Source organism: Ranitomeya variabilis, chromosome 8 (genome assembly GCF_051348905.1).
Source record: "Ranitomeya variabilis isolate aRanVar5 chromosome 8, aRanVar5.hap1, whole genome shotgun sequence".
In the NCBI taxonomy this organism is placed as follows: Eukaryota; Metazoa; Chordata; class Amphibia; order Anura; family Dendrobatidae; genus Ranitomeya; species Ranitomeya variabilis.
In genome coordinates, this window is record NC_135239.1 from 213,675,301 (window position 1) to 213,819,479 (window position 144,179).

At 46.2% G+C, this 144,179-nt stretch overlaps 1 long non-coding RNA gene across 2 annotated transcripts in view; it reads left to right on the forward strand.

Annotated features, from left to right (window-relative positions):
- Window positions 1-2,683, forward strand: part of LOC143787809 (uncharacterized) — a 43,785-nt gene extending 41,102 nt beyond the window's left edge. For both annotated transcript variants that reach the window (XR_013218475.1, XR_013218476.1), the window contains exon 4: window positions 2,097-2,683. This is a non-coding gene — a long non-coding RNA (uncharacterized LOC143787809). The remainder of the gene's footprint in view (window positions 1-2,096) is intronic.
- Window positions 2,684-144,179: the final 141,496 nt, after the last annotated feature.

Genomic DNA, 144,179 nt, shown 5'->3' on the forward strand with positions numbered 1-144,179 from the left:
TTGATTGCTGCTATTATCACCAGGGCATTGATAAGGGGTTTGTTATTGGAGTCCGGATTCCCTGCCTGTAATTGGCTGATTAGCTGACGGGATCAATAATGAAATCTGTGAGCGGATTAACCAGTCAGCAGTTTAGGAGTCGCCGTCAGGAGATCGGTAATTATTGGTCATTGGCTGAATCGTGATTGAAAATTGATTTATTGAATTCTAAGAAAAGCTTCATTGTATCAATGTGTACGAGGCCCAAAGATTCCTACAGAAATTACAATCACAGGAGAAGCTATGACGGAATTATCCTCCAAGCTGCGGCCTCTCCAGAGCGGAGAACTTGTATGTGATTTATGTGGGGCCCATTATTATTATTATTATTATTTATATAGCACCATTGATTCCATGGTCTGTACATACAAATTACAGATATCACAGTAAAAAAACTAACAATGACAGACTGACACAGAGGGGTAAGGACCCTGCCCTCGGGGGCTGACATTCTACAGGAATTCTACATCCTTTATGCAGTAAAGGAGCAGGTTCCGCGCAGCACAGAGTGTTTCAGGAGAGTCTGACAGGGGACAATCCGCATGATGATGCCCCGTCCCCCCCGCCAGGTGATTTTCCGCAGTCCGTGTGATGTCGGTTTCTGACCATTTATCCTTCCGCCCTTTGGATCGAGCTCTTACACCCGTTGAATAATTCATGAGGACAGATAATAGCAGGTTGTTCCGCTGTGTGCAGCCCTCTCTTTATTGTCCATTTTCTTGGCTTCCTTATTCCTGTCCTCGGAGCGGTCCAGGGAATTCCATCCTAATAGTTGCGCGGATAATGCGGTTTCCATAGTAACACGGCGGGTCCGGCACAAACTCAGCGGCTCATTTTCTACTCAGGGGATTTTCTGCAGAAATTTCTGAAGTCTGACATCCCTGAAGTCCTATAGAGTCCAGCCCCGGCCTGTCTGACTCACGGATCCCCAGCAATAATGAGGCCCAAGACATAAGCAGCGCTATTGACACACAACGTCCTGCAGCGCAACATGTAACCCGCTCCCCTGTGCCTGGTCCTGGGGGGGAGCGATCAGTCACCGGCTCCTCTGCCCCCAAAATAATGGAGACGAAGATGCGAACTGCGCAGATCTCATCAGAAACATTCCAACATCATTATTTACTAATAACAGATACATTCATGTTACAAAAAGAATCAAAATGTAAATAACAGGAACACATGGAAAAAACATCTGTCTTTTATCGGAAAATCGTAGATAGAACTTGAAATATTAATAATAGTCAATGTAATTATTATTTTCATTCTTTAAATTAGCTATCTTGCATTTTGATTCACGTATTCATTTTTGTAATAATTAAGGAAATTAATAACAAAATTGTTTTAATACAATAATCTTTCTGGAATGATTGTGATTGAACTGATAAATAAACTGAATCTAAAATCTGAAAATTCTCCGTCATAATTAGCAGCCAGTTTCTATTTGTACAATCTGTAATAAAATGTTACATTAACTTCTGCTTTACTAATAACTCATGGTCATTACTGGGAGCAAACGACAGATGGAAGGTCACTGTGCCCTGAATTTAATGGATGATTGCATAAGTTGTATTTTTTTACAGTTTTATTAAAACAGTGATTTATGATACAATAATCTTCATCACACAGGATAATATATGTGCACGGAGTAAACTGTATCTTTGCAGTAGGATGTATTTATTTCCAATTTCCCCAAAAGTGATGCTCATTATTAAAAAGTATCAAAATGGCACAAGCAATTTGACAAATTCGGCCCAATTTCCTGCACCCTTTATTCTTCCTCATGGCTAATATTAGACTAGTGCTTTTGCACCCAATCACTAAATTTATCATTTCAGTGCATTTTACGTCTCCTCTTATCCATTTTCTTTCAGACCTTTAATAGGAGATATATCTACAGTGAAGGCTACGTTTGGGGCATACGGTGCAATCTACTTTTGGTGCAATTTCTGACTCATTTTGCTTAATATAATTTTTAGGTTCTGGCATTTATTTTCAGGGGAGAGGGAAGGGGATTCCATAAAACAATTTTTGAAAATGTATTCATCTTTTTCCATTAGTACAGTGTCCAACCATGACTGTACATCGCTTTGGGACAGGAGTGTCCAGCTGAAGTAGTTGCACACGGAGGTCCGCAGGAAACCCCTACTAAATAATTTTAGCACTAAGGCGACGTTACAGATTTTTGCATTGATGCCCTGGGACGATGTTCCATCACTGAGCTCACATCAATAAACTTCTCCCACATCCGCCATTTTCCGACTCTGAACTGATATGTAATATGAATGATCTCTGCCCTTCCTGAGACAATGGCCTGTCAGGGGCAAGTAAATGTAATCGGTACCGTCCTCCGTGTGACAATAAAGCAGCTGTCACCTGTATAAGAGCAGAACGCACTATTTCTCTCTGACAATGACCTGTCAGCTATAGGTGATGGCAGCCATAATGGTCCTGCTGGAATGACCTGTCATATTTTATTAATGACCCGCTGCATCCCGAGGATGATAATGTATCTTCTGTATCTGATAATGATCTCCTGTCTCCTGCTCACTCGCTGCTCTGTGCGTCACATCATTTATTTGTAGATTTCCTAAAAAATTTTTTGTGCAGTAAAAAGGGAAATCCATACAGAGACCTAAGTCCACCAGAAAAAATGTATCACAATCAGAAACTACAAATCATCAAATATGTGATGTTTCTATATAAAAATATTTGTAAAATGTACTGCTCATTTATCCATCAATGAGGAGAGGTCATTGCCAAGTATTAAAGTAATACTGCCCCTATGTACAAGAATATATCTACTATAATACTGCCCCTATGTACAAGAATATAACTACTATAATACTGCTCCTATGTACAATATAACTACTATAATACTGCCCCCTATGTACAAGAATATATCTACTATAATACTGCACCTATGTACAAGAATATAACTACTATAATACTGCCCCTATGTACAAGAATATATCTACTATAATACTGCACCTATGTACAAGAATATAACTACTATAATGCTGCCTCTATGTACAAGAATATATCTACTATAATACTGCCCCTATGTACAAGAATATAACTACTATAATACTGCTCCTATGTACAAGAATATAACTACTATAATACTGCCCCTATGTACAAGAATATATCTACTATAATACTGCCCCTATGTACAAGAATATAACTACTATAATACTGCTCCTATGTACAATATAACTACTATAATGCTGCCTCTATGTACAAGAATATATCTACTATAATACTGCTCCTATGTACAATATAACTACTATAATACTGCTCCTATGTACAAGAATATAACTACTATAATACTGCCCCTATGTACAAGAATATATCTACTATAATACTGCCCCTATGTACAAGAATATAACTACTATAATACTGCTCCTATGTACAATATAACTACTATAATACTGCCCCCTATGTACAAGAATATATCTACTATAATACTGCACCTATGTACAAGAATATAACTACTATAATACTGCCCCTATGTACAAGAATATATCTACTATAATACTGCACCTATGTACAAGAATATAACTACTATAATGCTGCCTCTATGTACAAGAATATATCTACTATAATACTGCCCCTATGTACAAGAATATATCTACTATAATACTGCCCCTATGTACAAGAATATAACTACTATAATACTGCTCCTATGTACAAGAATATAACTACTATAATACTGCCCCTATGTACAAGAATATATCTACTATAATACTGCCCCTATGTACAAGAATATAACTACTATAATACTGCTCCTATGTACAATATAACTACTATAATACTGCCCCCTATGTACAAGAATATATCTACTATAATACTGCACCTATGTACAAGAATTATAACTACTATAATACTGCCCCTATGTACAAGAATATATCTACTATAATACTGCACCTATGTACAAGAATATAACTACTATAATGCTGCCTCCTATGTACAAGAATATAACTACTATAATACTGCCCCTATGTACAAGAATATAACTACTATAATACTGCTCCTATGTACAATATAACTACTATAATACTGCTCCTATGTACAAGAATATAACTACTATAATACTGCCCCCTATGTACAAGAATATAACTACTATAATACTGCCCCTATGTACAAGAATATAAGTACTATAATACTGCTCCTATGTACAAGAATATAACTACTATAATACTGCCCCTATGTACAAGAATATAACTACTATAATACTGCCCCTATGTACAAAAATATAACTACTATAATACTGCCCCTATGTACAAGAATATAACTACTATAATACTGCCCCCTATGTACAAGAATATAACTACTATAATACTGCTCCTATGTACAATATAACTACTATAATGCTGCCTCTATGTACAAGAATATATCTACTATAATACTGCTCCTATGTACAATATAACTACTATAATACTGCTCCTATGTACAAGAATATAACTACTATAATACTGCCCCTATGTACAAGAATATATCTACTATAATACTGCCCCTATGTACAAGAATATAACTACTATAATACTGCTCCTATGTACAATATAACTACTATAATACTGCCCCCTATGTACAAGAATATATCTACTATAATACTGCACCTATGTACAAGAATTATAACTACTATAATACTGCCCCTATGTACAAGAATATATCTACTATAATACTGCACCTATGTACAAGAATATAACTACTATAATGCTGCCTCCTATGTACAAGAATATAACTACTATAATACTGCCCCTATGTACAAGAATATAACTACTATAATACTGCTCCTATGTACAATATAACTACTATAATACTGCTCCTATGTACAAGAATATAACTACTATAATACTGCCCCCTATGTACAAGAATATAACTACTATAATACTGCCCCTATGTACAAGAATATAAGTACTATAATACTGCTCCTATGTACAAGAATATAACTACTATAATACTGCCCCTATGTACAAGAATATAACTACTATAATACTGCCCCCTATGTACAAAAATATAACTACTATAATACTGCCCCTATGTACAAGAATATAACTACTATAATACTGCCCCCTATGTACAAGAATATAACTACTATAATACTGCCCCTATGTACAAGAATATAACTACTATAATACTGTTCCTATGTACAAGAATATAACTACTATAATACTGCTCCTATGTACAAGAATATAACTACTATAATACTGCTCCTATGTACAAGAATATAACTACTACAATACTGCCCCTATGTACAAGAATATAACTACTATAATACTGCTCCTATGTACAAGAATATAACTACTATAATACTGCCCCTATGTACAAGAATATAACTACTATAATACTGTCCCCTATGTACAAGAATATAACGACTATAATACTGTCCCCTATGTACAAGAATATAACTACTATAATACTGTCCCCTATGTACAAGAATATAACTACTATAATACTGCCCCTATGTACAAGAATATAACTACTATAATACTGTCCCCTATGTACAAGAATATAACTACTATAATACTGTCCCCTATGTACAAGAATATAACTACTATAATACTGCTCCTATGTACAAGAATATAACTACTATAATACTGCCCCTATGTACAAGAATATAACTACTATAATACTGCCCCTATGTACAAGAATATAACTACTATAATACTGCCCCTATGTACAAGAATATAACTACTATAATACTGCTCCTATGTACAAGAATATAACTACTACAATACTGCCCCTATGTACAAGAATAAAACTACTACAATACTGCCCCTATGTACAAGAATAAAACTACTACAATACTGCCCCTATGTACAAGCATATAACTACTACAATACTGTCCCCTATGTACAAGAATATAACTACTATAATACTGCCCCTATGTACAAGAATATAGCTACTATAATTCTGTCCCCTATGTACAAGAATATAACTACTATAATACTGTCCCCTATGTACAAGAATATAACTACTATAATACTGCCCCTATGTACAAGAATATAACTACTATAATACTGTCCCCTATGTACAAGAATATAACTACTATAATACTGTCCCCTATGTACAAGAATATAACTACTATAATACTGCTCCTATGTACAAGAATATAACTACTATAATACTGCTCCTATGTACAAGAATATAACTACTATAATACTGCTCCTATGTACAAGAATATAACTACTATAATACTGCCCCTATGTACAAGAATATAACTACTATAATACTGCCCCTATGTACAAGAATATAACTACTATAATACTGCCCCTATGTACAAGAATATAACTACTACAATACTGCCCCTATGTACAAGAATATAACTACTATAATACTGCCCCCTATGTACAAGAATATAACTACTATAATACTGCCCACTATGTACAAGAATATAACTACTATAATACTGCTCCTATGTACAAGAATATAACTACTATAATACTGCCCCTATGTACAAGAATATAACTACTATAATACTGCCCCTATGTACACGAATATAACTACTATAATACTGCCCCTATGTACAGGAATATAACTACTATAATACTGTCCCTATATACAAGAATATAACTACTATAGTACCGCCCCTATGTACAAGAATATAACTACTATAATACTGCTCCTATGTACAGGAATATAACTACTATAATACTCTCCCTATGTACAGGAATATAACTACTATAATACTGCCCCCTATGTACAAGAATATAACTACTATAATACTGCCCCCTATGTACAAGAATATAACTACTATAATACTGCCCCTATGTACAAGAATATAACTACTATAATACTGCCCCTATATACAAGAATATAACTACTATAATACTGTCCCCTATGTACAAGAATATAACTACTATAATACTGCCCCTATGTACAAGAATATAACTACTATAATACTGCCCCTATATACAAGAATATAACTACTATAATACTGTCCCCTATGTACAAGAATATAACTACTATAATACTGCTCCTATGTACAGGAATATAACTACTATAATACTGTCCCTATGTACAGGAATATAACTACTATAATACTGCTCCTATGTACAAGAATATAACTACTATAATACTGCCCCCTATGTACAAGAATATAACTACTATAATACTGCTCCTATGTACAAGAATATAACTACTATAATACTGCCCTTATGTACAAGAATATAACTACTATAATACTGCCCTTATGTACAAGAATATAACTCCTATAATACTGCCCCTATGTACAAGAATATAACTACTATAATACTGCCCCTTTGTACATGAATATCGTATAATATGGTCATATATAGGATACTGTATTCCCGATGTTATAACTTGCTCTTGGTGGAAGGTGACGCTTTGTTAGTGGATATTTTATAGTTCCTTCATCTTTGGATAATTTCTCACTTATAAATGGAATCATCAATTCTGTTTTCTGTTTTCCTGTTTACAGAAGACGTCGCCATAAACATGTTACTGTGATGAAGATGTGCGGTCAGTGGCGCTCGCTGCCCTCTGCTCCTCCATGCCGGTGACTTTGAGAAGATGTATAGATATCACCAGCACCAACCAGATATCAAATGTAGATAACTTCTATTGCTAACATGGCATTTCTGTTTTTTTTTTTATATGTATTTAGAGTAGATTTTTAATTTTCAGGAGGGGTGACCGAGGTTTTACATACACCCTCTAATTCCCATATATGTTGCCTCCTAATAAGTGTCGGCAGTGGCCCCTGACATCTGACTGACTCTGAATCTAGTGACATTTACATACAGTGACCCCATCATGATTATTTAATAGTCTCCAATGTGTGGCCCCCAGCAGCCGGGAAATACAACTCCCATCAGTTTTGACTAAAGCAAATTCGGTCTATATTCCCTATTGGTTCATATTTATGTTCTAACAAGAGAGAGGGTCCTCTGCTCCTGATCTAAAAGGAATATTCTTTACTGTATGTAAATTAGGGCAAGATCTCACTCTCTGATACAGAACTTCATATCTGCTGCATGGACATAGATTTAAAATACATTATTCTGCATGAAACCAGAAAGCTCCCCCTAGTGGTGACTGCAGACAGGATCTTATCATGTATCTCTGTATACAGGGAGCTCCCCCTAGTGGTGGCTGCAGACAGGATCTTATCATGTATCTCTGTATACAGGGAGCTCCCCCTAGTGGTGACTGCAGACAGGATCTTATCGTGTATCTCTGTATACAGGGAGCTCCCCCTAGTGGTGACTGCAGACAGGATCTTATCATGTATCTCTGTATACAGGGAGCTCCCCCTAGTGGTGACTGCAGACAGGATCTTATCATGTATCTCTGTATACAGGGAGCTCCCCCTAGTGGTGACTGCAGACAGGATCTTATCCTGTATCTCTGTATACAGGGAGCTCCCCCTAGTGGTGACTGCAGACAGGATGTTATCATGTATCTCTGTATACAGGGAGCTCCCCCTAGTGGTGACTGCAGACAGGATGTTATCATGTATCTCTGTATACAGGGAGCTCCCCCTAGTGGTGACTGCAGACAGGATCTTATCATGTATCTCTGTATACAGGGAGCTCCCCCTAGTGGTGACTGCAGATAGGATCTTATCATGTATCTCTGTATACGGGGAGCTCCCCCTAGTGGTGGCTGCAGACAGGATCTTATCATGTATCTCTGTATACAGGGAGCTCCCCCTAGTGGTGGCTGCAGACAGGATCTTATCATGTATCTCTGTATACAGGGAGCTCCCCCTAGTGGTGGCTGCAGACAGGATCTTATCATGTATCTCTGTATACAGGGAGCTCCCCCTAGTGGTGGCTGCAGACAGAATCTTATCATGTATCTCAGTATACAGGGAGCTCCCCCTAGTGGTGACTGCAGACAGTATCTTATCATATATCTGTATACAGGGAGCTCCCCCTAGTGGTGACTGCAGACAGGATCTTATCATGTATCTCTGTATACAGGGAGCTCCCCCTAGTGGTGGCTGCAGACAGGATCTTATCATGTATCTCTGTATACAGAGAGCTCCCCCTAGTGGTGGCTGCAGACAGAATCTTATCATGTATCTCAGTATACAGGGAGCTCCCCCTAGTGGTGACTGCAGACAGTATCTTATCATATATCTGTATACAGGGAGTTCCCCCTAGTGGTGACTGCAGACAGGATCTTATCATGTATCTCTGTATACAGGGAGCTCCCCCTAGTGGTGACTGCAGATAGGATCTTATCATGTGTATCTGTATACGGGGAGCTCCCCCTAGTGGTGGCTGCAGACAGGATCTTATCATGTATCTCTGTATACAGGGAGCTCCCCCTAGTGGTGGCTGCAGACAGGATCTTATCATGTATCTCTGTATACAGGGAGCTCCCCCTAGTGGTGGCTGCAGACAGGATCTTATCATGTATCTCTGTATACAGGGAGCTCCCCCTAGTGGTGGCTGCAGACAGAATCGTATCATGTATCTCTGTATACAGGGAGCTCCCCCTAGTGGTGGCTGCAGACAGAATCGTATCATGTATCTCTGTATACAGGGAGCTCCCCCTAGTGGTGGCTGCAGACAGAATCGTATCATGTATCTCTGTATACAGGGAGCTCCCCCTAGTGGTGACTGCAGATAGGATCTTATCATGTATCTCTGTATACAGGGAGCTCCCCTAGTGGTGACAGCAGACAGAATCTTATCATGTATCTCTGTATACAGGGAGCTCCCCCTAGTGGTGACTGCAGATAGGATCTTATCATGTATCTCTGTATTCAGGGAGCTCCCCCTAGTGGTGGCTGCAGACAGGATATTATCATCTATCTCTGTATACAGGGAGCTCCCCCTAGTGGTGGCTGCAGACAGAATCTTATCATGTATCTCTGTATACAGGGAGCTCCCCCTAGTGGTGACTGCAGACAGGATCTTATCATGTATCTCTGTATACAGGGAGCTCCCCCTAGTGGTGGGTGCAGACAGAATCTTATCATGTATCTCTGTATACAGGGAGCTCCCCCTAGTGGTGACTGCAGACAGAATCTTATCATGTATCTCTGTATACAGGGAGCTCCCCCTAGTGGTGGCTGCAGACAGGATCTTATCATGTATCTCTGTATACAGGGAGCTCCCCCTAGTGGTGACTGCAGATAGGATCTTATCATGTATCTCTGTATACAGGGAGCTCCCCTAGTGGTGACAGCAGACAGAATCTTATCATGTATCTCTGTATACAGGGAGCTCCCCCTAGTGGTGACTGCAGATAGGATCTTATCATGTATCTCTGTATTCAGGGAGCTCCCCCTAGTGGTGGCTGCAGACAGGATATTATCATCTATCTCTGTATACAGGGAGCTCCCCCTAGTGGTGGCTGCAGACAGAATCTTATCATGTATCTCTGTATACAGGGAGCTCCCCCTAGTGGTGGGTGCAGACAGAATCTTATCATGTATCTCTGTATACAGGGAGCTCCCCCCTAGTGGTGACTGCAGACAGGATCTTATCATGTATCTCTGTATACAGGGAGCTCAGCCTAGTGGTGACTGCAGACAGGATCTTATCATGTATCTCTGTATACAGGGAGCTCCCCCTAGTGGTGGCTGCAGACAGGATCGTATCATGTATCTCTGTATACAGGGAGCTCCCCCTAGTGGTGGCTGCAGACAGGATCTTATCATGTATCTCTGTATACAGGGAGCTCCCCCTAGTGGTGGCTGCAGGCAGGATCTTATGTATCTCTGTATACAGGGAGCTCCCCCTAGTGGTGACTGCAGACAGGATCTTATGTTTCTCTGTATACAGGGAGCTCCCCCTAGTGGTGACTGCAGACAGGATCTTATCATGTATCTCTGTATACAGGGAGCTCCCCCTAGTGGTGGCTGCAGACAGGATCTTATCATGTATCTCTGTATACAGGGAGCTCCCCCTAGTGGTGGCTGCAGGCAGGATCTTATGTATCTCTGTATACAGGGAGCTCCCCCTAGTGGTGACTGCAGACAGGATCTTATCATGTTTCTCTGTATACAGGGAGCTCCCCCTAGTGGTGGCTGCAGACAGGATCTTATCATGTATCTCTGTATACAGGGAGCTCCCCCTAGTGGTGACTGCAGACAGGATCTTATCATGTATCTCTGTATACAGGGAGCTCCCCCTAGTGGTGACTGCAGACAGGATCTTATCATGTATCTCTGTATACAGGGAGCTCCCCCTAGTGGTGGCTGCAGACAGGATCTTATCATGTATCTCTGTATACAGGGAGCTCCCCCTAGTGGTGGCTGCAGGCAGGATCTTATGTATCTCTGTATACAGGGAGCTCCCCCTAGTGGTGGCTGCAGACAGGATCTTATCATGTATCTCTGTATACAGGGAGCTCCCCCTAGTGGTGACTGCAGACAGGATCTTATCATGTTTCTCTGTATACAGGGAGCTCCCCCTAGTGGTGGCTGCAGACAGGATCTTATCATGTATCTCTGTATACAGGGAGCTCCCCCTAGTGGTGGCTGCAGACAGGATCTTATCATGTGTCTCTGTATATAGGAAGGTGCTCCAAGTAGCCAAAACATTATCATTATTGTATGTGTAAGCATGGAATTTGTAGCTTTGTGTCAGTAGAAGGCACTAGGACCTTTTCGCCAATTTTTAGCTAGATGAACCTATAGATTTATACAGTTCATTCCATTCTATGAAAGTGAATACAAGGCTATAGATGGAGGTGCACGGAGGGTGATGGATAGTGATGATGATGGGAATGCAGGTGATGGACATTACAAGAGGCCATTCGGGCAGTGCAGATGATGGGTGACATGCTCCGGTTAGTATCAGCGATCCTCTGGTCACATATCTGATTACTGATACGATCATATTTTGTAACACTGCATTTGATTAATAAATTTGCCTCCTTTTCCTCCAGTTATTACATTAGCAGCGTTGTACCGGTGGGTGGATGATTTCCCATCTGCATTCTTACATGAGAAACCTCTTACTATATTATAGGTACCAGTTAATAAATTGCAGGCCCCGATCCTATATTACCGTCATTAAAGGCGGCGGCGCAGGCTAATAACACCGTCATTCCAATACACTGATTGCAAACAATCGCCCAGGAGCGCAGCTCCGATCATATTATGTAGGTTAATAGTGCAGCAGCCACACACTGACAATTCTATACATCCACCCCAGGAACAATTTCATTAACCCAATCATATCTGTTCCCAGCTCCGGGGGCGCGGAGATACATTGTATCATCCCGGCAGGAGACTCCACATTCCGCAGCTTCGGCCTCAGTCTCAGAGGAAATCTCTGATGTATTAGGTTTTTATCTGATGATTACATTGTATCTGGTACATGTGTTATGGGGGGAGGGGGCTGCTCGTGTGACCCCCCGTCCTCCAGGGGGATGATAGGGAACACAACAGCGTCTTGCTCTCCAGAAATGGCCGGTTGGGATGTCAGCGTGTGTTAATCTCTCCATGGGCTGGTTTTGTCCTTCGCCTGCGGCCGGATATTAGAGACAAGATGGGGCGCAGGGATTATCCTGGTGTTTAAGGCTCAGCAAATATAAGTCCTTGAGTCAACTTCAAAATTTCTATTAAACTTTTCATTTTTTTTTTGGAAGTCTCGGTTTAAGAGGGATATTTAGTATCAAAAACAGCAACTGGAGCAATAAAGTGATATAACAAGATAATAGCAGTCTTCTATCTATTGTGTAACTACAACCCCCATCATATACATACAGACAAAATGTGATGTCATGGTTCCTATGGGGGTGTAGAGGCTGCTGTAACACCCCGACCAGATGATGAAGGGGCCTCTGCCACCTAAGGGGACAATACAAGTGGATGAACATGGTTGGAGGGGCAGATTCTGCACTGGGGTCTTCCGGGGGATTCAGGCTGCGCACCTCCATATCTGCACTATGACTACATGAATTGGACCCCAGGTCTTTATCCATGAGATCTGCAGAGCTTCATTCTCAGTAGCACTGGGGGTCCGACCTCTAAAGCCCCCACTAATCATAAAGCTTTGGCCAATCCAAGTAATATGGCATCACACAGTATGATGCAGGGAAACCTTTAATCTACCCCCTCCTGAGACCCCCATGCTGCCGTTTGTAACATGAATTTGGGTAGACAGTCCAATTGCAGCAGAACATGAAGGGGGTAAATAAATGTGACAGCAGCTCTTGTGGGGTCCGGAACAATTGTCACCTCCCTCCCCCCACGGAGAGGTAATAGGGTCCATACTGGCAGGATAATGAGGAGCTCTGTCCACCGGGGATGTGGATTCTGGGGGTGGGGGCGGGGGTGTATGAAGGTTTTCCTTTGGTCCCTGTTCATTTGTTACATCAGGAATCTAAATTATTAGAAAAATGCAAATCCTATCTGCAAAGTCAAACCCATCCCGATAGAGGAGGCAGCAAGCGTCTCTGCACCCGGCGCCTTCATATAAGCCGTCCCTGGAAGATTTGGCGTCTCCTTTGTATATTGTAACCAGGTAACTATAATTTTGTGCTTTTTCTACATGAAAGCTCCGGAACGCCTTCTGTACAGGGTCTAAAAAAATCTGGAAGGAAATGCTGTGCCAGCTCTTCCTATACTGGGTGCAAGAATTCACAAGATGAGCGGAGCGGCCGCCATGGTGCTGACCCCTGCAGATCACAGGGGCCCAGAGGCTGGGGGCCACCTCCAGGGTGGGGGGCAGTCAGGGACCATAGAGGGAGCAGAACTGGAGCTGGCCATGGTGCTGACCCCTGCAGATCACAGGGGCCCAGAGGCTGGGGGCCACCTCCAGGGTGGGGGGCAGTAAGGGACCATAGAGGGAGCAGAACTGGAGCTGGCTATGGTGCTGACCCCTGCAGATCACAGGGGCCCAGAGGCTGGGGGCCACCTCCAGGGTGGGGGGCAGTAAGGGACCATAGAGGGAGCAGAACTGGAGCTGGCCATGGTGCTGACACCTGCAGATCACAGGGGCCCAGCAGCTGGGGGCCACCTCCAGGGTGGGGGGCAGTAAGGGACCATAGAGGGAGCAGAACTGGAGCTGGCCATGGTGCTGACCCCTGCAGATCACAGGGGCCCAGAGGCTGGGGGCCACCTCCAGGGTGGGGGGCAGTCAGGGACCATAGAGGGAGCAGAACTGGAGCTGGCCATGGTGCTGACCCCTGCAGATCACAGGGGCCCAGAGGCTGGGGGCCACCTCCAGGGTGGGGGGCAGTCAGGGACCATAGAGGGAGCAGAACTGGAGCTGGCTATGGTGCTGACCCCTGCAGATCACAGGGGCCCAGAGGCTGGGGGCCACCTCCAGGGTGGGGGGCAGTAAGGGACCATAGAGGGAGCAGAACTGGAGCTGGCCATGGTGCTGACACCTGCAGATCACAGGGGCCCAGCAGCTGGGGGCCACCTCCAGGGTGGGGGGCAGTAAGGGACCATAGAGGGAGCAGAACTGGAGCTGGCCATGGTGCTGACCCCTGCAGATCACAGGGGCCCAGAGGCTGGGGGCCACCTCCAGGGTGGGGGGCAGTCAGGGACCATAGAGGGAGCAGAACTGGAGCTGGCCATGGTGCTGACCCCTGCAGATCACAGGGGCCCAGAGGCTGGGGGCCACCTCCAGGGTGGGGGGCAGTCAGGGACCATAGAGGGAGCAGAACTGGAGCTGGCCATGGTGCTGACCCCTGCAGATCACAGGGGCCCAGAGGGTGGGGGGCAGTAAGGGACCATAGAGGGAGCAGAACTGGAGCTGGCCATGGTGCTGACCCCTGCAGATCACAGGGGCCCAGAGGCTGGGGGCCACCTCCAGGGTGGGGGGCAGTCAGGGACCATAGAGGGAGCAGAACTGGAGCTGCCATGGTGCTGACACCTGCACTAGTGACCTGCAGATCACAGGGGCCCAGAGGCTGGGGGCCACCTCCAGGGTGGGGGGCAGTAAGGGACCATAGAGGGAGCAGAACTGGAGCTGGCCATGGTGCTGACCCCTGCAGATCACAGGGGCCCAGAGGCTGGGGGCCACCTCCAGGGTGGGGGGCAGTAAGGGACCATAGAGGGAGCAGAACTGGAGCTGGCCATGGTGCTGACCCCTGCAGATCACAGGGGCCCAGAGGCTGGGGGCTACCTCCATTGTGGGGGGCAGTCAGGGACCATAGAGGGAGCAGAACTGGAGCTGGCCATGGTGCTTACACCTGCACTAGTGACCTGCAGATCACAGGGGCCCAGAGGCTGGGGGCCACCTCCAGGGTGGGGGGCAGTAAGGGACCATAGAGGGAGCAGAACTGGAGCTGGCCATGGTGCTGACACCTGCAGATCACAGGGGCCCAGAGGTTGGGGGCCATCTCCACGGTGGGGGGCAGTCAGGGACCATAGAGGGAGCAGAACTGGAGCTGCCATGGTGCTGACACCTGCACTAGTGACCTGCAGATCACAGGAGCCCAGAGGTTGGGGGCCACCTCCAGGGTGGGGGGCAGTCAGGGACCATAGAGGGAGCAGACCTGGAGCTGGCCATGGTGCTGACACCTGCACTAGTGACCTGCAGATCACAGGGGCCCAGAGGCTGGGGGCCACCTCCAGGGTGGGGGGCAGTAAGGGACCATAGAGGGAGCAGTACTGGAGCTGGACATGGTGCTGACACCTGCACTAGTGACCTGCAGATCACAGGAGCCCAGCAGCTGGGGGCCACCTCCAGGGTGGGGGGCAGTGAGGGACCATGCAGGGAGCAGAACTGGAGCTGCCATGGTGCTGACACCTGCACTAGAGACCTGCAGATCACAGGGGCCCAGAGGGTGGGGGCCACCTCCAGGGTGGGGGGCAGTAAGGGACCATGCAGGGAGCAGACCTGGAGCTGCCATGGCGCTGACACCTGCACTAGTGACCTGCAGATCACAGGGGCCCAGAGGGTGGGGGCCTGTTATGACCTGGTTGTTAAGAGGCCACACCGATATGACCTGGTGGCTAAAACGCAACATGGGACGAGCTCTGAGGAGGTGGTATCTCTACTGACCGCAATCCCTAATCCTAACAACAACACTAGTAATAGCCGTGGGATGTTCCTGACTCTCCCTAGACACCTCTTCACAGCCTAAGAATTAACTACCCCTAAAGAAGGAAATAGAAAGCTATCTTGCCTCAGAGAAAACCCCAAAAGGAAAGATAGCCCCCCACAAATATTGGCTGTGAGTGGAGAGGGAAATGACATACACAGAAATGAAATTAGTTTTCAGCAAAGGAGGCCAATACTAAACTTGATAGACAGAGAGAAAAGGATACTGTGCGGTCAGTATTAAAAACTACAAAAATCCACGCAGAGTTTACAAAAATGAACTCCACACTGACTCACAGTGTGGAGGGGCAAATCTGCTTCCCAGAGCTTCCAGCTAGCCTGAATATGACATAGTGACAAGCTGGACAAAAAGAGACATATTTGCAAAGCAATAATATCCAAAGCAAATGGACGAACAAGAACTAGCAGAACTTATCTTTTGCTGACAAGGACAGGCCATATGAGAAATGCAAGGAGAGAACCAAATCCAACCTAAGACATTGACAGCTGGCATGAACTAAAGCCCAGAGCAGGTTTAAATAACAAACCCAGGCAAGGCGATCAGTGGAGGCAGCTGCTACAGCTACCCAAAGGAGCAGCAGTTCCACTCAAAACCACCAGAGGGAGCCCAAGGGCAGAACTCACAAAAATACCATTAGCAACCACAGGAGGGAGCTCCAGAACGGAATTCACAACAGGGGCTACCTCCAGGGTGGGGGGCAGTAAGGAACCATGCAGGGAGCAGAACTGGAGCTGGCCATGGTGCTGACACCTGCACTAGTGACCTGCAGATCACGCACTAGTGACCTGCAGATCACAGGGGCCCAACAGCTGGGGGCCACCTCCAGGGTGGGGGGCAGTAAGGGACCATAGAGGGAGCAGAACTGGAGCTGGCCATGGTGCTGACACCTGCACTAGTGACCTGCAGATCACAGGGGCCCAGAGGCTCCAGGGTGGGGGACAGTCAGGGACCATAGAGGGAGCAGTACTGGAGCTGCCATGGTGCTGACACCTGCACTAGTGACCTGCAGATCACAGGGGCCCAACAGCTGTGGGCCACCTCCAGGGTGGGGGGCAGTAAGGGACCATAGAGGGAGCAGAACTGGAGCTGGCCATGGTGCTGACACCTGCACTAGTGACCTGCAGATCACAGGGGCCCAGAGGCTCCAGGGTGGGGGACAGTCAGGGACCATAGAGGGAGCAGTACTGGAGCTGCCATGGTGCTGACACCTGCACTAGTGACCTGCAGATCACAGGGGCCCAGAGGCTGGGGGCCACCTCCAGGGTGGGGGGCAGTCAGGGACCATAGAGGGAGCAGAACTGGAGCTGGCCATGGTGCTGACACCTGCACTAGTGACCTGCAGATCACAGGGGCCCAACAGCTGGGGGCCACCTCCAGGGTGGGGGGCAGTAAGGGACCATAGAGGGAGCAGTACTGGAGCTGGCCATGGTGCTGACACCTGCACTAGTGACCTGCAGATCACAGGGGCCCAGAGGCTGGGGGCCACCTCCAGGGTGGGGGGGCAGTCAGGGACCATAGAGGGAGCAGAACTGGATGTGATGTCCATGGTGCTCAAACTCTATGTTACATACTGTGGGCTCACTGGGTGAAGTGGATCCTCTAAGCCCAAGGTCCGGGTGGTGACACAGGTCTCGGGTGTTGGTGCAGTAGGCGATAGTCACAGGTGGCAAGGCAAAATAAGTCTTAAGGTCCTAGGAGTCTGGAGAGGAGCGTAGCGCTCTACTATCCTGCATGTAGTAAGTGATCATGGAAGGAGCAGTAGAAGACAACTGGGGCCGCTGGCCATGGTGCCGACACCTCAAACTGGTATTCTGCAAGGTATAGGAGTCCTGCAGCTATTACCCCATCTCTAGGGGTGGGGGCAGTAAGTGATCATAGAGGGAGCAGTCCCGGGACCACTGTCCACACTGCTGACACCTGGGTATACTGCCAGACATAGGGCTCAGCAGCTCTGGGGCAGATCTGGGGACAACTCCTGATCTACCTGCGGCTCCTAATGATTCCTCCACTCCGATTACACAGGACCTCCGTCCATCCAGCCCTCAAAAAGCAAAGTACAACCCCCTGGTACCATCCAGCTAAGGTTACTGAGGACAGGAGACAACAAGCTATTATTCCCTGTTATCAGCCATTATTGGGGAGAGGCGACTCTATGAGGGGCAGTGACCTCCCGGCTCCCATCGATCGCTGCTTTATATCAAATATCGTCAGCAATGAAAACCTATATCTGACTGATATCAGCAGTTACTGCCCCTTTAAGAAGACTTCATAAAAGAATACAGACATTTTGTTTGTGGTTCTTTCGGGTGAAAATGAGATCAAGGGTTACATTTTAGACATAGACTTTTCTGCCGAAACAAAACGAGTTGTACTTTATTTATTAAGATAATTTACAGAAACATAAACCGTAATTAGAAAATCTTCACCCTAATTAAAATCTGCCTTCCCCGAATAATCTATGTCTCAGTGGTGCTGTAGGCTGAGCTTATGTTTGCTTAGCACTGAGCCGGGGCTGCAGGTTTCATTTCAATTAAGCATAACATATGTATGGAGGATTGTATGTTCTCATGTGTGCCATAAATATAGCAGAGCTGAGCGGGTCATAGAACACTCTACATTCATTACATTACTGGTCCTGAGTTACATCCTGTATTATACCCCAGAGCTGCACTCACTATTCTGCTAGTGCCGTCACTGTGTACATACATTACTGATACTGACTTACTTCCTGTATTATACTCCAGAGCTGCACTCACTATTCTGCTGGTGCAGTCACTGTGTATATACCATACATTACTGATCCGGAGTTACCTCCTGTATTATACCCCAGAGCTGCACTCACTATTCTGCTGGTGCAGTCACTGTGTACATACATTACTGGTCCTGAGTTACATCCTGTATTATACCCCAGAGCTGCACTCACTATTCTGCTAGTGCCGTCACTGTGTACATACATTACTGATACTGACTTACTTCCTGTATTATACTCCAGAGCTGCACTCACTATTCTGCTGGTGCAGTCACTGTGTATATACCATACATTACTGATCCGGAGTTACCTCCTGTATTATACCCCAGAGCTGCACTCACTATTCTGCTGGTGCAGTCACTGTGTACATACATTACTGATCCTGAGTTACATCCTGTATTATACTCCAGAGCTGCGCTCACTATTCTGCTGGTGCAGTCACTGTGTACATACATTACATTACTGATCCTGAGTTACCTCCTGTATTATACTCCAGAGCTGCACTCACTATTCTGCTGGTGCAGTCACTGTGTACATACATTACATTACTGATCCTGAGTTACCTCCTGTATTATACCCCAGAGCTGCACTCACTATTCTGCTGGTGCAGTCACTGTGTACATACATTACATTACTGGTTCTGAGTTACATCCTGTATTATACCCCAGAGCTGCACTCACTATTCTGCTGGTGCAGTCACTGTGTACATACATTACATTACTGATCCTGAGTGACATCCTGTATTATACTCCAGAGCTGCACTCACTATTCTGCTGGTGCAGTCACTGTGTACATACATTACTGATCCTGAGTTACATCCAGTATTATACTCCAGAGCTGCACTCACTATTCTGCTGGTGCAGTCACTGTGTACATACATTACATTACTGATCCTGAGTTACATCCTGTATTATACCCCAGAGCTGCACTCACTATTCTGCTGGTGCAGTCACTGTGTACATACATTACATTACTGATCCTGAGTTACATCCTGTATTATACCCCAGAGCTGCACTCACTATTCTGCTGGTGCAGTCACTGTGTACATACATTACATTACTGATCCTGAGTTACATCCTGCATTATACCCCAGAGCTGCACTCACTATTCTGCTGGTGCAGTCACTGTGTACATACATTACATTACTGATCCTGAGTTACCTCCTGTATTATACTCCAGAGCTGCACTCACTATTCTGCTGGTGCAGTCACTGTGTACATACATTACATTACTGATCCTGAGTTACATCCTGTATTATACCCCAGAGCTGCACTCACTATTCTGCTGGTGCAGTCACTGTGTACATACATTACATTACTGGTTCTGAGTTACATCCTGTATTATACCCCAGAGCTGCACTCACTATTCTGCTGGTGCAGTCACTGTGTACATACATTACATTACTGATCCTGAGTGACATCCTGTATCTCTTTTTTATTATAAAAGTACAAAACAAAGCTTACAGACAAACTCAATAACAAAACAAATTATTCACAGTCCCCAAAAGTCCAATGTCCAGCATATTTATACAAACAAAATGTTCCTCCATTTCATTAATACCCCCAGCAAGGGAAGAGACCTCAACCTATATCCTTTTTCCTCTCCCCTTGTACCTTTTTCCCTCATACACACATACCCATGCATTCATCCCTAGAAAAATAAACAAAAGTCGGCCAACTGCCCTAAAGAAAGCAAATAGGCCACCTGGCCAAAACTTAATCATATATTATTTTTTTTATTATTTTTATTTTTTTTATTTTTTTTTTTATTTTTTTTATTTTTTTTTATTTATTTTTTTTTACCTCCTAAACTAAACCACCACCATTCCCCCAAAGGTCCCACGAAAGTTTGTGGCCTATCACACCAGGTCCCACGAGAGTTTGTGGCCTATCACACAAGGTCCCACGAGAGTTTGTGGCCTATCACACAAGGTCCCACGAAAGTTTGTGGCCTTCACTATACAACAAGGTCCACAGAAGTTTATGGCCCTTTTTTCCTCTTCTTGGCATCCCGCCGGACGTCCATTCTCCAAAACCCATCCCCCCACCCCCCAAGAAACCCCCCACCCCACCTAAACTAAATCCCCCCTACACGCATCATAGTACACATGTAACATATATACAACCTTATAATAACATATAATCAATAATAACATAATAATAACCAATACACACCTTAACCATGACCAAAGAACAGGCCCAAGTTCAATGCTTGCAAGCCCTATACCCGGGTTACCAATTACAAAACAAAAATCTATAAGTGAGGGTTACAGCCCACCACCAGGAACTGGAGACCATAGAGGCTCTCACCCTAATCTACCGCACATCACCCTGACCCTCCCTAACAACACAAAAGAAAAAATCCTGTCCCTATAGCCCTACTAATCTCTCCCTACCTGCCCCTACCTGTCCCTCACTGACCCTCACTACCAACCTAATACTAACTACCTGTCCCTAAAGACTGTCCCTATCTGTCCCTCCCTGTCCCTACACATCTATCTGACCCTACAAAATAAAGATAAAAAGATAAAAAAGACTAACTCAACCCTATCACAGGCACACAGAACCTAACTCTCCCTAGGGCACATTAAAGGAGAAACCCCTCCAAAGAAGAGAGGCCCTCCCTGCACCCAGCCTCTCAAACTCCAGCAAGCGCACTTTTGCCAGGTCACCCAGGATGTTCCTAATCACCTCTTCCCTGGGGAGGACTTTCCGCTGAGTAGACACTAGACACCGTGCATTCCACGTGTGGAACCTAGTTACTAAACTAACTAAGAAAACAGTGCCCCGATCTCGGCCACCAAGGGACCTGAATGCCCCATAGGCCCACTCCGCATAGGAAAGGCCTGCCAGCCTAGGCCAGCCAATGGAAGCACCCACCCTGCTGTAGACCTCTGTATTAAAGGGACACCGAAGCAGGAAATGCTCCATGCTTTCAAGCATACCGCCACACTCTTCGCGGGGACAATCCCGGTCATCAGAGCATCTGCACTTCAGGTTGTCCCTCACATACAGCTTCCCATGGAAGCAGCGCCAAGCCAAGTCCCAAAACTTCAAGGGGATCCGCTTAGAGTTCAATAACCCGAGCCCTACCTCCAGATCCCAGCTTGGGCAATCCCTGAGCGCCAGGGGCTTCTGAAAGTGGGTCAACAGGACCCTATTGTCAAGTAACCTTCTCGACATGGTCCTGATCTCCCACACTCCCAGACCCCACCGACGGATCACCTTCAGAACCGGGGTAGCATAAGCCGGAAGATGCCCATGAGGTGTTCGAAGGTCCTTTACCTGCCCTCCTGTCTCCCATTCCTGGAAGAAAGGCCGAAACCACCCCCTACAGGAGAATACCCACAGAGGAGCCCTCTCTGACCAGAGGTTGGCGATGTTTGCCTTAAGAAAGGTGTTTACTAGAAACACCACTGGGTTGACCATACCCAACCCTCCTAGTCTCCTCGTGCGGTACGTGACCTCCCTCTTGATTAGGTTCAGCCTATTTCCCCATAACAATTGGAAAAACAGGCTGTAGACCCGTGTCCAAAGAGGCTCTGGCAAGATGCAGACGCTGCCCAAATATATTAGCAAAGGAAGCAAATAGCCCTTGGCAAGACTAACCCTTTCCCTTAGGGTCAAAGACCAACCCTTCCACTGATCCACCTTCTGGGCGGCAATCTTAAGTCTGCCCTCCCAGTTTTGCTGGGGATAGTCCCCCGGGCCGAAACTGATGCCTAATATTTTTGCTGTGGCCTGAGGCCCTGGAAGGGTGTCCGGGAGATCAAAACTTGGATCTCCCCCTCCCAGCCAGAGACTCTCACACTTGTCCCGGTTGATCATGGAACCGGATGCCACCGAGTAGCGTTCAACCTCAGACATCACCCAATCTGCCTCCTCTCTCGAGGATACAAAAAGGGAAACATCATCAGCGTACGCCACTACCCTCAAGGCGGCCTCTGGCTCCGCCTGGTCCATCCCGACTCCCACCAACGGTCCACGCTCCACCCTCCTTAAAAGGGGGTCGATCGCAAACACGTATAACAGCGGGCTCAGAGGACAGCCCTGGCGGACACCAGACCTCACCTCAAAAGGGTGTCCGACCCAACCGTTCACGAGCGGAAAAGTCTCTGCCCCATTGTATAAAACTCTCAACCAATCAACAAACCTCCCAGGCAGACCATACCTCAGAAGGACGGACCAGAGGTACTCATGGTTAACCCGGTCAAAGGCCTTCGCCTGGTCTAAGGACAGCAAGTACCCCTTCCAGTGACCTGCCCTGCCCTGCTCCACTGCCTCCCGGACACCGAGCACAGCACTAAATGTACTGCGGCCTGGAACAGAGCAGTGCTGGGCCCCCGAAAGGAGCCGGGGCGCAAACTGCACCAGCCGATTAAAAAGCACCTTTGCCAGAACCTTTCGGTCCGTATTGAGAAGCGCTATGGGACGCCAATTCTCAATACGGGACGAGTCTTTACCCTTTGACAGGATAATCAGGGCTGACTTCCTCATTGAACTGGGTAGAATGCCCGAGGAGAGGCACTCATTAAAAACCTCAGTCAAGAGGGGGACCAAAGAGTCCCTAAAAGTCTTGTAGAACTCGGATGTTAAGCCATCCGGACCGGGCGACTTTTTGGGCCGGAGCCCATCAATCGCCCGTCTCACTTCCTCTTCCCTGATTGCTTCTGCCAAAACATGAAGAGAGGGGTCATCCCCTGGCTCAGGGATGGTTTCAGTCAGGAAAGCCGACATCTCATCCCGATCAGGATCCCTCCTCCCCAAGAGGTGCAAGTAGAAGGATCTGACCACCTCCAGGATCCCTGATTTGGATCTGTTCAGGGACCCCGTACTGTCAATCAGTCCTCTCACCATCTTACAATTCACTGACAACCTGCAGTTTCTGTAAGGGTCGGGCGAGCGGTACCTCCCGAAATCCCTCTCAAAAACCAAGGATGTGTGCCTATCATACTGGCACCCCTTGAGCAAGGTCTTCACCCTGGAGATTTCCTCTCGGTCCCCTCCAGTCGAGACGAGCTGCTCGAGTTTCCTCCCCAGCTCCCGATACAGGCGGTACCTGTTCAGGCCTCTGAGGCTCGAGAGCTGACGGAAGAACCCTGCGACCCTTCTTTTGAAGATCTCCCACCACTCAGACTTACTGCTACAAAGACCCAAGAGAGGTACCTGGCTCTGAAGAAATTCCTCAAAGGACTGTCTTACTTCCGCCTCTTCCAGAAGGGACGAATTCAGCTTCCATAGGCCTCTCCCCATCCGGGGGGTCTCTGTAACATTCAAAGTAAAGAAAATGAAACAGTGATCGGAGAACTCCACCTCAACAGCGGACACTGCAGAAGAGACGGCTTCCTCCTTTAAAAAAAACCTATCTATCCTAGACCTACTGCTTCCCCTAAAAAAGGTGAAACCCTCGTGACCTGGGGTGTGCCGGATGTGGACATCCACCAGGCGAGCTTCGCTTACTATGCTATTCAAGGCTACGCTATCATAAGCCAGCCGGTCTCCGGGGCCTCCCCTATCACGGAGTCTGGTTACAGTATTAAAATCCCCACCGAAGACCACCTGCCGGCTCGTAAAAAGATAGGGCTTGATCCTCAGGAAGAGACATTTACGGTCCCACTTGGATTGTGGGCCATAGATATTGATGAGCCGAAGCTCCTGTCCCCTCATGAAGACGTCAAGGACCAAACATCTCCCCATTTCTACCTCGATCACCCGTCTGCATTCCACCTCCACGGTCTTAAAAAGGACCGCTACCCCGCTATACGGCTCGGCCGCAAGAGACCAGTATGAGGGCCCACTCCTCCATTCCCTCTTTGCTTTGTAGATGGACCCCAGGTCCGTTAGTCTGGTCTCCTGCAAAAATAAAATATCAGCCTCAACCCGGGTGAAAAAATCAAAGGCCGTAAATCTAGCCGTATCTGACTTTATGCTGGCGACATTAATCGACGCCAGAGTCAACGGGGTAGGTTCCGCCATCATGGGTGATTGAGTTAGATGGCCTGTTTTTTAACCGTACCCCCTGTTTTCCTCTCCCCTTCTGAGGAAGAGCCCGACTCACCCCTCCTCTTTAAAGATACCGAGGTGTCCATATCCTCCTTTATAGCACTGGATTTCCCAGAAATAGATTCCTTGCCCCTGGACCCCGAGGTAGTCCCCCCTCCAGAGGAGTGTGAATCCCCCGGAGGACAGACCTCACCACTCCCCGAAGGCACCCCAGATGTTGCGACCGGCCCCTCACCCCCGACCTCCGACACAGCAGAGTCATCGAGGGCTTGGAACCGATTGGAGAGGGGGATCAGAGGGGAGTCAGCGAGCCCTTCCGTAGGCACCCCAGTGGCCAGGGGGGGGGGCTTAGATTTTTTAGCCTTGTTCTTCCTCTTCTTCCGACTCTTACTGGTACGATTGTCACCCGTTTTTTTAGGCTGCTCCACCACCTCTTCATCCAGACTTTCATACTGGGAAGAGTTATCAGAAGCAGCCAACTCCTCCCTCTCCATCCTCCGGATCTCCTCGCTCACCGCCTTCTCCCCCAGGGCCTCAGAGGCTTCGGCTGCCGTCTCCAGGGTGGGGGCAGTCATCACCCCAGTTGCCTGAGGCTTATCCTGCCCCCTGCCCTTACGGCTCCTCACCTGTTGCCACTGGTGGGCAGATGTACCAGCCTCGCCTTTCCTCACCGACCCCTCAGCTCCCCTCATGCCTCCACCCTCAGCCACAGCAGAAGTTGCACCACCGGGGACCCCCCCTTGGCTCCCCCCTGCCGGGCCAGAGATGGTGCTGGAAAAGGAACGGGGGCAGCGGCTATACGGGTGACCAAGGTCACCACACAGGTGACACCTAATGTCACCACAGGCCGCGGCAAGATGGCCTACCCCGCCACACAAGGCACATTTCTGTACCTTGCAGCCTGCGCTGAAGTGGCGGGGATCACCGCACCTGTGGCAGACCTTCGGTTGCCCCTGGTAGAAGATCTGGATTCTGTCCCTCCCCAGAAATGCTGAGGAAGGGATGTGGGTGACCGTACCTCCTGAAACCTTCAACTTTACCATGAAGGTCCAGCCCCCTGACCAAATGCCAAACTCGTCCCTATTTTTTTTAGGGACCTCAGTGACTTCCCCATAACGGGAAAGCCACGTCATTATGTCGACCCCAGAGAGTGACTCGTTACTTGTCAGAACGGTCACCCTCTTTACACTATTTTGGCGAGACACCGCCTGCACGGCAAAGTCTCGCCAGCCGGGCTCCCCCTTTGCCAGTTCGAAATTCGACCAGAAAAGCTCCAAGCCCTCTGGCCGAACAAAACTGACATCGAAGAAGGAGGTGCCAAACGGATGAATCAGGGCAAAGATGTCCGTCGCCCTGAAGTCCATCTTCAGAAGGAGCTCCACAACCCTCGCCCTTGGCGGGCACGCTTCACTGCCCCTCCACCGAAGACGGACCACATTCCGCCTGGCCACCCCCTGCCCGGCTGTCGGGAGGGACCAAACCGTTTCCCCTTCCCTTTTATCTTGGAAGGCAGCCTGGCCATGTCTATCCAGCCAAAAGGCCAAGTCCACCACTCTTCCCTCTACTTCGATCGTCCGTTCTCCCTTTTTGAGGGCCTCCAGGAAGCGGCGCCGCAAAACGCTATCCCTGAGATCCAGAGGCGAGGAAACCCCCTGACTAGACCCCGGGGCTCCAGCTACCACCCCCGAATAACTCCGAGAACCTGTGGCTGGGGGGGCAGATGGACCGGCCCCCTCCCCCCTTCTCCCACTACCATCAGACACCGTACTCACACTTGCCACCTTAGACGCACTGCCACTCGCATCCTCAACCATAGACACTTCCATACCCGCACCCTCCTCATCCACTCCATCAGTCACCCCACTCTCACTCACATGCACACTGGGGTCAGTTTTATTTTGCCTCACCTTTTGGGTATTTCCAGGTTCACTGCTACCGCCACCTACTGGTGGCATCTTCCCTGCTGGGGGGTTTGACACACACAGCGCTGCTGTCTCTTTAAGAGTCCTGCTGCCATAGGACTTATGCAGCACAGCGTGACTTTCCACCATAGCAGGCACAGAGTCTCCTCCCTCACTGGCAGGTAGGAAGCCAGGTGCAGACCCGCCTCCAGCTCCATCCTGCCTTGTCACCGGAGCCCCCACCGCAGGTAAGCCCCCAGACTCAGGGGACCCCACCAGGCAGGCGCCCTTGCTGCTATCTGCTGCAGTCCCTGCTCCATTGCTGGCTAAGACCTTTTTTTTTTCTTTTCTTTGGGAAGCCACGCCCCCAGCCTTCAGCCGCACAGCAGAGCTTTCCAAAGCTGCTCCTACATGGGCAGCGGGTGCCGAGGAGGCCACGCCCCCTGAGACCGGCCGCAGCGGGACCCCCAGAGCTGACCCAGAGCTGGATCCACCCCCAGGAATCCCCCCAGCGGTACCAGTCCCCTGGGGCACAGCGCCCCCCACCACCACACCCTGGGCCACAAACAGCCTGGCCACAGCAACTCCAGCGGCTGGCCCCAGGCTAGGCCACTCCCCCTCATCATCCACCAGCGGCGGTGCCCCCAATGCAGGAGACCCCGACTTCACCGCAGACCCAACCAGGGGAGGCCCCACCATTTTCTTTTTATGAGCCTGTAATGCCGAAGCCGCAGGCCCCTCCCCCTTTACTTTACTAGGTGCCTGGGTCCCCAGAAGCGATCCAGATTTAGCGGATCCGTAAGTGGGGGACCTGGACACCCCAGCGCTCACCGCCGGAGATGCGGTCCCGGCTGCCACTCTCTTGCCCACCTCTGGGCCACCTTCCACACCATGCTCCATATCAGACACATCACTACCCCCTCCGTTACCACAAACAGAGGCAGCGCCCTGCGTGTCATGGCCTGTAATCTCCCCGCTCCCTCGCTGCGGACCCACAACAGAGCCCGAGCCGGGGTGGGTAGCGGGTGCCGCACAGCGGGACCGGGGGGCCCCAGAGAGGGGGACATACACATACTTCTCCACAGTAGATGTTTTCTTCTTACTTTTCTTTGCCTTTCTCTTCATCCCCCTCCTGGTTGCCTCGTCCTCACAGATCTCATCCCCGAACCTCAGCTGGTTAAAACGGACCGGGGACTCGATCTGCCGGATCTGCTGCATGACGAGGCAGCCCCCCTCGCTGCTACTACCACCATCCTCATCCTCCCCCTCGCTCCCGCTGTCCCCTGAAGGGCCAGAATCTGACGGGAGAGCCACCTGCTCGGGGGCTATCCCGCTATGCGACGCCTGGAGATCTCTTACCAGGCCACCAGGCGGTGGGTAGGGCGCGACCTCCTCCTCGCATTCCTCATCATCCTCCTCCACCACCTGGCCGGAGCTCCGTGACCCCTCCGGAGCCCCACCGGTCATGGCTCTGAACCGGTCGTCGTTCTCCAGCTTTTCACGGAAGGGCCCGCTGCCATCCAGGATCTCACACCTCCGGCTTTCCAGGTCTTGTATGGATTGTTTGATCTTCTTGACCGCGGCGGATAGCTCGGCCTTCCTATTGCCGGAGGCCCTGTCAGACCTGTCCTTAGCTACCCTCAACTCCCCCCAGAGGGATTTTAGCTTCCTTGAGGCGTCCTCATACTCGCAGAGGTGCGCATGGATGCGTGAACCATAGCCCACGGCGGATTCTCTAGCCGCCTTAGTACCCCAACCAAGGGGCACCGCTGCAGCACCCCTGCTCGTACTCGGCCTACCTCCGGGGGAAGGAGCCGCCGCGGCCTCAGGGGTCCTACGGGTCTTCATACTGGATCCCTTGCCTGATCCTTGGCCAGATCTTGTGGCCCTAGCCGGAGTTGGAGTCCTCCCACCCCCCGCCGGCTTGGACCGGGAGGCGGGAGCCGGGGGCCCAGCCCCGGAGGCCAGTCCCAAAATGAGCCTTCTTTCCTGGGAAGGGGGCAGACAAAAAGTCCTGGATGAAAAAGTTTACCTCCCTTCCCAGGAGCTCTCTCTATGCAGCACACAGAGCACACGGCAAGCAGGCTCCACCTCTTCCTGCTGTGCAGTCACTGTGTACATACATTACATTACTGATCCTGAGTTACATCCTGTATTATACCCCAGAGCTGCACTCACTATTCTGCTGGTGCAGTCACTGTGTACATACATTACATTACTGATCCTGAGTTACATCCTGCATTATACCCCAGAGCTGCACTCACTATTCTGCTGGTGCAGTCACTGTGTACATACATTACATTACTGATCCTGAGTTACCTCCTGTATTATACTCCAGAGCTGCACTCACTATTCTGCTGGTGCAGTCACTGTGTACATACATTACATTACTGATCCTGAGTTACATCCTGTATTATACCCCAGAGCTGCACTCACTATTCTGCTGGTGCAGTCACTGTGTACATACATTACATTACTGGTTCTGAGTTACATCCTGTATTATACCCCAGAGCTGCACTCACTATTCTGCTGGTGCAGTCACTGTGTACATACATTACATTACTGATCCTGAGTGACATCCTGTATTATACTCCAGAGCTGCACTCACTATTCTGCTGGTGCAGTCACTGTGTACATACATTACTGATCCTGAGTTACATCCAGTATTATACTCCAGAGCTGCACTCACTATTCTGCTGGTGCAGTCACTGTGTACATACATTACATTACTGATCCTGAGTTACATCCTGTATTATACCCCAGAGCTGCACTCACTATTCTGCTGGTGCAGTCACTGTGTACATACATTACATTACTGATCCTGAGTTACATCCTGTATTATACCCCAGAGCTGCACTCACTATTCTGCTGGTGCAGTCACTGTGTACATACATTACATTACTGATCCTGAGTTACATCCTGCATTATACCCCAGAGCTGCACTCACTATTCTGCTGGTGCAGTCACTGTGTACATACATTACATTACTGATCCTGAGTTACCTCCTGTATTATCCCCCAGAGCTGCACTCACTATTCTGCTGGTGCAGTCACTGTGTACATACATTACATTACTGATCCTGAGTTACCTCCTGTATTATACTCCAGAGCTGCGCTCACTATTCTGCAGTCTCTGTACTCCGTCCTTTCCTCTGTGCAGTCCTCGCGCTGCGGTCCCTATAGGTTGGGTATGGGCCGTGTTACTCTCCAGTGACGTCTTCTCGCAGTCATCAATCTTCCGTCTGGCGGCTTCGTGCTCCGGATGACTCTGGAGTTCACCTGCAGTAGAAGCCGCGCAGGTAAAATCTATAACAACCTTCTGTCTGCTGGATTCTTAGAGCGTAAAATCACAGGAGATTTGTGCAGAAGATTAGAGATCTGATGTCCGGATGTGGCTGCAAACAATGCAGGGAAGGAGCAGCAAGGCCGATACAAGCCCATCCTGAGGGGAGAACAACATCCTCAGGGGCCCCAGATCATCAGGATAGGGAGCAACAGTCCATGCACAGAGTCCGCCTGCTGCAAGGCCCGGACCTGCGGACATTAGGATTGTGCAAACTGTGGACATGCAGAAGTCTGGAAGAGTAATCATTGTTTACATTTTAATTTCATAAGTTAAAAGTAGACACAAAAATAAATAACTTTGTAACCTGATCTAATAGATCATGGAAATCGGCTTCTTTCTCCGTCAGGACCCATCAGTCATTTTAGAAATTCTCAGTTTACAGGTAAAATCCGTTTTCGGTGAAGACAGACTATTACATTACTGAGAGGACGGTGGAGTAAATAAAGAATTTTGAAAATGAATGATCTGTGTATTACTGATCTGTGTAATAAAAATTACGGTTACACGTAAAGGAGACTTCCAAAAATAAAAACCGCTGCAAATGCAAAATATCCGTAACACTCACCTGATCATTCCCGCTCTGACGCTCCATGTGCCTGGAAGTATAAAGAGAACTCCGAAAATTCCACTTTACTCTGCATTTAACAGACATTTTATTTTTCAAGATCTTTGGTCACTGTCAATGCATGAAAACCATTTTGTGTCCATCCAGAGGCTGCAATGTGGAGATGAGCAATTTGATTCCAGTCCCCTATAGCAATCAGCCTTCAATTCTGTTCCTGGCATCTTAGTCCTGCCATCCTCGTCCCGGAATCCTCGTCCTGCCATCCTCGTCCTACCATCCTAGTCCCGGAATCCTCGTCCTGCCATCCTCATCCCACCATCCTCTTCTTGGCATCCTTGTCCCACCATCCTCATCCTGGCATCCTTGTCCTGCCATCCTCTTCTTGGCATCCTCGTCCTGCCATCCTAGTCCTGCCATCCTAGTCCCGCCGTCCTCATCCCGGCATCCTGATCCCACCATCCTCTTCTTGGTATCCTCGTCCCAGCATTCTCTTCCCACCATCCTCTTCTTGGTATCATCGTCCTGCCATCCTTGTCCCTAATCCTCATCCTGGCATCCTTGTCCCAGCATTCTCGTCCCGCCATTCTCTTCTTGTCCTCCCATCCTCATCCCGGCATCCTCGTCCTGCTATGCTTGTCCCTCAATCCTCTTCTTGGTATCCTCGTCCCGCCATCCTTATCCCGGCATCCCTGTCCTGCCATCCTCATCCCAGTATCTTTGTCCTGGCGTCCCGGCATCCTCGTCCTGCCATCCTTGTCCCGCTCCCTCTATCCTCATCACACCATCCTTGTCCCCCCATCCTCGCCCTGCTATCCTCGTCCTGTCATCCTTGTCCCGCTCCCTCTATCCTCGTCCCATTATCCTTGTCCCACCTTCCTCGCCCTGCTATCCTCGTCCTGCCATCCTTGTCCCGCTCCCTCTATCCTCGTCCCACCATCCTTGTCCGGCAGTCCTTGCCCTGCTATCCTCGTCCTGTCATCCTTGTCCCGCTCCCTCTATCCTCATCACACCATCCTTGTCCCACCATCCTCGCCCTGCTATCCTCGTCCTGCCATCCTTGTCCCGTTCCCTCTATCCTTGTCCCACCATCCTCACCCTGCTATCCTCGTCCTGTCATCCTTGTCCCACTCCCTCTCTCCTCGTCCCACCATCCTCGCCCTGCTATCCTCGTCCTGCCATCCTTGTCCCGTTCCCTCTATCCTCGTCCCACCATCCTCGCCCTGCTATCCTCATCCAGCTATCCTTGTCCCGTTCCCTCTATCCTCGTCCCACCATCCTCGCCCTGCTATCCTCGGCCTGCCATCCTTGTCACGCTCCCTCTATCCTCGTCCCACCATCCTTGCCCTGCTATCCTCGGCCTGCCATCCTTGTCCCGCTCCCTCCTCGTCCCACCATCCTTGCCCCACCATCCTCGCCCTGCTATCCTCGTCCTGTCATCCTTGTCCAGCTCCCTCTATCCTCGTCCCACCATCCTTGTCTGGCAGTCCTCGCCCTGCTATCCTCGTCCTGTCATCCTTGTCCCGTTCCCTCTATCCTCGTCCCACCATCCTTGCCCTGCTATTCTCGTCCTGTCATCCTTGTCCCACTCCCTCTCTCCTCGTCCCACCATCCTTGCCCTGCTATCCTCGTCCTGTCATCCTTGTCCCACTCCCTCTCTCCTCGTCCCACCATCCTTGTCCCACCATCCTCGCCCTGCCATCCTTGTCCCGCTCCCTCTATCCTCGTCCCACCATCCTCGCCCTGCTATCCTCGTCCTGTCATCCTTGTCCCACTCCCTCTCTCCTCGTCCCACCATCCTTGTCCCACCATCCTCGCCCTGCCATCCTTGTCCCGCTCCCTCTATCCTCGTCCCACCATCCTTGTCCGGCAGTCCTTGCCCTGCTATCCTCGTCCTGCCATCCTTGTCTGGCAGTCCTTGCCCTGCTATCCTTGTTCTGCCATCCTTGTCCCGGAATTAGGTCTCTGTGTTTTCAGCTTTTGGAATGTTTGAATTGACTAAAACCAAGCAGAGATTGAAAATGGGCTGATAACCCCCCTCACTGACCCTGCTGTACAGTATGCTGGTGCCAGGGGACGGGGGTACAGGAAGGTGCCGGATCAGAAGGCGCCGTTCCCCGTTTCTGTCTTGTGATGCCTGCGCTGGGACTTGTGGACCTCGCACCAGACGGCGGCCCTGAGATAGCATATGTCACTCAGCTCTGCTGCGAGACTCCCTGCTCCATCCGCTGTCACTCTGCACAAATATGCCAGGGCCCGATAACTGCGCGGTCATGTGACCCCCCGGCCGCCGCCAGGCTGCAGCCTCTGTGCTCATCCTGATACATTGTATCAATGTACAAACGCATGAAAAGACTCACCTGATAGGATTACAGCACGGACATATTGTGCCCCTGTGGCAGTGCCCGGGGCAGGGGCATCTAGCACTGCTCTGTACCCAGCCATCTGTGAAGAGAGATGCCAGCTGGGCGCACATTAGATGAACCGGCCTCTCTGCAGGCAGCGCAGGAAATCATCACTCACTTGTGCTAATAGGGAAAGAGACAGAGTGAGCACAGAATGGGCTGATATATGGGGCAGCCCCCCACAACCCGCTCAGGGGTCACTCACCCATCATATCAGTCATAGTCTTCCATCGCCAGTCTGCATGAAGCAGGAGGCACAGGATGAGCACGTGTTTAGTCTGCTCCCACCATAATGGGGCTTCATGAAAGTCATCTGATGTTACCTAAGGAAAAGGCATGATTATCTAAGGCGCAAGGTCAAAGGGCAGAGCTGGACACAAAGATGAAGTCACGCTCCGCCCCTGAAAACCTGAAATGGACAGATCTCTTAAAGGGGTTGTCCAATATTAAACAAGTTATTACCTATCCACAAGCCAGGCAATCACTAACAACCTGTTGATCGGTGGGGGTCCAACCACTGGGATCGAGCGGATTTATCCATATAAGTGTGGAGTAGTAGTGCACACGGCCGACCGCTGTTCTAATCATTCCCTATGGAGCGGCCGGATAATGCCGAGCTCTTGGCCGTCCCATAAGGCGTGAATAGGGCGGGAGACATACACACAAGCTCGTCTGATCCCAGAGGTCGGACCCCCACTGATCGACAAGCTATATCCAAACTTTAGGTGATATCTTCTTTTCACAGGACAACCCCTTTAACTGCCCCCCTTTTGAGGGGTTAGTCCCACTTTCAACATTCAATCCAGCAATCCGCACACAATAGTGTAATAAAGTACAAAAGTGTCTAAGGAACTGAATAAATGTGGCGCCATCCGGGGACGGCAGGTTTCCTAGCCGGATTCTGCGGTGATCTGTGTCGCTCCCATCTCATCCGGGGGGCCGCCGCACAATACCTGCTACATGCTCACATTCCCGCATAATAGCGCATGAAAATGGCGCCAATCTGAACGCAACCCAAGAAGACGAAGATTCCGTTATTAGGAGACACAATAAAGATACAATGTAACAAGCGAGGATGATAAAGCTGCCATCTGCTGGGGCACCGGGGCGACACGCTCACACCGGAATAGCTGGGCACGGATTACGCTCCTGGGGTCTTTAGCCGAGTGTCGGCCTCTAGCCGATCAGAGCGGCTTGTGAGTCTCTGACCCCGGAGGATTAAGGCAAAGCTTCCTTAAAATTCACCCGTCTTATAACACAATGAAAACCGCCACCTAGGAAATGATTAACTGTGAGGGATGAATGTATGCAAATCCCAGCATCGGCGGAGGCGCCGTCTAACCAAAGTGCGACGCTCCAATCAGCCTTAGGCTGTGTGCACATGTTGCGATTTTGCAGCATTTTTCACCCATTCAAAGCAATGGGGGGGTGCAAAAAACGCTGCAAAAACGCCGGTATCAGGGTTCGTTGCGTATTTGGTGCCGAAACCTGATGAAGTTTAATCAGATTATTTTTTTGTGCACCAAACTTTATCAGCAATGCACAGGAGACAGATGTGCCCTGATAAAAACGTAGAAAAAAAACGCAACAAAAATGCCGCAAAAAACTCAGCACTCTTGCAAAACCTGCTATAATAAGCAAAAAAAATGGTAAAACTTTCAGGGTTGGAAACCAGGGATGTAGCTGGAGCCAGGGGCGTAGCATAGGTATGGTGGGTACCGGGGTTGTATGGCACCCGGGCCCTGGAGTCTAGGGGGCCCAATCGGTCTCTGTGGCTCATATTATTATGGAGCCGTATTATTTGGGGCCCTGTTGGAGATTTTACATTGGGGCCCATGAGTTTTAAGCTAGGTCATTGGCTAGTATAATGGGTGGGTCCTGGGACCGGGGTGCCAGCAATGAATGGTAGTGACCCCCTAAGCTCCAGCGCCCCCCGTACTGACATTGTCGCCTCTTTACAATAAGCAGCATCGCAGCAGGTAATAATATTCCCCACTGCGGCCCTCGGGGGACGGCTCCATTGGTTACCGGCCCCAGAGGATTGGCTCCTCTCAGCACAGCTAATTGCCGCCTTTCTCTCCTCATAGGTGTTAATCTTATTATTTCCTAACTTGTTACTTAGTGATCCCTCTGTTAACCCTTTAGAGCCCTGGGCAATTTTCAATGGCGACATATGAACATATTGCGGACGGAGGGGACGATGTCACCTATGGAAATTGTGAGCAAGAGATACATTCACATGAAGCGCCTGAGATCTGCCACCTGGTGCAATGGCAAAATGCTGCAAATATAGTGCCACGTATGACCGCAATCATGAGCCTGGGTGTGACTGCCACCCCTGCACCCATCACAGGCAGAGGCTTCTGGGCCTCCCCACTGACCTCCTATTGTGTAGCACTATTACCCTCTCCATGTATGCAGTGTAAATACCTGGGAGTAACCTACAGCCCTGTTCATCCTGAGTCTCCTGGTCCATGACTCAATTGCTCCTGTATAATGTTAACTGCCCCTCTAAGAACCATACAATGCTCATGACAACAATAAACATCGCCCCCTGGTGTCTAATCTTCGTATTGAATTGAAATTAAGAAACTGCGCCACCTAGTGGTCATGTTTGTGTTTCTGTAATATTAAGTAGCAATGCCACCTAGTGTCCATGTCTCAATGTTTGTGATAAACGCCACCTAGTGGCCATGTTCTTGTGTCACTAGTAAACTGAATTGATTGAGATTCAACACAGAATCACCTAGTGGTCATGTACTAACGAACTGATGTCATGTAGCAGTGCCACACAGTGGTCATGTTTTCGATTTAGTAATAGATTGAGATTCAGCACATCGCCACCTAGTGGTCATGTACTGACGAATTGCTATCGAGCAGCAGCGCCACCTAGTGGTCATGTACTGGTGAATTGATATCGAGCAGCAGCGCCACCTAGTGGTCATATACTGACAAATTGATATCGAGCAGCAGCGCCACCTAGTGGTCTTGCACTGGTGAATTGATATCGAGCAGCAGCGCCACCTAGTGGTCATATACTGACAAATTGATATCGAGCAGCAGCGCCACCTAGTGGTCTTGCACTGGTGAATTGATATCGAGCAGCAGCGCCACCTAGTGGTCATATACTGACAAATTGATATCGAGCAGCAGCGCCACCTAGTGGTCATGTACTGGTGAATTGATATCGAGCAGCAGCGCCACCTAGTGGTCTTGCACTGGTGAATTGATATTGAGCAGCAGCGCCACCTAGTGGTCACGTTCTTTTTGCAGCTCCTTGTCCAGTTTTGATTGGCACAATGAGCTTGCCGTCGGTTATTGCAGACATTGGCCCCTCTGTGTTACCTGACGCTCCCTGTACAATAAGGACAGGATGTTGTGTTGTCATTTCCTTCAGAATCAAGGATAAATACATTTCTCTGCATCTTTTATTGGTCCGGGTCCCAGGCGCTTTGCTGGAATCCCCGCGCTTCTGCACTTTAATTTAATTTATTACCTCCATTGATTTATAGCCGCATGCTTGATACATGTAAATGACTGCGGGCAATGAGTGCCGGGGTTTAATAGACGCATATCACTTAGGTGCGCGGCTTTCTTATGTTAATTAATGGAGTATTTCTGACCTTGGCATCTTGTGCTAGAAGCTTCGACTTTATTTGGCTCCCAGATCTCATCAGAAGATTTTGAGATCTTTATTTTGCTCATTACCTGATGCTTTAATTTGAGGACATAATATAAGCAAGCTCGCATTGCATCGGTGTAAGCTGCTGTTATACTCGCCCATGCTTTACACTGCAGCACTGCTCCATCAGTGCACATCTATGATCAGGGACTCCAGCTTGGCTGTTTTGTCTACGGTAGTTTGAAGCCCAACTCCTGACACACCAGGACCTCTGGCTGCTGTGCTGCTTCTCCCCTATGCTTTACACTGCATGCCTGCTTATTTTATGGCTGCTGTATGCTCGCTCATGGCGGCTCGGCACGGCGGCGGCAGAACATTTCTATCAGAAAAAATGAAACAATAATTACAAACTACAGGAGAAAAGAGGATTATCACCGTTCTGTAGACTGGGGATTTGGGAAATCTGCTGGTTCTGTCTGATCTTGGGAAAGCTGGGTGACGAGTGATTGCAGCTCCAGCAGGACAAGTCACCCAGCTTTCCTGTGAATCAGGGTCGTTATTGGGGTAGGATTATTGATACATTGTATCCCTGCGGTGACTCTGCTCTGATCCTGTGATGACGCATCTGTTACAATCCGCTGACGGTTTTTATATCCGCTCTGCGGTGTTCCCATCTCCAGCTCGGGGTTTGACGGATCTCAGCTCTGCTCCGGCAGTAACACAGCGGCTCTCATCACACTCCGCGACCTATTGATCAGTAACGCAGCATCATATTAATACATTTGGTGGAATTGCTCCATACAACTGGGACATGACGAGCTGTCAATCACCCTGGAGAGGACGGGGGAGGGGTAATAAGACAGCGGCCCCCATGAATCAGTCAGTGGTGGGTGACGACCGCGCACGGCCATTGGTCCCTCTGCTTCCTATTGATATATACCTTCACTTTGCTGTGGAGAATGTCATGCCGGCCGCCATCTGCCCTGGGGCTGTCTGCAAGACCGAGGGGGATCGGCTGATTGACACTGGGGCTTCTGATGAGACCACCCCTCAGGCTATGTGCACACGTTGCGGATTCCATTGCGGATTTTTCTGCGCGGATTCGGAAAAATCTGCAGGTAAAATGCAAGATGTTTGTCCGCGGATTTCACCTGCGGATTCCTATTGAGCAGGTGTAAAACGCTGCGGAATCCGCACTGCTCTAGGTAGCAAGCCGTCAGTCCAAGGTCCAATGGCTGCGATCGATGGTGGTCCTAGAAGTGACATCACAGGGGGTCCCGGGACGTAATTTAATCTCAGGGATTTTTGCAGGATTTTTTAATTGCATTAAGTTGCGCCACACGATCGGTTCCTCGTTCCCATCATGCATTGTGCTCCCGCTGAGCGGAGTCGGGGGGACGTGCTCTCCGTTTACAGCTGTTCTAGGGAGCAGGAATCGGCATCTCTTCATTAGAGACTAATGAGTGACATTACATTTAAGTGCTCACATTAGATTTGCTTCTTTGAATTTAATGATGGGGCAATGAGGCCTGTAATTAAATAATCAAAAATCTCTACTGGGAGAAACAAAACAAATTCATCCTTTCATTTTTAAAAAACACATAAAATGGAATAATCGAAGGCCGGTGAGAATATTGTATCTCTGCGCCATGTACGGAGGGCGCGGTCAGGATCGCCCCTTCCAGGGGACCAGCACTCCCATTCTCCCTGCTCTAGATACATTTGATGTTTTTGGATGTCTAAAGGTTATTGTCATTAAATATGATATTTCCAGGCCCGCTCTGGACTGTTGTGAGATTCCCTGTGTGCTGCCATCGGTGGTGCCAGAGGTTTCACAAGAGGAGTCGGCGTTTAAAGGAAGGGAGTGGAGCAGAAATCACTGAGAGGTCGCCTATTTCTAGATGGGTCGTCCCCCGGTGTCTATATATGATGATAATAAACATATACGTCCCCCCGCTGTGCCCAGAGCCATAGCCATAGCTGGCACCAACTGGGTACACTGGGCTGATAGCACAGCGCCACCTGCTGGGACACACTGGAAGACGTGTTTTGATTAACTGATACATTGTTGCAAAAGTAAATATTTGTGTCAACAATAAAAATGCAGAAGAACCCACTGATCAGATCGGGCCCCATGAAATGGATTTCTGATTTAAACTCTGCCACATAAGATAAGAAGACTGTAATAATCCCCACAATTTCCATATGAAGGTGTCAGATACAGAAATATTCTAGTGAAGCCTTAGGGCCCGAGTTATCATAGACTGAAGCCCTGAACTAGGGAGCAGAAACTTCAAGCAATCCAGCAGACTTGAAACTACAACTCCAAACATACTCTGGCAGAAAATGCTGGAAGTTGTAGTTTTATAATAGCTGCAGTGCTGCCTCATTTATCACCGCTACCATTGACACCAACGGATAAGTCTGAACAGTGGTGTACGATGAAGCTATGGGCCCCAATGCAAAATCTCCAATAAAGGGCCCCAACTAATAATAATAGTCTTTTCATATGACCAAAAGAATATTTTGGGCCCTCTAGACTCCGGGGCCAGGTGTGATTGCCTCCTATAGTTACACCCCTGTGTCACAGCTCGCGGATTCTTTGTCACCCCCCAACCTGTCATCCCCCATTTACCATGAGTCTTCCTATGTGGCAGAGAAGCCTTTGTGTCCTTGGGCACCAGAGCCCCTTATGGTGCATCCCCCCTACATGAAGGAGAGCACATCCATGTATCACAGAGTATCGCTGCCATTCAGGAGTGTAGGAAAGCTGGGTGCGGCGTGGATAATGCAATACAGGGGTCACACTGATATATGGTCCCGGGGCTATTTGGGGGCGAGTTGTTGTATCTCCCGCTGCTCCTGGATATGTGGGTGTCAGAGTGGCGTCTGAGCGTCATTCCCGGCCCCAATCATCGCAGGCGACAGTTCATCCTCTCGTTACGGTGAAGACATTGCGGATCTCCAGCGCCTTCCGTACATGATCGGCCGCCGTCCCGTCTCCACCGCTTCTCTGTAAGGAACAGATTCTGGAAATCAGTCACCGACTCCGGGGACACCGCCAATCCAGCCATTAACCAGCGCCACAATGCATTACTACTCAGCTGTCCCTGGCTCCTGAAGGGCAGACCGGTCCGGGTATGCAGCTACAAGCCTGGCCGTTGTGTTTCTCAGTAGAGCCGGAGGACACAACACTTCTGGTCCAAGGGCCACAATGTCACATTGAGCAACTTGCAAGGGCCACAAGGAAACTGAAAGGACTATCAAACCCTGGCGACCACAGACTGAAGAGTGTGTGTGGCCCCTGTACAGTGCAGTACCTCCCCACAATCTCACCTGCTCTGGAGCCAGTAGGGGCCCCTGAGCTCTTGGGCCCCTGTTGCACCAATGAAGTCAAAAGTATTTACCATAAAGATGCAAAATCCACATCTCTGGACTCAGAAATGTCTGGAGAATGGGGGTCCTCTTCTCCCCCAATCATTGCCCTATAGCGGAGGAGCGCGTCTCTCCATTGAGGACGATGGGTGTTGTAGCACCTGACTGCATCTCACAATTCCCATAAACTACAGTGGTGACGGTGAGAGCCGCACACAGAGGCGGCCCCCACTAACACCAGCCTGCAGCGCTAAACGAGGGTCCGCACCCCCCGGTGTCTAGACGTATGGGGTCCCCGATCTGGTACCATAGAGATCCTGCCCATTCCTGATACTGAGCCATCAGTTACTCGTCTATAAAGAAGGACGGCGGCCGCACAAAATGGCATGGTGGTCCGCATGTGGCCCCCGGGGAAGGATGAGCACACCTGCTAGAGTGTAAATGGCGAACCCCGGCTCTCAGGGGGCGACACACAAGTGTATATACATATATATATCCATATACACACATGCAGGAGTCGGCCTGGACATGACCTTCATTACACCGCGCCTTTACCGTCCGCATCTTCCGTTTCTCAAGGTGAATTCACGACTCCAACCGAGAGCAGAACATCAAAGCGCGAGAGCAGAACACGGAGAGTCCAAACCGGGCGCCATAAATCTCAGAGTGCGGGGAGGAGGGAGCGGCGAATACATCAATAATACATAACCACGTGCCCCGCGGAGGAGCGAGAGGAAATCACTGCGAGCAGAGGACAGGCGGCCACACATCGTACAACGCCCCAGAGGAGCGGTCACCTGCAGTCCCATGTAACACCACAGATAACAGTGAGTCTTTTATTAAATAAAATACTTTCACATGACACTAACTATGATACACTACAAATAGAACACAACAAAACAAAACATAAGAACAAAGCTCCAATCAGACGGCCACAAAAGACAAAAAAGAAACCTACTAATCAGGGACAAGAAAGAAAATTCCAATTAAATAAAGAAAGCAAAAAGAAAAGACAACAAACAAAATACTCATAACTTACATTAATACCCCTGTAAAAATTATAAATAGTAATAAAATCATACAAGACCCCCGGCCCAGCTTCATTCATACTACTATATACAACCCCAACTACATTCACACCGTCCTATATACAATATAAACAATATATACACTATAAACACATTATATACAGATTTATACAACGCCGCAAACACAGCAAAACCCTACTGGTCCCACTGCCTTACCTTACAGCCACCCGCTTGCACCGCCACATACACCCTACAACAAACCTAAATACAATACACTATACAAAATTATTATTATTAAATTTTTTTTTTTTTTTTTTTTATTTATTTTTTTTTTTATATATATATACACACACCTACACTAACTATCCCGCCACCCCTGATCCAGCTCTGGCCACAAAGTTCAGGAATTATCCGAGCTAGGATCAGGCCCCAATGTTTTTCCCCAGGCGGGGCCTGGGCCAGGCCAGATCAGTCTCATATCACCGCTGTTGAAACCCCCCAATCCCCCACCCAACCTAACTAAGACCCTCTATTATACACACTATATACAATATATACAATACACTATATACAATATATACATAAACCAACTTCACAACCTACATACTCACCACCCAAGGCTCAAGTTCGATGCCTGCAAACCTTCTATTCAGGGAACAGAGATACAAAACAAAAATCTAGGGTGTAAAGATATCAGCCCACCACCAGGATATAGGAGCGCTAACGGACTAAGGCACCCCGAAGGAGAAACCCCTCCAGAGATGGGCCGCCCTCCGGGCACCCAGTCTTTCGCACTCCAGAGAACGCACCTTCACCAGGGCACCTAGGATGCTGCTACAAACTTCATCTACACGGAGGATTTTATGCTGCGTCGAAACTAAAACTCGTGCGTTCCACGTGAAGTACCTGACCACTGCGCTGACTAAGAATAAAGTGGCTCGGTCCCTTCTCCCGAGGTCTCTGAACGCTCCATAGGCCCACTCGGCATAGGACAGAGTGGCCAGCCGCGGCCAACCAATGGAAGCGCCCAGCCTGTTGTACACCTCTGTATTAAAAGGACAATGAAGCAGGAAGTGCTCCATGCTTTCCAGCATGGTAGCGCAAGCCTCACGGGGACAATTCCTGTCCACGGAGCTCCTGTGCTTCAAATTGTCCTTCACATACAACTTACCTTGGAAGCAGCGCCAAGTCAAGTCCCAATACTTCTTGGGGATCCTGCTAGAATTTAGCAAACTTAACCCAACCTCTAGATCCCGACTTGGGCAGTCCTTGAGGACCAATGGTTTCTGAAAATGCGAAAGCAAGACCCGCATGTCGAGGAGTTTCCTCGGGAGGGACCTCACTTCCCACATTCCCAGACCCCACCGGCGCATCATTTTCAGAACCGGGGTAACATAAGCCGGGAGATGCCCGTGCGGTGTGCGGAGATCCTTCAATCTTCCCCCTGTCTCCCATTCCTGGAAGAAAGGCTGAAACCATCCCTTGCAGGAGAATACCCACGGAGGAGCCCTCTCTTTCCAGAGGTTTGCCACGTTAACTTTCAAAAAGGTGTTCACTAGGAACACCACGGGGTTTACCATATTCAACCCCCCTAGTCTCCTCGTGCGGTAAGTGACCTCCCGTTTGACTAGATTCAGTCTATTCCCCCATAACATCTGGAAGAACAGACTGTAGACCCGTGTCCAGAGAGGCTCTGGTAAGACACAGACGCTGCCCAGGTAGATTAGCAAGGGGAGCAGGAAAGCTTTGCACAGGTCAACCCTTTCCCTCAGGGTCAAAGACCAACCCTTCCATTGGTCCATTCTTTGGGCGACACCTTTGATTCTGCCTTCCCAGTTTTTCGTGGGGTAATCACCCTGGCCAAATTCGATGCCTAGGACTTTGGCATGTTCTTGGGGTTCGGGGAGGGTGTCCGGAAGATCAAACGCGGGATCCCCGCCTCCCAGCCAGAGACTCTCACACTTGTCCTGGTTGACCTTGGACCCGGATGCCTCCGAGTAGCTCTCCACTTCTGACATCACCACCATCGCCTCCTCTTGCGAAGAAACAAAGACCGTGACGTCATCCGCGTAGGCCACTACCCTCAGGATAGCCTCCGGCGCCACCCCGCCCATCCCCACCCCCGCCAACGGCCCACAATCGACCCTTCTGAGGAAGGGATCGATCGCAAACGCGTAAAGCAAAGGGCTAAGAGGGCAGCCCTGGCGGACACCGGACTCTACCCCGAAAGGTTGTCCAATCCACCCGTTTACCAGAGGGAAAGTCTCAGCCCCTGCGTACAAGGTCTTAAGCCAGTCCACAAACCCTCCAGGCAGACCATACCTCAAAAGAGTGGACCAGAGGTACTCGTGGTCAACCCGATCAAAGGCTTTTGCCTGATCCAGGGTCAGCAAGAACCCCTTCCAAAGGCCCGCCCTGCCTTGCTCCACGGCCTCTCGGACACCCAGAACAGCACTGAAAGTGCTACGGCCAGGAACGCAACAGTGCTGGGCCTCCGAAAGGAGCCGCGGCGCAAATTTCACCAGCCTGTTGAAGAGTATCTTAGCCAAAACCTTCCTGTCCACATTGAGAAGTGATATGGGACGCCAATTCTCAATGCGTGATGGATCCTTACCCTTTGACAAAATGATCAGAGCCGACCTCCTTAATGATCTCGGCAGAGTGCCCGAGGAGAGACACTCATTAAACACCTGAGTCAAGAGGGGGACCAAGGAGTCCCTAAAGGTCTTAAAGAACTCGGATGTTAAGCCATCCGGACCTGGCGATTTTTTGGGCCGGAGCCCATCGATCACCAGTCTCACTTCCTCTTCTTTGATCGCTTCTGCCAAACCGCCCAGCGAGAGGTCAGCCCCTGGCTCAGGAACAGCTTCAGCCAGGAAAGCCGACATCCTGTCACGATCCAGTTCCTTCCTTCCCAAGAGGTGCGAGTAGTATGAACTGACGACCTCCAAGATCCCTGATCTGGACCTTCTCAGGGATCCCGTACTGTCCATCAGCCCCGTCACTATCTTACTATTCACTGACATCTTGCAGCTTCTGTAGGGGTCGGGCGAGTAGTACTTCCCGTAGTCCCTCTCAAAAACCAAAGATGCGTGCCTATCGTACTGACACCTCTTTAGCAAGGATTTCACACTGGAGATCGCCTCGCGGCTACCCCCAGTCGAGACAAGTTGCTCGAGTTTCCTCCTCAGGCTCTGATACAGGCGATCCCTGTTCAGGCTTCTGAGGTTCGAGAGTTGCCGGAAGAATCTCGCCACCCGATGTTTGAACATCTCCCACCACTCCGACTTAGTGTTACTTAGGCCCAGCAGCGGTACCTGGCTCTGAAGAAATTCCTCAAAGGACCGTCTTACAGCTTCTTCCTCAAGGAGTGACGAATTCAGCTTCCAATAACCTCTTCCCATCCGAGGAGTCTCTGTAACGCTCAGAGAAAACATAATCAAACAGTGATCGGAGAATTCCACCTCCACAACCGACAACGGCGAGGAAACGGCCTCCTCCTTCAAATAAAACCTGTCTATCCTAGACCTGCACTGACTACCTCTAAAATAGGTGAACCCCGCGTGGCCTGTGTTGTGCCGGATGTGGACATCCACCAGGCGTGCCTCACTTACTATCCTATTTAGCGCGACGCAATCGTAAGCCAGCCGGTCTACGGAACCTCCTCTATCACAGGGTCTCGTGACATTGTTGAAATCCCCTCCAAAGACCACCTGCCGACTCGAAAATAAGTAAGGTTTGATCTTCATGAAGAGACACTTGCGGTCCCACTTGGACTGGGGACTGTAGATGTTAATGAGCCGAAGCTCCTGTCCCCCCATGGAGACATCTAGGATCAAGCATCTCCCCATTTCTAACTCGATCAATCGTCTGCATTCAACCGCTGCGGTCTTAAAAAGGACCGCCACCCCACTATACGGCTCGGCCGCAAGAGACCAGTAGGAGGGCCCGTGCCTCCACTCCCGCCTTGCTTTATGCATGGTTGATAGGTCGGTCAACCTGGTCTCCTGCAAAAACAAAATGTCGGCGTCAAGTTGGCCGAGAAAATGAAAGGCCGTGTACCTTGCCGCTTCTGACTTTATGCTGGCAACATTAATGGTTGCCAGCGTCAACAGGGTGGGTGCCGCCATCATGATTGATTGAATTAGATAGCCTTTTTCTTCCCACCCCCAACAGTTTCACCCTCTTCCTCTGACAATGATGAGTTTTTAGTGCGCTTAAGACAAACTGACTCATCCATTCTCTCCTTACATACACTCTGGCCCTTGTCTGGTGGTCCCGAGGTAGTCCCCCCCCCAGAAGGCTTTGTATTTGCCCCCTGAGAAGAAGACCCAGCGACCTCCTGAGCCCCAACAACCTTGTCCGCAACCTCCGGCCCCGGGTCCCCATCGCCCCCCTCTGGAGGGGAGTCCTGGAGGGCCCGGAACCGGTTAGAGAGATCCACCAGAGGGGGGGCGGCTGGACCTTCCAATGGCACCTGGATCAGGGCTACGGAGTCAGAGGGGTCGCACTCCGAGGAGGAGGCTCGAGGCCCGGACCCCTCTTATCCTTAGTTGTTTTCCTGTTACCCTTTTTCTTTTGCTGTGACCACTCCCCCTCTCTCTCATCCAGACTGTCACCGGATGAAGGTTCCTGGGCAGACATGGCGTCCTTTTGCTCCTCTCTTTCAAGTCTCTTGACTTCCTCGCTCAATTCGCTGTCTTTAGGATCCTCAGCTGCAAGTGAAGCACCCGGGTCAGAGTTTAGGGTCATTACTCCCTGCCCCCTTTTCCCATGGCGCTGCTCCTGCCGCCTGATATTGGATGGCGGCAGCCTGCTCCTCACCGGTTCCCTGCCTCCTCCGCCTCTGCTGGTCCCTTCACCGGCGAGATTAGTCCCGGCTTTCGCCTGTCCCGCACTCGCCGCTTTCAGGACCGCATTGGCAAAGGAACGCGGACAGCGACTGAACGGGTGACCGAGGTCACCACACAGGTTACACCTAATCCTGCCACAGGTAGCAGCGAGATGGCCGAGGTCCCCACACAGTGCGCATTTCTGGGTGGTACACTGCGCACTGAAGTGTGTGGGGCTGCCGCACCTGTGACAGACCTTAGGCTGCCCCCGGTAGAAAATCAAGATCCTGTCCCTCCCCAAAAATGTTGAGGAAGGGATATGGGTAACGGTGTTTCCTGAAACCTTCAATTTCACCATGAAGGTCCAGGCTCCTGACCAGATACCATGCTCATCGAGGGTCTTCTCGGGAATACCGACGATGTCGCCGTATCGTCCAACCCAGGTGGAGATGTCGACACAGGAAAGTGACTCGTTACTGGTCAAAACGGTCACCTTCCTGACTGAGTTCTGGCGGGATATTGCCACAGCGAGGAAACCCTGCCATTCGGGGCGACCCCGAGCCAGCTCATGGCGAGACCAGAAAAGCTCAAGGCCCTCCGGTCTCACGAAGCTGACATCGAAGTAGGAGGTCCCATAGGGATGGATCAAGGCAAAGATGTCATATGCCACGAAGCCCATCCCCAGCAGGAGCTCAGCAACCTTTGACCGATCAGGACAGGCATCCTTGCTTACCCACTGGAGACGGGCCACGTTCCTACGGTTACTCCTCTGCCCCGGTGTCGGCAGAGACCAGACAGTCTCTGCCCCTCTGTCTCGGAAGGCGGAAAGACCGTGTCTCTCTATCCAGAAAGACAGATCAACTTCCCTCCCCTCTACATTGATGGAACTCTCCCCTCTCCTCAGGGCGTCCAGGAAGCGCTGTTGCAAGTCACCATCCTCAGGGTCACCAGACAAGGGCGCACTACTACCCCCAGCAGTGACAGCCGCTGAATAGCTTGGGGCTGAAGCCCCCGCCACCGCTGGGGGGGCAGCGGGACCACTACCTGCTTCCCCTCCACCAACACCAGTAATGCTCTCCTCATTCACTCCTCCACTACTCCCATCATTTGCAACATCACTACTCCCACCATTCACTCCACTACTACTCCCATCATTTGCAACATCACTACTCCCATCATTTACTCCACCACTGCTCCCATCATTCATTCCACCACTACTCCCACCATTCACTCCACTACTACCATCATTTCCTGCACAGCTGCTTTCATTCCCCTTACCACTGTCACCACTTCCCGTCACTTTATTACCAGTATTGTCACCACCATTTGTCCCAGTGTTCTCTGCACCTGCCACAGTCACATCCATTCCTTCCTCACTTGTGTCTGCTAGCTTCTCTGCACTCACACCTGCCGGACCGGGGGAGGGGTGCAGCACCACACCCGATTTCCCTTGATTGGTGCTGACTCTCTGTTGTGTCCTTGGAGCGCCTTGCCCCCCCACTGCAGCAGTTTGCACTTTATTATTTTGGGCCCGCTGCTTGTTGGGGGGCGCCGCCTGCCCCGCACCCACAGACTTCGCGGTCCTGGTGTCATGCTGGGGTGCTGGAGCACTCTGTCCCCCTGTCGCAGCAGGGCGCCTCGTGTTCCCTGCAGATGAGTTATCCTTTTTCTGTCCTTTTTGGACACGCTGCTCTCCTGTCACAGCTGCGTGCCTGTTCTCCTTTAAGGCGCACTGCGCCCCTGTCACAACAGTGCGCCCTCCTTTCGCCGCACCATGTTCCTCGGACCTGCCCCCCACAGCCCCGGCGTCGGCCGGCTCAGCCGTAGTGAGCAGGGATGGAGTCTGCCCACACCGTCCCCCTTTCGCAACGGCGTGGACACCCACCTCACCCCCCTCAGCCCCGGTGATAACCGGCTTAGCCGCAGAGGGCAGAGAGGGAAACTCCTCGGGGTCCCCTATGTCCGGCGCCGTGAGTACCTCCACAGCCTCGCCCCCTGCACTGTTCCCCGCACAGACGGCAGCACCGCCGGACGTCCTCCTCCTCTCCCCACCTTGCCTATGCCCCGGACCCACTGCAGAGCCCGTGCGTTTAGGTTTGGTGGGGTTTACACAGGAGGTGGTAGGTGTAACATCATCCATCAGTACATATCTGTAACTCACCACCTCCCGTGCGGTCTCCGTCGTCTTCTTCTTCCTCTTCTTGGTTTCCTCTGCTGGCTTGTCCTCACCAAAGGAGAAGCGGTCCAGGTTCACTGGAGACTCCAGCTGTCTGATCTCCTGTAGCAGACCGCCCTCCTCCTCTTCCTCCGCTGACACTCCAGCCTGTGCTGTCGGAGTCCTCTGCCGTGCCGGGAGGCCGCTTCCCTGTTGTCGGCTCTGCGGCTCACTCTCCCGGCTGGTTCCAGCTTGTAGGACTCCAGTCACGACCACATCGGCGTCCTCCTCCTCCTCGTCGCTTAGGACGCCGGCTGGCGGTTCTCCTGAGGTATTTAACCCCTTCATTTCTGAGAACCGCCGCTGGTTCTTAAACCTCTCCAGGAAGGGACCTGCGCTTTTCTCAATCCCCTCCCGGAGGAGCACTAACCGGGCCACCTCATCTCTGAGGGCTCTTAACCTCTGGGAGGTCACAGGTTTCTCCTTGCTAGAGGCTCGGGTATTCAGGATCCGAGCCTCCCGCAGCTCCTCCTTCAGCCCGGTCAGTACTTTGCCGGCGTCCTCATACTCACGTAGCATGGCGACCACTCGGGAGGAGAAGGTACTCGTGGACTCGCCGGAGCTCCTCTCCCCCCAGGATGTTCCTGGGCTCTCCTTCCTGGGGCCTGGGGTGCCCCTGTCTCCCTCTCTGGGCGGACGATGAGCCGTCTCAGGGTTGGTGTAGGTGGGTAAGGTTTTCTTCACCCGTCCTGACCTCCTCAGTCCCTCTTGGGCCAGTTGCTGCTGCTGCTGCTCTCTGTCCCCCGCCGGCACAGACCGGGGAACAGAAGCCTGGGAAGCCATGCCGGCCTCCCAGGAAGCCTGCCTCTCCCTGGGGAGAAGAGAGGCCGACTCTGGGCCTCCTGCTGGAAGTGCTGGAGCTCACAATACAGGTGCTGCTCCCAGCAGGGTGTGACTGATTGTGCGCACCTGTCCTCCACACTCAGTCCTATGTAACACCACAGATAACAGTGATAACTGAGTACAGATAATGTAGTAGATGTCACCTGCAGTCCTATGTAACACCACAGATAACACAGTGATAACTGAGTACAGATGATGTAGTAGATGTCACCTGCAGTCCCATGTAACACCACAGATAACACAGTGATAACTCTGAGTACAGATGATGTAGTAGATGTCACCTGCAGTCCCATGTAACACCACAGATAAAACAGTGATAACTGAGTACAGATGATGTAGTAGATGTCACCTGCAGTCCTATGTAACACCACAGATAACACAGTGATAACTCTCTGAGTACAGATAATGTAGTAGATGTCACCTGCAGTCCTATGTAACACCACAGATAACACAGTGATAACTCTCTGAGTACAGATAGTGTAAGAGATGTCACTTGCAGTCCTATGTAACACCACAGAAAACACAGTGATAACTCTCTGAGTAAAGATAATGTAGTAGATGTCACCTGCAGTCCTATGTAACACCACAGATAACAGTGATATCTCTCTGAGTATAGATGATGTAGTACATGTAATCGGCAGTCCTATGTAACACCACGGTTCATCCTCAGCTGTTGACTGTCAGGACTACACAGCACCTGCACAGTAGTCAGTAGGGGGATGGGAGGTTTCTTGTCACAGAACTGAAGCCCCTCCATTACACCTGGAAACTAATATTAGGTTCCTCTCTGCCCTCGGGGCACCGGTGGTCTCGGATTCTGCAGAATCCCCTCCGGCACAGGGAGACGCTCCTCGGCGCGGTCCTCAGTACTTGTCACAGTGTCAGGATTCATGAGGACGCTGCACCTCACTGAGAAGACGCTTGACTCTTGCAAATTGACTGCAGAGTGTGAGACATCTCCCTCATTACAGCCGCGCGGCTTCAGCATCATTCCCGAGAAGCGCTCCCTGCAAATCATCCCCAAACCGCTGCTCCCCGCCGCCACTTAGCGAGTGTGGGGAATTGGCTTCATTGTGCACGGCACTCCATGATCGGGGGCGACCGGGAGGCTACAGGATGGGCTATATATATATACTGTATATCTGAGGGTGACTAGATGCCCGGGTTATACCGGCTGCACATATATAATTATATACAGGAGATGCCCAGGTTATACCAGCTGTACATATATAATTATATACAGGAGATGCCCAGGTTATACCAGCTGTACATATATAATTATATACAGGAGATGCCCAGGTTATACCGGCTGTACATATATAATTATATACAGGAGATCCCAGGTTATACCAGCTGCACATATATAATAATAAACACCACACACCCAGGTTATACCAGCTGCACATATATAATTATATACATTATATACCCAGGTTATACCGGCTGTACATATATAATTACATACAGGAGATGCCCAGGTTATACCGGCTGTACATATATAATTATATACAGGAGATGCCCAGGTTATACCGGCTGTACATATATAATTATATACAGGAGATGCCCAGGTTATACCGGCTGTACATATATAATTATATACAGGAGATACCCAGGTTATACCGGCTGTATATACAATTATATACAGGAGATGCCCAGGTTATACAGGCTGTACATATATAATTATATACAGGAGATGCCCAGGTTATACCGGCTGTACACATATTATTATATACAGGAGATGCCCAGGTTATACCGGCTGTCCATATATAATTATATATAGGAGATACCCAGGTTATACCAGCTGTACATATATAATTATATACAGGAGATGCCCAGGTTATACCGGCTGTACATATATAATTATATACAGGAGATACCCAGGTTATACCGGCTGTATATATAATTATATACAGGAGATGCCCAGGTTATACAGGCTGTACATATATAATTATATACAGGAGATGCCCAGGTTATACCGGCTGTACATATATTATTATATACAGGAGATGCCCAGGTTATACCGGCTGTACATATATAATTATATACAGGAGGTGCTAAGGTTACAGCAGCAGGTTGAAATCACTATATAGCAGATCTAGGTTTTGGGACTCTGTAAACATTCCTGTCACTTGATTCATCAGATAACAATATTAGACGTGAACGCTGAGCTGTAACAATATCCTTGTCATTATGAAAATCGCTCTGTCACATTATAATAGCACGCTCACAGATAACACTATCACATGTCAGCCACTCTCCGGAGCAATGAAGGCATGATTATGTTCTTTACAAACATTTCTGTGAATATAATTAATCCATTCGCTTCTGAATATCTCAGGCGGCATCTAATTTGTTGCCATGATCAAAATTCTTAAAATCTCCAAGAACAAACATTTCACAATGAAGCGACATAATACATTCAGTGATGAAAGAGCTAGAAAACTGCAGCCTATGCTTCTCAAGAGCTGCACTCACTATTCTGCTGGTGCAGTCACTGTGTACATACATTACATTACTGATCCTGAGTTACATCCTGTATTATACCCCAGAGCTGCACTCACTATTCTGCTGGTGCAGTCACTATGTACATACATTACATTACTGATCCTGAGTTACGTCCTGTATTATACCCCAGAGCTGCACTCACTATTCTGCTGGTGCAGTCACTGTGTACATACATTACATTACTGATCCTGAGTTACATCCTGTATTATACCCCAGAGCTGCACTCACTATTCTGCTGGTGCAGTCACTGTGTACATACATTACATTACTGATCCTGAGTTACATCCTGTATTATACCCCAGAGCTGCACTCACTATTCTGCTGGTGCAGTCACTGTGTACATACATTACATTACTGATCCTGAGTTACAACCTGTATTATACTCCAGAGCTGCACTCACTATTCTGCTGGCGTAGTCACTGTGTACATACATTACATTACTGATCCTCCCGAGTTACATCCTGTATTGTACCCCAGAGTTGCACTCACTATTCTGCTGGTGCAGTCACTGTGTACATACATTACATTACTGATCCTGAGTTACCTCCTGTATTATACCCCAGAGCTGCACTCACTATTCTGCTGGTGCAGTCACTGTGTACATACATTACATTACTGATCCTGAGTTACATCCTGTATTATACTCCAGAGCTGCACTCACTATTCTGCTGGTGCAGTCACTGTGTACATACATTACATTACTGATCCTGACAACACTCCGGTTCTTCTTCTCCTTGGCCCAGGTAAGACGCTTCTGGCGTTGTCTATTGGTCATGAGTGGCTGACACAAGGAATGTGACACTTGTAGTCCATGTCCTGGACACGTCTGTGTGTGGTGAAGCAATGACTCCAGCAGCAGTCCTCTCCTTGTGAATCTCCCCCACATTACTGAATGGCCTTTTCTTAACAATCCTTTCCAGGCTGCGGTTCTCCCGGTTGCTTGTGCACCTTCTCCTACCACACTTTTTCCTTCCACTTCACTTCCCATTAATATTCTTGGATCCAGCACTGTGTGAACAGCCGGCTTCTTTAGTAATGACCTTTTGTGGCTTCTCCTCCTTGTGGAGTGTGTCAGTGACGCCTTCTGGACATCTGTCAGGTCAGCAGTCTTCCCCATGATTGTGGAGCTACTGAAACAGACTAAGGACCTTTATAAACACTTAGGAGTCTTTACAGGTGTTTTTGTTAATTATTCTAATTTACTGAGATAATGACTTCTGGGTTTCATTGGCTGTAAGCCATAATCATCAACATTAACAGAAATAAACACGTGAAATAGATCACTCTGTGTAATGACTCTATAGAATATAGGAGAGTCACTTTTTGTATTGAAGAACTGAAATAAATGAACGTTTTGATGATGTTCTAATTTTGGGAGAAGCTCCTGTATCTGCACATGTCCTGTCCACAGCTGCAGCTCCTGAAGTCCTCCCCACTAGGGGCACCGGTGAGGGGTGTAGTGCAGTATATACATATACTGTATGATGGGTCTGACTATCCCATAGAGGATGGCAGATTATTGGAATTTCTGGATAGTTCTGATGCCAGCGGTCCCTGTATCGTGTGGTCCATACGACACGTCCTTTAATCCCCGTCCTCCATGTTCCATAGCTCCATCCATCCTCCGTCCGATGTAAACCTCCTGTGTGAAGACAGCAGACTTTTTGTATTGATTTAGCAAAAATCGGTTTTTAGTAGCGCGGAGCGAGCGCGGCCCTCACCTCATCAGTGTGAATTATTTAGCTCTTATCTCAGCCTCCGGAGCTGCGAGCGCCGTGGAAGCACCTACGGGCAATTTTATTTCAGAGCGGCCGACCTTGTGTCACATTGTAATGTTATCAAATCATTAGACTCCATCTGGACTGCGCCCAAATTACAGCTTATCTGGGGCGGCCATAGGACCAGGCGCGGCACAGAACGCAGCGCACAGCCAGCGAGGCTGGGAACATGTGCCGCTGTGCGCACAGCGTGGGGCTGTATGCTGGGGATGGCGGCACACACCACACATGGCTATGGGGCTGCTATAGCTTTCATTATTCATAGATTTCTATATTTTGTATCCATGTTGCACATGGTGGGAGTATTATGTAGGTGTTTACACTTCCATACTTTGAGTCGCCTTACTATTCATTGATTGGTGACTACTCTGTGGGTTTATCATTTGTTTGTGGCACCTTGAAGTTTCCTCCTCTTCTAGGGCCTAATAGGGCGAATTAGGGGGAGCCGACGACGAGCGGGGCGCCAGTGCGCAGGTTCTAGGGTGCCAACCTCTGCAGCTAGGTTGGGCAAGGCTTATATATTGATAAACAGATATTATTATTATTATATTATTATATTTTATTTTTTTTTCATTTTTCAATGTTTCATTTTCTGTGCATGCTTTTCCTGAGTTACCTGGTGCTCAATTTTGTCTGCAGTGTGATGTGTTTGGGAATAGGTGCAATTATTGTTCATACTGTGACAATTTATTTGATATAAGGTAAAACATATTTTTCAGGGAATTGTGCAAGATATGCATTTTTTTTGCACCTTAGACCATTAACCTATATACTCCATACATCTCTGTGAATTTTTCACCTTACATTTGTTCTGAATCGTTTAGTTGCTGTCTGACACGTCTCTCCTTCACTTTAGGGCTTATTAGGAAGAGTCTACGTTGAGCGGGAGCGCCAATGCGCAGGACCTAGGGCGCCAACCTCCGCAGCAAGGTAGGGTGGGACAATAGGGATACCTTGCACTCCTCTATTATAGTCGAACAGCATAAATATTCCTCTTTGTTGGCCGTATGGTTGTATGTTTGTTTTTTTATATATTATATTTATTAAAGGTTAGGTTTTACCTAAATTTATATTGACATACTGCTAATTTTGGTGAATAATTTTCCTTCTGTTAGCATACACTATTTTTTCTTTCGGTGAAGACATTTCAGTAGGGAACATTTCAGATTTTACAATAATTTTTCAAGCTGATGTTATAAAATATTCTAATTTACTGAGATAATGACTTTTGGGTTTTCATTGGCTGTAAGCCATAATCATCAACATTAACAGAAATAAACACGTGAAATAGATCACTCTATAGAATATAGGATTTCTATTATGGAAGGGGTCAGAAACGCTGCAGTTCCGCACAAAAGAAGTAGCATGCTACTTTTGTTCCGCAGCAGTTTTCATGCGGATTTTTTAGTACAGCTTTTTTTCCAGTTGATTTACATTGTACTGTAAATCACATGCGGAACTGCAGCGTTTCTGCGCAGAAAAATCCGCTGCGGATCCACACAAATACTGCATCGTGTGTACACAGCCTAAGGCTATGTGCCCACGTTGCGGATTAGGCTTAGGAATTTTTGGTGCGGATTCTGCATCTCTTGGCAGAAAACACAGGTGTGTTTGATCGTCAAACAGGCGAGAAGATAGAGAACTATTTTTTCCAGATTGCTCAGTTTACGCACTCCTTTTTCATACAAGAACCCCAGGCCACATGTTCCTCATACTATTGTGAGCCGCCTGCAATCCCTAAATCTGCTCCCATGCCTGCAGCGTCTCCGGAATTGTCTCCTGTAACTGCAGAATCTCTGGACTTGTCTCCAGTGGATGCAGCGTCTTCGGACTTGTCTCCAATGGATGCAGCATCTCCGGACTTGTGTTCTGCGGCTGCAGGGTCTCCAGTGGATGCAGCATCTCCGGACTTCTCTGCCATGACTGCAGCGTCTCCGGAACTTGTCTCCTGTAACTGCAGAATCTCTGGACTTGTCTCCAGTGGATGCAGCATCTCCGGACTTGTGTCCTGCAGCTGCAGCGTCTCCTGACTTCTCTGCTATGGCTGCAGCATCTCCTGACTTGTCTCCCATGGCTGCAGGGTCTCCAGACTCGTCTCCTGTGGCTGCAGCGTCTCCAGACTTGTCTCCCACGGCTGCAGCGTCTCCAGACTCGTCTCCCATGGCGGCAGTGTCTCCATTGAGCACATGGAGGGCATCATTACACAGGAGCTGCCGGCGGAGGATCCTGATGATTTGTACAATCAGCTGCAGAACCTTCCTCAGACGACCATTAATGATCTCAGTTACAGCAGCCGAGGCCGGAGGTGCCGGGATTTCTGCAGGCTCAGACTCCGGACTGGAGAATCCATAGGATGTAATAATTTAGTTTCCATTTTCCATAACTTGCAGATCAGTGACGTCTCCATCCTGTGATTTCCATTATTCCACATGTTCTTCTCTGCTGTAGTTCAGTGGTGAGTGTGTATATATATATATATATATATATATATATATATATATATATAGTGAGTACTGGATGCAGCGGGGACATGTCTTATAACAGGGGTAACCTTGTACCTGTGTCGGCGCTATAAATCCAGCCCGGTCTCTGTAATTAGTGGTGGAGCTTGTTATGTTCGGCGCTGTAGATGACACCACATGCTGTAAGTGATGCTTGTTTTTCGGATCTGGTCGTATCACCTTGCTAAGGACAATGACAGGAGGGATTTGCACTTATATCTGAGCATAGATGCACAGCCGGGATCTATTGCTTCCTGCCCCCACTCAATTCTCCGGCCCCCCGCGCTTCGTGTTAGAAGCTCTGTTATATATGTTATTATCTATGTGGACACATAAGGGGCTAATGGGGTCCGAGCGCCGCACACAACTCACGTACCAGGACCGCGCAGAGAGGTGAGATTTGCATTGTAATAAGACTTTATGAATCTGATGTTACAATTGTCTCCCATCCTCCGCTGTATCCTTCCCTGCAACAATGTATCCATGACAGTGATATCACCATAATTAAAGGGATAGACCAGACTAATGTAAGTGTAAGTGTTACTCCTGCAGCACCTTAATGGAACCTGTGATCAGGAATGTGCTCAGTGACTACAGACAGTGTCAGGGCGGCGCCGTTATACTGCATAAAATGATACCTGGTGATGAAATCCGTCTTGTGGTTGTTTCTTAATCTTTATTTTCAGTTTGTAGTTAATAAGATTCTCATGCACTAAGGCTGGGCTGGCGTATGTATATAAACAATTTTAAAATGGCGCCCGCCTGTGCAGTAGCAGCTATCGGTGTCCATCACTGTGTTCTGAGAGCTGATACTGCGCAGGTGCAGCGGGCACCATTTTAAAATTGTTTATTTTTTATTTTCCTTAATAATAATAATAATTTTTATTTATATAGCGCCAACATATTCCGCAGCACTTTACAATTAAGCGGGGACATGTACAGACAATAAATTCAGTACGAGTTAAGACAATTTAAACAGTGACATTAGGGGTGAGGTCCCTGCTCGCAAGCTTACAATCTACAAGAAATGGGGGGACACAATAGGTGAAAAGTGCTCGTTATTTCAGGTCTGGCAATTATAATACATAGGGATTTTCATACAAAGCTGCATGATCCGGTCATCAGCCCGTGTGTTTAAGTGCAATAGTCAAGTATCAAGTGCAGTTAATCGTGTGCATGGAGGGTGTGGAGACAGATGAATAGTAGGGTGCAGATTCAGAGTTATATTTGGAGGGAGGGAACAGGGCAAAGTTAGTTTACTGAGTAGTTGATGTGGTAGGCTTGTTTGAAGAGATGATGAATAGGTCGGGGCTTGGTATCAGTCTGATCGTCTGGGGAAGTGCATTCCAGAGAGCTGGCGCAGCACGAGAGAAGTCTTGGAGACGGAGGTGTGAGGTTCGGATTACAGGGGATGTTAGTCTTAGGTCGTTTGTAGAACGGAGGGCACGTGTAGGGCGATAGACAGAGATGAGAGAGGAGATATAAGGCGGTGCAGAACTGTGGAGAGCTTTGTGGGTGAGAGAGATGAGTTTATACTGGACCCTGTAGCGAATGGGTAGCCAGTGTAATGACTGGCACAAGATGGAGGCACCGGTGAAGCGGCTGGACAGAAATATGACCCTGGCTGCCGCATTCAAGATGGATTGGAGAGGAGAAAGTTTGGTAAGAGGGAGATCGATCAGAAGAGAGTTGCAGTAGTCCAGACGGGAATGAATAAGAGCGACAGTAAGAGTCTTAGCAGTTTCAAAGGGGAGAAAAGGTCGGATTCTGGAGATGTTTTTAAGATGCAGGTGACAAGAGCGAGTGAGTGATCGGATATAGGGAGTAAAGGAAAGATCGGTGTCGAATATGAACCCAAGACAGCGGGCATGCTGCAGGGGAGTTATGGTTGAACCCTCCAGGGTAATTTCGATAGCTGGATTCCTTAGCTGGATAACATCAAGAAAATGTATTGTTGGCACAGTAACCATGCGATTAGGCTGCAGAAGTGTTTCTTTTTTTAATTTCAGTATGTGATGGTATTCATTATGCAAACTAGGGGGCGGGTCAGCGAGGGATCAGTGACCTGTCAGCAGTCTGCATTATGAATATATAATTAGAGCAGCACATACACCGACCCCGCCTCCAGCTTCACCTTAGGGCACGAGAATCCCATTAACTATAAACTGAAAATAAAGATTAAGAAACAACCTCAAGACAGATTTCATCACACAGGTATCATTTTATGCAGTATAACGGTGCCGACCTGACACTGTCTGTAGTCACTGAGCACAATCCTGATCACAGGTATCAGTGTAATCAGTATAACGGCACCGACCTGACACTGTCTGTAGTCACTGAGCACAATCCTGATCACAGGTATCAGTGTAATCAGTATAACGGCACCGACCTGACACTGTCTGTAGTCACTGAGCACAATCCTGATCACAGGTATCAGTGTAATCAGTATAACGGCACCGACCTGACTCTGTCTGTAGTCACTGAGCACAATCCTGATCACAGGTATCAGTGTAATCAGTATAACGGCACCGACCTGACTCTGTCTGTAGTCACTGAACATAATCCTGACCACAGGTATCAGTGTAATCAGTATAACGGCACCGACCTGACTCTGTCTGTAGTCACTGAGCACAATCCTGATCACAGGTATCAGTGTAATCAGTATAACGGCACCGACCTGACACTGCCTGTAGTCACTGAACACAATCCTGATCACAGGTATCAGTGTAATCAGTATAACGGCACTGACCTGACACTGTCTGTAGTCACTGAGCACAATCCTGATCACCGGTATCAGTGTAATCAGTATAACGGCACCGAACTGACACTGTCTGTAGTCACTGAGCACAATCCTGATCACAGGTATCAGTGTAATCAGTATAACAGCACCGACCTGACACTGTCTGTAGTCACTGAGCACAATCCTGATCACAGGTATCAGTGTAATCAGTATAACAGCACCGAACTGACACTGTGTGTAGTCACTGAGCACAATCCTGATCACAGGTATCAGTGTAATCAGTATAACAGCACCGACCTGACACTGTCTGTAATCACTGAGCACAATCCTGATCACAGGTATCAGTGTAATCAGTATAACAGCACCGACCTGACACTGTCTGTAGTCACTGAGCACAATCCTGATCACAGGTATCAGTGTAATCAGTATAACGACACCGACCTGTCACTGTAGTCACTGAGCACAATCCTGATCACAGGTATCTGTGTAATCAGTATAGCGGCACCGACCTGACACTGTCTGTAATCACTGAGCACAATCCTGATCACAGGTATCAGTGTAATCAGTATAACGGCACCAACCTGACACTGTCTGTAATCACTGAGCACAATCCTGATCACAGGTATCAGTGTAATCAGTATAATGGCACCGACCTGACACTGTCTGTAGTCACTGAGCACAATCCTGATCACAGGTATCAGTGTAATCAGTATAACGGCACCGACCTGACACTGCCTGTAGTCACTGAGCACAATCCTGATCACAGGTATCAGTGTAATCAGTATAACGGCACCGACCTGACACTGTCTGTAGTCACTGAGCACAATCCTGATCACAGGTATCAGTGTAATCAGTATAACGGCACCGACCTGACTCTGTCTGTAGTCGCTGAGCACAATCCTGACCACAGGTATCAGTGTAATCAGTATAACGGCGCTGACCTGACACTGTCTGTAGTCACTGAGCACAATCCTGATCACAGGTATCAGTGTAATCAGTATAACGGCACCGACCTGACACTGTCTGTAGTCACTGAGCACAATCCTGATCACAGGTATCAGTGTAATCCGTATAACGGTGCTGACCTGACACTTCCCTTTAATCACGTGCTCAGCGTTATGAACTATGCACATGCACTTTATAACTAGGCTATAAGCAGCCATACATTGGAATTAAGTTCTTTGGGTGATAAAACTTGTATATAGGTTCTGCCAGGATAATTGAATACTTAAACTTACCCCAATATGACAGCTCTGTACAGGATGCATTAATTTTTATGTAAGTAAGCTACTATTGTTCTTACTGCTTGATTTTTTATTATTATTATTTTTAGTATAATTAATTAAAAATTATACTTTTTATATTATCTTGTGCAATGGATCCTCTTTTTCCCTAACACAATTGTTCATTTAGGGATGTGTTGAAATTATCTTCTGTCTCTATGTAGAACATGTTCTAAAGCAGCAGCAGCAGCATGGCCAACATTATACTGCATCACTGAACAGAGTAGATATGAATCCAGCACTGGAGAGAGGTACAAGACTTGTCAGAAAGCTCGGCAATATGCTGCTTCTCACTCTGCTCCTGCCCTCACTTCTCCATAGAGTATAATGGGCTGCGTCAGACAACACCAAAGTGAGCTGACAGTCACTTGTCTGATCAAGACGGATTGGAGCTGATTTTTCAGAGTGAATGATGAGATCAGGAGGTGGACACGGAAAAAAAGGAAGGAGATTTCTCTAATACGAAATATTCTTGTATTTGTCTGTGTTGCTGATTTATGCAAAGTTTGTAGAAAGTCCATGGAAAGTTCTTAAATAAATTGGATGAGTGACGTGACGACTAGAGATGATGAGGGCACCAAGTCTAAGGATCCTGGTCCAGCAGTCACATCATGGCCGCCAGATGGGAGACCTCCGAACTGCACCCTACCAGCGCCTCTTCTGATCTGTAGGACAAGCGGGATACACATACTGTATGATGCCACGTTAGGCCTACTAATTATAAGAGGCATGGGGGGGCACTGTTGGGTGCAATTTGGATCTCATCTAATATGAAGATATTGGCCAACAACTGTGATAGCGCCCATTAATTAGACACCGTTACATTTACACATTTTATGACACTAGCAGGAACAGGACACAGAAATTTGCCTTTATGGCAGTTTTGATGTGCAATGTGTCTGTATCCACCCTCAGCAGGCTTTTATATGAGACTGTAAGGTTTTTGCCCCCTGCCGCCGGTGCATTCACTTCTTATTACCCGTCTTGCCTATTTACTTGACATGGTAAGTGATATTTACCGAGCAAACAGCTCATTTTAATTAACCATCGCTAATTTTGTAGATTTCCCCTGTAATATATGCCGAGCCTCGTTTTCCGGAGTCGCATTAAGTCGCTCGTCCTGCGGAGCGCCGGGATAAAATGGCTGCTCATATTGATACAATGTGACGACTCGAGAACAATTGCGGGATTCCGATCTGTTCCGACCGCTGTTTTACAGGCTGCCTGTGCTGCGGATAATAATTAAATTAACTTGTAACAGGCGAGCTTAATTATTATACTTATCGCTCCTGTTAATAAATGAGCTCATTCTGTAACTTTCTGTGTTTGTTAAAGTACAAGATGCTACAGTGTATCCGCCGTCATCGGGGTGAGGAGACGCGCCGCACCATTATCGTACTCTGCCTGTTGTGGTTGACCAGCTGACACGTAGCAATTTTATTAATCCCTACATCAATTACGGACTCGGTCATGCTATATAATGTCAGCGGTAATCACAGCTCTCTCCCCACTAAGAGATAATTATGCTAACATCCCGGCGATATTACCGTTCACCCGCTGCCATAAGATGAACAGTGATCATAATATTGTTGATCGGGGGAACCGGGATGAAGATGAATGAGATTAGGGTCGGTCAAGGCGCCATCATCAAGAATTCATTGCTAGGACGCGCACAAGAGGAGGAAAACCAAGTTAATTTAGGACCACAAGCTCCAACATGACACTCCAGGAAGAACTTTTTTAAGTTTGGTATTCTGTAGATAAAAGGAGTTTACTACTGTAAAGAATTAAATCTAGAGATAGAATATCTATGAAATAGAGCTAGGTCTAGAAACAGGACGGCTATGGCAGAGATAGGTCTAGAGACAGGATGGCTATGGCAGACATAGGTCTAGAGATAGGACGGCTATGGCAGACGTAGGTCTAGAGACAGGACGGTTATGGCATTGATAGGTCTAGAGATAGGATGGCTATGGCAGAGATAGGTCTAGAGACAGGATGGCTATGGCAGAGATAGGTCTAGAGACAGGATGGCTATGGCAGACATAGGTCTAGAGATAGGACGGCTATGGCAGACGTAGGTCTAGAGACAGGACGGCTATGGCAGAGATAGGTCTAGAGACAGGATGGCTATGGCAGAGATAGGTCTAGAGACAGGATGGCTATGGCAGAGATAGGTCTAGAGACAGGACGGCTATGGCAGAGATAGGTCTAGAGACAGGATGGCTATGGCAGAGATAGGTCTAGAGACAGGATGGCTATGGCAGAGATAGGTCTAGAGATAGGACGGCTATGGCAGAGTTAGGTCTAAAGACAGGACGGCTATGGCAGAGATAGGTCTAGAGACAGGACGGCTATGGCAGAGATAAGTCTAGAGACAGGACAACTATGGCAGAGATAGGTCTAGAGATATGATGGCTATGGCAGAGATAGGTCTAGAGATAGGTTGGCTATGGCAGAGATAGGTCTAGAGACAGGACGGCTATGGCAGAGATAGGTCTTGAGACAGAACGGCTATGGCAGAGATAGGTCTAGAGACAGGATGGCTATGGCAGAGATAGGTCTAGAGATAGGACGACTATGGCAGAGATAAGTCTAGAGATAGGACGGCTATGGCAGAGATAGGTGTAGAGATAGGATGGCTATGGCAGAGATAGGTCTAGAGACAGGATGGCTATGGCAGAGATAGGTCTAGAGACAGGACGGCTATGGCAGAGATAGGTCTAGAGACAGGATGGCTATGGCAGAGATAGGTCTAGAGATAGGACGGCTATGGCAGAGATAGGTCTAGAGACAGGACGGCTATGGCAGGGATAGGTCTAGAAACAGGATGGCTATGGCAGAGATAGGTCTAGAGACAGGATGGCTATGGCAGAGATAGGTCTAGAGACAGGACGGCTATGGCAGAGATAGGTCTAGAGATAGGATGGCTATGGCAGAGATAGGTCTAGAGACAGGACGGCTATGGCAGAGATAGGTCTAGAGATAGGACGGCTATGGCAGAGATAGGTCTAGAGATAGGACGGCTATGGCAGAGATAGGTCTAGAGACAGGATGGCTATGGCAGCCTTAAGTGTCTGAAGAAACAGCAGCTTTTATCATGCTGGACACATCTGCCTCATGTTTGGGCTTCTAGAAAGTTTCAGATAAATGGAAACAATCACAGGGACCGTGAACAAGACAACATCGACAATCTCCAAGACCCAAAAACAGCAGGCGATATTAGGTGTCGAGATCAAAGGCCAACTTGTTTGTGTTCTTTGGAGAAACCCTTTATGTTGTGGGCAGTGAATAAATGGGGTCTCCGGCTGTTTAATGCAGTAAGAACTATCTCCGCCGGACCCCAATGTCCTTGTGTTACATAAATGGCTGTGAGAATGAGCAGCATCCATGTAGCAAAATACAAAAATACCAAGCGGTTCCCTTGATGACAAATGCTGATGGTGGGATCATGGCATCGGGACCCCATAATACGTTACCTGGGGACCGTGAATAGACAAGAAGTGGACGCTCCCGTGTTACTAACACTAATAATAATGGTGACTACAGAGATAGATTTGTTTCACTATATGGAACAACCGCGACGTCTCGTTTTGGAAATTTCCATTGATTTTTTGCCTGGGATTTATTTCACCATTTTTAGGTTTTCGTTCTGTTTTGTTATTTTAATCTGATTATCCATCAGTAAAAATGATTCCAGCCGCGAATAAACAAGTCACCGCAATCTGCTGCGGACGACAGACGTACACGGCGAGATTCATACATCAGACGTAACGAGGAACCCGGCAACTTAATGCGAGTCTCTGATACCATAACTAAAATTACATTTGCACATTGCAGCGGTTAGTGCGTGTGTAGCCAGCAAATGATTCCTTCACAGCTCATTGGGCCGCTGATGTGGATGATAAATCTAACCTGGAGGCTTATTGATTAGTATGATTACAATGACAGCGAAATTCACCGCAAAACAGAGAAGAAGCAATTACAACGCGGAGAAAAACAGGCAGAGAATGGGAGATTTACTCATTAATAATGGAAAATGATCAGTGAGAGACCAAGAACATGAAAGATGTCAGCGCCGGACAGCAACACAAAAAGAGGACAAAACGCAGCAGGAAACTACAGCAGACAGCAGCGGAGACCAGAGACACATTATAGCAGATCGTCCCTTCTACGATTGATATCATTCGTCAGATCATCTCTGTACAGCGCTGCCACTACTACCACAGCGTAATACTGAAATAAGCCACAGCAGCACCAAACACCGGTCATTACTCACACCCAGCGTTATATCCTCATCCAGAGAGAGCAGCATTATAGTAGTTATATTGTACATCAGGGCAGTATTATAGTAGTTATATTCTTGTACATAGGAGCAGTATTATAGTAGTTATATTCTTGTACATATGGGGCAGTATTATAGTAGTTATATCCTTGTACATAGGGGCAGTATTATAGTAGTTATATCCTTGTACATAGGGGCAGTATTATAGTAGTTATATTCTTGTACATAGGGAGCAGTATTATAGTAGTTATATTGTACATAGGGGCAGTATTATAGTAGTTATATTCTTGTACATAGGAGCAGTATTATAGTAGTTATATTCTTGTACATAGGAGCAGTATTATAGTAGTTATATTCTTGTACATAGGGGCAGTATTATAGTAGTTATATTCTTGTACATAGGGGGCAGTATTATAGTAGTTATATTGTACATAGGGGCAGTATTATAGTAGTTATATTCTTGTACATAGGAGCAGTATTATAGTAGTTATATTCTTGTACATAGGGGCAGTATTATAGCAGTTATATTCTTGTACATAGGAGCAGTATTATAGTAGTTATATTCTTATACATAGGGGCAGTATTATAGCAGTTATATTCTTGTACATACGGGCAGTATTATAGTAGTTATATTCTTGTACATAGGAGCAGTATTATAGTAGTTATATTCTTGTACATAGGGGCAGTATTATAGTAGTTATATTCTTGTACATAGGAGCAGTATTATAGTAGTTATATTCTTGTACATAGGGGGCAGTATTATAGTAGTTATATTGTACATAGGGGCAGTATTATAGTAGTTATATTCTTGTACATAGGAGCAGTATTATAGTAGTTATATTCTTGTACATAGGGGCAGTATTATAGCAGTTATATTCTTGTACATAGGAGCAGTATTATAGTAGTTATATTCTTATACATAGGGGCAGTATTATAGCAGTTATATTCCTGTACATAGGGGCAGTATTATAGTAGTTATATTCTTGTACATAGGAGCAGTATTATAGTAGTTATATTCTTGTACATAGGGGCAGTATTATAGTAGTTATATTCTTGTACATAGTAGCAGTATTATAGTAGTTATATTCTTGTACATAGGGGCAGTATTATAGTAGTTATATTCTTGTACATAGGGGGCAGTATTATAGTAGTTATATTCTTGTACATAGGGAGCAGTATTATAGTAGTTATATGCTTGTACATAGGGGCAGTATTATAGTAGTTATATTCTTGTACATAGGAGCAGTATTATAGTAGTTATATTCTTGTACATAGGGGCAGTATTATAGTAGTTATATTCTTGTACATAGGGGGCAGTATTATAGTAGTTATATTGTACATAGGGGCAGTATTATAGTAGTTATATTCTTGTACATAGGAGCAGTATTATAGTAGTTATATTCTTGTACATAGGGGCAGTATTATAGCAGTTATATTCTTGTACATAGGAGCAGTATTATAGTAGTTATATTCTTATACATAGGGGCAGTATTATAGCAGTTATATTCTTGTACATAGGGGCAGTATTATAGTAGTTATATTCTTGTACATAGGGGACAGTATTATAGTAGTTATATTCTTGTACATAGGGGCAGTATTATAGTAGTTATATTCTTGTACATAGGAGCAGTATTATAGTAGTTATATTCTTGTACATAGGGGGCAGTATTATAGTAGTTATATTGTACATAGGGGCAGTATTATAGTAGTTATATTCTTGTACATAGGAGCAGTATTATAGTAGTTATATTCTTGTACATAGGGGCAGTATTATAGCAGTTATATTCTTGTACATAGGAGCAGTATTATAGTAGTTATATTCTTATACATAGGGGCAGTATTATAGCAGTTATATTCTTGTACATAGGGGCAGTATTATAGTAGTTATATTCTTGTACATAGGAGCAGTATTATAGTAGTTATATTCTTGTACATAGGGGCAGTATTATAGTAGTTATATTCTTGTACATAGTAGCAGTATTATAGTAGTTATATTCTTGTACATAGGGGCAGTATTATAGTAGTTATATTATTGTACATAGGGGCAGTATTATACTAGTTATATTGTACATAGGGGCAGTATTATAGCTGTTATATTGTACATAGGAGCAGTATTATAGTAGTTATATTCTTGTACATAGGGGGCAGTATTATAGTAGTTATATTCTTGTACATAGGGGCAGTATTATAGTAGTTATATTCTTGTACATAAGGGCAGTATTATAGTAGTTATATTCTTGTACATAGGAGCAGTATTATAGTAATTATATTATTGTACATAGGAGCAGTATTATAGTAGTTATATTCTTGTACATAGGAGCAGTATTATAGTAGTTATATTCTTGTACATAGGGGCAGTATTATACTAGTTATAATGTACATAGGAGCAGTATTATAGCAGTTATATTGTACATAGGAGCAGTATTATAATAGTTATATTCTTGTACATAGGAGGCAGTATTATAGTAGTTATATTCTTGCAGATAGGAGCAGTATTATAGTAGTTATATTCTTGTACATAGGGGCAGTATTATACTAGTTATATTGTACATAGGAGCAGTATTATAGCAGTTATATTGTACATAGGAGCAGTATTATAATAGTTATATTCTTGTACATAGGAGGCAGTATTATAGTAGTTATATTCTTGTACATAGGAGCAGTATTATAGTAGTTATATTCTTGTACATAGGGCAGTGTTATAGTAGTTATATTCTTGTACATAGGAGCAGTATTATAGTAGTTATATTCTTGTACATAGGGGCAGTATTATAGTAGTTATATTCTTGTATATAGGGGGCAGTATTATAGTAGTTATATTCTTGTACATAGGAGCAGTATTATAGTAGTTATATTCTTGTACATAGGAGCAGTATTATAGTAGTTATATTCTTGTACATAGGAGCAGTATTATAGTAGTTATATTCTTGTACATAGGGAGCAGTATTATAGTAGTTATATTCTTGTACATAGGAGCAGTATTATAGTAGTTATATTCTTGTACATAGGGGCAGTATTGTAGTAGATATATTCTTGTACATAGGAGCAGTATTATAGTAGTTATATTCTTGTACATAGGGGCAGTATTATAGTAGTTATATTCTTGTACATAGGGGCAGTATTATAGTAGTTATTTTCTGGTACATAGGGACAGTATTGTAGTAGTTATATTCTTCTATATAAAGTAGCAAATTTCATTCAATGTTTATATATATATATATATATATATATATATATATATATATATATATATATATATATATATGTAATTTTTCTGCTGTTTCGCTCCTATGTATTCACTGTTATTACTGGTAAATATTTTTGTGGCGTTTTACCGTCAGCTCTGCTATTCCCATATAATTATGCCTTCAGTGTAGTGAATGCTGACTCTTAACATCATCGCCCGTCAGGTTATCATGTTTAATATGCAGGATTAGCCATGGATGGGGATGAACTCTGTATATTTTGTAGACTCTATTATCCTACATCCAGCTGATTTGCGGCATAAATATGCTATGGAGATAAATCAGCGATAGCAATTATAGAGGTAAAGACGGATCGGGAGAGGATATACTGGCAGCTGTCACAGTGGAGCTGGGTCATAATTGCTTGTTTACTATGGATTTCAGGAATCTGGAGAATAACATTTTTCATTTACTGACGTTATAGGATTTAGAGGAATGTTCTGACGTGGTCAGGTTGTGAGCGGGGGACAGGGGTTGGGGGCTGCAGGTGTCCTGTGGTTGCCCTAAAGCAATGATTGTGAAATCAGCTATTCCAGGGGAATTTCTGCCCACGGTTCTGGTCCTCGCCTCATTAGACGAGCAGAGATGTAAGTAGCGTATGACGGATCTGCAGCAGTGATGATTCTGATAGAGAAGACGATATTGTCCATGACATGTAAATCTCATAATTTACTTTCTATCATTTTCTTTCCTGTCCTCTTCCAATTTCAATCCAGAAATGTTCCGAGTTTTGTTGCGTTTCCCCTTCTAAGTCTATGAGAACAATGCGTTTTATACTGGCTACAATGTATCAATGCTGGTGACTGAGGAGCGCCACGTCCCAGGACCAGAGGTAACCTTAGAATTTTGGGGTTTACTTCACCCATCCAACGATGGCATCATCATGCTGCTCTCTACACTCCGCGGCCCATATTCCGAAAAGTAGAGATGTTTGGGAATTTTTGCAGCTCATTTTCTGTATCAAGTTCAATACAAGAAAGAATTGGAGCCATTTTTTACCTTTCCCTTAGCATTTAATCTTAGTTATCCAGATGTCTATTTTCAGTAAGTCATGAAACACTGACTATTGTTCATATGAACCTTTAATGTTGACTCTTGAGTTGATGTTTGTTGTTACTTATTGTCTGTTATCTCTGAAGGACAGGGACATAGGGTAATTGAACAATAGATGTTTGTTAATATGTTGATTACACATTGTACCAGGTCAGCTAGTTTGTTGACCTGCAAAACAGGAGGAAAAACTATGCATATTAATTGAATACTCAAACAATGATAGATGAGTTCCTGCCACCTCTCCACTGACCTGTGGATCATGACCTGAAACACTATGTGGGAATAAAAAGAGGGATTTTCTATCCTTCTCAGAAGGGAGAACAGTAAGATAGACCCCTTTGTGGGAGGCTGTTGCTAAGGCCAGCACCCCAGAGAGGCTAAGAGAAACCCTGAATACCCTGTAAGATAGTGCTGGAGGAGCCTATACAGAGAAGTATCTGGAGCCGCACTGCCATATCGATCTCTAAGCAGAGGATTGTTACTCTCATCTTTCGGGCTTTTATCCCGCTACTGGACTGTATCCGTGTTCCTGGACTCTTTTATCCTCTGTGTGGTGGATTGTTTTATAGACTGTTGTGAATTTGGATTCTGGGCTCCCCCGGTGGCCGCTTGTGGAATTGGACTTGTCATCCTCTTTCCTGTTTCACCTGATTCCATCAGTAGTGGGTGTCGCTATTTAAGCTCATTTCTCTGGTGGTTTCTTGCCGGTCAACAATGTTATCTGATGCCTCTCAGTGCTTGTTCCTGCTTCTAGACTACTACTAGATAAGTTGGACTTTTGTCCATGTTTTGTTTTGCCTATTTGTTCCAGTTCACAGCTGAAGTTTTGTTACTGTGTCTGGAAAGCTCTCGTTGATCAGGGATTGCTACTCTGGCGTTATGAGTTAATGCCAGAGTTTAAGGTAATCTCTGGATGGTGTTTTGTTAGTGTTTTTTCTGCTGACCATGAAAGTATACTATCTGTCTTCTGCTATCTAGTAAGCGGACCTCAAATTTGCTAAGACTATTTTCCTGCTGCGTTTGTTGTTTCATCTGAACTCACCGTCATTATATGTGGGGGGCTACTGTCTTCTTTGGAATATTTCTCTAGAGGTGAGCCAGGTCTTATATTTCCCTCTGCTAGCTATTTAGGTCTTAGGCCAGAGCTGGGCATCTAGCGATAAATAGGAAATGCTACCTGGCTATTTCTAGTTGCGCGGCAGGCTTAGTTCATGGTCAGTATAGTTCCATCTTCCGAGAGCTTGTCCCTCTATAGGCTTGCTATGATCTCTGCCTGCAGAGATCATGACAGTTTGACCGGCCAATAAAGTGTTAAAGACCCAGGTTGAGAAAGGAGAGTTATAAGAAGTCTGCTGAAATTTTTTTTTTTTTTTTTTTTTTTTTTTCCTCCAGTCTGCCTTGTTGCAGTCTTTTCTCTCTCTCTCCTCCTAATCTCTGTATGCTCTGTGTGCACCTGACAATAATGGATCTCCAGAGTGTAACTGCGGGTTTGAATAATCTCATCACGAAAGTACAAAATTTACAAGATTTTGTGGTACATGCTCCGGTATCTGAGCCGAGAATTCCTTTGCCGGAGTTCTTCACAGGGAATAGAGCTAGCTTCCAGAATTTCCGAAATAATTGTAAGCTTTATTTGTCCCTGAAGTCTCGTTCAGCTGGAGACCCTGCTCAGCAGGTTAGGATTGTGATTTCCTTGCTCAGGGGTGACCCTCAAGATTGGGCCTTCTCATTGCCAGCAGGGGATCCTGCGTTACGCGATGTGGATGCGTTTTTTCTGGCCTTGGGCTTGCTTTATGAGGAACCTCATTTGGAACTTCAGGCAGAAAAAACTTTGATGGCACTATCTCAGGGGCAAGACGAAGCTGAAGTTTTCTGCCAAAAATTCCGTAAATGGTCTGTGCTTACTCAGTGGAATGAGTGCGCCTTGGCGGCAACTTTCAGAGAAGGTCTCTCTGATGCCGTTAAGGATGTTATGGTGGGGTTCCCTTTGCCTGCAGGTCTGAATGAGTCCATGACAATGGCTATTCAGATTGATAGGCGTCTGCGGGAGCGCAAACCGGTGCACCATCTGGCGGTGTCTATGGAAAAGACGCCAGAAAGTATGCAGTGTGATAGAATTCTGTCCAGGAGCGAGCGACAGAATTTTAGACGGAAGAATGGATTGTGTTTCTATTGTGGGGATTCTACTCATGTTATATCAGCATGCTCTAGGCGTACAAAGAAGCTTGATAAGTCTGTTTCCATTAGCACCATTCAGTCTAAGTTTATTTTGTCTGTAACCCTGATTTGCTCTTTGTCATCCATTGCCACGGACGCCTATGTTGACTCTGGCGCCGCTCTGAGTCTTATGGATTGGTCCTTTGCCAATCGTTGTGGTTTTGATTTAGAGCCTTTGGAGACTCTTATTCCTCTGAAGGGGATTGACTCCACCCCATTGGCTAATAATAAACCACAATACTGGACACAAGTAACCATGCGTATCAATCCGGATCACCAGGAGATTATTCGTTTCCTGGTGCTGTATAATTTACATGACGATTTGGTACTGGGATTGCCATGGTTGCAGTCTCACAACCCAGTCTTGGACTGGAGAGCAATGTCTGTGTTGAACTGGGGATGTAAGGGTATTCATGGGGACGTACCTTTGGTTTCTATTTCGTCGTCCATTCCCTCTGAAGTCCCTGAGTTCCTCTCTGATTATCAAGACGTCTTTGACGAACCCAAGCTTGGGTCGTTACCTCCGCACCGTGAGTGCGATTGTGCCATAGATTTGATACCGGGTTGTAAATATCCAAAGGGTCGTTTGTTTAATTTGTCTGTGCCGGAACATGCTGCTATGCGGGAATATATAAAGGAGTCTTTGGAAAAGGGACATATTCGTCCATCTTCTTCTCCCTTGGGAGCTGGGTTTTTCTTTGTCTCAAAAAAAAGACGGCTCTTTGAGACCATGTATTGATTATCGGCTTCTGAATAAGATCACTGTTAAGTATCAATACCCATTGCCATTGCTTACTGATTTGTTTGCTCGTATAGAGGGTGCTAAGTGGTTCTCTAAAATTGATCTTCGTGGGGCGTATAATTTGGTGCGGATCAGGCAGGGGGATGAGTGGAAGACCGCATTTAATACGCCCGAGGGCCACTTTGAGTATTTGGTCATGCCTTTTGGTCTTTCTAATGCCCCTTCAGTTTTCCAGTCTTTTATGCATGATATTTTCCGCGATTTTCTGGATAAATTTATGATAATATATCTGGATGATATTCTGATTTTTTCTGATGACTGGGACTCTCATGTCCAGCAGGTCAGGAGAGTTTTTCAGGTTCTGCGGTCTAATTCTTTATGTGTGAAGGGGTCTAAGTGCGTTTTTGGGGTCCAGAAAATTTCCTTTTTGGGGTATATTTTTTCTCCCTCTTCCATTGAGATGGATCCCGTCAAGGTGCAAGCTATTTGTGACTGGACTCAGCCCTCCTCTCTTAAGGGTCTTCAGAGATTTTTGGGCTTTGCCAACTTTTACCGCCGATTTATTGCTGGTTTTTCGGATGTCGTTAAACCACTGACTGATTTGACCAGACAAGGCGCTGATGTTGCTAATTGGTCCCCTCATGCTGTAGAGGCCTTTCAGGAGCTTAAGCGCCGTTTTGCCTCTGCCCCTGTGTTGCGTCAGCCTGATGTGAATCTGCCTTTTCAGGTTGAGGTTGACGCTTCGGAGATCGGAGCTGGGGCAGTGTTATCGCAGAAAGGTTCCGACTGCTCCGTCATTAGGCCTTGTGCCTTCTTTTCTCGCAAATTTTCGCCCGCAGAGCGGAATTATGATGTTGGGAATCGGGAGCTTTTGGCCATGAAGTGGGCGTTTGAGGAGTGGCGCCATTGGCTCGAGGGGGCTAGACATCAGGTGGTGGTATTGACTGACCACAAAAATTTGATTTATCTTGAGACTGCCAGACGCCTGAATCCTAGACAGGCGCGCTGGTCTTTATTTTTTTCTCGCTTTAATTTTGTGGTGTCATACCTACCGGGTTCTAAGAATGTTAAGGCAGATGCCCTTTCTAGGAGTTTTGACCCGGACTCTCCTGGTAATTCTGAACCCACAGGTATCCTTAGGGAGGGAGTAATTTTGTCGGCCGTTTCTCCTGATCTGCGGCGGTCCTTGCAAGAGTTTCAGGCGGATAGACCGGATCGTTGTCCGCCTGATAGACTGTTTGTTCCGGATGATTGGACCAGCAGAGTCATCTCTGAGGTACATTCTTCTGCATTGGCAGGTCATCCCGGAATTTTTGGTACCAGGGATTTGGTGGCAAGATCCTTCTGGTGGCCTTCTCTGTCACGAGATGTGCGAGTCTTTGTGCAGTCATGTGACGTTTGTGCTCGGGCCAAGTCTTGTAGTTCTCGGGCTAGCGGACTGCTGTTGCCCTTGCCTATTCCTAAGAGGCCTTGGACACACATCTCGATGGATTTTATTTCAGATCTGCCTGTTTCCCAGAAGATGTCTGTCATCTGGGTGGTCTGTGACCGTTTCTCTAAAATGGTCCATTTGGTTCCTCTGCCCAAGTTGCCTTCTTCTTCTGAGTTGGTTCCTCTGTTTTTTCAGAATGTTGTCCGATTGCACGGTATTCCTGAGAATATTGTTTCTGACAGAGGTACCCAATTTGTGTCTAGATTTTGGCGGGCATTCTGTGCTAGGATGGGCATAGATTTGTCTTTTTCGTCTGCTTTTCACCCTCAGACTAATGGCCAGACCGAGCGGACTAATCAGACCCTTGAGACATATCTGAGGTGTTTTGTCTCTGCTGACCAGGATGATTGGGTTGCTTTTTTGCCATTGGCAGAGTTCGCCCTCAATAATCGGGCCAGTTCTTCCACCTTGGTGTCCCCGTTTTTCTGTAATTCGGGGTTTCACCCTCGATTTTCCTCCGGTCAGGTGGAGTCCTCGGATTGTCCTGGAGTGGATGCGGTGGTAGAGAGATTGCATCACATTTGGGGGCAGGTTATGGACAATTTGAAGTTGTCCCAGGAGAAGACTCAGCGTTTTGCCAACCGTCATCGTCGTGTTGGTTCTCGGCTTTGTGTTGGAGATTTAGTGTGGTTGTCTTCTCGTTTTGTCCCTATGAGGGTCTCTTCTCCTAAGTTTAAACCTCGGTTCATCGGCCCTTATAGAATATTGGAGATTCTTAATCCTGTTTCTTTCCGTTTGGACCTCCCTGCGTCCTTTTCCATTCATAACGTTTTTCATCGGTCGTTATTGCGCAGGTATGAGGTACCTGTTGTACCTTCAGTTGAGCCTCCTGCTCCGGTGTTGGTTGAGGGTGAGTTGGAGTACGTTGTGGAGAAAATTTTGGACTCTCGTGTTTCCAGACGGAAACTCCAGTATCTGGTCAACTGGAAGGGTTACGGCCAGGAGGATAATTCTTGGGTCAATGCATCTGATGTTCATGCTTCTGATCTTGTTCGTGCCTTCCATAGGGCTCATCCTGGTCGCCCTGGTGGATCTGGTGAGGGTTCGGTGCCCCCTCCTTGAGGGGGGGGTACTGTTGTGAATTTGGATTCTGGGCTCCCCCGGTGGCCGCTTGTGGAATTGGACTTGTCATCCTCTTTCCTGTTTCACCTGATTCCATCAGTAGTGGGTGTCGCTATTTAAGCTCATTTCTCTGGTGGTTTCTTGCCGGTCAACAATGTTATCTGATGCCTCTCAGTGCTTGTTCCTGCTTCTAGACTACTACTAGATAAGTTGGACTTTTGTCCATGTTTTGTTTTGCCTATTTGTTCCAGTTCACAGCTGAAGTTTTGTTACTGTGTCTGGAAAGCTCTCGTTGATCAGGGATTGCTACTCTGGCGTTATGAGTTAATGCCAGAGTTTAAGGTAATCTCTGGATGGTGTTTTGTTAGTGTTTTTTCTGCTGACCATGAAAGTATACTATCTGTCTTCTGCTATCTAGTAAGCGGACCTCAAATTTGCTAAGACTATTTTCCTGCTGCGTTTGTTGTTTCATCTGAACTCACCGTCATTATATGTGGGGGGCTACTGTCTTCTTTGGAATATTTCTCTAGAGGTGAGCCAGGTCTTATATTTCCCTCTGCTAGCTATTTAGGTCTTAGGCCAGAGCTGGGCATCTAGCGATAAATAGGAAATGCTACCTGGCTATTTCTAGTTGCGCGGCAGGCTTAGTTCATGGTCAGTATAGTTCCATCTTCCGAGAGCTTGTCCCTCTATAGGCTTGCTATGATCTCTGCCTGCAGAGATCATGACAATAGACCTTTCGGTTTGCATGTAATCAAAGTTACTGCCACTGTTCACTCATCTCTCATTCTGTTGATTGTGTGATATCGGAGTAGGGCCCAGTGACACGAGGATTGCCTGCCATACACGGTAATGCCGTAACGAGGTTGGATACTGGCATTACTGTGATCGGCCGGCCTCATCGCGTAATCGGGTCTTACATAAGATTCGGTGATGCTATGCTCAGCTCACTGTCCTATTGAAGTAGATCAGGGAGAGTTGATCTAGGAGGGAGAGCTTAAAATAGAGCAGGCATATAGGTTGGGCTTAATTGCTATTGCAGTACTTGTATACCGCTGTTGCACAATTAGAACTCAAGTCCTTTTCAAGGCTACATATTTTCTTTTCCCTATTAATACCAAAACGTTTGCAGGCATATATTATATACTTAGTTTAAAATGCACAAGGCATGTGGAAAGGATGGGAAGGTGTACATGTTGCTGATGGTGCACGCAGAGGCTGAGACCGTGAGCCAGGTGAAACTGTGCCTGCTGAGGGAGAGCAACAAACACGCTCATTCATGAGATTTAGCTTCCTGTCCCACTTTTCATGGGGGTGTGAGACATCACTGTTGAAGCCAGAACATTCAAGCAAGTTGTGGGTTGGATGGCAGATAATGCTTCCAGTATGTTTCCCAGCACCACCCTGTCTTCCACACAGTCCAGTCTCACTAACCAAGAGTCTGAACCACATAAACCTCACCTGATTCTCCTTTATCCCACCATGGCAAGTCCCAGGAGACAAGTGATCCCACACGCGGACAATCTGCGGAGCGCTTTACATTTACATTTATTGATTCTGGCCTCTTGCCCTGTACGTTTCAAGAGGGACACAAGGAGATCGTGTGTAGTAATGCCCATTTTTTTGAGCAGCTGTAAAGCAGGTGACCGGGTCCGAATGCAACATGGAGCTGGACACGAGCCGGGAACAGTCAATTTCCTTTGATATGAAGGGATCTTGTAGTAGTTTTGAAAACAGTTAAAAAGTATAAAACAGAATAATCACAAGTAAATTATCATGTTAATCATTAGGGAAGTCTCTTAGGAATTTTGCTTATGTCCCTCTTAATGGGGTGATACACCCATTCACGTGCGAGCTACTGCGTTGGCTCCTCCTGAAGCAATGGCCCTAGTGGGAGTCACCAGTTCTTGCTAGGCCACAAGTCCTCCTGACAGTCTACCAAAGCACATTGGGTCTCCTTCACTTTAAATGACCCCAGCCCTACCTTTTGTCCACACCCAGGCTGACCTCTGTACCGTAAATCAATGCTGGAAGCGATGGCCTAGCTCACTCATGTCGTCTGTTCACCACCACAGGCGTCCTCTCTCAAGCGATGTCTCCTCATGAATTTTTGGTGCTTGACCACCGCCCGGTGTCTCTCCAGTCCGGATGGGTGAGAGTTGGTCTCCAGTTCCTGGCATCAGGGCTCTGGGTCTTGACCAGCGCAGGTCTGGGATTCAGATCTTGACCAGCATAGTTGGGACTCTGGGTATTGACCAGCGCAGATCGAGTTCTTGGCCTTGACTGGCATAGTCTGGTCTGGTGCTGCTTGGTTCCTGTCTCTGACAATGCCACAGCTCGTTGACTTACTCCGTACTGCGGCCCGTCACTCCGGCTGCAGCGTCTTTCCCTGCAAAGTCTGACTCACTCTCCTTCCTGGTGCCAAAACCCGCTCTAGTTTGGAGCGCAGCCCTTTTATACTGAGGAGCCTCATCATCAATGTCACCTGACTAGGGGTAACATCCAAACTCATCCCGACTGCAACTCTTCCTCTTCTGGTTGGTTCCGCATGGTCCCGTTTGGACGGTAGGTGGCAGTCTTCTCGCACCAATGACACACAGCGCTGGTGTTTTTCAGGATTATTGTTACCTCCTCTTACACATCCACGGTCAGATGAAGACGACGGTGGGAAACGGCAATTAGTGTCTCAAAAGGTGGATGATGATGATGAGACACTCGTTTATGTCTAATACAGGGTATATTTCAGTCCCGTCTTCTACTTTTTGGCAGCCCTTCCAGTTTGTGCATAGGCTTTACCAGTCTAGGAGCCATTGACTCCCATTATACTCAATACTTGAGTCCAGCCTGTCCGACCTGCTTGATTCGAGTAAATACCAAGCACTCTAGCATTTTAGTGCGCAATCATCACTAACCGCCATCTTTTTCTCCCTCAACCAAGATATGGAGAAATCCAATGTCCTCCTTCGTCTAATGGTCCAATAGCCAAGTTTTCACTTTTTGAGTTTCCTTTGTAGGGTTTTTGTGCTCTTTTCTATGAGCGAGTTGCACATTCCTGACACCTGTCATTATTACATACTCCTCTGTCATGGAATATAATGAGCAGCCGTTAATAATTTATTCGCAAATGAGCAAAATTACATTCTGCTGCTCCTATTTGTCAAATAATTAGGAAGCACATCTTCAAAATTTCTGACATTTTTGAGAATTTTCTCCAACACTTTGGGTAATCAGCTCCATGTTATACATACAGAGTCATTGTCGCGAGCAACGCGCCTGGTAAATCACTGCGTGTGAAAGCCTCACCTAATGTGATATCATCGGGCGGCGTTCACACTTACGCTATCGGAGCACGCTCGCTCATAAAAAAATGTAAAAATTTCTGCAACCCAACATTGTGATGTGTTAGGTTTGCCCTCCGATGATTCCATTTTCTGGCTGAGCGCTTCTCTGCGCCCTATGTCCTCAGCGTAGACCAACCCTTCCCGAGATCGCTCCGCATTATTGTGCCAAGTCTCATTAAATCCTCATAAATCTGTGCGAGAGGAGGAGAAATTAATGACTTCATTTTCTGCTGTTTGTTTCTCTCATTTTGAAGGACCCTGGATATAATTATTAGAGGAATCACCCGCAACACTTGGAATTTGCCCTTTTTGGTGTTAGAAATGCTGATCTGGGAGAATAAAGCCGAGTATCAATCCGCGCTCCCCTCGCGATCCATAGTTTATGAGGAGGGGACACAGACGAGCGCATCTTTTGAAATTCTAATTCACTGACTTTGCCGAAATATTCCCAAAAAAATTTGATTCTTGGCAAATACATTTTAACAGATTTCAGGACGTAACAGGAAGGGGAAGAAATTCACAGCTCTCTGGTTTCTACAAACAGTCCAAAATTTCTGAGGAGAGATGTGCGGACAACCGGAGACGTAGAAGATCATTCTCACACAATAGAAGCAGCTTAGCGTAGTATCATAGATTTCCATAGCAACGGGATAAGTGGTGGTCCTAAAGCTAAGAATGTGATCAGTGGTGGTCCTAAAGCTAAGGATGTGATCAGTGGTGGTCCTAAAGCTAAGAATGTGACAAGTGGTGGTCCTAAAGTTAAGAATGTGACAAGTGGTGGTCCTAAAGCTAAGAATGTGATCAATGCTGGTCCTAAAGCTAAGAATGTGACAAATGGTGGTCTTAAGGCTAAGAATGTGACAAATGGTGGTCTTAAGGCTAAGAATGTGACCAGAGGTGGTCCTAAAGCTAAGAATGTGACAAGTGGTGGTTCTAAAGCTAAGAATGTGATTAGTGGTGGTCCTAAAGCTTAGAAGATGACAAGTGGTGGCCCTAAAGCTAAGAAGGTAATCGGTGCTGGTCCTAAAGCTAAGAATGTGATCAGTGGTGGTCCTAAAGCTTAGAACATGACAAGTGGTGGTCCTAAAGCTAAGAAGGTGATCAGTGATGGTCCTAAAGCTAAGAATGTGACAAGTGGTGGTCCTAAAGCTAAGAATGTGATCAGTGGGGGTCCAAAAGCTAAGAATGTGATCAGTGGTGGTCCTAAAGCTAAGAATGTGGTCAGCGGTGGTCCTAAAGCTAAGAATGTGACAAGTCGTGGTCCTAAAGCTAAGGATGTGATCAGTGCTGGTCCTAAAGCTAAGAATGTGAGAAGTGGTGGTCCTAAAGCTTAGAAGATGACAAGTGGTGGCCCTAAAGCTAAGAAGGTAATCGGTGCTGGTCCTAAAGCTAAGAATGTGATCAGTGGTGGTCCTAAAGCTTAGAACATGACAAGTGGTGGTCCTAAAGCTAAGAAGGTGATCAGTGCTGGTCCTAAAGCTAAGAATGTGACAAGTGGTGGTCCTAAAGCTAAGAATGTGATCAGTGGTGGTCCAAAAGCTAAGGATGTGATCAGTGGTGGTCCTAAAGCTAAGAATGTGGTCAGCGGTGGTCCTAAAGCTAAGAATGTGACAAGTCGTGGTCCTAAAGCTAAGGATGTGATCAGTGCTGGTCCTAAAGCTAAGAATGTGAGAAGTGGTGGTCCTAAAGCTTAGAAGATGACAAGTGGTGGCCCTAAAGCTAAGAAGGTAATCGGTGCTGGTCCTAAAGCTAAGAATGTGATCAGTGGTGGTCCTAAAGCTAAGAAGGTGATCAGTGGTGGTTCTAAAGCTAAGAATGTGATTAGTGGTGGTCCTAAAGCTTAGAACATGACACGTGGTGGTCCTAAAGCTAAGAAGGTGATCAGTGCTGGTCCTAAAGCTAAGAATGTGAGAAGTGGTGGTCCTAAAGCTAAGGATGTGATCAGTGGTGGTCCTAAAGCTAAGAATGTGGTCAGCGGTGGTCCTAAAGCTAAGAATGTGACAAGTCGTGGTCCTAAAGCTAAGGATGTGATCAGTGCTGGTCCTAAAGCTAAGAATGTGAGAAGTGGTGGTCCTAAAGCTGAGATTGTGATCAGTGGTGGTCCTAAAGCTAAGAATGTGATCAGTGGTGGTCCTAAAGCTAAGAATGTGGAACTCTGTGGCGTTAAAATAAATAATCATCACAATGAAAAGTAAAGTATCAGGAGGCCATTCTCATTATTGCAGTAAAGCTTCCCTGTGTTCGGAGGAGGCAAATCTGCATTAGTTCTCAGCGTGAGAAGGACCGCAATCTTAGTTTCTTAGCTTTAAGGCTGACGGATTACATAAGTCCATTGCGGTAAACCTAGGACTTAACATGCTGATCCAGTGGAAGAAAAAAAAAAAAACCATGAGGCAAACACTAATTGCTCCATATTAGTGGAAAATTATTCCCCGACTCCACATACAGCGATCAGACGAGTTCCCTGGATCAACGACCATTACAGAATCTAGTGCTCATAAACTATAACATTAAATTTTTCAAGAAAAAACGTCCAGGCTTCCTAGAGCTATGTTAATGAATCAGCCAACACAACATCAGCAGAGAGTAAAGAATCCAGTAGTAAAGAATCCATAGTCTCACTGTTCTTACCGTAAAGAATCCATAGTCTCACTGCTCTTACAGTAAAGAATCCATAGTCTCACTGCTCTTACAGTAAAGAATCCATAGTCTCACTGCTCTTACAGTAAAGAATCCATAGTGTCACTGCTCGTACAGTAAAGAATCCATAGTCACTTCTTGTACAGTAAAGAATCCAGTCTCAATGCTCTTACAGTAGGGAATCCATAGTCTCACTGCTCATACAGTAAAGAATCCATAGTTTCACTGCTCATACAGTAAAGAATCCATAGTCTCACTGCTCATACAGTAAAGAATCCATAGTTTCACTGCTCATACAGTAAAGAATCCATAGTCTCACTGCTCATACAGTAAAGAATCCATAGTCTCACTTCTCTTACAGTAAAGAATCCAGTCTCAATGCTCTTACAGTAGGGAATCCATAGTCTCACTGCTCATACAGTAAAGAATCCATAGGCTCACTGCTCATACAGTAAAGAATTCATAGTTTCACTGCTCATATAGTAAAGAATCCATAGTCTCACTGCTCTTACAGTAAGGAATCCATAGTCTCAATGCTCTTACAGTAAGGATTCCATAGTCTCACTGCTCACACAGTAAAGAATCCATAGTGTCACTGCTCTTACAGTAAGGAATCCATAGTCTCACTGCTCTTACAGTAAGGAATCCATAGTCTCACTGCTCTTACAGTAAAGAATCCATAGTGTCACTGCTCGTACAGTAAGTAATCCATAGTCTCACTGCTCTTACAGTAAAGAATCCATAGTATCACTGCTGATACAGTAAAGATCCACAGTCTCACTGCTCTTACAGTAAAGAATCCATAGTCTCACTGCTCTAACAGTAAAGAATCCATAGTCTCACTGCTGTACAGTAAATAATCGCCATCTATGATTATGATTGAACCTTCTTTACTCTACACGTAGAGGATGCCCCTTGTCACTGGCACAGGCCTGGGTGTAAAGATCATTTTGCGGATCTCTGTCCTGCCCCCTCATATATTTGTACATTATAATAATATCGCCCCTAAGCCTTTGCTTACGGGTTTGATAACCCGTCTCCTGCAGTCTTTTTCAGTGACAGTTTTACCATTTCAGTGCACAATTATACATTTTATTTTCTCAGCCCAAGTGAATGACTTTATTTTATCTACATTAACCTTGAGTTGCCATTTCTCAGCCCAAACCTCCAACTTGCATAAATCCCTCCTCAATATTAAAGGATCCTTTTTCATGTGATTACCTTGCCTTGCAGAGTTTAGTATCATCAGCAAACAGTGAAATTCCTCTCTGTGTATCTCCAGATCTTTAATAGATATTTTAAAAAGAAGAGGGCCCAATACTGACCCCCGTGGTTTCCACTGCTGTTACCTGTGACCCAATCCGAAGGTCCCTTTTGTTTCCTATCCCTGACCCAGTTGTTAACCCAATGACACATATTTTCCCCTAGTTTCATGCTGTCATTTTATGTACCAACCTTCTTTGTGGCACCTTTGAAGAGTCCAGATAGAAGACATCCACTGCCTTCCCGTGGTCCAGTCTGGAACTTAGCTCCTTGCAGGATCTGATCAGGTTTCATTGACTGGATCGATCCTTCATGAACCCATGTTGTAGTATGTCGTTACTTTTATGATTCTCAAGGGTAGCGTCACTTAGAAAATCTTCAAAGACTTTGCCCACTATAGAAGTTACACTTACCCTTTACTTCCAGGCTCAGGTTTTTAACCTTTTTGAATATTGGCACCACATCTGCTTTGCACCCGTCCTGTCCTACAGACCCTGTGATTGCGGAATCCTTGAATATTAGAAGTAATCATTTATCAGACGATTCTTGGTCTTTATGTTCATTTTTTTGCATTTCCTTTTTTCTCCTTTTTTTTTAAACCCTGCACATCCCCCTTAAAATCAATGACTTGTGTCATTTCTAGCAGCAGCGTCTGCCTAAAAAACCAAGTCCTGAGATGCTCGGTTAATATTTAAGGGCGATTATATTATGTGACAATTTAGTAGACGAAGATAACGAAAATGAAAGCCGTGTTTGTTGCTGATGAGGTTACAGCGTAAGCAAAATGCAACAATGTTTAAATGAATTCACAGTTTTCTGCCGGAGACGTTTTATTGTATCTTAATCATATTTATTGAATGTGCCGCGGAGTGAGGGATTGGGTCGTTAGCTGCGCCGCCATAATGGAGACACTGAATCACCCCTGGTGCCTGTCTGTACTGTCAGCCTGGACCAGTGAGGCAGCCGCAATCCCAGGCTATCCAGGATGTGAGGGGTTAAGGTATAAACCATCAGCTCAGCACTTTCCTGGCCCCTTTAGGTTCAGTTCTTGCTTTTGGAAGTGTTGATCGATGAGGCTGCTGTGTGCCGAGCCTTGGGACAGAAAAACAATAAGAGGGGGAACTCCAGGTAATGAGGACGGCATTTCTCACAGTGCAGGTTCAGCGTCAATTAGAGCAGAACGACGCGCGCTCGTGCTCCTCACTCATACAATATTCAGCTCTCACATGGAGATAAGGGGCGCCCGTTTATCAGATTTATGTAGAAATAATTCCTTATAATGAGACCATCTATTCCAGGTGCAAAACACCAAATCGTACGTCGGTTGCTCTTGACGAGTCAGTGCCCACAGGGATTTTAAACAAGGCCATAAATGGCACATTGTTATGCAGGAGTACTGCATACCTGCTCCACTCCATCTCTCCACCTGCAGTGCCCATGAACATAGCAAAGATGTGTTCTAGATAAATTCAGTATTTCCTTGTAGAAAATGCCAGCTGGTGTGAGAAATCTTATCGCCCCAGCAATGGCACCCTGGAAAGAAGGTATGAAAACTAGCTCTCCACCAGAGAAAAAAATGCTGTTTGGTGCCACCTATAGGTAGCTGCTCTCAAATTCAACATCAATCTCTTCCATGCAATATGAATAAAAAGAAATGATCATCAAAAAGGATAATATATCGCAGTCCTGGGCAGTGTAGCTGTGAATCCAGTACTTGGGTGAATAAACAGTTAACTGAAAGCAGCAGCATGAAATACATTATACAGCAATCCTGAATGGTGTAGCAGTGAATATAGTGCTTGGGTACGAAACAATCAGAATATTATACAGCAATACTGAGCTATGTAGCTGTGAATCCAGCCTTGGAGTGAGATAAAACACTAGAAATCTGAGGCAGTATAGAGAACATTAAGCAGCAGTAATGAGAATGGTATTTATGAGTCCAGTGCTGGGGTGAATAAACAGTTTTTAGAAAGCAACAGCATGAAGGTAATTATACAGCAATAATGAGCAGTGTAACTGTGAATTCAGCACTGGGGTAAAACACAAGAAATCAGCTGCAAAATAGGGGACATTAAGCAGCAGTAAAATTAAATGTAGTTGTGAATCCAGCACTGGGGTGAATAAACAGTTACTACAAACCAGCAGCATGAAGCACATTATACAGCAATGCTGAACAAAAAGTGGAATAACACACAATCAAAAAGACGCATATAAATAAACATTACACAGCCGAAAACGTCATCTTGTCCCGCAAAAAACGAGCCACAATACTGCATCATCAGCCAAAAAATAAAAAAGTTATAGCCCTCGGAATAAAGCGATGCAAAAATAATTATTTTTTCTATAAAATAGTTTTTACTGTATAAAAGCGCCAATGCATAAAAAAATGATATAAATGAGGTATCGCTGTAATCGTACTGACCCGAAGAATAAAACTGCTTTATCCATTTTACCAAACGCGGAACGGTATAAACGCCCCCCCAAAAGAAATTCACAAATTTCTGTTTTTTGTTCATTCTGCCTAACAAAAATAATAAATAAAAAGCGATCAAAAACTGTCATGTGCCCGAAAATGGTGCCAATAAAAACGTCAACTCGTCCCGCAAAAAGTAAGACCTCACATGACTCTGTGGACCAAAATATGGAAAAATTATAGCTCTCAGAATGTGGTAACGCAAAAAATATTTTTGCAACAAAAAGCGTCTTTTAGTGTGTGACAGCTGCCAAACATAAAAATCCGCTAAAAAACCCGCTATAAATAGTAAATGAACCCCCCATTATCACCGCCTTAGTTAGGGAAAAATAATAAAATTTAAAAATGTATTTATTTCCATTTTCCCATTAGGGTTAGGCTTGGGGCTAAAGTTAGGGTTAGGATTATGCTTACGGTTGGGTTAGGGGTGCGTCAGGGTTAGGGGTGTGGTTAGGGTTGGGATTAGGGTTAGGGGTGTGTTGGGGTTAGGGGTGTGGTTAGGGTTGGGATTAGGGTTAGGGGTGTGTTCGGGTTAGGGGTGTGGTTAGGGTTGGGATTAGGATTAGGGGTGTGTTGGGGCTAGGGGTGTGGTTAGGGTTGGGATTAGGGTTAGGGGTGTGTTGGGGTTAGGGGTGTGTTGGGGCTAGAGGTGTGGTTAGGGTTGGGATTAGGGTTAGGGGTGTGTTGGGGTTAGGGTTGGAGTTAGAATTGGGAGTTTCCACTGTTCAGGCACATCAGGGGCTCTGCAAATGCGACATGACGTCCGATCTCAATCCATACAATTCTGCGTTGAAAAAGTAAAACGGTGCTCCTTCCCTTCCGAGCTCTGCCGTGCACACAAACAGTAGTTTACTCCCACATATGGGGTATCGGCGTACTCAGGACAAATTGCACAACAACTTTTGGGGTCCAATTTCTCCAGATACCCTTGGAAAAATACAAAACTGGGGGCTAAAAGATCATTTTTGAGGAGAAAAAAAAGGATTTTTTAATTTTCACGGCTCTACATTATAAACTTCTGTGAAGCACTTGGTGGTTCAAAGTGCTCACCACACATCTAGATAAGTTCCTTAGGGGGTCCACTTTCGAAAATGGGGTCACTTGTGGGGGGTTTCAATGTTTAGGCACATCAGGGGCTCTCCAAATGAGACATGGCGTCCCATCTCAATTAAAGCCAATTTTGCATTGAAAAGTCAAATGGCGCTCCTTCGCTTCCGAGCTCTGTCATGCGCCCAGTGTTTTACCCCCACATATCGGGTATCACCGTACTCAGGACAAATTGTACAACAACTTTTGGGGTCCAAGTTCTCCTGTTACCCTTGGTAAAATAAAACAAATTGGATCAGAATTACATTTTTTGTGGAAAAAAGTTAAATGTTCATTTTTTTTTTTTAACATTCCAAAAACTCCTGTGAAACACCTGAAGGGTTAATAAACTTCTTGAATGTGGTTTTGAGCACCTTGAGGGGTGCAGTTTTTAGAATGGTGTCACACTTGGGTAATTTATATCCTATAGACCCCTCAAAATGACTTCAAATGAGATGTGGTCCCTAAAAAAAATGGTGTTGTAAAAATGAGAAATTGCTGGTCAACTTTTAACCCTTATAACTCCCTAACAAAGAAAGATTTTGGATCCAAAATTGTGCTGATGTAAAGTAGAAATGTGGGAAATGTTACTTATTAAGTATTTTGTGTGACATATCTGATTTAAGGGCATGAAAATTCAAAGTTGAAAATTTTCAAAATTTTCTCCAAATTTCCATTTTGTTCACAAATAAACTCAAGTAATGTGAAGGAAATTTTACCACTAACATGAAGTACAATATGTCACTAGAAAACAATGTCAAAATCACCGGGATCCGTTGAAGCGTTCCAGAGTTATAACCTCATAAAGGGACAGTGGTCAGAATTGTAAAAATTGGCCCGGTCATTAACGTGCAAACCACCCTTGGGAGTAAAGGGGTTATGCAGCAGTATTGAGAAGAGTAGCTGTGAATCCAGCTATATGAGGTAAATCACTAACTAGAAAGCAGCAAAATGTCTGGACCTAACTCTCTCTCTTCAACCCTCTGTCCATCCAATTTGAATAGAACTACAGGCAGCTGTAACCTGATGCCTAAGTGAAATGGCAATCCATCTTGTTTTGACCACGATACACATTCGCAAGTTTTCAGAGAGAATGATGAGTTGATGAAACAACGGAGAAGTGGCTCATACGTGGAGAAAGAAGCAGATTTTTCTGAAAGCATTTTATAAAGGTTCTTACATTCGCTCGTACTGTTGAACTTTGCAGAACTTGTGGAATGTCAGGGACCATTTCTTAGACGATCCATTACCAGCGTTGGTTTCAGTGTTATGTTGTTACATGTTCGCTGGATTCCACGTGGATTTCCATCCTGGTTGTTCACCTATGTTCCTGTGATTACTCACCATGACACGCTATGTGCCACCAGCCATATGGAGAATTGGGGGCAAAGCCTGTAGGACCCTCTCGCTCCATCTTCAGTTTTGGTAAATCCTCCTCCTCGTTGTCTTCTCGCCACTCGTCTTCTCCGTTGCTTCCTGTCATCTTAATTGTCTTGTACACATCTTTTGAAGGATGTAACGTCGAGATGCAATTTGCATCATATTTCCCAGCGACTCCGGCGGAGATTCCTCCTGTTCAGTCTCCGTGATGAAGTATTAACTTGCGTCTTCATTTAATCTCTATTATACCACCCCTTGTGCATACTAATTAACGGAAACCATCAGTGTCAGATCTATGGAAACGCAAACGTCTGTAATGATACATGAATTAGTGTCAGCGCTCGCCGGATACGCGGAGCCAAGCGCGGTCGGTCAACCCAATAATGAGTGGACCGGTGACAGCGGTGGGGGTCCGCGACGGATCTGGGCTCTAGGAGTGTATAAAGGCGCAGAAGTCAGATTTCTGGGTTATTGATAGAAGATTGGAACATGTCCAAAAAGCCATAGAAAACCAAAGTCAGACAGGTCTCACCTTCTCCCACCTATCCCTCTTCAAATGGAGATCACAAAATAAGGGGGACTAAGCCAGGACTGTGGGAGAGGATTGGGCAGGGTTTGCTTATAGCGAGTAACCATGGAGACACATTGTCTGCCTTGGTGCTGTAGATACAAAATAACAGAACGTGTTTAATCAAGATCGTGACATTTGCAAAGTGTTTATTGTTATGCTGTAATGTCTATTGTCTGTACAAGTCCCCTTGCTGCAGAATATGTTGGCGCTATAGAAATACAATTATTATTAAAGTTGCTTCATTGTAGTACCCTGAAGATATAAAGGAAATGGCTGCAAAAATCTGCACACCCTTTAAACAAATAGGTGCTTTTAGCAGTGAAGTGGAGGGACAAAGTGATGTCTCCAGACTGTTCCATAGACCCCTGCGGAGCCCTGTATATAGTATATCCATAGCAGGATCTGCAGTATCCGCAGTCGCTCTTCAGTTTTCCGAGTTCTCTTTGATTCCTGACGGTTTAATCTCAATTATCAGAAGAATCTTTACATGTTACATGGAAACGTTAACTAGAGAGAAAGGTGAGCGATGCGGGAAGTGAGACGCCCGGCGCCAGCCGCACAACCTTGTACACTACAAAGGATTACCCCGAGCTGCAGACATTCATTACCGGCCGCTGTGGAGGGAATAATACCGGATCAAGAGACTATGTGGAACGATATGAAGGCTCCTTGGCCTCTGGGCTTTTTATTTATTTTTTTTAATACTGGACTATACCTTTAAAACTCTCTAACTTCAAAGTAAAAGTTGTCACAAGACCCCCTAAAGTAAAGTGCTGCAGTATTCTGTGCCAGCTGTGGAGCCCCCTAGGACACCTGCACCCCCATAGCTACACCCTTAACACCATGGATGTATCACTAAGACCAAAGAAAAAATGCCGACATTACCACCACGTCCAGGTCACACAAAATACATTCAGATCATAAAAGCCAAGTCGTGTAGCGCTGAGCTTGATACCTGTAAAAGATCAAGAAAATTCAGAGGAGAGCAAGAGAAGCAGCTCTCAACACCGGCAACTTCAGCAAAGCGCACTTTATTTCGGTCACAGGATTGCAGACAGAGACATCAGTGAACTGGGCAGCAGCTGTTTCGCATGAGTGCACACTTGTGGTGTGAGCCGGATGAAGCATGTAGTAGGCGAAACAGCTGCTGCTCATTTCACTGGTGTCTCACTGCACATGCGCTGACCAGGAAAAGCTGGGTGAGGACCCCAGTGCAAATTGGTTGTCAATGCTCTTTTTTCCAGGATTGATAGTGACTACCTCCATGTGTTCTGTGGGGGGTCAGAATCTAGTTCTGCAGGTGATTCATCTGCCCTTTAAAGTGATCATCAGATCTGGTTTTGCTCTTCTATGATATCACGTTGTCCATGGATCCCTTGCAATGATCTGCAGATGCTTCTGCTCACACTTGGATTGCTCATATTTCCTACAGATCATCTCCCACGTGGTCCCATCTCTATGACACAGTAGAGCCTGGCGATGTGTTGAGCTTCCTAGGACTATAAGAGGCCTCACAAGACACACACCTGCCTCTTGGTATTAAGACGTTTAGCTTGTCTGTGCACAGTTTCCTGCGTGCTGTCTCCTGGCTGTTTGTGGCCTTCCAGGACCTCTGCTACCTGTCCGCAGTTTTCCAGGACCTCTATTGTGTCCGGATGTTTGTGATATCCTGGACATCTCCAGTGTGCCTGCGGCTTCCAGTACTTGTCCCCAGTCTTCCAGGTCTTCTGCTTCCTGTTTGCGGTCTTCCAGGCATCTCCAGTCTGTCTGCGTCTTCAAGTACCTCTGCTACTTGTCTTCCAGGACTTCCATTACCTGCGTGCAGTCTTTTCAGACTGCTGCAACATGTCTGCGGCTGCCAGCATCTCTGCTACCTGTCTGCAGTCTCCCGGATGCCTCCAGTCTGCCTGTGGTTTCTAATACCTCTGCTACTTGTCCCCGGTCTTCCAAGACCTCTGTTACCTGTCTGAGGTGTCCCAGACGTCTCCGGTCTGCCTGTGGTTTCTAATACCTCTGCTGTTATGATCTGGTGGCCTAGGAGCAGCGTGGGACGTACTCTGGAGAAGGTGGTACCTGTACTGACCGCAGACCCTGAACTTAACACCGCAACTAGAAGTAGCCGTGGAATGTACCTAACACTCCCTGGACATCTCGACACAGCCGGAGGACTAATTACGCCTAGAGATAGAAAAGGGAAAACTATCTTGCCTCAGAGAAAATCCCCAAAGGATAGACAGCCCCCCACAAATATTGACTGTGAGAGGAGAGGGAAATAACATACGCAGACTGAAATCAGAATTTAGCAAAGGAGGCCACTTCTAGCTAAATAGAAAGGATAGGACAGAGTACTATACGGTCAGTATTAAAACACTAGAAAATATCCACCACAGAAAATACAAATTCTCCACATCTAACTAAAGATATGGAGGGTATATCTGCATCTCCAGAGATACCAGCTTGGCTAAACAAATCCTTATACAGACCAAGCTGGACAAGACAAAACATGGAAAAGAACTGAACAATAAGGCCCACAGCATGTGGACTGCAAAAATCAAGGCCAGAACTTATCTTTGTTGAAATGAACAGAAAAGCAGGAGAGACCAGGCAGGAATGTGAATCCTCCAAGAACAATGGACAACTGGCACTGACTAAAGGGTCAAGCAAGACTAAATAGCCCAGTCAGGATTGCAAAAACTTGACACATCTGATGAATGCTGCGATCCAGAGACAGCAGCACTACCACTTATAACCACCGGAGGGAGCCCAAGAGCAGAATTTACAACAGTACCCCCCCTTGAGGAGGGGTCAACGAACCCTCACCAGAGCCCCCAGGCAGATCTGGACGAGCCAAATGAAAGGCACGAACCAAATCCTCAGCATGAACATCGGAGGCAACAACCCAAGAATTATCCTCCTGGCCATAACCCTTCCATTTGACAAGATACTGAAGCTTCCGCCTCGAAAAACGAGAATCCAAAATCTTCTCAACCACATACTCCAACTCCCCATCAATCAACACCGGGGCAGGAGGATCAACAGAGGGAACAACGGGCACCACATATTTCCGCAACAAAGATCTATGAAAAACATTATGGATGGAAAAAGAGGCTGGAAGGGCCAAACGAAAAGACACTGGATTGATAATCTCAGAAATCCTATAAGGGCCAATAAACCGAGGCTTAAACTTAGGGGAAGAGACCTTCATAGGAACATGACGGGAAGACAACCAGACCAGATCCCAAACCTGAAGCTGGGAACCAACACACCGATGACGGTTAGCAAAACGCTGGGCCTCCTCCTGAGACAACACCAAATTGTCAACAACATGAGCCCAAATTTGCTGCAATCTGTCAACCACAGAGTCCACCCCAGGACAATCAGAAGGCTCAACCTGCCCTGAAGAAAAACGAGGATGAAAACCAGAGTTACAAAAGAAGGGTGAAACCAAGGTAGCAGAACTAGCCTGATTATTAAGGGCAAACACGGCCAATGGCAAGAAAGCCACCCAATCATCCTGATCGGCAGACACAAAGCATCTCAAATAAGTTTCCAAAGTCTGATTAGTTCGCTCGGTTTGGCCATTTGTCTGAGGATGAAATGCGGAAGAAAAAGACAAATCAATGCCCAGCCTAGCACAAAAGGCCCGCCAAAACCTAGAAACAAACTGGGAACCTCTATCGGACACAATATTCTCCGGAATGCCATGCAAACGAACCACATGCTGAAAAAACAACGGAACCAAATCAGAAGAGGAAGGCAACTTAGGCAAAGGTACCAAACCATCTTAGAAAACTGGTCACAAACCACCCAGATAACTGACATCCTCTGGGAAACCGGAAGATCCGAAATAAAATCCATAGAAATATGCGTCCAAGGCCTCTCAGGGACCGGCAAAGGCAAAAGCAACCCACTAGTGCGGGAACAGCAAGGCTTGGCCCGAGCACAAGTCCCACAGGACTGCACAAAAGAACGCACATCCCGTGACAAAGAAGGCCACCAAAAGGACCTACTAACCAAATCTCTGGTACCAAAAATCCCAGGATGACCAGCCAACACGGAACAGTGAACCTCAGAAATCACTCTACTAGTCCATCTGTCAGGAACAAACAGTTTCCCCACTGGACAGCGGTCAGGTTTATCAGCCTGAAATTCCTGAAGAACCCGTCGTAAATCAGGGGAGATGGCAGAAAGAATCACCCTTTCCTTCAGAATGCCGACCGGCTCAAGGACCCGAGGAGAATCAGGCAAAAAGCTCCTAGAGAGGGCATCAGCCTTAACATTCTTAGATCCCGGAATATACGAGACCACAAAATCAAAACGGGAGAAAAACAGGGACCATCGGGCCTGTCTAGGATTCAGCCGTTTGGCAGACTCGTGATAAATCAGATTCTTATGATCGGTCAAGACCACAATACGGTGCTTGGCCCCCTCAAGCCAATGTCGCCACTCCTCAAATGCCCACTTCATAGCCAACAACTCCCGATTGCCGACATCATAATTGCGTTCAGCAGGCGAAAACTTTTGAGAAAAGAAGGCACACGGTTTCATCAAGGAACCATCAGAATTCCTCTGAGACAAAACGGCCCCTGCCCCAATCTCTGAAGCGTCAACCTCAACCTGAAAAGGAAGCGAAACATCCGGCTGACGCAACACAGGGGCAGAAGTAAATCGGCGTTTAAGCTCCTGAAAGGCAGAAACAGCCGCAGAGGACCAATTCGTAACATCAGCACCTTTCTTCGTCAAATCGGTCAGGGGTTTAACCACACTGGAGAAGTTGGCAATGAAACGGCGATAAAAATTAGCAAAGCCCAAAAATTTCTGAAGGCTCTTCACGGATGTGGGCTGGATCCAATCATGAATGGCCTGAACCTTAACCGGATCCATTTCTATAGATGAGGGAGAAAAAATGAAGCCCAAAAAAGAAACCTTCTGTACTCCAAAGAGGCACTTAGACCCCTTCACAAACAAGGCATTATCACGAAGGATCTGAAATACCATCCTGACTTGTTTCACATGAGACTCCCAATCATCTGAAAAAAATCAAAATATCATCCAAATATACAATCATGAATTTATCAAGATAATTCCGAAATATATCATGCATGAAGGACTGAAACACAGATGGGGCATTAGTGAGTCCGAATGGCATCACAAGGTATTCAAAATGGCCTTCGGGCGTATTAAACGCAGTTTTCCATTCGTCACCCTGCTTAATACGAACAAGATTATATGCCCCTCGAAGGTCAATCTTAGTAAACCAACTAGCCCCCTTAATCCTAGCAAACAGATCAGAAAGCAAAGGTAAAGGGTATTGGAATTTGACCATGATCTTATTCAAGAGGCGATATTCAATACAGGGTCTCAAGGAGCCATCCTTCTTAGCAACAAAAAAAACCTGCTCCCAATGGTGAAGAAGATGGCCGAATATGCCCCTTCTCCAAAGACTCCTTTACATAGCTCCGCATGGCGGTATGTTCTGGCACAGACAGGTTGAAAAGTCGGCCCTTAGGAAACTTACAGCCTGGAATCAAGTCAATAGCACAATCACAGTCCTTATGCGGTGGAAGGGAACTGGACTTGGGCTCATTGAATACATCCTGGAAATCTGACAAAAACTCAGGAATTTTAGAAGAGGGGGAGGAGGCAATTGACATCAAAGGAACGTCACCATGAACCCCCTGACAACCCCAACTAGTCACAGACATAGATTTCCAATCCAACACCGGATTATGCACCTGTAACCATGGGAAACCCAGCACAACAGCATCATGCAAATTATGCAACACCAGAAAACGACAATCTTCCTGATGGACTGGCGCCATGCACATGGTCACCTGTGTCCAAAACTGAGGTTTATTTTTAGCCAACGGTGTAGCATCAATGCCCCTCAAAGGAATAGGACTCTGCAAAGGCTGCAAGGGGAAACCACAACGTCTGGCAAATTCTAAGTCCATTAAGTTTAGAGGGGCGCCTGAATCCACAAATGCCATGACAGAAAATGATGATAATGAGCAGATCAGGGTCACAGATAACAGAAATTTAGGTTGTAGAGTACTGATGGTAACGGAACTAGTGATTCTCTTGGTACGCTTAGGGCAATCAGAAATAACATGAGCAGAATCGCCGCAGTAAAAACACAACCTATTCTGACGTCTGAATCCTTGTCGTTCAGCTCTAGACACAATCCTATCACACTGCATAGGCTCAGGGCTCCGCTCGGAAGACAATGCCATAGTGTGCACAACTCTGCGCTCGTGCAAGCGCCGATCAATCTGAATGGCCAGAGACATAGAATCACTCAGACCAGCAGGCGTGGGCAACCCCACCATAACATCTTTAACGGATTCAGAAAGACCCTTTCTGAAAATTGCCGCCAAGGCATCCTCATTCCACTTAGTCAGCACAGACCATTTTCTAAATTTCTGGCAATATGATTCTGCCGCCTCTTGACCCTGACACAGGGCCAACAAGGTCTTCTCAGCATGATCCACTGAATTAGGTTCATCATACAATAACCCAAACGCCTGAAAAAAGGTGTCTACATTAAGCAAAGCCGGATTCCCAGGTTCCAGGGCAAATGCCCAATCCTGGGGGTCACCACGCAGCAGAGATATAACAATTTTAACCTGCTGGATGGGATCACCAGAGGAGCGGGGTTTCAGAGCAAAAAACAGTTTACAGTTATTTTTAAAGCTCAAAAATTTGGACCTGTCCTCAAAAAACAAATCAGGAGTTGGAATTCTAGGCTCTAAGACCGGAGTCTGAACGATATAATCGGAAATACCCTGTACTCTAGCAGCAAGTTGATCCACACGAGAAGCCAATCCCTGAACATCCATGCCAGGGCCAAACTCCTGAGCCACCCAGAGGTAAAGAGGGAAAAAAAAACACAACAGACTACAGAAAAAAAAAATGGCTCAGCACTTTCCTTCCCTTCTTCTGAGATGCGGTTAACTCATTGTTGGCCAGTTGTACTGTTAAGATCTGGTGGCCTAGGAGCAGCATGGGACGTACTCTGGAGAAGGTGGTACCTGTACTGACCGCAGACCCTGAACTTAACACCGCAACTAGAAGTAGCCGTGGAATGTACCTAACACTCCCTGGACATCTCGACACAGCCGGAGGACTAATTACCCCTAGAGATAGAAAAGGGAAAACTATCTTGCCTCAGAGAAAATCCCCAAAGGATAGACAGCCCCCCACAAATATTGACTGTGAGAGGAGAGGGAAATAACATACGCAGACTGAAATCAGAATTTAGCAAAGGAGGCCACTTCTAGCTAAATAGAAAGGATAGGACAGAGTACTATACGGTCAGTATTAAAACACTAGAAAATATCCACCACAGAAAATACAAAATCTCCACATCTAACTAAAGATATGGAGGGTATATCTGCATCTCCAGAGATACCAGCTTGGCTAAACAAATCCTTATACAGACCAAGCTGGACAAGACAAAACATGGAAAAGAACTGAACAATAAGGCCCACAGCATGTGGACTACAAAAATCAAGGCCAGAACTTATCTTTGTTGAAATGAACAGAAAAGCAGGAGAGACCAGGCAGGGATGTGAATCCTCCAAGAACAATGGACAACTGGCACTGACTAAAGGGTCAAGCAAGACTAAATAGCCCAGTCAGGATTGCAAAAACTTGACACACCTGATGAATGCTGCGATCCAGAGACAGCAGCACTACCACTTATAACCACCGGAGGGAGCCCAAGAGCAGAATTCACAACACTCTGCTACTTGTCCCCGGTCTTCCAGGACCTCTACTACCTGTCTGAGGTCTCCCAGACGTCTCCGGTCTGCCTGTGGCTTCCAGTACTTCTGATACTTGTGGAACGCTCGCTCTGTCTGCAACAAGCTTTCCTACATCCATGATCTTTTTGTTACTACCAAACTTTCATTCCTCGCCATCACCGAAACCTGGCTCACCCCTTCTGACACAGCCTCCCCTGCTGCACTCTCTTACGGTGGTTTCCACCTTTCTCACACACCCCGCCCCAGCAGCAAGCATGGCGGAGGAGTTGGTTTTCTCCTGTCAGATAACTGCTCCTTCACCCCAATCCCACTGCCACCCTCTGTTACCCTCCCTTCCTTTGAGGTGCACTCTGTGCGCATCTACTCCCCCTCCAACCTCCAATTGGCTGCCATTTACCGCCCCCAGGGCCAGCCACCACCTTCTTTGACCACTTCACCACCTGGCTACTTCATTTCCTTTCTGCGGACATCCCCACTATCATCATGGGCGACTTCAACATCCCCATTGACACTTCCCTCTCAGCTGCCACTAAACTTCTATCTCTCACTTCCTCCTTCGGCCTCACTCAATGGTCTTCTACAGCCACTCACAAAGATGGTCACACACTGGACCTCATCTTTACCCGCCTCTGCTCCCTATCTAACCTCTCTAACTCACCTCTTCCACTCTCTGACCACAACCTTCTCACATTCTCATCTCTCTCCACTCCATGTCTACAATCCCCACCCCACAAACTTTCACACCCTCGCAGAAATCTTAAACACCTTGACCTACATTCATTCTCTGAATCCCTCCTCCCTCTCACAGACATAAGTTCCATACACAATGTGGATGACGCTGCCGCTCTATATAACACCACAATAGCTGTAGCTCTGGAATCTGCTGCCCCACTTACACATACCAAAGCTCGCAAAATCAACAGACAGCCCTGGCTCACCAGCCTGACCAAAGAACTGAGGCGAGCTTCCAGGGCTGCTGAGCACAGATGGAAAAGATCCCACTCCAACGAGCACTTCATCGTATTCAAACAGTCCCTCACTACTTTCAAGACCACACTCGCCACAGCTAAACAAACCTAATTCTCATCTCTCATATCCTCCCTGTCTCACAACCCTAAACAGTTATTCAACACCTTCAATTCTCTCTTCTGTCCCCCAGCACCTCCTCTGTTGTGAACTCTATTTCTGGGCTCCCTCTTGTGGTCACAAGTGGTACTGTTTGAGTGCTGTCTTTCTGCAGGTTTGTGACTGGCATCAGCTGTCTCGTTATATGTGGGCTGGTTTCCTATTTAAGCTCCCTTGGACTCTCAGTTGATGCCTGCTGTCAATGTCTTCAGTGCTATTTTGGAGCTCTCCTGCAGTCCTTCGTTATCAGTCTATTCAAGAGAAGCTAAGTTTTGCTTTGTTAATTTTTTGACCATCAGTGGTCATATGTTTCTTGGTTTATTTTTGTTTCTTGTCCAGCTTGCTAATATGTGATTTCCTTGCTTGCTGGTAGCTCTAGGGGCTGAGTTTCTCCCCTCACACCGTTAGTTGGTGTGGGGGTTCTTGTATTCTCAGCGTGGATATTTTGCATAGGGTTTTTTACTGACCGCACAGTTCCCTATCTGTCTTCTGCTATCTAGTATTAGCGGGCCTCATTTGCTGAATCTGTTTTCATTTCTACGTTTGTGTTTTCCCCTTACCTCACCGTTATTATTTGTTGGGGGCTTCCTATATCTTTGGGGTGATTTCTCTTGAGGCAAGTGAGGTCTTACTTTCCCTCCATGAGTAGATAGTTTCTCAGGCTGCGTCGAGACGTCCAGGATTTTAGGCACGTTCACCGGCTATCTTTAGTGTGTTGGTTAGGTTCAGGTTTGCGGTCAGTTCAGTTACCACCTCCCTAGAGCTCATGTTTATGTTCATAAACTTAGCTAGTCCGTTTTGTGATCCTCAGCCACTAGGATCATAACACTCCTCCCTCCCCACTTATCTCAGCTGAAGACTGCCTCGTTTTTCAAGCAGAAGATTGATAACATCAGAGACAGTTTTGGTCAACAACCCCCAGAGACCTTCCTTCCGACTTCCCAGCCCTCCACCTCCAAAACCAACTTCTCCACCATTACAGAAGATCAACTCTCCACTCTACTCTCAAGATCGCATCTCGCCACCTGTGCACATGACCCGCTCCCATCCCACTTCATCTCAAACCTCACCACAGTCTTCATCCCAACCCTAACCCATCTCTTCAACCTATCACTAACAACTTTTGTTTTCCCCTAGAGCTTTAAGCATGCCTCCATCACACCTATCCTCAAAAAGCCCTCTCTTGACCCATCCTCTGTATCTAGCTATCGCCCTATATCACTTCTCCCCTATGCCTCCAGACTACTGGAACAACACGTCTACCTTGAACTGTCCTCCCATCTCTCTTCTTGCTCCCTCTTTGACCGCTTACAATCTGGCTTCTGGTCACAACATTCCACTGAAACTGCCCTAACTAAGGTCACCAATGACCTCTTAACTGCCAAGAGCAAGCGACACCTCCTCCTCGACCTGTCGGCTGCCTTTGACACAGTGGACCATTCCCTATTATTACAGACCCTCTCATCCCTTGGCATCACAGACTTGGCCCTATCCTGGATCTCATCATACCTAGCAGACCGGACATTCAGCGTCTCCCACTCACACACCACCTCCTCACCTCGCCCCCTATCTGTCGGAGTCCCACAAGGTTCAGTCCTTAGGCCCCTGCTCTTCTCCATTTACACCTTTGGCCTGGGACAGCTCATAGAATCTCATGGCTTTCAGTATCATCTCTATGCTGATGACACACAGATCTACATCTCTGGACCAGATATCACCTCCCTACTAACCAGAATCCCTCAATGCCTGTCCACTATTTCATCCTTCATCTCCACTAGATTTCTGAAACTTAACATAGACAAAACAGAATTCATCATCTTTCCCCCATCTCACGCGACCCCCCCAACGAACCTATCCATTACAGTACATGGCTGCCCATTCTCCCCAGTCCCACAAGCTTGCTGCCTCGGGGTAATCCTTGACGCTGATCTCTCCTTCAAACCACATATCCAAGCCCTTTCCACTTCGTGCCGACTTCAACTCAAAAATATTTCACAAATCCGTTCATTCCTCAACCAAGAATCTGCAAAAACCCTAGTCCATGCCCTCATCATCTCTCGCCTTGACTACTGCAACCTCCTGCTCTGTGGCCTCCCCTCTAACACTCTCGCACCCCTCCAATCTATTCTAAACTCTGCTGCCCGACTAATCCACCTGTCCCCCCGCTATTCCCCGGCCTCTCCCCTCTGTCAATCCCTTCACTGACTCCCCATTACCCAGAGACTCCAGTACAAATCCCTAACCGTGACATACAAAGCCATCCACAACCTGTCTGCTCCATACATCTGTGACCTCGTCTCCCGGTACTTACCTACACGCAACCTCCGATCCTCACAAGACCTCCTTCTCTACTCCCCTCTTATCTCCTCTTCCCACAATCGTATACAAGATTTATCTCGCGTATCACCCCTACTCTGGAACCCTCTACCACAACACATCAGACTCTCGCCTACCATCGAAACCTTCAAAAAGAGCCTGAAGACCCACCTCTTCCGACAAGCCTACCACCTGCAGTAACCACCGAACAACCAAACCGCTGCATGACCAGCTCTATCCTCACCTACTGTATTCTCACCCATCCCTTGTAGATTGTGAGCCCTCGCAGGCAGGGTCCTCACTCCTCCTGTACCAGTTATGACTTGTATTGTTTAAGATTATTGTACTTGTTTTTATTATGTATACCCCTCCTCACATGTAAAGCGTCATGGAATAAATGGCGCTATAACAATAAATAATCTATATATATAATTGTCTAAGGGGTTTTCTGTCTGTCTGTCTGTCTTTCTGTCTGTCTGTCCTGGAAATCCCGCGTCTCTGATTGGTCGAGGCCACCAGGCCTCGACCAATCAGCGACGGGCACAGCATGGCGACGATGATGTCATAATGGAAATCTTGCATCTCTGATTGGTCGAGGCCCCCAGGCCTCGACCAATCAGCGACGAGCACAGTATCGACGTAGATGTCATAATGGTTGCCATGGCGACGATGATGTCATAAAGGTTGCCTCGACCAATCAGCGACGGGCACAGTCTGCCGCAAATTCTGGAATCATCATTGTCCATTTACTACGGGGACATGCATATTCTAGAATACCCGATGCGTTAGAATCGGGCCACAGTCTAGTAATAATAATACTTGTCCCCGGTCTTCCAGGACCTCTACTATCTGTCTGAGGTCTCCCAGACGTCTCCAGTATGCCTGTGGCTTCCAGTACTTCTGATACTTGTCCCCTGGTCTTCCAGAACCTCTGTTACCTGTCTGATGTCTCCCAGATGTCTCCAGTCTGCCTGTGGCTTCCAGTACCTCTGCTACTTGTCCCTGGTCTTCCAGGGCATCTACTTGTCCCAGGTCTTCCATGACCTCTGCTACGTGTCTGCGTTTCCCGCGTGCCTCAATGGTCTGCTGCACTGACGCCTGTGGCTGCCCGGACCTTGGGCTAAGAGGATCCACCTCACCTATTTACCCCCTAACACTTCTGATCTGGGTAAATAAAGTATTGTTGTTTTTTTTTTACATGCTAAGTATTTTAATTTTTTATTGACTTGTTTATTTGAATCCATTTCTAACGGAAATAAACTTTGATACGTTCTGATTGCAAAATATATATTTTAATGGAACATTGCAGGTGACTGATACATTGTGTCATGAGTCACAGGGCAGCACGGTGGCTCAGTGGTTAGCACTGCGGGGTTCTCCAGTTTTCTCCCACAGTCCAAGGACATACTGATAGGGAATGTATATTGTGAGCCCCAATGGGGACAGTGCCGATAATGTCTGCAACGTTGCGGAGTAAAATGAAGTGAGTAAAATAAATGAGTATTTCAGAGGTCTGAGAGGTGGAGGTGAAGAATACGAGGCCTGGAGCGTCCCTTGACTTGAAGTTCTGGGGCCGCAGTGTGAAATCTTCAGTCATTATGATAGCGGCCTCTTCCTGTTGACCTGGACCTCTTCCCTCTGAGTCGTTCTCCGTAGATACAAAGTGTGTGATAAGATTCTGTCCCGGAGAAAGCTGCGATTCCTGAAAGAAAAGGTTCACCGTGTCAAGTATAATCCAATTCTCCGGCCGCGAGATGCTTCTAATAAACAATTCCTGCCGTAGGGAAAGTTGCAGTTTGTACTTTCTGGCCGACCCTGCACCTTCCTTGGGGATTATCACACAATAGCTCCACGATCAGATCTTCACGTGCCCCAACGGGGGGAAGCGGCTCCTTTTATCTCAGGGCATCACCTCTCGTTTCCGTTCACACCTGGCACATCTTGGCAGCTCTTCCTCTCGTGGCAGGCGCAAGATGTTCTGCAGTGTTTGACATTGGATTAAATGCTTTAAAGATTTTTATTTTTTTTTAACTAAGAGGCTGACTGGGGGCGAAGGGGCCCGAGAACACTTAAAGTCTTATTGGCCATCTGCCATCCACTGAGTGCTCGTCAATAGCGATCTGTCATGCAATTAACTGCTAATAAATAACCACAACAGGGCCGCCTCGCTTGGCAGGAGCTGGGCACGGAATAAGAACAGCCGACTGCTAAAACACACACCGAAATTGGGGCTCAGGAAATTCTGCACTGGTACAATGTCACATCATCATCGCTGCTTCTCGGCGCCACGTATGAGGTTCTCGGAGAACTGAGAAGATTTACTGTATCTGGAGTCTAATCAATAAGTAACTATAAAATATGGTTTCTCCAGAGTCCACAACAACTTGTCTAGAGCACAGCGTCTTATTGGAGGCTTTTATTTAAGACTTTGGCCGCTTTTTCATCTCCGGCAGTTGTGCAAAAAAACCAAACCCTGATACATTCAGTCAATGAATCATCTGATCAGTCAACCATTTGGGGGAAAGACTTTGGTTTGTGTTCTTTTTTATTTATTTTTTTGCTCAGTCCATTAAAAATTTCAATTCCAAAGTCACCGCACCACATCAAGCAGGAGAAGTGGTTTTGTAAGAGCTGGATAAAGGACATTGGCAAAGAGGGAGCTGCTGTGGCTTCTCTAGAGAAGATGGAGCCCAAGTCGGTTTGGCCACTTTCCTCATTGGCGACCTGAAACAGCAAAGGGCTGCTACATTATAACAGGTTTATAATATTAGCAAATACAGGAAGGAGGGAACAGGTCCAGCGATAAAGGGCTCAATCTGGACTTTTGGTTGTCCGCCCCCAAGAAACTCTAAGAAAATGTACTGAATTTACTTGTGCAACATATCTTATCTGCATCTGCAATGCCACCCATTGCTGTGTGATGTTTTTACCTTTCTTTCCAATGAATCCTAGAGTCACAGAATGTGAGAGTTGGAAGGGACCCCCGGGGTCATCGTGTCCATCCCCCTGCTCAATGCAGGAGTCACTAAACCATCTCAGACAGATGTCTGTCCAGCCTCTGTGTGAAGACTTGCATTGAAGGAGAACTCACCACCTCTCGTGGCCGCCTGTTCCACTCATTGTTCGCCCTAACTGTCATCCTTCTAATATCTAATCTGTATCTTCTCCCTTTCAGTTTCATTCTATTGCTTCTCATGTTTCCAGGTGCAAATGAGAATAATGATGATCCTTCTACACTGTATTCTTATCCAAGTACTTACATACATGCTGTTTAATAATTTGTTTACAAATCTTTCCTGGCATAGAAGTAAGGCTCACTGGCCTGTAATTTCCTTACTCCATTTTATTTCCTTTTTTGAAGGTAGGGACAGCATTTGCCCTTCTCCAATCTTCTGGGACTTCTCATGTTCTCCAGGATTTTTCAAAGATTCTGGTTAGTGGTTCTCTAAAAACAAGAAAAAGAAGAGTAATACCTTCAGGTATCGCAATCACCTGGACCCCCACAAAACAGACTCACCTGGTCTGGTTGTGATAAGTCACAACTCCCTTGGATAAGCACGTATGGTCGCAGCAGGCTCCCGGCAAACAGTATGGATCCACATGGAAAAAGATAGAACCGGAGGATGAAGCCGCGCAAACCACAATAAAGGTAACAGAGTTACACACACACTCTGTTTATTAGCCTAAACAGAGTGTGTGTGTAACTCTGTTACCTTTATTGTGGTCTGCGCGGCTTCATCCTCCGGTTCTATCTTTTTCCATGTGGATCCATACTGGTTAGTGGTTCTGCAATTTCCTCTGCTAACTCTTTCAGTACCCTAGGATGTAATTCATCTGGAACAGGAGATGTAAATTCATGTAAATTAGCTAAGTGTTCCCTCACCATCTCTCTGTTTATAGATAGTGTGAATTATTTTATTCCTTCGATGGCACCGTGAAGATCAGTTGATGTTACATTTGCTTTTTTAGGGAACACAGATGGAATATAGGAATTTAAAAGTTCGTCCTTCTCGATTTCTGACCACTTCATCCTTTTCATCCTGTTAAAATCCTACAGCATCTTTGACTTTTCTTTTGCTTTTGACATACTCCCAAAATCCTTTTTTACTGCTTTTGGTCTCCCTTGCAAGCCTCACTTCATTACTGGCTTTAGATCTTCTAACTCTTGCCCTGCATTCTGTGAAGACAGCATTATATTCATCTTTAGATATGCCCCCGCTTTCTATTTGATATACATTTTTTTTTTCCTTTTTAACAAGTGATTACGTTCTGTGTTCATCAATCCTGGTCTTTTTAAATGCTTCCATCCTTCTTGGACATTTCTGTTCTTTAGAAGATCCGGCCATTGGACCTTTCCTACCCTCTTTCCGAGTCCATTAAAATCTGACTTTCTGAAATCCAACCTTGAAGTCTGAGTCCTCGCTAGTCTTTCTCCTCTTGCAATCCAAAATTCTATGAGAGCATGATCACTGCCTCCTAAATTCCCAGCTTCCTTTACTTCCTAAACCATTTCCTCCCGGTTGGTAAGAATTAAGTATAAGGGTATGTGCACACGTCCGGATTTCTTGCAGAAATTTCCTGAAGAAAACCGGAAATTTTCTGCAAGAAATCCGCATTTTTTTTTTTGCGTTTTTTTTCCGTTTTTTTCAGCATTCTGCAAGCGTAATTAGCTTGCAGAATGCTTTTCCAAGCGATCTGTAGCATCACTTGGAAAACTGACTGACAGGTTGGTCACACTTGTCAAACATACTGTTTGACAAGTGTGACCAACTTTTTACTATAGATGCAGCTTATGCCGCATCTATAGTAAAAGATAGAATGTTTAAAAATAATAAAAAAAATGGTTATACTCACCCAGACATCTCCTCAGCGGCGTCCGTTCCTCTTCCTATAGCTGGTGTGTGCGCGCAGGACCTTCCATGACGTCGCGGTCATGTGAGCGGTCACGTGAGCGGTCACATGACCGCTCACGACCAATCACAAGACAGTGACGTCATCACAGGTCCTTCACCGCACACCAGCCATAGGAACCGAAGCGGCAGCATGCAGCGGTGAGGCGGGAAGACATCGAGGGTGAGTATAGGACTATTTTTTATTTTAATTCTTTTATTTTTGACCAATTATATGGTGCCCAGTCCGTGGAGGACAGTCTCCTCTCCTCCACCCTGGGTACCAACTGCACATAATCTGCTTACTTCCCGCATGGTGTGCACAGCCCCGTGCGGGAAGTAAGCAGATCAATGCACTCCTAGGTGTGCGGAATCCCCGCAATTCCGCATTTTTAGTGGACATGTTGCTTTTTTTTCCGCGATGCGATTTTTTCGCGGAAAAAATCGCAACATTTGCACAAAAAATGCGGAATACACTGTAAATAATAGGAGGCATATGGTAGCGTTTTTTTCGCGTTTTTATCACGTTTTTATAGCGAAAAAACGCGAAAAAAACGCGAAAAATCCTGAACGTGTGCACATGGCCTAAGATTGCAGATCCTCTTGTTCTCTCTTCTACCTTTTAGAAGATAAAGTTGTCAGCAAGAGAAGATAAGATATCTGCTGAATCTTTTACTTTTGCCTGTGAGAGATTCCCAACAAGTATCTGGATAGTTAAAATCTCCCATGATCACTAAGCCATATTTTTTTGAGAACTGAAGAATTGAAAAGCAGCAGGCAGCCAGTCCTAGTCTGAAGACAGTAGTGGAGTTATCCAGCTCTAGGAGAGGGCCATGAGAGGACCAGGAATGGGCCGTGAGAGCACCAGGAGAGGGCTATGAAAGGGCCTGAAAAGCGCCGAGAGACGGCCAGGAGAGGATCAGGATATGGCCAAGATAGGTCCAAAAGAGGGACGAGAGACGGCTAGGAGAGGACCAGGAGAGGGTCAGGATAGGTCCAAGAGATGGACAAGAGAGAGCTAGGAGAGGACCAGGATAAGGCCGTTAGAGCCAGGAGAAGACCAGGATAGGGACAGGAGAGGATCAGGATGGGGCCAGGAGAGGGCCAGGAAAGGGACAGGAGTGGGCCATGAGAGGACCAGTTTAGGGCCGTGAGGGGGCCAGGCGAGGACCAGGAGAGAGACAGGATAGGGCCAGGAGATGGACAAGAGAGGGCTAGTAGAGCGCCAGGAGAGGACCAGGATGAAGCTGTGAGAGAGCCAGGAGAGGACCAGGAAGAGCCATGAGAGGACCAGGATAGGAACAGGAGAGGATCAGAATGGGGCCAGGAGAGGGACATGAAAGGGACGGGAGAGGGCCAGGAGAGGACCAGGAAGAGTCGCGAGAGGACCAGGAGAGATCCAGGAGACGACCAGGAGAAGGACGAGAGAGGGCTAGTAGAGACCAGAAGACGACCAAGATAAGGCTGTGAAAGATCAGGATAGGGCCAGGATAGGGCCAGGAGAAGGCCAAGAGAGGACGAGTAAAGCACCAGGAGAGCTCCTTGGGTCTTCTCACTATTGCTGCCACTATTGATGTCACCAATTATATTAATAGCAATGAGTGATGTCACGAGTTATTAATAGTAACGAGTGATGTCACACCAGTTAATAGCAATGAGTGATGTCACCAGTTAATAGTAACGAGTGATGTCACCAGCTATTTATAGTAACGAGTGATGTCACCAGCTATTTATAGTAACGAGTGATGTCACCAGTTAATAGTAACGAGTGACATCACCAGTTATTAATAGTAACGAGTGATGTCCCCAATTATTAATAGTAACGAGTGATGTCACAAATTATTAATAGCAATGAGTGATGTCACCAGTTATTAATAGTAACGAGTGATGTCACCAGTTATTAATAGTAACGAGTGATGTCACCAATTGTTAATAGCAATGAGTGATGTCACCAGTTATTAATAGTAACGAGTGATGTCACCAGTTATTAATAGTAACGAGTGATGTCACCAATTGTTAATAGCAATGAGTGATGTCACCAGTTATTAATAGTAACGAGTGATGTCACCAGTTATTAATAGTAACGAGTGATGTCACCAGTTATTAATAATAACGAGTGATGTCACCAGTTATTAATACTAAAGAGTGATGTCACCAGTTAATAGTAACGAGTGATGTCACCAGTTATTAATAGTAACGAGTGATGTCACCAACTATTAATAGTAACGAGCGATATCACCAGTTATTAATACTAACGAGTGATGTCACCAGTTATTAATAGTAACGAGCGATGTCACCAGTTATTAATAGTAATGAGTGATGTCACCAGTTAATACTAACGAGTGATGTCACCAGCTATTAATACTAACGAGTGATGTCACCAGTTATTAATTGTAATGAGCGATGTCACCAATTAATAGCAATGAGTGATGTCACCAGCTATTAATAGTAATGAGTGATGTCACCAATTATTAATAGTAACTAGTGATGTCACCAACTATTAATAGTAACGAGCGATGTCACCAGTTATTAATACTAACGAGTGATGTCACCAGTTATTAATTGTAATGAGTGATGTCACCAGTTATTAATACTAACGAGTGATGTCACCAGCTATTAATACTAATGAGTGATGTCACCAGTTATTAATTGTAATGAGTGATGTCACCAGTTAATAGTAACGAGCGATGTCACCAGTTATTAATAGTAACGAGAGATGTCACCAGTTATTAATAGTAATGAGTGATGTCACCAGTAGTGTTGAGCATTCCGATACTGCAAGTATCGGGTATCGGCCGATACTTGCTGTATCGGAATTTCCGATACCGAGATCCGATACTTTTGTGGTATCGGGTATCGGGTATCGCAACAACATTAATGTAATAATGTGTAAAAAAGAGAATTAAAATAAAAAATATCGCTATACTCACCTGTCCGACGCAGCCGGGACCTCAGCGAGGGAACCGGCAGCGTTGTTTGTTTAAATTTCGCGCTTTTACTTGGTTACGTGAAGTCCCGGCTTGTGATTGGTCAGGGCGGCCATGTTGCCGGGACGCGGACCAATCACAGCAAGCCGTGACGAAATTACGTCACGGCTTGCTGTGATTGGTCCGCGTCCCGGCAACATGGCCGCCATTAACCAATCACAAGCCGTGACGTCACGGGAGGCTGGACATGCGCGTATTTTGAAAAGCGCGCGTGTCCAGCCTCCAGTGACGTCCCGGCAACATGGCCGCCATTAACCAATCACAAGCCGGGACGTCACGGGAGGCTGGACATGCGCGTATTTTGAAAAGCGCGCGTGTCCAGCCTCCCGTGACGTCACGGCTTGTGATTGGTTAATGGCGGCCATGTTGCCGGGACGCGGACCAATCACAGCAAGCCGTGACGTAATTTCGTCACGGCTTGCTGTGATTGGTCCGCGTCCCGGCAACATGGCCGCCCTGACCAATCACAAGCCGGGACCTCACGTAACCAAGTAAAAGCGCGAATTTTAAACAAACAACGCTGCCGGTTCCCTCGCTGAGGTCCCGGCTGCGTCGGACAGGTGAGTATAGCAATATTTTTTATTTTAATTCTTTCTTTTACACATTAATATGGTTCCCAGGGCCTGAAGGAGAGTTTCCTCTCCTTCAGACCCTGGGAACCATCAGGAATACCGTCCGATACCTGAGTCCCATTGACTTGTATTGGTATCGGGTATCGGTATCGGATTGGATCCGATACTTTGCCGGTATCGGCCGATACTTTCCGATACCGATACTTTCAAGTATCGGACGGTATCGCTCAACACTAGTCACCAGCTATTAATAGTAATGAGTGATGTCACCAGTTATTAATAGTAATGAGTGATGTCACCAGCTATTAATACTAACGAGTGATGTCACCAGTTATTAATTGTAATGAGTGATGTCACCAGCTATTAATAGTAATGAGTGATGTCACCAGTTATTAATACTAACGAGTGATGTCACCAGCTATTAATACTAATGAGTGATGTCACCAGTTATTAATACTAACGAGTGATGTCACCAGTTATTAATAGTAACGAGCGATGTCACCAGTTATTAATACTAACGAGTGATGTCACCAGTTATTAATAGTAATGAGTGATGTAATTTGCCTTTGGACACTTAGTAACTACTTTTTATATATTGTATATATATATATATATCTCGCTGCCTTACAATCTACTTATAATTTGCAGTAAGCGATAAATCCGCGGGCGATTTCCTGCGGCGTCATATAACGTCGTGGCTTCTTCTCTTCGCCGACCATCTCCGCTGTGCGAGGCTCAGGACGTTATTTATCTCCCTCGCGCTTTCTGCACCATGTGACCTTTCAAAGTGCTGAGAAAAGCAAAACCGTGAGAGCACTTAGGGCGCAGGATAATGTCAGCTCCTGCCACAGACATCAGCGCTGATCCGCAGCTTCTAATTGTTTGGACAAATGAAAGTTGTTTAAGGCTGAGACACAAAGAATCAGTCAGCGGCGGCGGCCATAGCTCCTCATCATAGCAATATACAATCATACAGTATCTGCACCAATGATCGAGGCGGCAGGAAGAAAATGAATTCTGTTTTCTCTGCAGAAGCAGAACCTTGTCTGTCAGCAGAGATGGGGTTAAAAGGTCACTACCCGACTAACAGGATCCTACAAAACCAATGTCCACTCCCTGCAAAGCTACAGAGATTACATATAGATGACACCGACATAATCAGTCACTGTGTACATACATTACATTACTGATCCTGAGTTACCTCCTGTATTATACTCCAGAGCTGCACTCACTATTCTGCTGGTGCAGTCACTGTGTACATACATTACATTACTGATCCTGAGTTACATCCTGTATTATACCCCAGAGCTGCACTCACTATTCTGCTGGTGCAGTCACTGTGTACATACATTACATTACTGATCCTGAGTTACCTCCTGTATTATACCCCAGAGCTGCACTCACTATTCTGCTGGTGCAGTCACTGTGTACATACATTACATTACTGATCCTGAGTTACATCCTGTATTATACCCCAGAGCTGCACTCACTATTCTGCTGGTGCAGTCACTGTGTACATACATTACATTACTGACCCTGAGTCACATCCTGTATTATACTCCAGAGCTGCACTCACTATTGTGCTGGTGCAGTCACTGTGTACATACATTACATTACTGACCCTGAGTCACATCCTGTATTATACCCCAGAGCTGCACTCACTATTCTGCTGGTACAGTCACTGTTTACATACATTACATTACTGACCCTGAGTTACATCCTGTATTATACCCCAGAGCTGCAGTCACTGTGTACATACATACAATACATTCATGGTCCTGATTTACCTCCTGTATTATACTCCAGAGCTGCACTCACTATTGTGCTGGTGCAGTCACTGTGTACATACATTACATTACTGACCCTGAGTCACATCCTGTATTATACCCCAGAGCTGCACTCACTATTCTGCTGGTACAGTCACTGTTTACATACATTACTGACCCTGAGTTACATCCTGTATTATACCCCAGAGCTGCAGTCACTGTGTACATACATACAATACATTCATGGTCCTGATTTACCTCCTGTATTATACTCCAGAGCTGCACTCACTATTCTGCTGGTACAGTCACTGTGTACATACATTACATTACTGATCCTGAGTTACATCCTGTATTATACCCCAGAGCTGCACTCACTATTCTGCTGGTACAATCACTGTGTACATACATTACATTACTGACCCTGAGTTACATCCTGTATTATACCCCAGAGCTGCAGTCACTATTCTGCTGGTGCAGTGACGGTGCACATGCATTACAGGGGCAGCAGTAATTACTGTGAGCCCCATTTTCATATTATAGCCTGTACATCTGGTTCCTGATCTGCCATTTTTACGTTGTGTTATAGGAATCTCTGCAGACATCCTATTAATAATATTACATTCACATAATGTGTCCATTTATTGATACAATATATGCACTGCCGCCATATACAATGTTCAGTGGCTTCAGAGCAGAACTTCAGTTTAAAGGAACATGTGACACGAGAGATTCACTTCCAAGGTCGAGTTTGAGCTCATATGAAACCATGAATGAAGTCGCATTGTGACTGCGGATCTGTAGCTACTTGGCTTCTTGATTAGCCTGTCGAGGTTGATGGATTCTTGAATTACTTATCTGCAGCAGTAACTCTGGTAATAATCAGGAAATTACCCACAGAACACGCACTCACCCATAGGGATATCCTGCTTTATTGTTTGCTGGGTCCAGTCTTCCAGTAAAGAATGAAATGTATAATCACTGGACATGTGGGAAAAGCTAAAAGACCCTCGGGCCGTGGTATTCCAGAAATAGGAGGCAAACACATAGTAATTAATTAACAAAAAGGGCAAAGATTTGTTCACATCAGACTAAGAAAAAGTAACCAACCACCCCAGCAGCAACATGATAAATCCCCAAAAGAAACAATCAGCGAAGTAATCTATCTTCATTTTCTATAGATCACCGGCATAAATCTTAAGAATAACATTTTACTGGGTGAACACTCCATAAGACAAATTACATAGTGGAAGAAGCTCATTATATAAGAGAAACTGGAGGAGAACTGAGCGGACAGATCACACATCAACTCATGGAGAAGTGCAAAATGCAGTCAACATAATACTGCCCCATCTATAGAATAAAACTACTGTAATACCGCCCCTATATACAAGAATATAACTACTATAATACTGCCCCTATATACAAGAATATAACTACTATAATACTGCTCCTGTGTACAAGAATATAACTACTATAATACTGCTCCTATGTACAAGAATATAACTACTATAATACTGCCTCTATATACAAGAATATAACTACTATAATACTGCTCCTATGTACAAGAATATAACTACTATAATACTGCTCCTATGTACAAGAATATAACTACTATAATACTGCCCCTATATACAAGAATATAACTACTATAATACTGCCCCCTATATACAAGAATATAACTACTATAATACTGCTCCTATGTACAAGAATATAACTACTATAATACTGCTCCTATGTACAAGAATATAACTACTATAATACTGCTCCTATGTACAAGAATATAACTACTATAATACTGCTCCTATGTACAAGAATATAACTATAATACTGCTCCTATGTACAAGAATATAACTACTATAATACTGTCCCTATGTACAAGAATATAACTACTATAATACTGCTCCTATGTACAAGAATATAACTACTATAATTCTGCCCCTATGTACAAGAATATAACTACTATAATACTGCTCCTATGTACAAGAATATAACTACTATAATACTGCTCCTATATACAAGACTATAACTACTATAACACTGCCCCTATGTACAAGAATATAACTACTATAATACTGCCCCTATGTACAAGAATATAACTACTATAATACTGCCCCCTATATACAAGAATATAACTACTATAATACTGCTCCTATGTACAAGAATATAACTACTATAATACTGCCCCCATATACAAGAATATAACTACTATAATACTGCTCCTATGTACAAGAATATAACTACTATAATACTGCTCCTATGTACAAGAATATAACTACTATAATACTGCTCCTATGTACAAGAATATAACTATAATACTGCTCCTATGTACAAGAATATAACTACTATAATACTGCCCCTATGTATAAGAATATAACTACTATAATACTGCCCCCTATGTACAAGAATATAACTACTATAATACTGCTCCTATGTACAAGAATATAACTACTATAATACTGCTCCTATGTACAAGAATATAACTATAATACTGCTCCTATGTACAAGAATATAACTATAATACTGCCCCTATGTACAAGAATATAACTACTATAATACTGCCCCCTATGTACAAGAATATAACTACTATAATACTGCTCCTATGTACAAGAATATAACTACTATAATACTGCCCCCTATATACAAGAATATAACTACTATAATACTGCTCCTATGTACAAGAATATAACTACTATAATACTGCTCCTATGTACAAGAATATAACTACTATAATACTGCTCCTATGTACAAGAATATAACTATAATACTGCTCCTATGTACAAGAATATAACTACTATAATACTGTCCCTATGTACAAGAATATAACTACTATAATACTGCTCCTATGTACAAGAATATAACTACTATAATTCTGCCCCTATGTACAAGAATATAACTACTATAATACTGCTCCTATGTACAAGAATATAACTACTATAATACTGCTCCTATATACAAGACTATAACTACTATAATATTGCCCCCTATGTACAAGAATATAACTACTATAATACTGCCTCTATGTACAAGAATATAACTACTATAATACTGCTCCTATATACAAGAATATAACTACTATAATACTGCCCCCTATGTACAAGAATATAACTACTATAATACTGCCATCAATAGAATAAAAAAACAGAAAATCACATTGTATGATTTTTACATAATTAATTTGCATTTTATTTCATGAAATAAGTATTTGATCACCGACCAACCAGCAAGAATTCTGCTCTCACAGATTATTATTATTTATTTATATAGCACCATTGATTCCATGGTGCTGTACATGACAAGGGGTTACATACAAATTACAGATATCACAGTAAACAAACAAACAATGACAGACTGATACAGAGGGGCGAGGACCCTGCCCTTGCGGGCTTACATTCTGCAGGATTATGGGGAATCTGTTAGTTTTTCTGTAAGAAGCCTCCTACTCTGCACTCATTACCTGTATTAATTGCACCTGTTTGAACTCGTTACCTGTATAAAAGACACCTCCACACACTCAGTTGCACTTCAACCTCCCAACCGTGAAGCATGGTGGGGGAAACGTCATACTTTGGGGATGCTTTTCTGCAAAGGAGACTGGAAGATTGAACTGTATTGAAGGGAGGATGGACGGGGTCTTGTATTGTGAGATTTGGGCCAACAACCTCCTTCCCTCAGTAAGGGGATTGAAGATGGGTCGTGGCTGGGGATTCCAGCATGACAATGACCCGAAACACAGAGCCAGGGGCAACTAAGAAGCGGCTCCGTAAGAATAATCTCAAGGTCCTGGAGTGGCCTAGCCAGTCTCCAGACCTGAATCCAATAAAAAATCTTTGGAGGAGCTTAAACTCAATGGTACCAAGCGACTGACCCAAAACCTGAGAGATCTGGAGAAGATCTGTATGGAGGAGGGGGCCAAAATCCCTGCTGCTGTGTCTGCAAACCTGGTCAATAACTACCGGAAACGTCTGACCTCTGCAATTGCATTAATGGTTTCTGGACCAAATACTATGTTCTGTTTTCTTGTTGTATCAAATACTTATTTCATGTAATAAAATGCAAATTAATTAAGTAACAATCCTACAATGTGATTTTCTGGATTTTATTTCTTTGTTCTGTCTCTCACAGGTGAAGTGTAGCCATGATAAAAAATTACAGACCTCTCAACTCTTTGTAGGGGGGAAAACTGCAAAATTGGCAGAGTAGCAAGTACTTATTTTCCCCACTGTATATACAAGTTACTGGCTTGTAACAATGGAGCGGCAGTGTATTTCCCTGCAGAGTGATTTTCCCTCTTGCTGTTGGGTAATTCCATATTCTTGGATACTTTGTATTTTCTCTAAATAACTATATAAAGCAGGGTCACATTCAGCACATTCACATGTGACATGATGTTTTTTCCAATGTTAAGCTGTGGTTTGCTGCCCTATAATGAGATCTACGTTTGCGGGGAGCGGGATCTATTCTTCCATCACTGTGCGGTTTCTTTTTACGTTATATACAGATAAAAAGATTCATATCGATTTTAAAGACCGGAGTTCATATGTTTCTAAAGCAAAACCTATGTAAATAGTTTTATGACCAAAAAAGACTAAGGAGGACCAGAAAATGATTCCTTATGCCAAAACCACCAGGGGATGTGAACTTTTGCTCAGGGTCATTTGGATGTTTTCGGTTGTCATTATGATTTACAAAGAGAAGACACAGTAGTCTGACAATAAATGGCTTCACCCAACCACTGACCATGAGTGGAGGAAAAGTTTTGGTGTTTGGTGTCTCATTCATATTCTCTGAAAAAAGGCCAAGAAAGCAAAAAATTCTGCCGGGGGAATGTAAACCTTTCAGCACAACTGTATATGTATATGAGCAGAATTTTGTCAAGTATGTTTTTCTGCAGCGATTTTGGATTTTCAGTGTAAACCCCTGGCTCCTATCATTGGGCCAGTGATAGGACTTCTCAGCAGTGGTCCTTTTCTCCAATGCAGGCATAATACTGCTGGTTGGTTCCTTCCTCTACATAAGACATATGATGAGTTCTCCTTCTGTGCTGATGCCTGCGTTATTCCCGTATACTTCGGCGTGCACACACGGTTTGCTCTTCTCCCGCTCCCCAGGTCCACCTATGGCCGCCTCTTTCTCAGCCGTGGAGACACTGGCAGCTTTGTATTCCCCGTGTGTCTCCGCAGTGTCTGCGCTCCGGTCCTGACATTGTATTGGATTTATTGAATATAACGCAGCCAGTTCCATTTCCATTTATATTATATTGTTCCCTTCATTTCTGACTTTTCTCAGCTTTATATCTTCTGCTGGAAGTCGGAGCCGCTCTTGTCCTAGAGATTAGACTGATCCCGCAGCTAAACTCGCGGAGTTCTCTCCAGAGGAGCGCCTACTGAAGGATGCTGAGACTCCGCCGTGGAGCCGGGCGCCATCGCATGTAATCAGCAAGAAGACGAGTTCACAAATCCCGCACCTGAGGGCTTTAACGTGCGCGGACGCTGAGCCCGGCCAATTAATGGGACACGGGGTCGTGTCCGGAGAGACCGGGGCCACGTTGTTCTACAATCCCTCCGTGGCCCCTGAGATTGACCCTCCGCGATAATAAATATTAATACCTGATAAGTAGTCGCCCGTCTGGTGTTCAGTGGATTCTTGAAAAGTCGGAGGAGGATGTGAAAACCAATTAAACAGAGATGATGTTGTGGAGATCGAGAGAAATCAGCGTCTTCAGCTGCAGATTACGGGCAACTTCAGAAAGGGGTTGGGGAAAATTGACAACCGACTTCTGCCTCAGCTCTGGGGAGCGGGGTTGTCAGTAGAGTTGTCAGTGGAGATGAGCGAGTCGCCTCCAGGCAACGTGAATTTGTCTCAAATTTGAGAACATTCAGAAAATAATCAGATTTTTTTGTGATTTGTGCAAATATACTTTTTATTTATTTTTCGTTATTTTTGTTATTTTATTTTTTTTAATTACTTCCGGCCTTTTTGAATCCAGAAAAATGGTGGAAGGAATAAAACATTACAAAAATCAATACTGCCTTGGCACTCGCTTCTCAGATACGGTCCGGGCACTGATGGGGTCTTCATGGATTCATCTTTGGGGTCCTTCCAGGGCTGACATTATAACTTCACAGACTAAATAGTGCCGAAGCCAGGGCTGTATGTATAGATGGTGCCGGAGACGGGGCCATATCTATAGATGGTGCCAGAGACGGGGCCGTATTTATAGATGGTGCCGGATCTATAGATGGTGCCGGAGACAGGGCCGTATCTATAGATGGTGCCGGAGACGGGGCCGTATTTATAGATGGTGCCGGAGACTGGGCCGTATTTATAGATGGTGCCGGAGACAGGGCCGTATTTATACATGGTGCCAGAGACGGGGCCGTATTTATAGATGGTGCCGGAGACAGGGCCGTATCTATAGATGGTGCCGGAGACGGGGCCGTATTTATAGATGGTGCCGGAGACGGGGCTCTATCTATAGATGGTGCCAGAGACGGGGCCGTATTTATAGATGGTGCCAGAGACTGGGCCGTATTTATAGATGGTACCAGAGACGGAGCTGTATTTATAGATGGTGCCGGAGATGGGGCCGTATTTATAGATGGTGCCGGAGACGGGGCCGTATCTATAGGTGGTGCCGGAGATGGGGCCGTATCTATTGATGGTGCCGGAGACAGGGCCATATCTATAGATGGTGCCAGAGACGGGGCCGTATTTATAGATGGTGCCAGAGACGGGGCCGTATTTATAGATGGTGCAAGAGACGGCGCCGTATTTATAGATGATGCCGGAGATGGGGCCATATCTATAGATGGTGCTAGAGATGGGGCCGTATTTATAGATGGTGCCAGAGACGGGGCTCTATCTATAGATGGTGCCGGAGACGGGGCCGTATTTATAGATGGTGCCGGAGACGGGGCCGTATTTATAGATGGTGCTGGAGACGGGCCATATATATAGATGGTGCCGGAGACGGGGCCATATCTATAGATGGTGCCGGAGATAGGGCTGTATCTATAGATGGTGCCAGAGACGGGGCCGTATTTATAGATGGTGCTGGAGACGGGCCATATATATAGATGGTGCCGGAGACGGGGCCATATCTATAGATGGTGCCGGAGATGGGGCTGTATCTATAGATGGTGCCGGAGACGGGGCCGTATCTATAGATGGTGCCGGAGACGGGGCCGTATTTATAGATGGTGCCGGAGACGGGGCTGTATTTATAGATGGTGCTGGAGACGGGGCCGTATTTATAGATGGCGCTGGAGACGGGGCCGTATTTATTGATAATGCAGCCCCAGTCACCGATGTCTCCTCTTTACTGGGACTTTATAGTGCATTCTGGGAGAATTGGCAAGTAAAGTGCTAATTTAAAGGGATTTTCCACTACTGTGATGACCTCTTCTCAATCAATATGTTTTCCCCATATAAAATAATAACACCTATACTCACCTCTGGTGGCAGTGCCGCTCTTGTGACGTTGGCACTTGGTCTCCCAGGGGTTGACTGACATTATGTCACGTGAGCTCTGTAGCCAATCAGTTATGTCCAAAGTTAGAAGGAAGAGGAAACTGATTGGCTGCAGGGCTCACTTGACATAACAATGTCACGCAACCCCTGGGAGACCAGATGCTACCGAGGAGAGTATAGGTGTTATTATTTTTTATGGGGAAAACTTATTGACTGTATTGTTTTTTGTTTTAAACCTTTTCCTGCTAATTTTGTGCTTGTGTATTGTTGTGTTAACAATGGGCTACCTCTTTACTAAATGCCGCCGACAGTACACACATAGAAACAAATGTACGAAATATATAGGGTTGGACACATCATTGGCGTAAACTGTGCAATCACACAGGGGCCCAAGGGTTAAAGGGGCTATTTTCACCTCCAGAAGCACAGGGGCCCTTTTCTGTCTGTATGCACCAATATGTGTGTGTCTATATACAGTATATATATATATACCATAAGAGCGCAGAGTCAGATGATAATTTGCGGCGTGGTGCTGGTGTTGCCCCTTGTGTCTTCTCATCTAATGAGCCTTTCATTGTCTTGGCAGTTTATGGAAATCGTTTCCGATTATCCTGCGGCACGGTCTCTATCTCACATGCACAAAGAAAACCGTAGACTAATTCTCCAATAACTCTGCGCTGGAACTAAAGGGTGCTTCCATCTGCGCCGGCCGCACCGTGAAATATAGCACAATATCTTGGCCGGGACGCGCGATACGGCGAGATTTCCTCAAGTTAATTGACAGACTGCTGTGAATGTTAATTGTCGCGCGGGGACTCCAGAAGTGTCCGTCGTCCCCATTTTTAGCTTTTTATTGAGTTTAATGACTATTAGAGTTAGCTGCGCTCCCGGGCAGATTCTCATTAACCGTCTCCAGGTCTGGGTTATCGTAGCCGAGAAAAACAGGAACCCGCGAGCAGGAACGCAAAGCTGTAGGATCACATCCCGCTGCTACCAAAATAGGCACCTGCTCTACGGGGGTCTCAATGCCCGACCCACCTCCGCGCCCCCGACAAATGGGACTGGGATCACTTCTATGAGATACGTGTCCTCCGGCCGTGGAGACAGGGGGGACGGAGGGAAGATGGCGATGAGATGGGAAATTGTTACATATTCTCCACGCAACTTTTTAATTTGTTTTCCACATGTTCCTCAAAATCTCCGACTGCAAAAACATTCTAAACAATTGCAACAAAAAGTAAGATTCTTTATAAGGCAAAAAGGTCCAAAACCAAACCACTTAAAGGGGCCGTCCACTACTAGGTCAACGCCTTCTTTAGAGCAGAGGATCCCTGGACTTGGCGAGTGTTCTCTGATGCTGGTACAGGCCGGTGTCAGACACAGATGGAGGCGTCCTCTGCGCACCGCGGAGGCGGACTTTTCAAATCTCTATAACTTGGCCCTGTGTGTGCGCGCGGTCTCCTGCTTGCCCGCGCTGACAAGGGCAGCAGCCTCGCGTACGCATGAACGAGGGCTGTGGCCGCAACAGTGGGCCGAGGCTCGTGCACTGACGCAGCTCTCCACAAGGTGGGCCACCTGCCCTTTAAATCTTCTGTGTGAAGGCGCTGTGTGCGCGCGGTCTAGCTGCACATGCTGACAAGGGTCGCTGCCAGGGAAACTAGACAGCGCGTGCACACAGGGCCATGCGGGCGGCCCACTTTGTGGTGGGGACCTGCCGGCCCACCAGGCATCTGCCCGCCTTGGCAGATGCTCAATCCGGGCATGATCACCATTGTAGGGGTGTGTACAGGCCGGAGAGGCGAGGCATAATCCTCTAATCCACTAGATTACCAGTAATAAACACTAACCACTAGATTACAAGGGATTGACTGATAATCCACTAGATTACCAGGGATTGACACTAATCCACTAGATTACCAGTGGTAAATAGAAATCCACTGGATTACTTGGGACTAACTCTAATCCATTAGATTACTAGTGATAAATACTAATCCACTGGATTACTTGGGACTGACTCTAATCCACTAGATTACCAGTGATAAATACTAATGCACTAGATTACTTGGGACTGACTCTAATCCACTAGATTACCAGTGATAAATACTAATGCACTAGATTACTTGGGACTGACTAATCTACTTGATTACCATTGATAATTACTAACCCACTGGATTACTTGGGACTGTTCTAATCCACTAGATTACTAGTGATAAATACTAATCCACTGGATTACTTGGGACTGCTCTAATCCACTAGATTACCAGTGATAAATACTAATCCACTAGATTACTTGGGACTGACTAATCTACTAAATTACCAGTGATAATTACTAACCCACTGGATTACCAGGGATAGACACTAAGGGTACGTGTCCACGGTCAGGATGGCCGGCGGTATCGCCGGAGCAGCGAAGCCGCTCGGCGCTAAGCCCCGCCCCCTTTCTGGGACGCGATGATGCTGGATGTGTACTGTACACATCCGGGATCATCGCACCCTCGCATAGCGCCCTGTGATATTACTTGCGGCGACGCAGCGTCGCCGCAGGTAGCACGGACATGCTGCGATCTGAAAAGACGCGCAGCATGTCCGAAGTCGCAGGGAAGTCGGATGCGTGTTACCACGCATAGTGGACACGGGATTTCATAAAATCCCCTCCACTATGCTGGAACATCTGGATGCTGCGTGTTTGACGCTGCAGCTCTGCGCAGCGTCAAACAAGCAGCGTTTACTGACCGTGGACACATACCCTCACGGTTAGATCACCGTTGTCTTTACAGACCAGCCTGAGTGATAGGATGTTGCCCGCGCAGACTCTGTAGCGCTCCGTCTTCCCCGTCGTGATCCTCGTGGATTTATGGCTCTTGCTCTCCATGTGCGGAGGGCGTCAGCGCCATTAGTTGTATCCGCAGATATTCATCACCCAGGATTTATATCCCGGTTGTTCTATAATAAATGTATTAGATCTGTATAAAACCTGCGAGATGAGAGCGCGACACGTAAAGATCAGCAATATTAGTATGACTGCGGAGGCTCCTCGCCGGCTGCCTCGTTACCCCCCGGCCGGCCGCTAATTGCCCCGACGCTCATTAATTCATCAGAAGTGTGAATTAGTGATGAATCCGGGCTTCATCTGTGACTGTGAGATGGTTGTGCATGCGGAGAGTCACTGAGATATCGGCCATATATATTGTGTATGACAGCACCCCATGTCGGGAGCAGCGGTCACTGACTGATGGCAGCTATCACACACACAGAATACAAATGTCACTTGTCATCCGCCGGTCCTGGATACAGTCCCAGAAGGTCGCTATAGAGACTGGTCCATACACAACTGCCTCTCCCCATGGAGACCAGGAACACAGGCCAGCGGGGGCTCGGTGATGACGACCCCCATCAGCTCCACAGCTAAACACTGGAGAGGAGGAACACATTCAATGCAAATCTAATTCATGTCAAATTTTAGGAAAATCATCGGCAAAGTCGAAAAATGAATAGCACAAGTTTCAATCAGCCTTTACATCAGCAGAGAAAGCGCACATGTCCTCAGGCGCGACCCTGCCGGCTTCCCCATAATGCTTGGCAGTTATCTGATCACATGATCGAGCGAAACAAATCAGGGGTTATCACAGCCAATATAAAAGCCGAGGAAGGAAATACAGCAGCCATTTTAGAGTGTATCTGGATGGTGAGAGGACGTCACACACACAGCAATGGAGGTAGGAAGAGAAAGAAATAAAACACTGAATAAACATTACAGACAGAGTGTGACAGCTCAGCAGTGACAACCAGCTAACATCTCTTTACCCATACCGAGATACATTGAGGTAATTTGGGCAAAACTAAGGTTGGGTTTGTGTTGAGGAGCTTGAAAAAGGTCGGATGAACCCCTTTTTCATTTTATACTAATGCAAGTCCCACTCTGGCGGACATTGCTCGGCTATTTCACACAAGGCGCCCTACTGAATAAGCTCCTTGTAATACCACGTTTCCCCTGTAGAGGCCACTGCAGCGGAGGTGTGGTCAGGTCGATCCCGCCGATCCTGGCGCTGACAGCTCTTCATGGGTGGATTCTGCGCTTATGGCTATCCTCCCCGTCCCCGAAGTCTCACTTCTCAGACGGGGTCTACTGGGGTCTTCCCATAGTGGCCACTTGCAATTCATAGATGTTACATATGTAGCCCCCACTCTGTAGGGTGAATCAGATGGAGGGGTCCCTTTATATAAACTGTCCAATCATTGCCGGATACATGGCCTACAAAGTCCATTTGCCGCGATAAGTCCACAGTGGACAAACCCTTTAATCCCATCCCCCGTCCGGCTTTCTCCCGGTGTCCTCGTCTCCGTCCATTGTCCGTGTCTTCCCGGATTCACGCTGCTGAGTTTGAAGTATGTTTGTAGGATTAACATACAGAATAAGTGACTGTTGCTGTGAGATAAGGGACCGTCCGGCCGCGGCGAAACGAGCCACATGTGATGTATCTGAAATACGGCGCAGTGCTGAGCGCAGATTGCTCGCCCCTTTCTATTCCGGACGGCTGGAGAGCGGAGACAAGTCTGTGTTATTTACCTTTTGTTCCTTAAGTCCCCGGTGAGTCAGCGGCTGCACCTGATTCACCGGCGGCGGAGGCGACATTCTCCATAAAGACACTCGCTACGATTTGTTTGCCTTGGCTTCTGAGAGATTTACTCTATCCTTCCCTCTCTAAACCAACTTCCACCGCTTATCTCCGCACAGTCACATTTATCCGACAAGCGATTTTTTTCCCTTTAACTCCCAAATGAAGAATTTATTCAGCACAGATTGTAAAAGGAGTTTAGTTAATCTAATAGTCAGTGCCAAAATCCCAGATACAGCGATGGCGAGCGGGAAAGGTTACATTATTACATGTTCCTCTAAGCACAGCAGACACAGAACCGAGCACAACACAGAATAATACCGAAATACAGGAAGACTTCATATAGCAGTTATATTCTGGTACATAGGGGGCAGTATTATAGTAGTTATACTCTTGTACATAGGGGGTAGTATTATAGTAGTTATATTCTTGTACATAGGAGCAGTATTATAGTAGTTATATTCTTGTACATAGGGGCAGTATTATAGTAGTTATATTCTTGTACATAGGAGCAGTATTATAGTAGTTATATTCCTGTACATAGGAGCAGTATTATAGTAGTTATATTCTTGTATATAGGAGCAGTATTATAGTAGTTATATTCTTGTACATAGGAGCAGTATTATAGTAGTTATATTCTTGTACATAGGGGCACTATTATAGTAGTTATATTCTTGTACATAGGGGCAGTACTATAGTAGTTATATTCTTGTGCATAGGGGCAGTACTATAGTAGTTATATTCTTGTACATAGGGACAGTATTATAGTATTTATATTCTTGTACATAGGGGCAGTATTATAGTAGTTATATTCTTGTACATAGGGGCAGTATTATAGTAGTTATATTCTTGTACATAGGAGCAGTATTATAGTAGTTATATTCTTGTACATAGGAGCAGTATTATAGTAGTTATATTCTTGTACATAGGAGCAGTATTATAGTAGTTATATTCTTGTACATAGGGGCAGTATTATAGTAGTTATATTCTTGTACATAGGGGCAGTATTATAGTAGTTATATTCTTGCACATAGGGGCAGTATTATAGTAGTTATATTCTTGTACATAGGAGCAGTATTATAGTAGTTATATTCTCGTACATAGGGGCAGTATTATAGTAGTTATATTCTTGTACATAGGAGCAGTATTATAGTAGTTATATTCTTATACATAGGAGCAGTATTATAGTAGTTATATTCTTGTACATAGGAGTAGCATTATAGTAGTTATATTCTTGTACATAGGGTCAGTATTATAGTAGTTATATTCTTGTACATAGGGGCAGTATTATAGCAGTTATATTCTTGTATATAGGAGCAGTATTATAGTAGTTATATTCTTGTACATAGGAACAGCATTATATTAGTTATATTCTTGTATATAGGGGCAGTATTATAGTAGTTATATTCTTGTACATAGGGGGCAGTATTATAGTAGTTATATTCTTGTACATAGGAACAGTATTATATTAGTTATATTCTTGTACATAGAGGCAGTATTATAGTAGTTATATTCTTGTACATAGGGACAGTATTATAGTAGTTATATTCTTGTACATAGGGACAGTATTATAGTAGTTATATTCTTGTACATAGGGGCAGTATTATAGCAGTTATGTTCTTGTACATAGGCGCAGTATAGTAGTTATATTCTTGTATATAGGAGCAGTATTATAGTAGTTATATTCTTGTACATAGGAGCAGTATTATAGTAGTTATATTCTTGTACATAGGAGCAGTATTATAGTAGTTATATTCTTGTACATAGGGGCAGTATTATTGTAGTTATAATCTTGTACATAGGAGCAGTATTATAGTAGTTATATTCTTGTACATAGGGGGCAGTATTATAATAGTTATATTCTTGTACATAGGAACAGTATTATAGTAGTTATATTCATGTACATAGGAGCAGTATTATAGTAGTTATATTCTTGTACATAGGAGCAGTAATATAGTAGTTATATTCTTGTACATAGGGGCAGTATTATAGTTGTTATATTCTTGTATATCGGGGAAGTATTATTGTAGTTATATTCTTGTACATATGAGCAGTATTATAGTAGTTACGGTATATTCTTGTATGTAGGGGCAGTATTATAGTAGTTAGTTTTCATTTTTGCAGTCTGATAATAGTTTTACTCCAACCAGGTAAGTTGTTTTATTTCCCAGCTGCTGCTGAATATGGCCGTTTCTCCTGGTCAGCTGTATTGTTATGAGTGGAAATAACATATTTTGGAATAAAAAGACAAAAGTCGTTATTATAGTTGAAATTAAATGAGCAGAGAAGAATAAGTAAGCCATGATGCGACATGTAAAAGTGAATGAGAAAGCGTCAAGCTGCAAGAAAACACTGAGACAGAGAGATGTAGATTAAAGCAGAGACATAAAAATGATGAATTGCTTGGATAAAGTGACACTTGTCTTACAATGTTGGGTATTTAATTTTAGTAAAATGTCACACTTATGGTGTGTTAGCCGGCGGCTCCGATGAATCAGACATGGCAGTTTTATTCCTTCTCAGGCAATGGACTGACACAACAGTGACCCGAAAGTAATTAATGGCTTTAATATCAGAACTCAAACATCTGGGCTGTGGTGCGGCACAACAAGAGGAGGCGCCGCCGCCAAGTGACTGTGCGAGCCTAGCGGTGTGAGACTGACTGTGACCGCTGCCATGGACCACACTGCATCCTCATCACAGAGAACGGCTTGAATTCTGAGCTCAAATCACAGATCCTGGGAATACGTGTCCTGTCAAAAGACACCTGACCCCTAACAAAGATGGAGTCTGAGCTGTTTAGTGCGACCCTGAGTAAAAACGAGGGACAGCTTTGTGCCTAATATTCTGCTGTCCAGTGGATTAATAATCCAGTACCTGGAGTCCAGTCGTTTTATATATCCCAATCCTCTTTGTCCAGTTGTTTGATGTCCCACTCCCTTGAGCACAGTATCTTGATATCTCAATCATTGGAGTCTAGTTTTAAGTCCCAGTCTTCGTACATTTGCTTGGTATTCCTGTCCCTATTATCCAATGGTTTGGTGTCAGAGACTCTAGTTTACATTGCTATATATCCTAATGTGGCGCCCCAGGGTCCTGGTCGTCACAGTGATATTGCTTTCCTCCCGGGGAGAGTGATGCTACGTTCAGCGGCAAGAAAGGATAACTGTAACCAGGTACCACAAACATGCAACACATTTACACTCCAGGCCACCAGGGGGAGCTTTTTATCCTATTTACTAGGCCAGTATATGTATATATATATATATATATATATATATATATATATATATATATATATATATATATATACACACACTCACTGGCCACTTTATTAGGTACACCTGTCCAACTTCTTGTTAACACTTAATTTCTAATCAGCCAATCACATGGCGGCAACTCAGTGCATTTAGGCATGTAGACATGGTCAAGACAATCTCCTGCAGTTCAAACCGAGCATCAGTATGGGGAAGAAAGGTGATTTGAGTGCCTTTGAACGTGGCAGGGTTGTTGGTGCCAGAAGGGCTGGTCTGAGTATTTCAGAAACTGCTGATCTACTGGGATTTTCACGCACAACCATCTCTAGGGTTTACAGAGAATGGTCCGAAAAAGAAAAAAAATCCAGTGAGCGGCAGTTCTGTGGGCGGAAATGCCTTGTTGATGCCAGAGGTCAGAGGAGAATGGGCAGACTGGTTCGAGCTGATAGAAAGGCAACAGTGACTCAAATCGCCACCCGTTACAACCAAGGTAGGCCTAAGAGCATCTCTGAACGCACAGTGCGTCGAACTTTGAGGCAGATGGGCTACAGCAGCAGAAGACCACACCGGGTACCACTCCTTTCAGCTAAGAACAGGAAACTGAGGCTACAATTTGTACAAGCTCATCGAAATTGGACAGTAGAAGATTGGAAAAACGTTGCTTGGTCTGATGAGTCTCGATTTCTGCTGCGACATTCGGATGGTAGGGTCAGAATTTGGCGTAAACAACATGAAAGCATGGATCCATCCTGCCTTGTATGGAGCATCTTTGGGATGTGCAGCCGACAAATCTGCGGCAACTGTGTGATGCCATCATGTCAATATGGACCAAAATCTCTGAGGAATGCTTCCAGCACCTTGTTGAATCTATGCCACGAAGAATTGAGGCAGTTCTGAAGGCAAAAGGGGTCCAACCCGTTACTAGCATGGTGTACCTAATAAAGTGGCCAATGAGTGTATATATATATATATATATATATATATAACTGGTAGTCTGTAGGGAAAGTTAGTTAGTTCCAGACATCCGTCTGAGGAGGACAGAGGGTTTACGGAGCTGTGCATGCCCCCAGAGCTGTAGCTCCCGGAAATAGACATTTAGAAAGCAGAATTGATTGCAGCAAGCATGCAGGAGAGGAAGCACAGGAGAGGATACCAGAAGGGGACCAGCCCCGAGCAGGCTGCCTCCTTCTGAGGCGCAGAACACCGGTAGCCAGCATACCGAGGTTGTAAGGACCTCCACGCCTTACATCAGAGACCGGCAGGACAGCTAATTGCATGTTACCTGTCTGCACCCACACCCATGAGGCATGGTGACACCCCACAGAGCCGGGTCATCTAAGAGATCCTATAAACAGGCTCAAGTCACCAGTCATACGGGTTTTGTCCTATCCTATCCGGGGGACAGAGAGAGAGATAACATTTGTGAGGACCTTATGTAAAGCTTAGCAGTAAGGGACTACACCACTACAGCCCAAAGGAAGGCTTCTATTCTCCACCTGGATAAGGGGACTCTGGACTTGCCTCCGAACCGGCCGGGCCCTACCTGCCCTGTGGTCTGGTGCCCTGGACTGTGGCTGCTGAGACCAACAGTAAACAAGGTAAAGAGACTGCAATTCTGTGTCCTCGTTCTTCTCTGCACCTCCATACCACCATCTACACACCGGGAGCCCTGGGGACATACTTCACCTGTGGGAAGTTACACCATCTAGCTGCCATAACATCACTCCAGCGGACCCCTTAAAGCAGCGTCGGTCACCCTGACCGAATACCACAGGTGGCGTCACGAACATAAACTTTATCCCTTTAAAGACCTTTCCCTTTTACATGGGCGCCCAGGGCCACGGACTGGGTCGCAGCCACCGTGACATCCCCCTGTGAACCGCAGGACCCGGTACCGAGTATCCTTAGCCCGTGGGGCGACTCACTAGTCCCTGGATTCCAGTGAGCTGGTGTTGGGAGTCCCTGGAATCCAGTGGTTTGATGTCCTACTGTAGTTCATGGAGTCCAGTGGTGTAATGTCCTAGTTCCTGGAGTCCAGTGGTTTGATGTCCTAGTCCCTGGAGACCAGTGATTGATGTCCTTGTTACTGGAGTCCAGTTTTTTGATGTCCTACTTCCTGGAGACCATCGTTTAATGTCCTGGTTCCTGGAGTCCAGTAGGTTGATGTCATGGTTCCTGGAGTGCAGTGGTTTGATGTCCTAGTTCCTGGAGACCAGTGGTTTGATGTCCTTTTCCCTGGAGACCAGTGGCTTGATGTCCTTGTTCCTGGAGACCAGTGGTTTGATGTCCTAGTTCCTGGAAACCAATGGTTTGATGTCCTTGTTCCTGAAGTCCAGGGGTTTTCTGTCCTAGTTCCTGGAGTCCAGTGGTTTGATGTCATAGTTCCTTGTGACCAGTGATTTGATGTCCTTTTTCCTGGAATCCAGTGGTTTAATGTCCTACTTCCTGGAGACCAGTGATTTGATGTTCTTGATCCTGGAATCCAGTGGTTTGATGTCCTTGTTCCTGGAGTCCAGTGGTTTGATGTCCTCATTCCTGGAGTCCAGTGGTTTGGTCCTGGAGTCCACTGGTAGATGTCTTATTCCCTGGAGTCCAGTGGTTTGATGCCCAGTCTCCGGTATTTATGGATCCCCATATCCTGATGTGTATTGGTTTAGTGTCTCACTCAATGTTGTCTAGCAATTGTCGGATTCCATTGGTTTCCATCGGTAGATGTCCTAGTCCAGTGGTTTGATGCTTGAGTCCCTGGAGTCCAATGGTTTGCTGTGCTAGTTCTCTTTGTCCCTGTCTCTGTTGTCCAGTGGTCTGGTGTCTGAGTCCTTGGAATCCAGTAGTTTAATGTCCTAGTTCCTGGAGACTAGTAGTTTGATGTCCTTGTTCATGGAGTCCAGTGGCTTGATGTCCTGGTTCCTGGAGTCCAGTGGTTTGGTGTCAGGAGTCTCTGGAGTCCAGTGGTTTAATGTCCTAGTTCCTGGAGACCAGTGGTTTGATGTCTTAGTTCCTGGAGACCAGTGATTTGATGTCCTTGTTCCTGGAGTTCATTGATTTGATGTCCTAGTTCCTGGAGTCCAGTGGTTTGGTGTCGGACTCCCTGGAGTCTAGTGGCTTGATGTCCTAGCTCCTGGAGACCAGTGGTCTTATGTCCTTGTTACTTTAGTCCAGTGGTTTGATGTCCTAGTTCCTGGAGACCAGTGGTTTGATGTCTTAGTTCCTGGAGTTCAGTGATTTGATGTCCTGGTTCCTGGAGTCCAGTGGTTTGGTGTCAGGAGTCTCTGGAGTCCAGTGGTTTAATGTCCTAGTTCCTGGAGACCAGTGGTTTGATGCCCTTGTTCTTGAAGTCCAGTGGCTTGATGTCCTTGATCCTGGAGTTCAGTGGTTTGATGTCCTTGTTCCTGGAGTCCAGTGGTTTGGTGTCAGAGTCCCTGGTTTCGACTGGTATATGTCTTATTCCCTGGAGTCCAATAGTTTGATAACCGATTCTCTGGCATCTAGTGGACTAATGTTCCATTTCCCAGACCCTGATGGATATTGGTTTAGTGTCCCACTCCAGTCTAGTAATTTGGTGTCGATTCCCTCGGTTTCCATTGGTAGATATCCCATTCCCTGGTGTCCAGTGGTTTGATATCTGATTCCTTTGGTGACCCAGTCCTTGGTGTCCAGTAGTTTGATGGCCCATTATCCTGTATTTCGGTTTAGTGTCCCGATCCATGTTTTTTGGTGATTTGTTGCTGTATTCACCAATGTTCAGTAGTTTGGTGTCCAGTGACTTATTGTCCCGCTGCTTTGTGTTCAGTGAATCAATGTCCCATATTCTGATATTTTGGATTTTCAATGCCTTGTGCCATATGGGTCCATTTCTCATTCCCTGGACTCAGTATTTTGGTGTCCTGATCGCTGCTTTCTAGTGGTTTAGTCCTTGGCGTCCTGTGCTTGGGTGATGTCACGAGTCCCAGTCTGTGATGTCCTGTCACCCATTTGCTCATGTGCAGTAGTTTTCTGTCCAGTCCCTGCTGTTTATTTAGCCACTGTGTCTCTGGCATCCATTGCTTTGGTCAATGACTGATGTCCTTTCATTCACTGCCTTAGTCCCTGGCATCCATTAGATAGTAAGCTGTTCTCTGTTGTCCAGTTTTTGTGTGGCTTAGGGTCATGGAGTCTTATGGTTCCCTCAGACAACAGATCTTGGTGCTTCATGGCCCTTTGCACTCAGTAGTGCTGCACCCCTGCTGATTGCAGCTTCAGTACCGCAGTGTCAGGTGTGCGCTCGATCAGTGCCTCCTGTCACCTCTGTTCCCTGTTGATGGCTGATCTATCCTGTTTCGGTAATAATATCCATTTTTACCATGAAGAAGGCAGAATGTCTCCCTGGAAGTTGCCTCCTCACCTAGAAATGAAAGGGGAGGCTGTTTTCTGACAGCTGCTCCATTCTTTATCATTTGGGCAGGCTGTCATGTAACAGCTGCTCCTGCAGATTTGACAGCCATGCCATAGACAGCTCCTTCTCCATTCGGGGCTGTGATTTAAAGAAGGAAACTTTAGAGGAATCCAGGTATGACAATGACACGCAGTATTATACATTGTATCCAGTGACACACAGCATGATATATTGTATCCAGCAACACACGGCAAGATATATTGTATCCAGTCACACACGGCATGATATAGTGTATCTAGTAACACACAGCAAGATATATTGTATCAGTGACACACAGCATGATACATTGTATCCAGTAACACACAACATGTTACATTGTATCCAGTCACATACAGCATCATATAGTGTATCCAGAGACACACAGCATGATACATTGTATCAAGTGATATACGGCAAAGATACATTGTATCCAGTGACACATGGCCTGATACATTGTATCCAGTAACACACAACATGTTACATTGTATCCAGTCACATACAGCATCATATAGTGTATCCAGAGACACACAGCATGATACATTGTATCAAGTGATATATGGCAAAGATACATTGTATCCAGTGACACACGGCCTGATACATTGTATCAAGTGTCATACGGCAAGATACTTTGTATCCAGTGACACACGGCATGATACATTGCATCTAGTGACAAACAGTATTATACATTGTATCTAATAACATACATCATGATACATTGTATCTAGTGGCAAACCGTATGATGCATTGTATCCAGTAACATCCAACATGATACATTGTACCCAATGACACACGACAAGATACATTGTATCCAGTGACATAATACATTGTGCCTAGTGTAGTGCAGCGGTATCCACACTGTGCAGTGATGAGGCAGTGACCCAGCAAAGTTCAAAGCAAAACAGGTTTTAATGTTCAACTCACAGAAACACACAGCATACAATATCCTCCGGATCGCAGCCGAGAAACAAAACAGTCCACATCTGAGACCAGTTGCCATGGGCGACTGCACCGCCTTGTACGCTGAGGGGTGCCAGGCCTTTTGGCTCCTCTTGGCCCTGTGCCACCTCCCACAGCTGGAGCTCTGCATAGCCTTGAGCTCTGCAGAGCCTTCTGCTCTACACACTTGCAAAACCAAACTGACACACCCAATCCTCTGCTTCAGGGGTTTTACAAGGAACCTGTGGCCATAGGTCACATGGAAAAACCAGTCAGGAAGGAAATGGACTGCCGAACTACCATCCTGTAGTCCGTTTCAAAAATAAAAGCCCAGAGCAGGTTTTCTTAAATCTGCCTTGGACAAAGAGCATGCCGAAGACCAACACTTACTTTTATTTTTCTTTGCAATCACAGTTATGCCTGTGACTGAAATACACTCACACGACCTCAATACGCCTCTGTGCGCATCCTGGGGGACACAAAGCGACCGTCGCATATAACACCGGTCACTGCCTCACACTCGGGATGAGCGAACGTGCTCGGTTATCACACTAGTATCACGATGCTCGGATGTGCTCAGCGAGTAATTGGCGGAGCTTGATATAAAACTCGAATCCCTGCCCTGCATTTTTGACGCCTGTAATACAGCTAATAAGGATTGCCTGTGAGTCACTGCAATGCCGTAGCCATCTTGGTTGTGGCATTACTGTGATTGGCTGGCTGTGTGACATCATAAGGGTTATAAAAGGACGGGCGCCGCCCAGTAGAACCAGAGCCAGGTAGAACCGCAAGGAGCGGAGCCGCAGAGCACAGAAGGATCACAGAGTGCAAAGCCGGGAGCGGCAAAAAGCAAGACACCGAGTGCAGAGCTGAGAGCAGAACAAAGCAAGACACCAAGTGCAGAGCGAAGAGCAGAGCAAAGTCAGAGTGCAGAGCTGAGTGCAGAGCAAAGCCACAGAGTGCAGAGCAAAGTCAGAGTGCAGAGCAAGACACAGAGTACGGTGCCGAGAGCAAAACCACAGAGTGCAGAGCAAGGTCACAGAATGCAGAGCAAGGAGCAAAGCAAGACACAGAGTGCAGAGCCAAAAACAGAACAAAGCAAGACACCGAGTGCAGAGCAAAACAAGACACAGAGTACACACAGCAGAGAAAGAAAACCAAGACAGGGACATAAACGGACACAGGAACCGGACTAGACTAAGACAGAGTCAGGAACGGGACAAGGCACAGAGATGGACACAAGCCAGGGTACGACGCCCCACTGGGTGGCGGACACAGACCAGGGTACGAAGCCCCACTGGGTGGCTACACAAGGACACGAGCCAGGGTACTACGCCCCACTGGGTGGCAAACACAGGACACAGACCAGGGTACTACGCCCCACTGGGTGGCGGACACAAGAGTAACAGAAACAGGGCCTGGCACCTCAGCAGCTAAGAACTGACTGAGGGAGTAAGTTGCACAGGCCCCACCATTATGTGGGGAAGTCGTAAATACAGGAAGCCTCATGGCTATTGGCCGGGGACACCTTAGCAAGGTTCACACAGTCTCAACAAGAAACAGGAGTTGCCGGCGCCGCCCCCTATGCACACAGAGCATGCACAGAGCAAGCAGCAGACATGAGGCACACAGCATGGAGCTGGCAGCAGAGGGAAGTCACAACTTGGCCCAGAGAAGTGAGTTTGAGGGCAATGTAGGTGGGGGATGGAAGGCCACGCAGCGATGTAAGCAGGGTTGTTACACAGCTGCAGCTTTTTTGTGGGTGCTAAAAATATTGAATATATTTTGATCCATCAAGTATGACGTGCTTTGATGTCTTTTTTGTGTTCTGTAACAGACACAAAAATCGTTGAAACATTTGCCTGGGCTACATTTCTCAGCCATACACTATTCAGTAGTGTGGAGTACATTTCTGTCATCTCTAAAAGTGAGGAAAAGCTTTTAAAAATGTTGTAATCTTCCATTTCTCAGACATACAGTGTTATGTGGTCTGGGAACATTTCTGTGATCTCTAAAACTGAGAAAAAGAGTTAAAACATGTTTCTGAACTAAATTTGACTGTCATCCATGCACTTTTGGATTCTTTCTGTTGCATTACGGTGGAGTAAACTCTGCAGGTGACTATGTTTTGTTAAAAATAAACTTGGTTTCAAGAGACCTAGCAATTACAAAGTGCGTAAGGTGTGCGCTAAGGGACAGGGAAGTTGAAGTGAGGATGATGGTGCACGCAGATGCAGAGGACGGTGAGGTAGGTGTGACTACTAGTGTTGAGCATTCCGATACCGCAAGTATCGGGTATCGGCCGATACTTGCGGGTATCGGAATTCCGATACCGAGATCCGATACTTTTGTGGTATCGGGTATCGGTATCGAAACAACATTAATGTGTAAAATAAAGAATTAAAATAAAAAATAGGGATATACTCACCTGTCCGACGCAGCCTGCACCTTACCGAGGGAACCGGCAGCGTTCTTTGCTTAAAATGCGCGCGTTTACTGCCTTCCGTGACGTCACGGCTTGTGATTGGTCGCGTGCCGCCCATGTGGCCGCAACGCGACCAATCACAGCAAGCCGTGACGTAATTTTCAGGTCCTAAATGCCTAATTCTAGGCATTCAGGATTTGAAAATTACGTTACGGCTTGTGATTGGTCACGTCGCGGTCACATGGGTGACGCGACCAATCACAAGCCGTGACGTCACGGGAGGCAGGAAACGCGCGCATTTTAAAATTACGTCACGGCTTGTGATTGGTTGCGTGCCGCCCATGTGGCCGCGATGCGACCAATCACAGCAAGCCGTGACGTAATTTTCAGGTTAGGCATTCAGGACCTGAAAATTACGTCACGGCTTGCTGTGATTGGTCGTGTCGCGGTCACATGTGCGGCACGCAACCAATCACAAGCCGTGACGTCACGGAAGGCAGGAAACGCGCGCATTTTAAGCAAAGAACGCTGCCAGTTCCCTCAGTGAGGTGCAGGCTGCGTCGGAGAGGTGAGTATAGCAATATTTTTTATTTTAATTCTTTATTTTACACATTAATATGGTTCCCAGGGCCTGAAGGAGAGTTTCCTCTCCTTCAGACCCTGGGAACCATCAGGGATACCGTCCGATACTTGAGTCCCATTGACTTGTATTGGTATCGGGTATCGGTATCGGATTAGATCCGATACTTTGCCGGTATCAGCCGATACTTTCCGATACCGATACTTTCAAGTATCGGACGGTATCGCTCAACACTAGTGACTACACCTGTTGCTGGAGCACAAGAAACGCCCATCCACGACACATAGGTTCCACGAGGCCAGTGGCGATGAGGGTGAGATCAGCAGTACCGAAACCGAAACAGACAGGAAGAAGCAGCAGGGTGACCAGAGGGAGAAGTTGGGCAACTGTTCCCCAGGGCACCGACACTCCTGAATTTGTCCGTCAAAGAGTTAGGTGTTCCCCAGTCTGGGACTTTATTAAAGAGAGTTCTGACACAAACAAAACCTGTGCAACCTGTGACATGCCAAGATCAGCAGGGACCTGACCACTAAGAGCCTAACCACCACCAGCATGATCAGGCACATATCATCTAAGCACCGACTCAGCAGGCGAACACCTGGGTCCATCGGGTGCCACCACTGCCTTTCCCTTGTGCTAGGCGCTTCCCAATCCCCTGTCCAAAACACTGATGCCTCCTGCCCTGCACTTATCCTTGCACATTCTGACTTACCATCATCAGGGACTTCCAAATCCTTCTCCCAGGTCAGCGTTCAGCTATCCCTACCCCAGAAAGTTCCCAGCCACCCACACAGGAAAAAAATACTAAGCAGGCATATTTCTAGGCTTCTTGCCATGGAAATTTTGCCATTTAGACTGGTGGACATGGAGGATTTTCACCGACTCATGGAAGCAGCCGTCACTTTTTCTCCCAATGCAGCATCCCCTCCTTAAACCAACACGTGTCCTGGAACATCACGCGTGCCCTCACCAAGGCACTTACTGACATTGTCCACTTAATGACCGACATGTGGACAAGCGGTAGTGGCCAGAGACGCTACATTTTTCTGATGGCACATTGGGTGAACATTGTGGAGGACGGGGTCAAGTCACATACTGGCACGGCGCATGTCCTCCCGGCGCCGAGCATTGCTGGCCATACTTCTATAATTGTTTCCTCCTCCCCTCCTGCTCCTCCATTTTATTATTATTATTTATTTATGTAGCACCATTGATTCCATGGTGCTGTTCATGAGAAGGGGGTTACATACAAGTTACAGATATCACTTACAGTAAACAAACTAACAATTACAGACTGATACAGAGGGGCGAGGACCCTGCCGTTGCGGGCTTACATTCTACAGAATGTTGGGGAAGGAGACAATAGGTTGAGGGTTGCAGGAGCTCCGATGTTTGTGAGGCAGTAGCTCTGATAGTCGTAAGGAGGCAGCGGGGTCAGTGCAGGCTGTAGGCTTTCCTGAAGAGATGGGTTTTCAGGTTCCGTCTGAAGGATCTGAATGTGGTTGATAGTTGGACGTATTGGGGCAAAGAATTCTAGAGGAAGGGGGATATTCGGGAGAAGTCTTGGAGGCGGTTGGGTGAGGAGCGAATAAGTGTGGAGGAGAGCAGGTCGTCTTGGGAGGATCAGAGATTACATGAGGGAAGATATCGGGAGATTAGTTCAGAGATATATGGAGGAGACAGGTTATGGATGGCTTTGTAGGTCAGTATTAGTAATTTGCACTGGATACGCTGAGGGAATGGGAGCCAGTGAAGAGATTTGCAAAGAGGGGAAGCGGAGGAGTAGCGAGGAGAGAGATGAATTAGTTGGGCAGCAGAGTTACGGATGGACCGGAGAGGTGCAAGGGCATTAGCAGGGAGGCCACAGAGGAGGATGTTGCAGTAGTCAAGGCGGGAGATGATGAGGGCATGCACAAGCATTTTAGTAGATTGACGGTTGAGGAAAGGACGGATTCTGGAAATATTTTTAAGCTGGAGGCGACAGGAGGTGGAAAGTGCTTGGATGTGCGGTTTGAAGGACAGGGCAGAGTCAAGGGTTACTCCGAGGCAGCGGACTTCCGGTACGGGGGAAAGCATTATGTCGTTAATTGCGATAGATAGGTCAGGTAAGGAAGATCTGTGGGATGGAGGAAAGATGATGAGTTCAGATTTGTCCATATTGAGTTTTCTGATGTGCCATCTCAGATCATGCTGTCCTCATCAGCTGAAAGCTCTGCAGCACTGCCTCAGCGAAGCAGCAACAGGCTCTGCTGAAGCTAATTTGTCTAGGAGACAAACCGCACACTGCAGCAGAGCTTTTGAAAGGTTTTTGCAGCTGAACCTCCAACCAGGCATGGTCGTGTGTGATAATGGTTGTAACATGGTGGCTGTGAAGCTTGGTAAGCTCACACACATATCATGCTTGGCACATGTGCTCAACTTGGTAGTTCAACGTTTCTGAAAACATACCCAGATTTGTCAGAACTTCTAGTCAAGGTACGCCGTGCCAGCGCCCATTTCCACAAGTTGGCTAAAACTTCCTCTGCTCTGGCAGTGCTGCAGCAGCGCATGTAAGTGCCAGCTCACCGACTGGTCACCATGTGCTGGAACTCCACACTGCACATGCAAGCAAGACTTTGTAAGCAGTAGGGGCCTGTGGTTGAGTAGCAGCAGAATACATGACAATGTGACCAGAATGTGTATGAGGCCTCCTTTATGTCTAATACAGGGTGTATAGGAGTCCCTTATTTTTGGCACTTCTTGCTTCCTTCATAAATTCAACTGAAAGTTCCTATTTTTTAATACAAAAATCAATTTGGTTTACTTAAATTATATATTTTACATCCTTTTAAAATTTTGCCTTATATACAAGTCACTATACAAGAAAAAATGCTTGTTAACATTTTTTTTCCTGTAAAATGCAATTTCCTCGTGGGTTGCAATGTTTAACTGTCAGTCCTTAAAGTGGAATAACAGTTTGACCCCATCTGGACCCGTGGAAGCGTGTTATACGCGAAACGGCCATAGTCCTGTTCTTTTGCCTGCCTGCCTGCCTGCCCGCATTTGTCCTGCCCTTATACACTTTGTCCATGGAAAGTATTCGTAACTAAAGGACTAAGGTCTTTATGACACGATAAATGGAGTGTTGCTGCTTTTTGCTTCATTCTTGGATTACTACATATGTGTTTCTTCAAGCAAGCACCTTCATCACCGTGATCTCACCTAGTAAGGTGTCGCTGACTCAGAGTCCACCTACTCCACCAGTAAGTAGACTGTTTCTTAGTGCCATTCTACTGTTCTCTTTTGATTTACCTGACCCTATTGTTCTCAGCAATGATCTGGGGGTCAGAGATTCTTCCAGGGTCTTCTCCATGCTGTTCTCCTTCCATTCAGCACTTTTCCCATCCATTTGAACATTTTCACTGTCCCCCAGACCTTTTTGTAGGGTCTGCAGGAAAAAAGCTTGGCTTTCCCATTGACTGCCATTATACTCGTTATTCGAAATGAGCATGTAAGTATTAGGAATTGATCGGATCAAGCTCCCGAGCATTTAAGTGCTCGCTCATCTCTAAGTACATCTGATGACTCTCAGCATGATACATTGTATCCAGTGACACTCAGCATGATACATTGTACAAAGTGACAGCATGATACATTGTATCCAGCAACACTCAGCATGATACATCATTAGCATATTACCCAGAGGAGCATTGCGGCTTTAAGTCTCCTCATCTCGGCATGCTTAGCATGTCGATCTCCGCAAGGATAAACGATACTTCTTGGATAACATTGTATCCAGTGTCACAGGGCACAATACACTACAGTCAGTGACCCACGGTACGATACATTGTATCCAGTGGCATGCAGCAGGATACAGTGTATCAAGTAAATCTCAGCATAATACGTTGTATCCAGTAACATGCAACAGGACACATTGTATCCAGCGTCACACTACATGATACAATATATCCAGTGTCACGTGGCATGATACATTGTATTCAGTGGCACACAGCATAATACATTGTATCCAGTGACACACAGCATGATACACGGTATCCAGTGTTACACCGCATGATACATTGTATCCAGTGACACACAGCATGATACATTGTATCCAGTGTTACATTGCATGATACATTGTATCCAGAGACACGGTGCAGACTCTACGTTTCCTTATTGCTCCTTCCTAAATTATTTTCTGAGCATATAATGTATCAGGCCGCCAGCGCCTCATGGATGGGACTGTGGCCTCATGAATATTGGTCAGGAGGATGAGTGGTTAAGCGCGCAGGCAAAATGTCCTATTTCAGTGTCACCGGAGTCAACAGCCCTTTAATTAGTCCCGCGTTTCGCTCTCCTCCGGCTCCAGCTCCGTTTTCCATTCTGACTTTGTTCTGCGATTGTCATGCTGCTCACAAACTATTCCAGAGATTTTATGAAACTTTCTCCACCTAAATATATGTATTTGGAGCCTTGGCTTGGCAGGAGCTGTGTGACTTTGTGAACTCTCGGCAGATAAATCAGTGTCCAGGTCGTGAAACATTTCAGTTTTCTTTGCCTTCGGTGACATTTATTAAATTACATTTGCAGTGCAGCGTCCCACCTCTCACTATCATCCTTCATGCACAATTTAAAGTCTTGGGGCTGCCAATCAAAGTGAGTTATCTTAAAAGGACAGTGTGAAGTCAGCAGGAAGCCCCTGTGTAATTTATAAGCCTTTACTGGGCCACGCTTTAACCCTTTCCTAACTAGCAGTACGGGGTTGGAATGCACAGCTCAGACGTATCACAGATGGTAGGTTTAGATACACAGCTGAGCAGTATCACAGATTATAGGATTAGATGCACAGCTGAGCTGTATCAGATTATAGGATTAGATGCACAGCTGAGCTGTATCACAAATGGTAGGATTAGATGCACAGCTGAGCAGTATCACAGATGGTAGGATTAGATACACAGCTGAGCTGTATCAGAGATGGCAGGATTAGATACACAGCTGAGCAGTATCAGAGATGTAGGTTTAGATACACAGCTGAGCAGTATCACAGATTATAGGATTAGATGCACAGCTGAGCTGTATCACAGATTATAGGATTAGATGCACAGCTGAGCTGTATCACAAATGGTAGGATTAGATGCACAGCTGAGCAGTATCACAGATGGTAGGATTAGATACACAGCTGAGCTGTATCAGAGATGGCAGGATTAGATACACACCTGAGCAGTATCAGAGATGTAGGTTTAGATACACAGCTGAGCAGTATCACAGATTATAGGATTAGATACACAGCTGAGCTGTATCACAGATTATATGATGATGCACAGCTTAGCAGTATCACAGATGGCAGGATTAGATGCAGTGGCTTTGTGCAGTTTCTTTATTACCTCCTAGAATATTCACTATAATCCCGCCTGTATTATCACCTATAGTACATTCTATAGGTGTTTGGATCAGTCGCCTCTGCTCCTTATAGCGCGACCTTTCCCAGGACATTACGCGGTTGGGGCCATTACTGCTCGGATAATGGGTCGCTCCAGGCAAGAGAACCTATTACCCTTTAATTAAAGCAGCAGCGGAGATTTGTGAGTCGGGGGAGACGTGACTTATGGGACATACAGAAGTCAGATGTGAGAGGGGGACCTGGTGTAGAAGTATGGTAGATGAAGAATAAGGAGGAGGGGGACCTGGTGTAGAAATATGGCAGGTGGAGAATTAGGAGGAGGACCTGGTGTACAAATATGACAGGTGGAGAATAAGGAGGAGGAGGACCTGGTGTAGAAATATGGCAGGTGGAGAATAAGGAGGAAGACCTGGTGTACAAATATGACAGCTGGAGAATAAGGAGGAGGAGGACCTGGTGTAGAAGTTTGGAAGGTGGAAAATAGGGAGGAGGAGGACCTGGTGTAGAAGTATGGCAGATGGAGAATAAGGAGGACCTGGTGTAGAAGTATGGCAGGTGGAGAATAAGGAGGAGGAGGACCTGGAGTAGAAGTATGGCAGGTGGAGAATAAGGAGGAGGAGGACCTGGAGTAGAAGTATGGCAGGTGGAGAATAAGGAGGAGGAGGACCTGGAGTAGAAGTATGGCAGGTGGAGAATAAGGAGGAGGAGGACCTGGAGTAGAAGTATGGCAGGTGGAGAATAAGGAGGAGGAGGACCTGGTGTAGAAGTATGGGAGGTGGAGAATAAGGAGGAAGAGGACCTGATGTAGAAGTATGGCAGGTGGAGAATAAGGAGGAGGAGGACCTGGTGTAGAAATAAGGCAGGTGGAGAATAAGGAGGAGGAGGACTTGGGTCATTACAACAAACACAACTGAAATCCCCCAGATAAATAAGTAGAGAATCATCCCAGAAGACAAGGAGGGTCCGATGGCTCCTCCACGTGTAATTATAGGAGATGTCATTACCTGCGGATTGTGACCTTCACCCAATCAGTCTCCGAAATACTAATGAGGTAAAGTCATCAAATGTCAATCAGCATAACTGTCAATTAATCAATAGTATCTAATATTACAGGTGTAATTATCTTCTCCCCTCATAAACAGGTGTTCACTATAATAGTGGCCCCTGAGGGCCCCACAATGTTCGCACACAAAGGGGTGACAGGCCATTTTCAGGATTGAGCAGGTGCTGGGAATGACCTGAACAAGCACGGGGGGCTGCCAGCCTTTCTAGGGGGGACATGTCCAGGACGGGGTGACCTTGCGTGACTACATGACCCCGGGGCTCGTGCTGAAGCTCCACATCTCTCTGCATCATAAGGTTTACAGCATCTTTATTTACGTGATGAATAAAATATCACCGGGTTAATGGAAATCCTGCGAGTTTTACAGCACGCGTCTGTCGGAGGTAACATCATGAATGTGACATCTCAAAGGCTTATTTATAAACATTCTGTTTCCATTTGTCACAATGTAGCAAACAATGGAAATGTCATAAATTGTAACAAATTCTTCCTCAAAGGGGATTCCTTAGTGAACATCTCTACTGCGCTGCTTCTGACCCTGAGAAGAGGGGAGTCGGGACCCCACGTCTGGTGGCATCTCTATGTCATTGTCTAAGGAAACAAGGAAGCAAATAATTCTGTATCTCCAGGTTATTAGTAAATGGACCAGAATGTCTGATTGGTAATGGTCCAGTCACTGGGGGACCCCAGTAATCTAGAAGAAACAAAGCCTGGAAGTGGGACGTGAAGCATCGTTACAGCGACTTCTCAATAAGCCCCCTACATGTACATGAGGAATATCACTATCTCTGGCCATTATATGACACGGGCCTTGGATTTCTCACCAGTTTCTTCCGCAGGCTCTCTCTCTAATTTTCAGTTGTCTCTGAGCTGGTGGATGAATGTCTCCCATACACAGCACAGACAGACATGAGGGATTCCTCCTGTCTCTGTGGCATGTTCAGAATTAGCATTATACATTGTGCCGCAGTATTGAGCTGTCACAGCAGAGACATTATACATCAGTACTGAGCAGTGTAGATGTGAATCCAGATCTGGGGTGAGATAAAACACTTACTGGAAAGAATCAATGCCATCTGTGTGTGTCTGCACCTCTCACTTCCACCTTCTCTCCTAGAACAGAAGAAAAAAGCGGTAATCTAATCCCGCAGTGAGAGGATAGCCGGGAATCTGTCACCAGATCTTTGCCACCTAATCTGAGAGCAGCATAATTCAGAGACAGAGACCCCGATACCAGCAATGGGCTGATTGCTGTAGTTTTTCAGCAGGAGATTATCACTAAAAGATTAGTGAACCTGCTGCTGGGTAGTAACCCTGCCCCCACCACTGATTGGCAGCTTTCTGCCTATTCACAGAGCTGTCAATCAAAGGTGTGGGCGGGACTATATGGGGCTTAGCATTCAGAGAACTGCTAGCTCTGCAGCAGAGAATATAGGGTTTGCATCAAAACTGTAGTGAGCAGCCCAGTCACTGACACATTGCTGGAATCAGGGTCTCTGCCTCAGCATCAAAGTGTATCAGAAAAGTTCAGGACTTTTTGCTATAAAAGCAGACATCCTGTAAGATGATATTGTAATATTTTGCTACAATGTTACCTGACGCTATCACAAACAAACGTCTTCTCCGTTGTTCGGTTCATTGATACAGGAATGGTCTGAAGAATATATTAATAACAGAGCGAGAAGATAACGAGAGGGGGCTAGAAAGGAGAATGCCAATGGGGGAGGGAAGGGGAAATAATGAGGCGCGGGGCTGGGAAGGATAATGGCAGAGGGGATGACAAGAGGCGGCACGAGCTGCACATAATTGGAAGGAAGGGTTGGAGAACTAATGGCACATAAGATGGGGAGGGGGCTCCCGGGATGACGGCTCCTCACTCTTACAAATCATAAATGACTTGTGTTTTCTGGCGCCGTCTTGCTTGTGCCAAGGAGAGCATTCGGTTCCCTCGCTCCATCCTGTGCGCCTCCCCGCGTCCCGCTCGTCCCTCCAGCTGCTGTATTTTCTGGCTGGTAATTAGCCGGCTCCTTTTTCCAATCACTCGGTATTGTTGACTGAACTCGCTCCGACTTTCATCATTTCCGAGAAAGTTTAAATATCATTTGGAGAAGTAATTTCATCGCCCTGCGAGCGCGGCTCACGTGACGGCGCTGTCAAACACGCACAATTTATGCACATTGTGTTTCCCTTAAATTATCTGAAATGAAAAAAGGGGAATAGAAATGTGCACCCCCCCCTCCCTGCAGCTGTCTGTCACCACTGTGGGGTCTTCACTCCGATGCTGGAAAAGCCTCCAATGAAAAGATCTGAGGTCTCCCCCGAGGAGGGGGCCTGAGCCGCGCTGCTTGTGTTTGTGGATGGATTTAGGGGGCTTAGATACTAATCCCCCTCTCATTACATCATAATTGGAGGGGCGAAGCCAAGGTCACATTGTTCTGCTACGTACAGAAATACTGGTCGGAGATGGAGCCTCATAAGTTCCATAGGTTTATCTTAGTTATGCAGATATAATAATCTCCGATTTATCAAGAGATTATAAAGTGACACGGGACAGCCCAGGTCTAATCGTCATCATCAGATCATTTATTACTTATCTTTACAGGAAATCCTCCTTTTTTTCAATGATGTCATTTTAAGTACAATTTATATGATGACTTTATAATATATCTTTATAGTTGTTAGAGCTTCTTTCTCTGACAGAGAACGAAATATCCCCTACAGAAACATCAATACATTCTGTCTGCAGCCACCACTAGGGGGAGCTCCCTGTATACAGAGATACATGATAAGAGCCTGTCTGCAGCCATCACTAGGGGGAGCTCCCTGTATACAGAGATACATTATAAGATCCTGTCTGCAGTCACCACTAGGGGGAGCTCCCTGTATACAGAGATACATGATAAGATCCTGTCTGCAGCCACCACTAGGGGGAGCTCCCTGTATACACAGATACATGATAAGATCCTGTCTGCAGCCACCACTAGGGGGAGCTCCCTGTATAGAGATACATGATAAGATCCTGTCTGCAGCCACCACTAGGGGGAGCTCCCTGTATACAGAGATACATGATAAGATCCTGTCTGCAGCCACCACTAGGGGGGGCTCCCTGTATACAGAGATACTGGATAAGATCCTGTCTGCAGTCACCACTAGGGGAAGCTCCCTGAATACAGAGACACATGATAAGATCCTGTCTGCAGTCACCACTAGGGGGAGCTCCCAGTATACAGAGATACAGGATAAGATCCTGTCTGCAGCCACCACTAGGGGGAGCTCAATGTATACAGAGATACAGGATAAGATCCTGTCTGCAGTCGCCACTAGGGGGAGCTCCCTGTATACAGAGATACAGGATAAGATCCTGTCTGCAGCCACCACTAGGGGGAGCTCCCAGTATACAGAGATACAGAATAAGATCCTGTCTGCAGTCACCACTAGGGGGAGCTCCCTGTATACAGAGATACATGATAAGATTCTGTCTGCAGCCACCACTAGGGGGAGCTCCCTGTATACAGAGATACAGGATAAGATCCTGTCTGCAGCCACCACTAGGGGGAGCTCCCAGTATACAGAGATACATAAGATCCTGTCTGCAGTCACCACTAGGGGGAGCTCCCTGTATACAGAGATACATGATAAGATCCTGTCTGCAGTCACCACTAGGGGGAGCTCCCCATATACAGAGATACAATGATAAGATCCTGTCTGCAGTCACCACTAGGGGGAGCTCCCCATATACAGAGATACATGATAAGATCCTGTCTGCAGTCACCACTAGGGGGAGCTCCCTGTATACAGAGATACATAAGATCCTGTCTGCAGCCACCACTAGGGGGAGCTCCCTGTATACAGAGATACATGATAAGACCTGTCTGCAGTCACCACTAGGGGGAGCTCCCCATATACAGAGATACATGATAAGATCCTGTCTGCAGTCACCACTAGGGGGAGCTCCCTGTATACAGAGATACATAAGATCCTGTCTGTAGCCACCACTAGGGGGAGCTCCCTGTATACAGAGATACATGATAAGATCCTGTCTGCAGCCACCACTAGGGGGAGCTCCCTGTATACAGAGATACATGATAAGATCCTGTCTGCAGTCACCACTAGGGGGAGCTCCCTGTATACAGAGATACATAAGATCCTGTCTGCAGCCACCACTAGGGGGAGCTCCCTGTATACAGAGATACATGATAAGATCCTGTCTGCAGCCACCACTAGGGGGAGCTCCCTGTATACAGAGATACATGATAAGATCCTGTCTGCAGCCACCACTAGGGGGAGCTCCCTGTATACAGAGATACATGATAAGATCCTGTCTGCAGTCACCACTAGGGGGAGCTCCCTGTATACAGAGATACATAAGATCCTGTCTGCAGTCACCACTAGGGGGAGCTCGCTGCATAACGCTCTGATCAGATCCAGCATCAATCCCTGCAGCCAATCGTGTAAAAAGACACGTGTGTGATCATGAGGATCAGCCAATCACGTAGCAGCTACTCTGAATTGCAAATGGCTTTAAAGCTCAGCTGAATTTTGTTCATTTCCTTGTCTTTTGTGCAGTCTACTAATTCTGTGTCTCCAGTGCAGTAAATCCTGATTCACCCTTTCCTATCCCTGGACTATAGTTCGTAATCACCAATGCAGCTATGAGTCTCCACGGTTGTAGACTTTGAGCAATAATCCAGTGTTCCTCTCTTCCATCTGCCTCCACTTCTGTTACTGTAGGAGACCAAGAAGAGGAGATGGAACTGCAGCATCAGACTACACACAGCGGACTTGTAGTCTGTTACCATGGAGACACATGGCTCTACATAGGACCTGCATATCCGAAACAAAAGAACATTTTGAATCATGGCTGTGTACAAAGTTGCTTTATTTTTCAGTTTTAGATGTTTTGGAGAATGTGAAATCCTCCGTAGGTTCTACAGAATGAGTCCGTACCTGAGCTGGTGAGGACGAGCTCTGACAACCTCTCATTCAGTATCATGAGCAATAATTAGGTTGTCACTCACGATGGGCCAGTCCAGTCCAATATGAAGCTCCGTCACGGTGCAATGGAAAGTTCTGTCCTTCTCGTGGACGTTGTGTTTCGGTTCCTCAGAGCCCCCGTTTTTTTCAGTTACTGGGACATTTCAGTGCTGATGATGTGGCCGGACCCCCGCGCCGTCTCCTCGATGCCGCTTCTCCTGTATGATATCATTTATGTCAGGGCAGACATAGAGCATTCGGATACATCAACGCTCCCCGTAAAGTGTACGCAGCCACCTCCTCTCCTGGGTCATTATAACAGCGCACATCACAAATGGCGACACTTTGTGTTACAATAATAATAATAACGAGCGAAAAATTCACAGAAAGCAACAAACAAACCCTCCCCGAAGTAGAGAAGCCCTCCGCTCCCGAGCAGCGGGGGAAAGGCTGTAATCCGGTAATTGTACAATGGTAAGAATACGGATACAAACACTAAGAATAAGGAATGAGTGCACGAGAGTATCCGAAAAACAGATGTATCCGGATACTGTATCTACATGTCGGCATGCATGTTTTCACAGCGGGCGAAATAAGTATTGAACTCGACACCAGCTTTCTAAGTAAATCTATTTGTAAAGCTGCTATTGCCATGAAATTCTCCCCAGATGTCGGTAACAACCCATCCACACAGGAACGAAATCACCAGAGATGTCCATAAATCCTGTGTAATAATGAGAAATGACACTGGGAAAAGGTATTGAACCCATGCAGGGCCAGAGGTGGGGGAAGAATGGGACAAACTCTCACCTGAGCAATGTCTGCGACTAGTTTCTCCATACAGGAGGCGCCTGGAAGCTTCATCACCAGCAAAGGCTTTTATACGACGTATTACATAAATGTCAGTCAGTGTGTGCAATACTTTTTCCCAGCGTCATTTCTCACTATTACACACAACTTATGGACATCTCTGGTATTTCTGTCCTGTGTGGATTGGACGGGATATTACCGACATCTGGGGAGAATTTCATGTCAATAGCATCTTTACAAATAGTTT